Source organism: Liolophura sinensis, chromosome 6, assembly GCF_032854445.1.
Source record: "Liolophura sinensis isolate JHLJ2023 chromosome 6, CUHK_Ljap_v2, whole genome shotgun sequence".
Classification (NCBI taxonomy): domain Eukaryota; kingdom Metazoa; phylum Mollusca; class Polyplacophora; order Chitonida; family Chitonidae; genus Liolophura; species Liolophura sinensis.
Window position 1 is genome coordinate 81,456,769 of NC_088300.1, and position 144,179 is coordinate 81,600,947.

At 42.0% G+C, this 144,179-nt stretch overlaps 5 protein-coding genes across 6 annotated transcripts; 3 read left to right on the forward strand and 2 right to left on the reverse strand.

Annotated features, from left to right (window-relative positions):
- The first annotated feature begins 6,270 nt into the window (after window positions 1-6,270).
- On the forward strand, window positions 6,271-30,688 carry LOC135466239 (uncharacterized). 2 transcript variants are annotated; one of them, XM_064743644.1, is made up of 7 exons: window positions 6,271-6,375; window positions 9,123-10,333; window positions 11,815-11,863; window positions 13,767-14,005; window positions 17,734-17,879; window positions 23,848-23,999; window positions 26,425-30,688. In XM_064743644.1, the coding sequence occupies exons 1-7, from the start codon at window positions 6,345-6,347 to the stop codon at window positions 27,399-27,401; spliced, it is 2,805 nt and encodes a 934-aa protein (XP_064599714.1). In that variant the 5' UTR covers window positions 6,271-6,344; the 3' UTR covers window positions 27,402-30,688. The 2 variants fall into 2 exon arrangements, with proteins under 2 accessions (XP_064599714.1, XP_064599713.1); XM_064743643.1 differs by having other exon boundaries at window positions 6,310-6,412.
- A 2,041-nt stretch (window positions 30,689-32,729) lies between these two features.
- LOC135466238 (kinesin-like protein KIF17) lies at window positions 32,730-59,429 on the reverse strand. The gene is made up of 18 exons (XM_064743642.1): window positions 59,178-59,429; window positions 58,167-58,418; window positions 55,724-55,839; window positions 52,973-53,142; window positions 52,547-52,780; window positions 49,790-50,161; window positions 49,034-49,161; window positions 48,480-48,639; window positions 44,223-44,378; window positions 43,358-43,410; window positions 42,643-42,809; window positions 40,175-40,222; window positions 39,728-39,843; window positions 39,354-39,460; window positions 38,044-38,305; window positions 34,538-34,635; window positions 34,309-34,420; window positions 32,730-33,790 (listed from the first exon to the last, which is right to left on the reverse strand). Exons 2-18 carry the CDS (start codon window positions 58,395-58,397, stop codon window positions 33,498-33,500), a joined length of 2,823 nt encoding a protein of 940 aa, XP_064599712.1. The 5' UTR covers window positions 58,398-58,418; window positions 59,178-59,429; the 3' UTR covers window positions 32,730-33,497.
- Window positions 59,430-59,676: 247 nt separating this feature from the next.
- Window positions 59,677-91,372, forward strand: LOC135467954 (26S proteasome non-ATPase regulatory subunit 2-like). Its single transcript, XM_064745903.1, is given in 25 exon segments — window positions 59,677-59,763; window positions 61,919-61,975; window positions 65,274-65,438; window positions 65,704-65,825; window positions 66,576-66,800; window positions 68,194-68,352; window positions 68,702-68,846; window positions 69,304-69,368; window positions 69,553-69,596; window positions 71,125-71,207; window positions 71,209-71,230; window positions 71,484-71,530; window positions 71,532-71,591; window positions 73,998-74,125; window positions 74,410-74,497; window positions 74,747-74,909; window positions 75,835-75,936; window positions 77,546-77,616; window positions 79,917-80,013; window positions 80,667-80,749; window positions 84,099-84,267; window positions 84,836-85,057; window positions 87,481-87,599; window positions 89,388-89,502; window positions 90,903-91,372. Coding segments are annotated over 25 exon segments (2,706 nt in total). The 3' UTR covers window positions 90,971-91,372.
- Window positions 91,373-98,862: 7,490 nt separating this feature from the next.
- On the forward strand, window positions 98,863-135,452 carry LOC135466536 (dynamin-binding protein-like). The gene is given in 20 exon segments (XM_064744076.1): window positions 98,863-98,916; window positions 105,912-106,185; window positions 108,800-111,058; window positions 111,300-111,370; window positions 112,541-112,682; window positions 113,077-113,357; window positions 113,584-113,707; window positions 115,333-115,424; window positions 116,390-116,539; window positions 120,004-120,109; window positions 121,114-121,128; window positions 121,131-121,243; window positions 121,708-121,812; window positions 124,815-124,946; window positions 127,021-127,173; window positions 128,214-128,396; window positions 129,255-129,443; window positions 131,417-131,648; window positions 133,914-134,167; window positions 134,739-135,452. Coding segments are annotated over 19 exon segments (5,067 nt in total). The 5' UTR covers window positions 98,863-98,916; the 3' UTR covers window positions 134,931-135,452.
- On the reverse strand, window positions 101,054-101,608 carry LOC135467604 (uncharacterized). The gene has a single exon (XM_064745378.1). It carries the CDS (start codon window positions 101,606-101,608, stop codon window positions 101,054-101,056), a length of 555 nt encoding a protein of 184 aa, XP_064601448.1.
- Window positions 135,453-144,179: the final 8,727 nt, after the last annotated feature.

Genomic DNA, 144,179 nt, shown 5'->3' on the forward strand with positions numbered 1-144,179 from the left:
GAACAGCTGGGTAATGCACCACATAACAGAGAACAGCAGGATAATACACCACATAACATAGAACAGCAGGATAACACCCCACATAACATGGTCACATAGAACAGCAGGATAACACCACCTGGCATGGTTACATGGAACAGCTGGGTAATGCACCACATAACAGAGAACAGCAGGATAACACATCACATAACATGGTCACATAGAACAGCAGGATAACACCACCTGGCATGGTTACATGGAACAGCTGGGTAATGCACCACATAACAGAGAACAGCAGGATAATACACCACATAACATAGAACAGCAGGATAACACCACCTGGCATGGTTACATAGAACAGCTGGGTAATGCACCACATACCAGAGAACAGCTGGGTAATGCACCACATAACATAGAACAGCAGGATAACACCACCTGGCATGGTTACATAGAACAGCTGGGTAATGCACCACATAACATAGAACAGCAGGATAATGCACCACATGGCATGGTTATATACAACAGCAGGATAACACCCCACATAACATGGCTACATAAAACTGCACGATAACACTACATGGTATGGTTACATAGTACAACATAACGCACCACGTGGCATGGTTACATGGAACACCAGTATAAAACACCACATGGCATGGTTACATAGAACAGCAGGACAACACACCACATGGTATGGTTACATAGAACAGCAGGACAACACACCACATGGCATGGTTACATAGAACAGCAGGACAACACACCACATGGCATGGTTATATACAACAGCAGGATAACACCACATAACATGGTTACATAGAACAGCAGGATAACACACCACATCACATGGCTATATAGAACAGCAGGATAGCACAACACATCACATGGTTACATAGAACAGCAGGATAACACCGCATAATATGGTTACATAGAACAGCAGGATAACACTACATAACATGGTTACATAGAACAGCAGGATAACATGGTTACATAGTACAGCAGGATAACAAACCACATCACGTGGCTATATAGAATAGCAGGATAACACACCACATAGAATGGTTACATAGTACAGCAGGATAACGCCGCATAACATGGTTACATAGAACAGCAGGATAACACACCACATAACATGGTTATAGAGAACACCAGAGTAACACACCACATGGCATGGTTACATAGAACAGCAGGATAACACACCACATAACATGGTTACATAGAACAGCAGGATAACACACCACATAACATAGTTACATAGAACAGCAGGATAACACACCACATAACATGGCTACATAGAACAGCAAGATAGCACACCACATAACATGCTTACATAGAACAGCAGGAATAACACACCACATAACATAGTTACATAGAACAGCAGGATAACACACCACATAACATGGTTACATAGAACAGCAGGATAACACACCACATAACATGGTTATAGAGAACACCAGAGTAACACACCACATAACATGGTTACATAGAACAGCAGGATAACACACCACATAACATGGTTACATAGAACAGCAGGATAACACACCACATAATATAGTTACATAGAACAGCAGGATAACACACCACATAACATGGCTACATAGAACAGCAAGATAGCACACCACATAACATGCTTACATAGAACAGCAGGAATAACACACCACATAACATGGTTATAGAGAACACCAGGATAACACACCACATAACATGGTTACATAGAACAGCAGGATAACACACCACATAACATGGTTACATAGAACAGCAGGATAACACACCACATAACATAGTTACATAGTTCAGTAGGATAACATACCACATCACATGGTTACATTGAACAGCAGGACAACACACCACATAACATGGTTACACAGAACAGCAGGACAACACACCACATGGCATGGTTATATAGTACATATTGTGCAACATCAATCCAACAATAGTTGTACAAAAGCATCATAAAGCAAAATTCTGCCATGGTGTGGTAAATATTTTTGATCTTTTGTTCCGATTCTGAAGTTGTTTCTCACAGGACAACCTGTCCTCAATTATGTTATTTCGAGTAGTTCAGATTGAATACTTCCTTAGATTTGTTGTTTTCTGTTTGTCATAGATAACTTTGATACCGTGAAAGACATTTGTTTCTAAATTGTTAAGTCATTTTCTGTAATAATTGGCGGTTAATAAGGTCAGATGCCTTGCTAAGATCAATATATAACACACTTGTCAGCTGGCCTCCGACCATCTGTGAAAGCCAGTTATCAGTAATGTTTATCGATGCAGTTTGGCACGATTGATGGGATCTGAAAGCTGACTGTAGTTCAGGCTTTTCCTTATCTCTATGTTATTTGGTTTCTGTGTACTTTTACCAGCAGTTACAAAATTTTCATTCAGTATACTTGAAATTGTTTTAGTGGTATTTGTTGATAGATTAATTTTGGATCCGGCAATTACCGGGTACTAAATCGGATCGAGTATGAGGGATTGTGCCTTGATAAGGGTACCAACAGAAAAGTACTACGGAATGGAACCTGAAAACCTGGACGAGTTGATAATCCATGACAAACAAGTGGGTTATATCCTTCCACACAGGCTCACGTGTAACGGGAGAGTATGGCGTAAAACAACAATCTAATGAATAAATATATAAATAAACAAATATGTAACATGAGGCCCCAGCAAAGGCACATTTTTTTGTCTTCCGTATTGGCTTTCATCGCTCTGTTAAGAGCGGCGACAATTCGCGTACCGGTATTTGTGTTAGCACATCAGTCTAATATAGATCCCTATGTAAAAGTCAAGTATCGATGCTTTTGTTTCTGTGATCCCTATGCGGCCTACTTCACACTTAACTAGGTATTCTCTGCAAACAGTGCATGATGCTATCACAACTCGTGAGATGCTTTATATTCAACAAATAATCCACAATTGTGCGAACCACAACATCACAATGTGGACTGATGGTCAGTCCCCAGCACAAAGGTATGTGGACGGAAGTGAACTCTCGCCCATATCATCGCCCCATTCTTTTCTGCCAGGGCATGGCTTGGTTAAGGTGCTGGTCTTCCACTCCCCACGGCATATGCGGTGCGGTGTGAAACTCGGCACATGACAAAAAATCTATATAATAATTCCAACGCTTTCATTGTTCGCAGGGCCCCAAGCTCGCCCACTATGCTCGTGTGATCGTTGCACAGTTTACATTCGCTGAAACCTACTTTTCTATATTTACATTGTTCACCAGTAACTTGCATGAAAGTTAGTGTTATAGTTCGGGTAATCTGGTTTCCTCAACCCATAAAACTGACCGCTAATGTAAAAGTGAAAACTCTTAGTGTATAAATAGTTGTTATACCGGAATTTGGGCAAAAAAAGTCCATATTCTCCATCAAATCAAATTTTCTGTACCGGTACGGTAGGTATCGAGAGAAGTTGTACTAAATAACTGCCTTTCGGTAATAGATATATAGACAGATTTTAGGGATATGACATCGCTCTTTAAGACAAAGCATAAACAGCGATATTTGTGTTGTCAAGCCTAATCCTTCTCTATACTTCGGTCGGCAGACATTCAAGACACGATCGAAAATCATCGAATTCGACGAACTGTTTTAGCCTCTCGGCGTCTGTTATACCCTTTTGGTTTTAGCCTCTCGGTGTCTTTTTTCGTTGGGGTGATGTTGAATGTGACAGTCTCGACTTGATGAGGGGTCAAGCAATGAGAGGTAACAGCGTCACGAATACAACGTAGACATGACTGTAAAAAAACCGTGTACATTTCAAACGGCTAAACATTTATTTATTTATTAATTATTAAGTATTTATTTATTAATTATTAAGTTTTTATTTATTACTTATTTAGTATTTATTACGTATTTATTGATAACTTATTTATTAATTATTAAGTATTTATTTATTACTTATTAAGTATTTAGTACTTAATTAGTATTTATTAAGTATTTATTTAGTACTTATTAAGTATTTATTTAGCACTTATTTAATACTTATTTAGTACTTACTTCGTACTTATTTACTTATTTAGTACTTATTTATTTAGCACTTACTTAGTACTTACTACTTACTTATTCATTTTCTTACTCATTTCCTCCTTTCTTACTCCCTTACTCCTTTCTTACTCCCTTACTCCTTCCTGCCTTACTCCTCCCTCCCTCCCTTACTCCTTCCTCCCTTACTCCTTTCCTCCCTCCTTTCTTGCTCCCTCCCTCCTTTCCTCCTTCTCCCCCCTTACTCCTTTCCTCCTCCTCCCCTTACTCCTTTCCTCCTCCTCCTTTCCTCCTCCACCCCTTACTCATTTCCTCTTCCTCCCCCTTACTCCTTTCCTCCTCCTGCTCCCTTACTCCTTTCCTCCATCTCCCCCTCCCTTATTCCCCTCCTCATCCATATATTCACTGGATGAAATCTGTCCCCAACACATTCGTACCTCAACAACAATGATGCAGTCGCTGTGAGTTCAAGTCCAGCTCAGACTGGCTTCCTTTCCGGCCGTACGTGGGAAGGTCTGCGAGCAACCTGCGGATAGACGTGGATTTTCACCGGGCTCTGCCCGGTTTCCTCCCACCATAATGCTGGTCGCTGTCGTATAAGTGAAATATTCTTGAGTACGGCGCAAAACTCCAATCAAATAAATAAAATAAATCAACAACAATAAAATTGGCTGGGCTACATATGTTTATATATAACATTTGCCTTGAAACGGCCAACATTAGGTACAGGGTGAGAAGCGTAGCCAGTAATGGAACTAGTATAAGGCTGTACAGCCTGTCTTACGAACTGTTTATGAAACAGTCCCGTTGACAGGCTGGACGCATCTGCATGCGCCTAGATATCGACAATCACATTCAGTGGGACGTTGTTCACACGCACATTACACATCACTTTGGGGGCAGGTAATTGCCTGGTCTTGGTGCACAGAACTTGATTGTCCTCCTCTGGGCTTGTTACTCCATGAACTTTGGTCTGTGACTTACTGCAAACTACAGCCTTGTGGCTTTTAAGTCTGCAGGATTTGTATTTAGGGTTTTTCGCGAGGCATTTACGGGCATTGGCCAGGTGTCGATTTGATCCACAGCAGTACCAACGTGTAGGTGAATTTTTTTTGTAGATTTCTGCTGTGGGTTAGCTCTGTAATTTACCTGAGGTTTGTTCTGAAGCTGGGATTTAGGACGGTTGTGACTTACCCCAGGGCAGGCAGAATCCACACCCAGTGAGAGTATGCCGCTTTCAGAGCTGGTCCCAACTGAACGGGCCATTTGAATTGCATTGTTCAGTGTTAAATCAGTTTCGATCAGTAATATCTCTCTGATTCTGGGACTGCAAAGGTTTCCGATCAACTGATCGCGTATCATCTCGTCTTGTAATGTCCCAAAATCACATAACAAGTGGACGCTAACTCACACTGTTTTGGCAATGTAGGAATTTACCGTCTCGTGTGCGTACTATGCTCGCTGGCGAAGACGATGACGTTTGTGTAACAACGTTGATTACAGGATAAAATTGTTTCTTTACCAAATTTGTCTCCAACTGAAGGGAAAAATTGAAAGGGTGGGTGAATTATCAAATCGGCCATCGTAAATAATGGAAAAATCAGAACGTTTGTCGCAGAATTAGTAACTTATCTATATGTTCGTGAACTGTAGTAAATTTTTCTGTGATCCACGTCTCCAAATATGGCGGTTTGGTGGCTGTTGACAGTCTATCTGCTATCACTCATGAATCCGCTCTAGAACTTTGAAGCAGTCGGTACCGGTACTCAGAAGTGTTCTATAGATGTCAGCTAGGCCTTTGTGATACGCCTGTGTGGTAGGTCTACAGTAAATTATTTAGCAATGAAACAAGTCTTGAGCACTGTTGCCCACAGGTCAGTCTTCTGGTGTAGGTCGTATGCCTAAAGCTTTTGCCTTCGACGGCTTAAAATGTACAGTATGAAGGTTACACGTCGCATATCAGCTTCAGTCAGCAGATGTAGTCCCAAGAGTATCCCTGAACCAATCCAAAATTATAGTACAGGTAGGTAGCAAAGGATTTTTTAAAAATGAATAAAATGCTCATAGGCCTATACTTAAAAAGAAGCAAATGAAATAGAACGATTAAAAAAAGAGCAAATAAAGCTAAACTGCAGTTCACTAAGAATGTTCATTGCTCTCGATTAAAAGAAAGTTATGTATGGGTGGAGGGGGGGGGGGGGATTAATTAGAATTTGTTGTGCAAACGTCAAACTGGGGCTTGTCTGTAAGCATGCGCGTGGATGTGGGATTGGCCTACCCCGTGACGTCACGGATGGACATCTAGCACTAATGCGGAAGTGCAGGCAATGACAGGCAAAATGTTTTTGTTCAGTGCATAACTCTGAGACTATGGCCAGCCCAATCGTCCTCTCTTCTGATGGTAAGGGGGTCATTTCTGTCCGTCAACTGCTATCTAGGTACTTGTGATGTGTATTAAGTTGATTTGTTTTCAGTCAAGCTCGAGATTACTTTTTCTGTGTGGCCATAACAACAACAACAATACAGCTTTCACCACACTTTCGATTTCCACGCAGCATGCATTCCTACATGACAAACACACTTGACTTCCCGTATATATGTGGTTTGACATTACATTAGAAGATGAATTATGTAGAGTTTTACCCACAAGGCAACATGTCAAACACTTATGCTCAAATAACAAGAGCTTTACAGGTCTCACACTGCTGACCGTCTTATGCTGAACGTGGACAAACACACCCCGACAACAGTTCTTTTCCAAAAGTTAAAATGGCTCACTATTTATCAGCTTGTAGGCTACTGCAAAGGTTAACAGTGTATACAAATCTCTTAATGAATATTTCACAGGATATATGTCAACTCTGTTTTCAGTTGAATTTAAATCCTGCTATGAATTTAAGATCTACAACTGCATTTAAACTAAAAACACCTTTCCAAGAACTGAAATTGATAAAAAATCTTATCATAGTCAAGACCAGTTTTATGGAATGCTTTGAGTAAAGAAATTCAATGTTCTTCCTTGGTTCAATGTTTTAAGAACCGATATCTTCAAGGGATTATATACTGAAAAATGATACTTCATTTTGAGAATGCCATCATAGCACTCATGGGCTCATGTGCAGATGAGAAGGGGGTGGGAAAGGGCCATCACCCACTCACTCGTTCTGTGCTTTGAACATGTGTATCATGAAGTTCCAAATTCTGGATAGGATAGGAAGGGGTCGGTAATGGGCCGTCTCCTACTGTCTCTTCCATTGGCTGGGATAGTTATGGTGGCAAAATTCACACTTGCTTTTATTATTAAATATAATTTAAGTTTGCTAAATTATAGCTAAAAATTGAGTTCGGGTTTAATAGTTAACTGCAGTGTTTTCAAATTTCACAAAAATTAGAGCCAGTAGTTTTCTCCTGGTATTGTATAGGATTGCATGAGTTTTCTTTCTGAAAATCTTTCTTTAAGTATTTTTAATACGAATTATCACTCTTATTGAGCAATGCAATTGCGAGAGTTACTGAGAGGAACAGTCCCAAATGTGTCGGATTGACGGTAAGGAACATTTACCACTCTTTACATGCACATTAAATGTTCCCTAGCATAAATTGATGTCAGCTGCCTGTTCCTACAAATTAAACATATCTGTTCTTAGATTATCCTAACTAAAAATAGCCTATGGCAATAACTCAGATTGACAAAAAAGGACAATTTCAGGGTTTAACTGTACTGCGGCCACACTCTCGATAACCCATGAACTGTTATGGTATAGGCTTGGACAATGTGATTATTTTTCATAAGCGGACGTGACTGCCATGGACCATGTTTTGGTTTTCCGAGTCTCACAACAGGCTAGTTAATTACAGAGACCACATGAGTGACATCGATTTATATAAGGGAAGATTTTATGCACCTGTGAACAGCCGTAAATGTTCCTTACCATCAGTCCAACACTTTTGGGCTCTTTAAGTAACTCTCACAACTGCTTTGCTCGATAAGAGATATGCAACTAGCAAATGTAACATTCCATGGAAAACACATGTGCACTGCTTTCCTGTCTTTTGTTTTTAGGATACTGTAATAACATTGTGGTGTGTGGCACTCATGTTTAAGGAATGGACTAAGGCCATTTTGATGTCTCAATGTTGCAAAACCAATTTGGAGCAAGTCATGGCATTTTGAGCAATTTAAGCCGGATAGATTGTAAAGATTTGTGCAGGTTATTTCTGGCCATACATATGAAAGCTACAAATTGCATACATGATTATGGTACGAAACAATGGAAAAGTCTTACACAACCATGACTTTTAAGCCTTAGATATTCACTAGTTTACCACCCATCAGACAAAATACTTCACTTTTCATTGGACAACAAGGGTCATGTGGGGTATGGATATATTACTGAATCCTGCAGACGACGTCAAATGTCTGCTGAGTAGGTTATCTCCCTTCGTTGGGTTGTGAATACCATGGTCACACCTCTGAAGCGATCACCGTACATCGGTCTTCTGCACTGAATTGATGGGTCTTTGTGGGATAAATTTGTTACAAAATCCTTGCTCAATATGAGGATTATTTCCACCATATATTTGCATATCCTATCACTGAAAAACCATGTAAATAATAAAGTCCTGTGCCATCTCAGTAACACTATATTTTCGTCCTTCTAATTTCATGGAACAGTCAAACTTTTATCGAGGGCCACTTGTCACATATAGACAGTTTGTCAGTAACTTGCAAATGGTAGGTGATTTAGCCCAGGCACTATAGTTTCCTCCATCTATATATCTGACCATCATCATTAGATTTTTTAACATGATGTTAAACAAAAATAAGAAAAATGAAATAGTTTGACATTGTGAAAGTGACGTCTTTGTACCTGTAGCCAGATGTTTAAAAGTGTATGAAAAGTTAAGCCAGCGTTAAATATTAACATCGGTTTTGGCATAATACAAAACTAATGGCACTTTAATCATGACTAAAGTTAGTGCCCGGCTTTAGTTCTGATACACTTTTGAACAACTGGGCTTAAAATGTCAAAAATCAACACATGAACAAAGTCAACACCAGAATGTCAAAAATCAACAAACATGAAATAATATCAATTCTAGACACTTTGTTGTGAGAATTATATTATGAACCATTCCCAATTTCAGAGTCTGAAGATGAGGTGGTTGTGGTTTGTGAAACAAAAGCAGCCCCAAAAGATTTAGATGAAGATGGAGATGTTGTTTTCTTGTCTATAGAGAAGTCTGATGGAGGTACAACAAACACAGGTCATGCAAAGACAAATCATTCTGATGTTGCTTCTCTGGCCACTGACAACTCGCATGCAACTCCCCTCACATCAGATAGTTCAGATGTGACTCCGCTGACTTCAGACAGCTCAGATGTAACTCCGCTGACTTCATACAGCTCAGATGTGACGCCTTTGAACACAGATATTTTGTGCACAACTCCAGTAGACACAAATAGTTTAAATGTGGTAACTCCAGTGGTTGCCATTACTAGTGTACAGCATGTATCTAGTAAACAGGTTAAAGTTGAAGTGCTGGGGGACAGCTGTGCATCTAGGGGGCAAAGGGCGTCATCATGGGCCGTTGTTGGTAGTCAGACAGTGAGCAATGTGTCCACTGTTCTCAGCCAAAGAGCCCAACCTTTACTGAACGGGAGTGAGGATTCTGCTGATCACATCAAAGTAACAAGCTACAAAGGTGGGGCGCACACAGTTCACCCTCAGTCTGCCAGCCCCCCTCTGTCCTGTCCCTCCCAATCCTGCCCACAGTTCTACTTAGCAGATTCTGCCAGCGTAACAACATGCTCTCCCACTCCCTCAAGGGCTTCCTCCTCCGTTGTCTCTCCTGTGACTTTGCCAGCGACTGCAGCTGACAGTGCTTTAGACAAGACTAATCAGATGTTCACCAACTGGCTTCTGCAGGGAGCTGACTCTGGCGGGGTGTTGCCTGTGGCAGAAAGTAGCACATGTCCTGCCAAAACGTCTGTCAAGTCTTCACTCAGCCGCTCCTTCAGTTCTACCTATCCTTCTGCTGACTCGGCCAGCCACTCCTCACTGCTGTCACCTCATGTATCTGTCGAGCTATCTGGCTGTACAAGTCCTCAGACCACAAGGTTAATCTCTGATCAGAGGAATGTTCCACTGCGTAAACGCCTGCGCAGTGATGGCGAGTTGGGGAAACCCTGGTGCAAGCTGCACGCACCTGGGGGCACAGGGCACGCGGGCTGGAGCACACGCTGCAGCGTGTGTGGGGAAGAGGAGCGTAAAGTCTCATGCTGCATGCAGGGACATCAGACCTGCTGTATCTGTCTGGAGGAACGTGCAAAATACCTGCTCAGCGACAAGAAGGGAGTAAGTTATAACAAGATAATCTACATGTATGCAATAAAAGCACCACTTCTCTTAGCACAGCTAGGCCACAAACAGCATAGTTTGGATGGAGGGGGAACAAAAATTGTCTCAGATTCACACTCAAGTATTCAGAACTTGGTTGTGTGTAAATTAATAGGTGATGTTGTTTGTCTCAATGACTGCGTATTACTAAGTTATGCTTCTTTGGAAAATATTCAGCATTATTTGACTAGCATATCAGTCAGCTTAATTTCCATAACTTTGAACTGCTGTATTTTGCTGAGATGGTCATCTGAAGGTGCTTGTAACATTCGGGGCTCGGGAGGGCTGCTTTGTTACTCCTATTGTCATCTGAAGGTGCTTGTAACTTTTGGACCTTGGGAGGGCTGCAGTGTTATTCCCATTGTCATCTGAAGGTGCTTGTAACATTCAGGGTTCAGGAGGTCTGCAGTGTTACTCCTATTTTATCTAATTTGGGTTTCGTTTTCAATTCACTGACACTGCTTTGATAAAAAGTTTACAAAGGCTTTTTAAATGCTCTACCTTTCATATATAGCAGTTTTTGAGGCTAACCTTGCTTCTGTTCTTGGTTATACACTGTTGCGTATGTACATGTATTACTATGTATTTTGGCAAGTGGAGGTAACAGTTATTAAAGCATTACACAAGCTTGTAACCCACATATACAGACAAATAGGAATATTTTGATCCATGATCAGTAAGTGGTGAGATGTATGCAAAGCTGACCACTACTGCACTACTGCAGCATTCATGTAAATGCCACATCATGTTTATGTGGCTATATTCAGTTGACAGTGCATTTTATCTGTCACATCAAGTTTGTAAAGGTGGTGTCTACAGAAAGCCATTGTATTTAGAACAGTCTGTTTTTGGGACCCTTGGATGTCCTCGTGGATAAGTGGTATGATTAGATGACACAGGAAAATGGCTCCTTGGTACCAGTGGAGATAAAATTAATAAACAACATCAACAACACAAGGTTTCATATTAGATAGACATGTTTTGCTGTCCGATAGAAATACTTTTCTGGTAATAAACCTACATTGTCCATGAGTGGTAGCGTTTGATCACACTTAGTTTTGTGTAATTGTGTAACTTGTCCTGTGTTCAGTGTTGCAGTATTTCCAGGTGTGCCCAACAGGTGATGGTTAAAGGATGAACTATTCGTACATTATTTTCTTCTTGGATAAGGCTGTCTGGAAAATAATTGAGTACATGTATGATTTCTCTACCACATGTCTGAGGGAGTTGCTATCAGTAATTTGTTACACTCACAGCATTTATTGTAACTTTGTTGGGGAATGAGAATATTTGGATTGTGTTTGTCAATGGTCATGATATGATATGTATTACTGTGAAGAGTTCATTTGTTAAAATGTGAGAAAGAAAGTGAAAATAGCCTCAGTTCTGCAAATGGAGTCTTTTCATTAACAACTAAATACATGTTACCTATTTTCCAGACAACACTGAAATGCCTGTCAGTTGGCTGTGAAAGTTTCTATCCCATGAGTGAGTAAGAGTTGTATTATCTGTGTTTTGTTTAACCCACAAGACGAATAATGTAATATTTATTACATGACATGCAGCCATACAGAATTGTATGTAATTTCCATGTGGTACTAGATGATATGACAGAAAAGACTACAATTACAACAATGTCAGGGGAAAATATCCAAGAGATAAATTAAAAAATGGCTCTGTGAAAGCTTCTGACAACGTTTCATAAGTGGATATTTCAAGTCAAAAAATAAGATTGACTATAACAAGCTGATTATTTATTGAAAGTGTGTGTTTGTGGCAACAGGTGAGCAATAGGTAGTGTTTGTGTGGCTATAGGTGAGCATTAGGCTGTGTGTGTGGTTACAGGTGAGCAACATGTTGGTTTGTGTGTGGTGACTGGTGAGCAATTGGCTGTGTTTGTGTAGTGACAGGTGAGCAGTAGGCTGTGAGTTGACAGGTGAATAATAGCCTGTGTTTGTGTGGTGACAGGTGAGTAGTAGGCTGTGTTTGTGTGGTTACAGGTGAACAATGGGTTGTTTGTGTGGTGACAGGTGAGCAGTAGGCTGTGTGTATGTGTTACAGGCAAACAGTGTGTTTGTGTAGTGACAGGTGAGCAATAGGGTGTGTGTGTATGGTTACAGGTGAACAATGGGTTGTTTGTGTGGTGACAGGTGAGCAATAGGCTGTATGTGTGTGGTTACAGGTGAACAGTGTGTTGGTTGTGTAGTGACAGGTGAACAATAGGCTGTGTGTATAGTTACAGGTGAACAATGTGTGGTGACAGGTGAGCGTTAGGTTGTGTGTGTGTGTTACAGGCGAACAGTAGGCTGTGTTTGTGTGTGGCCACAGGTGAGCAGTAGACTGAGTTGATAGGTAAGTAATAGGCTGTGTTTGTATGGTTACAGGTAATCAGTAGGCGGTGTGTGTGATGACAGGTGAGCATTATGCTATGTGTGTGATGACAGGTGAGCATTAGGCTGTGTGTCTGATGACAGGTGAGCATAAGGCTATGTGTGTGATGACAGGTGAGCATTATGCTATGTTTGTGATGACAGGTGAGCATTAGGCTGTGTTTGTGATGACAGGTGAGCATGAGGCTATGCGTGTGATGACAGGTGAACATTATGCTATGTGTGTGATGACAGGTGAGCATTAGGCTATGTGCGTGATGGCAGGTGAGCATTAGTCTATGTGCGTGATGACAGGTGAGCATTAGGCTACGTGCGTGATGACAGGTGAGCATTAGGCTATGTGCGTGACCATAGGTGAGCATTAGGCTATATGCGTGTTGGCAGGTGAGCATTGTGCTATGTGTGTGTTGACAGGTGAGCATTAGGCTATGTGCGTGATGGCAGGTGAGCATTGGGCTATGTGTGTGATGGCAGGTGAGCATTAGGCTGTGTGTGTGATGACAGGTGAGCGTTATGCTATGTGTGTGATGACAGGTGAGCATCGGGCTGTGTGTGATGACAGGTGAGCATTAGGCTATGCGTGTGATGACAGGTGAGCATGAGGCTATGCGTGTGATGACAGGTGAGCATTAGGCTATGTGCGTGATGGCAGGTGAACATTAGTCTATGTGCATGATGACAGGTGAGCATTAGGCTACGTGCGTGACCATAGGTGAGCATTAGGCTATATGCATGTTGGCAGGTTAGCATTAGGCTATGTGTGTGTTGACAGGTGAGCATTAGGCTATGTGCGTGATGGCAGGTGAGCATTGGGCTATGTGTGTGATGGCAGGTGAGCATTAGGCTATGTGTGTGATGACAGGTGAGCATTAGGTTATGTGCATGATGACAGGTGAGCATTAGGTCAAGTGTGTGAGGGCAGGGGAGCAATAGGCTATGTGTATGATGACAGGTGAGCATTAGGCTGTGTGTGTGATGACAGCTGTATTTTGTGGTTACAGGTGAGCTGAAGCACACATTGCCTGGCATGGTGGTGGATGTGCTAGAAATACAGTTGGAGAAACACTATGTGGATTATTTGGCTGACATGGTCATGAAAGAAGTGGACAGTGCTGCTGGTGAAGTCAATATCAGTCAAGATGATGATGACCTGAAGGATTCCAAAAGTAGTGCTGGTGCGAAAATAAAAAATGAGTGTATGGAAGTACCAAGTTCATGGATTGACATGGAACCTCAAACTGTAAGTAACGAAGACAGACAATTTTCTCAGTTTATCCTCACTGCTGAAGTTGGTGGTTTTATCCGCACTAATCTACTCTTATCTGGAGTGATGGTTGTAGTGGTATGGCTATCTTTATTGTTATAGAGTTCACAGTGGTGGTACAATCATCTTTATTGTTATAGAGTTCACAGTGGTGGTACAGTCATCTTTGTTGTTATAGAGTACACAGTGGTGGTACAGTCATTTTTATTGTTATAGAGTTCACAGTGGTGGTACAGTCATCTTTGTTGTTATAGAGTTCACAGTGGTGGTACAGTCATTTTTATTGTTATAGAGTTCACGGTGGTGGTACAATTATCTTTATTGTTATAGAGTTCACAGCGGTGGTGCAGTCATCTTTATTGTTATAGAGTTCACAGTGGTGGTACAGTCATCTTTATTGTTATAGAGTACACAGTGGTGGTACAGTCATCTTTATTGTTATAGAGTTCACAGTGGTGGTACAATCATCTTTATTGTTATAGAGTTCACAGTGGTGGTACAGTCATCTTTGTTGTTATAGAGTTCACAGTGGTGGTACAGTCATCTTTATTGTTATAGAGTTCACAGTGGTGGTACAGTCATCTTTATTGTTATAGAGTTCACAGTGGTGGTACAGTCATCTTTATTGTTATAGAGTTCATGGTGGTGGTGCAGTCATCTTTATTGTTATAGAGTTCACAGTGGTGGTACAGTCATCTTTATTGTTATAGAGTTCACGGTGGTGGTACAGTCATCTGTATTGTTATAAAGTTCACAGTGGTGGTACAGTCATCTGTATTGTTATAGAGTACACAGTGGTGGTACAGTCATCTGTATTGTTACGGTATTCACAGTGGTACAGTCATCTTTATTGTTATAGAGTTCACAATGGTGGTACAGTCATCTTTATTGTTATAGAGTTCACAGTGGTGGTACAATCATCTTTATTGTTATAGAGTTCACAGTGGTGGTACAATCATCTTTATTGTTATAGAGTTCACAGTGGTGGTAAAATTATCTTTATTGTTATAGAGTACACAGTGGTGGTACAGTCATCTTTATTGTTATAGAGTTCACAGTGGTGGTACAATCATCTTTATTGTTATAGAGTTCACAGTGGTGGTACAATTATCTTTATTGTTATAGAGTTCACAGTGGTGGTACAGTCATCTTTATTGTTATAGAGTTCACAGTGGTGGTACAGTCATCTTTATTGTTATAGAGTTCACGGCGGTGGTGCAGTCATCTTTATTGTTATAGAGTTCACAGTGGTGGTACAGTCATTTTTATTGTTATAGAGTTCACAGTGGTGGTACAATCATCTTTATTGTTATAGAGTTCACAGTGGTGGTACAATCATCTTTATTGTTATAGAGTTCATGGTGGTGGTACAATCATCTTTATTGTTATAGAGTTCACAGTGGTGGTACAATCATCTTTATTGTTATAGAGTTCACAGTGGTGGTACAGTTATCTTTATTGTTATAGGGTACACAGTGGTGGTACAATTATCTTTATTGTTATAGAGTTCACAGTGGTGGTACAATCATCTGTATTGTTATAGAGTTCACAGTGATGGTACAGTTATCTTTATTGTTATAGAGTACACAGTGGTGGTACAATCATCTGTATTGTTATAGAGTTCACAGTGGTGGTACAATTATCTTTATTGTTATAGAGTACACAGTGGTGGTACAGTCATCTTTATTGTTATAGAGTTCACAGTGGTGGTACAGTCATCTTTATTGTTATAGAGTTCACAGTGGTGGTACAATCATCTTTATTGTTATTGAGTTCACAGTGGTGGTACAATCATCTTTATTGTTATAGAGTTCACAGTGGTGGTACAATCATCTTTATTGTTATAGAGTTCACAATGGTGGTACAATCATCTTTTTTGTTATAGAGTTCACGGTGGTGGTACAGTTATCTTTATTGTTATAGAGTACACAGTGGTGGTACAGTCATCTTTATTGTTATAGAGTTCACAGTGGTGGTACAATCATCTTTATTGTTATAGAGTTCACAGTGGTGGTACAATCATCTTTATTGTTATAGAGTTCACAGTGGTGGTACAATCATCTTTATTGTTATTGAGTTCACAGTGGTGGTACAATCATCTTTATTGTTATAGAGTTCACGGTGGTGGTACAATCATCTTTATTGTTATAACGTTCACGGTGGTGGTACAATCATCTTTATTGTTATAGAGTTCACAGTGGTGGTACAATCATCTTTATTGTTATAGAGTTCACAGTGGTGGTACAGTCATCTTTATTGTTATGGAGTTCACAGTGGTGGTACAGTTATCTTTATTGTTATAGGGTACACAGTGGTGGTACAGTCATCTTTATTGTTATAGAGTTCACAGTGGTGGTACAATCATCTGTATTGTTATAGAGTTCACAGTGGTGGTACAGTTATTTTTATTGTTATAGAGTACACAGTGGTGGTACAATCATCTGTATTGTTATAGAGTTTACAGTGGTGGTACAATTATCTTTATTGTTATAGAGTACACAGTGGTGGTACAGTCATCTTTATTGTTGTAATACTCACAGTGGTGATACAGTCATTTTTGTTGTTATAGAGTTCAAAGTGGTGGTACAGTCATCTTTATTGTTATAGTATACACAGCGGTGGTACAATCATCTTTATTGTTATAGAGTACACAGTGGTGGTACAGTCATCTGTATTGTTACGGTATTCACAGTGGTACAGTCATCTTTATTGTTATAGTATTCTCGGTGGTACAGTCATCTTTATTGTTTTAGTATTCACAATGGTGATACAGTCATTTTTATTGTTATGGTATTAACAGTGGTGGCACAATAATGGTATTCACAGTGGTGGTACACTTACAGTACAGTCCTCTTTTTCTATTATAGTGTTTATAATAGTGCTATAGCCCTCTGTACCGTGATAGTATTTTACACTCTTGGTATAGTCCTCTGTAATGTGGTAGTATTTTACACTCCTAGTGTAGTCCTCAGTACCGTGATAGTATTTTACACTCCTAGTATAGTCCTCTGTACCGTGATAGTGTTTTACACTCTTGGTGTAGTCCTCTTTACTGTGGTAGTAATTTACACTCCTGGTGTAGTCCTCTGTGCTATGATAGTATTTTACACTCTTGATATAGTCCCCTGTACCGTGATAGTGTTTTACACTCTTGGTATAGTCCTCTGTACCGTGATAGTATTTTACACACCTGGTATAGTCCTCTGTACGATGATAGTATTTTACTCTCTTGGTGTAGTCCCCTGTACTGTGATAGTATTTTACACTCTTGGTATAGTTCTCTGTACCTTTATAGTATAGTCCTCTGTACCTTGATAGTATTTTAGACTCTTGGTATAGTCCTCTGTACTGTGACAGTATTTTAGACTCTTGGTATAGTCCTCTGTACCGTGATAGTATTTTAGACTCTTGGTATAGTCCTCTGTACCGTGATAGTATTTTACTCACCTGGTATAGTCCTCTGTACCGTGACAGTATTTTAGACTCTTGGGATAGTCCTCTGTGCCGTGATAGTACTTTACACTCCTGGTATAGTCCTCTGTGCCGTGATAGTACTTTACACTCTTGGTTTAGTCCTCTGTACAATGTTGGTATTTTACACTCTTGGGATAGTCCTCTGTACCGTGATAGTATGTTACACTCTTGGTATAGTCATCTTCACTCTTCCAGTCACATTAAAATCATGATCATCTGCTTTCTTCCAGCCTTTTCTTCTGGTACAGTTGGAACCAGAGACAGAAGCCTATGTCTCAGTCTCACTCAAGTTTCATGAAACCATGAAGTTTGGATCTATTGATATAGAAAAGATCTATAGAGTGCAGAATCCTATTCTCTGGAAGTTTTACTCTGTGTAAGTACACATGTATATACATGTATACGGTGGGCATAAAGAAAGGGCCGTACTTTGACACTCAATGTCTCCAAAACCCTGTTACATCAGCTTGTAAAAATTTACACACTCAAAAGCCATTATGTCCTAAGTCCTAATCAAAATTGAGTCAAAAACGCATGTTCCAGACATTTCAGAATGATGTTGTACCTTGTTTGACTTGAAAAGGTGATCAGTTGGTCCTCCATCTTCTCAGTAGATGGCGCTGATTGAGTCCAAAATCATGCCAGTTGAATGTCCAAAGTTTGAAAGGGTTTAAACAAAGGATAATGGAGTAATGCAGAATTAAGGTACGGCCCATTTTATAATCAGTACAATCAGTATTGGTGTGTTAATGTTAATACTTGTTGTCTGTGAGTTCAAGTCCAACTCATGCTGACTTCCTAACCTATCCTCTGTGGAAAGGTCTGCCAGCAAACTGTGGATGGTCATGAGCTTCCTCCGGGTTTCTTCCCACCTAGTACTGGACTCTGTTGTATAAAAGTGAAATACTCTTGAGTATGGCTCTGTCATATAAAGTTGAAATATTCTTCAGTACTGCCTAAAACTCCAGTCTAATAAGTAAATTAGTGCTTGTTCTCTGTCCAGTCTTCACATCAATACTGCTAATTAAATGCTGTTCTATTTTGTGTAAGAACTTATGTCCATAGCTGAATTATCATGATAATGTTACCTTTAACTCATCTCAGTCCTTACTGTCTGTCTGCTCTCCTCATCTGTGTTTGTCTGTGTGTGTGTTTTGTGATAATGTTACATTTAACTCATGTGTCAGTACTTACTGTCTGTCTGCTCTCCTCATCTGTGTTTGTCTGTGTGTGTGTTTTATGATAATGTTACATTTAACTCATGTCAGTCCTTACTGTCTGTCTGCTCTCCTCATCTGTGTTTGTCTGTGTGTGTGTTTTGTGATAATGTTACATTTAACTCATGTGTCAGTCCTTACTGTCTGTCTGCTCTCCTCATCTGTGTTTGTCTGTGTGTGTGTTTTATGATAATGTTACATTTAACTCATGTCAGTCCTTACTGTCTGTCTGCTCTCCTCATCTGTGTTTGTCTGTGTGTGTGTTTTGTGATAATGTTACATTTAACTCATGTGTCAGTCCTTACTGTCTGTCTGCTCTCCTCATCTGTGTTTGTCTGTGTGTGTGTTTTGTGATAATGTTACATTTATCTCATGTGTCAGTCCTTACTGTCTGTCTGCTCTCCTCATCTGTGTTTGTCTGTGTGTGTGTTTTGTGATAATGTTACATTTATCTCATGTGTCAGTCCTTACTGTCTGTCTGCTCTCCTCATCTGTGTTTGTCTGTGTGTGTGTTTTGTGATAATGTTACATTTAACTCATGTGTCAGTCCTTGCTGTCTGTCCGCTCTCCTCATGTGTGTTTGTCTGTGTGTGTGTTTTGTGATAATGTTACATTTAACTCATGTCAGTCCTTACTGTCTGCCTGCTCTCCTCATCTGTGTTTGTCTGTGTGTGTGTTTTGTGATAATGTTACATTTAACTCATGTGTCAGTCCTTACTGTCTGTCCGCTCTCCTCATCTGTGTTTATCTGTGTGTGTGTTTTGTGATAATGTTACATTTAACTCATGTGTCAGTCCTTACTGTCTGTCTGCTCTCCTCATCTGTGTTTGTCTGTGTGTGTGTTTTGTGGTAATGTTACATTTATCTCATGTGTCAGTCCTTGCTGTCTGTCTGCTCTCCTCATCTGTGTTTATCTGTGTGTGTGTTTTGTGATAATGTTACATTTAACTCATGTGTCAGTCCTTACTGTCTGTCCGCTCTCCTCATCTGTGTTTGTCTGTGTGTGTGTTTTGTGGTAATGTTACATTTGACTCATGTGTCAGTCCTTACTGTCTGTCCGCTCTCCTCATCTGTGTTTGTCTGTGTGTGTGTTTTGTGATAATGTTACATTTAACTCATGTGTCAGTCCTTACTGTCTGTCCGCTCTCCTCATCTGTGTTTGTCTGTGTGTGTGTTTTGTGATAATGTTACATTTAACTCATGTGTCAGTCCTTACTGTCTGTCTGCTCTCCTCATCTGTGTTTGTGTGTGTGTTTTGTGATAATGTTACATTTAACTCATGTCAGTCCTTACTGTCTGTCTACTCTCCTCATCTGTGTTTGTCTGTGTGTGTGTTTTGTGATAATGTTACATTTATCTCATGTGTCAGTCCTTACTGTCTGTCTGCTCTCCTCATCTGTGTTTGTCTGTGTGTGTGTTTTGTGATAATGTTACATTTAACTCATGTCAGTCCTTACTGTCTGTCCGCTCTCCTCATCTGTGTTTATCTGTGTGTGTGTTTTGTGATAATGTTACATTTAACTCATGTGTCAGTCCTTACTGTCTGTCTGCTCTCCTCATCTGTGTTTGTCTGTGTGTGTGTTTTGTGATAATGTTACATTTAACTCATGTGTCAGTCCTTACTGTCTGTCTGCTCTCCTCATCTGTGTTTGTCTGTGTGTGTGTTTTGTGGTAATGTTACATTTATCTCATGTGTCAGTCCTTGCTGTCTGCTCTCCTCATCTGTGTTTGTCTGTGTGTGTGTTTTGTGATAATGTTACATTTAACTCATGTGTAAGTACTTACTGTCTGTCTGCTCTCCTCATCTGTGTTTGTCTGTGTGTGTGTTTTGTGATAATGTTACATTTAACTCATGTGTCAGTCCTTACTGTCTGTCCGCTCTCCTCATCTGTGTTTGTCTGTGTGTGTGTGTTTTGTGGTAATGTTACATTTATCTCATGTGTCAGTCCTTGCTGTCTGTCCACTCTCCTCATCTGTGTTTGTCTGTGTGTGTGTTTTGTGATAATGTTACATTTAACTCATGTCAGCCCTTACTGTCTGTCCGCTCTCCTCATCTGTGTTTGTCTGTGTGTGTGTTTTGTGATAATGTTACATTTAACTCATGTGTCAGTCCTTACTGTCTGTCTGCTCTCCTCATCTGTGTTTGTCTGTGTGTGTGTTTTGTGATAATGTTACATTTAACTCATGTCAGTCCTTACTGTCTGTCTGCTCTCCTCATCTGTGTTTGTCTGTGTGTGTGTTTTGTGATAATGTTACATTTAACTCATGTGTCAGTCCTTACTGTCTGTCTGCTCTCCTCATCTGTGTTTGTCTGTGTGTGTGTTTTGTGATAATGTTACATTTAACTCATGTCAGTCCTTACTGTCTGTCTGCTCTCCTCATCTGTGTTTGTCTGTGTGTGTGTTTTGTGATAATGTTACATTTATCTCATGTGTCAGTCCTTACTGTCTGTCTGCTCTCCTCAACTGTGTTTGTCTGTGTGTGTGTTTTGTGATAATGTTACATTTAACTCATGTGTCAGTACTTACTGTCTGTCTGCTCTCCTCATCTGTGTTTGTCTGTGTGTGTGTTTTGTGATAATGTTACATTTGACTCATGTGTCAGTCCTTGCTGTCTGTCTGCTCTCCTCATCTGTGTTTGTCTGTGTGTGTGTTTTATGATAATGTTACATTTAACTCATGTGTAAGTACTTACTGTCTGTCTGCTCTCCTCATCTGTGTTTGTCTGTGTGTGTGTTTTGTGATAATGTTACATTTAACTCATGTCAGTCCTTACTGTCTGTCTGCTCTCCTCATCTGTGTTTGTCTGTGTGTGTGTTTTGTGATAATGTTACATTTAACTCATGTGTCAGTCCTTACTGTCTGTCCGCTCTCCTCATCTGTGTTTGACTGTGTGTGTGTTTTGTGATAATGTTACATTTAACTCATGTGTAAGTACTTACTGTCTGTCTGCTCTCCTCATCTGTGTTTGTCTGTGTGTGTGTTTTATGATAATGTTACATTTAACTCATGTGTCAGTCCTTGCTGTCTGTCTGCTCTCCTCATCTGTGTTTGTCTGTGTGTGTGTTTTGTGATAATGTTACATTTAACTCATGTGTCAGCCCTTACTGTCTGTCTGCTCTCCTCATCTGTGTTTGTCTGTGTGTGTGTTTTGTGATAATGTTACATTTAACTCATGTGTCAGTCCTTGCTGTCTGTCTGCTCTCCTCATCTGTGTTTGTGTGTGTGTGTGTTTTGTGATAATGTTACATTTATCTCATGTGTCAGTCCTTACTGTCTGTCTGCTCTCCTCATCTGTGTTTGTCTGTGTGTGTGTTTTGTGATAATGTTACATTTAACTCATGTGTCAGTCCTTGCTGTCTGTCCGCTCTCCTCATGTGTGTTTGTCTGTGTGTGTGTTTTGTGATAATGTTACATTTAACTCATGTCAGTCCTTACTGTCTGCCTGCTCTCCTCATCTGTGTTTGTCTGTGTGTGTGTTTTGTGATAATGTTACATTTAACTCATGTGTCAGTCCTTACTGTCTGTCCGCTCTCCTCATCTGTGTTTATCTGTGTGTGTGTTTTGTGATAATGTTACATTTAACTCATGTGTCAGTCCTTACTGTCTGTCTGCTCTCCTCATCTGTGTTTGTCTGTGTGTGTGTTTTGTGGTAATGTTACATTTATCTCTTGTGTCAGTCCTTACTGTCTGTCTGCTCTCCTCATCTGTGTTTATCTGTGTGTGTGTTTTGTGATAATGTTACATTTAACTCATGTGTCAGTCCTTACTGTCTGTCTGCTCTCCTCATCTGTGTTTGTCTGTGTGTGTGTTTTGTGATAATGTTACATTTAACTCATGTGTCAGTCCTTACTGTCTGTCCGCTCTCCTCATCTGTGTTTGTCTGTGTGTGTGTTTTGTGGTAATGTTACATTTATCTCATGTGTCAGTCCTTGCTGTCTGTCCACTCTCCTCATCTGTGTTTGTCTGTGTGTGTGTTTTGTGATAATGTTACATTTAACTCATTTCAGCCCTTACTGTCTGTCCGCTCTCCTCATCTGTGTTTGTCTGTGTGTGTGTTTTGTGATAATGTTACATTTAACTCATGTGTCAGTCCTTACTGTCTGTCTGCTCTCCTCATCTGTGTTTGTCTGTGTGTGTGTTTTGTGATAATGTTACATTTAACTCATGTCAGTCCTTACTGTCTGTCTGCTCTCCTCATCTGTGTTTGTCTGTGTGTGTGTTTTGTGATAATGTTACATTTAACTCATGTCAGTCCTTACTGTCTGTCTGCTCTCCTCATCTGTGTTTGTCTGTGTGTGTGTTTTGTGATAATGTTACATTTATCTCATGTGTCAGTCCTTACTGTCTGTCTGCTCTCCTCAACTGTGTTTGTCTGTGTGTGTGTTTTGTGATAATGTTACATTTAACTCATGTGTCAGTACTTACTGTCTGTCTGCTCTCCTCATCTGTGTTTGTCTGTGTGTGTGTTTTGTGATAATGTTACATTTGACTCATGTGTCAGTCCTTGCTTTCTGTCTGCTCTCCTCATCTGTGTTTGTCTGTGTGTGTGTTTTATGATAATGTTACATTTGACTCATGTGTAAGTACTTACTGTCTGTCTGCTCTCCTCATCTGTGTTTGTCTGTGTGTGTGTTTTGTGATAATGTTACATTTAACTCATGTCAGTCCTTACTGTCTGTCTGCTCTCCTCATCTGTGTTTGTCTGTGTGTGTGTTTTATGATAATGTTACATTTAACTCATGTGTCAGTACTTACTGTCTGTCTGCTCTCCTCATCTGTGTTTGTCTGTGTGTGTGTTTTATGATAATGTTACATTTAACTCATGTGTAAGTACTTACTGTCTGTCTGCTCTCCTCATCTGTGTTTGTCTGTGTGTGTGTTTTATGATAATGTTACATTTAACTCATGTCAGTCCTTACTGTCTGTCTGCTCTCCTCATCTGTGTTTGTCTGTGTGTGTGTTTTATGATAATGTTACATTTAACTCATGTGTCAGTACTTACTGTCTGTCCGCTCTCCTCATCTGTGTTTGTGTGTGTGTTTTGTGATAATGTTACATTTAACTCATGTGTCAGTCCTTGCTTTCTGTCTGCTCTCCTCATCTGTGTTTGTTTTGTGCTGTGCAGGAAGAAACAGCAGATGAGCCAGGATCATGAAGGAGAAATGGTGGAGGAAAAACTGCTGTTCCACGGCACCAATGACGACGCAGTAGATGCCATATGCAAATCTGGTTTTGACTGGCGGCTATGTGGCAAGCATGGGACTATGTACGGCCAAGGTATAACCACCCGTCCGTGGCTCCCTGGCAGCATCACGGTGACTGCTCAACACCCGTCAGTAGCTCCCTGACAGCATCACTGTGACTGCTCAACAACCCTTAGTAGCTCCCTGACAACATCACTGTGACTGCTCATTACCCCTGAGTAGCTTCCTGACAGCATCACTGTGACAGCTCATCACCCCTGAGTAACTCCCTGACAGCATCACTGTGACTGCTCATTACCCCTGAGTAACTCCCTGACAGCATCACTGTGACTGCTCATCACTCCTCAGTAGTTCCGTGACAGCATCACTGTGACAGCTCATCACCCCTCACTAGCTCAGTAGCTCCCTGACAGCATCACTGTGACAGCTCATAACCCGTCAGTAGCTTCCTGACAGCATCACTGTGACTGCTCATCACCCCTCAGTAGCTCCCTGACAGCATCACTGTGACAGTTCATAACCCGTCAGTAGCTTCCTGACAGCATCACTGTGACAGCTCATCACCCCTGAGTAACTCCCTGACAGCATCACTGTGACAGCTCATCACCCGTCAGTAGCTCCCTGACAACATCACTGTGACTGCTCATCACCCCTGAGTAGCTTCCTGGCAGCATCACTGTGACTGCTCAACACTCGTCAGTAGCTCCCTGACAGCATCACTGTGACTGCTCATCATCTCTCAGTAGCTCCCTGAGGGCATCATTGTGACTGCTCAACACCCGTCAGTAGCTCCCTGACAGCATCACTGTGACAGCTCAACACCCATCAGTAGCTCCCTGAGAGCATTAGTGTGAGTGCTCAACACCCGTCGTTAGCTCCCTGACAGCATCACTGTGACTGCTCAACACCCAGCAGTAGCCCCCTGACAGCATCACTGTGACTGCTCAACACCCGTCGTTAGCTCCCTGACAGCATGCCTGTGACTGCTCAACACTTGTCAGTAGCTCCTTGACAGCATCACTGTGACAGCTCATCACCCCTCAGTAGTTCCCTGACAACATCACCCCTGAGTAGCCCCCTGACAGCATCACTGTGACAGCTCAATACCCCTCAGTAGCTCCAACAGCATCACTGTGACTGCTCAACACCCGTCAGTAGCTCCCTGACAGCATCTCTGTGACTGCTCAACACTTGTCAGTAGCTCCATGACAGCATCACTGTGAGTGGTCAACACCCCTGAGTAACTTCCTAACAGCATCACTGTGACTGCTCATCACCCCTGAGTAGCCCCCTGATAGCATCACTGTGACTGCTCATCACCCCTCAGTAGTTCTCGTGACAGCATCACTGTGACTGCTCATCATCTCTTAGTAGCTCCCTGACAGCATCACTGTGACTGCTCAACACCCATCAGTAGCTCCCTGACAGCATCACTGTGACTGCTCAACACCCGTTAGTAGCTCCAACAGCATCACTGTGACTGCTCAACACCCATCAGTAGCTCCCTGACAGCATCACTGTGACTGCTCAACACCCGTCAGTAACTCCCTGACAGCATCACTGTGACTGCTCAACACTTGTCGGGAGCTCCCTGACAGCATCACTGTGAGTGGTCAACACCCCTAAGTAACTTCCTAACAGCATCACTGTGACTGCTCATCACCCCTGAGTAGCCCCCTGATAGCATCACTGTGACTGCTCAACACCCATCAGTAGCTCCCTGACAGCATCACTGTGACTGCTCAACACCCATCAGTAGCTTCCTGACAGCATCACTGTGACTGCTCAAGACTTGTCAGTAGCTCCCTGACAGCATCATCCCTCAGTAATTCCCTGACAGCATCACTGTGACTGCTCAACACCCCTGAGTAACTCCCTGACAGCATCACTGTGACTACTGTGACTGCTCATCACTCCTCAGTAGCTCCCTGACAGCATCACTGTGATTACACATCACCCCTGATTGGCTCCCTGCCAGGATCAGTGTATGATTGCTTATCACCTCTTGGTAGCTCCCTGCCAGCATCAGTTTGTAACATAATTATGGCTGCTATTATAAATCTGCTGGTTTCTCTGTATGCTTCTGTTATATTTTGTGACAGGCTTGTTTTAAAACACGATTTCTCTTGAAACTTTGAAGACATTTTTATTAAGCTTGTACCACATGAGCACCTACAGATAATCATACAGATCATCTGACAGAAGCACCCTATTTGTTTTCAGTGACCTTGATCTACTTTTTCAAGGTCATTAGGACTCTGCCTCTTTTACCTTGTAAACGTTGGCATCTGTAGAATGCTTGTGGCCATGTTTATTAAACTTCAGCCACATGTACACGTAGGCAATATGAATGGGCCTGTGTATCTGTTACCTTGTAAGCACACTACCTACTGCGTGTAGGGCCGGGCAGTATTTTAGTGCATTTTTCACTGTAATTGTTTTTGTATTTCTTTGTGTGTACTTTGTTTTAGTCAGTCAGGTTTTCTTCTCTGTTTTAGGTTCGTACTTTGCCCAGACAGCATCTTACTCCCATCAGTACTCGGCTGCGGCAAAGGTTAACCGACGGGGCAGACATCCACTCACTGGCTTGTTGGGAGGGAAAGTCCGGGCCTGCAAGATCAAGATCCCCAAACTGCCCAAAAAGTCTTCTGCGAGCTCACCTCAGGCCATGCAGCTTAATAACTATACCTTTCTCTCCAGCTCAGCTGGTGTCAATCCAACCACCAGTGGTCCATACAGCTCTGGACTAGGAGGCTTAACCATGTCCTCTGTGGCAGGAGGCCAGTTTCCAGCCCCCTGTGTCCTGCCTCCATCCAGCCCTGTCAGCCACAGCATGAGCTCAGCCACTCACGGCTCGAGCATAGGTAGCCATGGTAGCAGTGTCTTCACCTCTAGCTCCACAACCCCAGCTGGAACTGGGGGGCCTCAGACACTGAGCTGGCCACCCTCACAGCCTAACCCCCTTAACCTGTCCATGAGCAGCTATTCCACACCCAGCTCTACTGCCCCACCAAATGTAGCCCTCTCTTCTCCTCTGGGAGCCCATTGCAGCTCAGCCCTAAGCTCCTTGTCAACCAATGCCAGTCTTACAGTGCCTGGGATGACAGGATTCTACCTGCCTCACGCCTTCCTGGCTAATGTCGTCTCCAGTCAGGCAACGGCGGCAAACCTAGGATTTGGCAGTGCACCAGCCCTGGGGGGGACAGGGAGTAAGCAAGTGTCAAGCAGTGCACTTTTGACTGACAGCGACGCCCCTGTGTTTAAGATGTTCCTGGCGCGGGTACTGGTGGGCACTTACACTACTGGGAACAATGACCTTCGTAAACCTCCGCCATTGGACCCAGTCTCTGACCCATACGGCAGGTGCTTTGACAGCTGCGTTGACAATGTCATCTCACCTAAAATATTTGTTGTGTTTGATTCAGCTCAGGCATATCCGGAATACATCGTGCATTATAAAGAAAATGTTTCTTAGTATCAAGTTTTTTATGTACTAAGGAGAAAACTGTCACCAATAATTTTCCTTGGGTTGAGCCATGAAGGCAGTTGATATTGATAGGTGTAATTTGAGTACACAGCTTTGTTGTGATATGTACACATCTTGGGTGCTTCTCTACTCTCCAGTTACACCAGACTATATTAATCCATTGTTATACTTTACAGGGAACCTCTCGTTGTGTTTTAGTTACTAAATGCTGATGATTGTCCTTACTGTAACTACATACTGCTAACTGTATGTACATCATGACTTTCAGAAACTACACGTACCTGTACAGGTGTATGTGTTATATATATGAGAATAGGCCATATGTTTGGGAATCGTATGTGGTTGATAGACATCTAATTGTTATTTCCATGCAAACATGAACTTACAAATATCCATGTCTAGAGTGACATCTCGTGAAGCCACACAGGAACACGCAAGAGTAAGTGAGTGCTTGGGGTTTAACATCGTACTCAACAATTTTTCAGTCATATGATGACAAAGGAATCCTTAGAGTGCATGTAATGTGCCTCCTTGTTGCAGGACAGATTTTCACTGCTCTTTTATTTAGTGCCGCTTCACTGAGATGATTTACCAAAGGCAAGTAAAGCGCCCCGTCCGAGGCATTATACTGATACAGGTCAACCAGTCGTTGCATGCTCTTTAATCCAAGCTCTTCAGTGGCCTACCTCTCATACATTTTTGCACTACTTTTCCAGCATAGTAAAGACTATATTCTGAGTTAATTTAATCATGGATAATCAAGCTGAGAAGTAAACCAGAGAATGAAAATCACATGAAAATGTGTCCCTGGTTAAAGTGAAGCGGTCTATAACTGTGATCCCTATGTTGTGAGCAGCAAGATGTGTTTAGTTAAACTATCACAGATGTATTATAAATCAGCAGCTTTTGTCATATTTTCAGTGAGTTTATTTCGGGTGTGAATTTCTCAGAATGTCATTTATAATTATAATAAATAATTATCAATATTCTTAACCTGTCAATCCAAGAATCATCATGAATTGAACCACACTTTATGCATCTTTTTTAGTTATATTTGAATTAGTCTCTTTATTAGTGTTTATAGACTGTGATTTTTCCCTGCTTGAATAAGTGATGCTGTAAGACTGATATGTTGAATGTGTAAGAAACATATGCAAGTGTTTACAACATGTATATTCATGTACCTGCAATTGTGCTGTGTCAGTATGTTCTGTTTATCACCTAGCTGTCCATTTGTTAAGTTTATTGTCTGTTTACTTGCCAAATATAACCTGCTAGTCTAAAATTTGTCAACAGATGGAACATGTATCTAATCTGTCTTGTGACATGTCTTGTGCAGGCGAGTACTGCTCTGGATGTGTCAGTCTGATCTACCTAAACTAAGACATGTCCTGTCCTGAGTGTGTCAGTCAGTCTGATCTACCTTGACTGAGACATGTCCTGCTTCGGGTGTGTCAGTCAGTCTGATCTACCTTGACTAAGACATGTCCTGCTTCAGGTGTGTCAGTCTCTCTGATCTACCTTAGCTAAGACATGTCCTGCTTCGGGTGTGTCAGTCAGTCTGATCTACCTTTGCTTAGACATGTCCTGCTCTGGGTGTGTCAGTCTCTCTGATCTACCTTCACTGAGATATGTCCTGCTCCGGGTGTGTCAGTCAGTCTGATCTACCTTAGCTAAGACATGTCCTGCTCCGGGTGTGTCAGTCAGTCTGATCTACCTTAGTTAAGACATGTCCTGCTCAGGGTGTGTAAGTCAGTCTGATCTACCTTAGTTAAGACATGTCCTGCTCAGGGTGTGTAAGTCAGTCTGATCTACCTTTGCCTAGACATGTCCTGCTCTGGGTGTGTCAGTCAGTCTGATCTACCTTGACAAAGACATTTACTGTCCAGGGTGTGTCGGTCAGTCTGATCTACCTTGATCAAGCCATTTACTGTTCTGGGTGTGTCAGTCAGCCTGATCTACCTTGACTAAGACATTTACTGTCCTGGGTGTGTCAGTCAGTCTGATCTACTTTGACTGAGACATGCCCTGCTCTGGGTGTGTCAATCTGATCTACCTTAGCTAAACCTTGTCCTGCTCTGGGTGTGTCAGTCAGTCTGATCTACCTTGACTAAGACATTTACTGTCCTGGGTGTGTCGGTCAGTCTGATCTATCTTGACTGAGACAAGGTGTGTCAATCTGATCTACCTTAGCTAAGACATGTCCTGCTCTGGGTGTGTCAGTCAGACTGATCTACCTTGACTGAGACATGCCCTGCTCTGGGTGTGTCAATCTGATCTACCTTGACTAAGACATGTCCTGCTCCAGGTGTGTCAGTCAGTCTGATCTACCTTAGCTAAGACATGTCCTGCTCCGGGTGTGTCAGACAGGCTGATCTACCTTGATTAAGACATTTACTGGCCTGAGTGTGTCAGTCAGTTTGATCTACCTTTGCCTAGACATGTCCTGTCCTGAGTGTCAGTCAATCTGATCTACCCTAAGACATGTTCAGCTCCAGGTGTGTCAGTCAGTCTGCTCTACCTTGACTGAGACATGCCCTGCTCTTGGTGTGTCAGTCAGTCTGATCTACCTTTGCCTAGACATGTCCTGCTCTGGGTGTGTCAGTCAGTGTGATCTACCTTAGCTAAGACATGTCCTGCTCCGGGTGTGTCAGTCAATCTGATCTACCTTGACTGAGATGTTCTGCTCTGGGTATGTCAGTCAGTCTGATCTACCTTTGCTTAGACATGTCCTGCTCTGGGTTTGTCAGTCAGTTTGATCTACCTTGACTGAGACATGTCCCGTCTGTGTCAGTCAGTCTAGGCTAAGACATGTCTGGTCTTTGGTATGTAAGCTTTGGTAATGTTTCTAGATGAATAAGCGATACAGTCACTGAAGTGGAAATTGCTGTTCAGTTACCTGTGTAAGGCATTGCTGCTCATCTGCCTGTATAACACATCTAGTTTGATTGGGAAAGAAATTGCACATTTTGCCACTCACGCCTCACTTACGTCTCAAATTTTAAATATTTTCTTGCTATCTTTAACTTGTATTTGTCACTTTCTCAAGCCTTTGTAAACTAACTTGTTTTTAACTGAATTATATCTGGTACATAGCATTAGCCATTGCAGATGTTCATGTTCACTGTTTCTGTGATTTATTTATTGATTTTATTGGTGTTTTACACTGTCTTCAAGAATATTTTACCAATACAATGACAGCCAGCATTATGGTGGGATGAAACCCATGACCATTCACAGGTTACTGACAGACCTTCCCCACATACAGCCAGAGAGGAAGCCAGCATGAGCTGGACTTGAACTCACAGAGACCACATTGGTCGCTGTTTGTGTGTGGACTTTTAAACATTACGTTATTACCCTGAATGGCTGCTTCATACTCTCAATAAACTTTTTGTATAAATGAAATGCTTTATATATAGACCATAACTCTAGACAGGGAAATTCAAATGCTCAACAATTTATTCGTACAAGTGACATGTGGATGCATAAGAACTCCAGGCATGGACAGAATTCTCTTGACTGTCTCTCAACTGTGACATTCTACCATTTTCAATGTGACAAAGTGACAATCATTGGACGGATTTATATATGCAGAAAAGTGTATGTGGATTTCAAGAGCTAGGAAATACCCTGCAGGAGAATGTGGGCAGGTCACATACAATGCATGTTTTAGTTACATCATCTATGTTTAAGGTCAGCCAAGGTTGAGTGTGACCCCAAGCCACGTAAATGTAGATCCTTTATGTTTGAGGTCAGCCAAAGTCGATGGTTACACCTTGCCATCTCACAGTCTTAACGCTTCTCAGAACAAACACATCCTGTGTCTGAGGTCAGACTGAGCCTCTTATGGTTGATGTGGGCCAAAGTTGATGGTCAGACCAAACCTCGTACATTGTACATCCTCTGTGTTTGAAGTTGGCCAAGGTTGACGATTACACTAAGCCTTGGACACCCTCTATGTTAGGTGTGGGCCAAGGCTGACAGTCACACCAAGCCTTGTACACCATCTCTCAGTCTTAACGCTTCTAGACAAACACAGTTTTCCAACATTCTGGTACAAGTTACTTAAACTTACAGCCATGTCAATGATACTGTTATCATAGCAGTGTAAAAACCCAATATTACATCAACAAAATGCTTTAAAATAGCTGATCACAGGGTACCCATTCGGTATTTGTGAATATTCTTTACACTGGGTCGGTTAGCGCGCTCATGCTGGCTTCCTCTCCGGCCATAAGTGGGAAGGTCTGCGAGCAACCTGCGGATGGTCGTGGGTTTCCCCCGGGCTGTGCCCGGTTTCCACCCACCATAATGCTGGCCGTCGTCGTATAAGTGAAATATTCTTGAGTACGGCGTAAAACACCAATCAAATAAATAAATAAATACTTTACACTGGATAATTTATACTTTCAATTAATGTACACTTCTGTGATTCTGTTCGAGCACTAAAATTACCTATATTACCATAAGGAGTGACGACACACCTGGGCTGTCCCACTGTACACCAACTGGCCTAGACTGATCATATAAGGAATGGAACACACCTGGGCTGTTTCAGGGTACACCAACCGACTTGGTTGATCACATAAGGAATGATGACACACCTGAGCTGACACAGGGTTCACCAACTGGCTTTGGGCTGATCACATAAGGAATGGGACACACCTGGGCTGTCTCAGGGTACACCAACTGACTTGGGTTGATCACATAAGGAATGATGACACACCTGAATTGTCTCAGGGTATGCCAGCTGACTTGGGTTGATCACATATGGAATGATGACACACCTGGGCTGTCTAAGGGTATGCCAACTGACTTGGGCTGATCACTTAAGGAATGACTGCACACCTGAGCTGTCCCAGGGTATGCCAACTGACTTGTGGTTATTCACATAAGGAATGACTGCACACCTGGGCTGTCCCAGGGTATGCCAACTGACTTGGGCTGATCACATAAGGAATGGAACACACCTGGTCTGTCCCAGGGTATGCCAGCTGACTTGGGCTGATCACATAAGGAATAACTGCACACCTGAGTTGTCCCAGGGTATGCCAACTGACTTGGGCTGATCACATAAGGAATGACTGCACACCTGAGCTGTCCCAGGGTATGCCAACTGACTTGTGGTTATTCACATAAGGAATGACTGCACACCTGGGCTGTCCCAGGGTATGCCAACTGACTTGGGCTGATCACATAAGGAATGGAACACACCTGGGCTGTCCCAGGGTATGCCAGCTGACTTGTGGTTATTCACATAAGGAATGACTGCACACCTGAGCTGTCCCAGGGTATGCCAACTGACTTGGGCTGATCACATAAGGAATGACTGCACACCTGGGCTGTCCCAGGGTATGCCAACTGACTTGGGCTGATCACATAAGGAATGGAACACACCTGGGCTGTCCCAGGGTATGCCAGCTGACTTGGGCTGATCACATAAGGAATGGAACACACCTGAGCTGTCCCAGGGTATGCCAACTGAGTTGTGGTTATTCACATAAGGAATGACTGCACACCTGGGCTGTCCCAGGGTATGCCAACTGACTTGGGCTGATCACATAAGGAATGGAACACACCTGGGCTGTCCCAGGGTATGCCAACTGACTTGGGTTGATCACATAAGGAATGACTGCACACCTGAGTTGTCTCAGGGTATGCTAACTGATCTTTTAGGCAACAAAAATGAGCCAACGCTGATCACATATCAAACAGCACATGCTCCATTGAGAAGATAAAATGACTCTCTGGCTAGTGAGATTTTGATTAAAGTATGTTTGTAAAGGCATAAATTATGAAAAAGAAAATGGTGGCATAATAGTTGTCTTAAATGGAAAATAATAATGTGACAAATCATTGAAATAAATAATTTAAAACAAATGCAAGAACACTGTTAAAATCACCTGCATCTAATTCCAATACATGATCTGAGAATATATGCTGACTGTGTCAAAGAAAGTGAACAGCACAATATCTTAAGGTAGACTGTGGAATGTGACTTAGCTGCAACCAATAAATAAGTATGAAATGGTGACAACTGGAATGAATGAGACTTTACACTTAGTTCACATAATCTACAAATCAAATGGGTTCCAGGACATTGCGCTTTTTCTTGGACTTTTTGCTGGCTTGTGGGTTTAAAGACTCGAGTCGCTGAGGCCGTCGGATCAGCCCTTCATCTGGGTTGTTATTGAGGGTGCCATGGACAAACGCAGCTCTCTGTTCATTGGTCAGGTCATCCTGAGGAACGCCAACAGTCCCGTTCTGTAGAATTCCTGTTCCACTGTTCTGGAACTTTACTCCTGCTCCGTTAATATGAGCATAGCGCTTCTGCTGCACCTGCACACTGTTGGTATGGATCAACTGCTGTTTGGCTGAAAACAGTCAATGTTGGATCTTCACAAACATGTAGCAATGTGGACAACTAGGTGCTAACTTTCTGACATGGACAACAAATCACACCAAGCAGTGCACACTGTGCACAGAGACGTGTGCTTCGGGTTTTATTGGTGTCTTTGTGATAAGCCCATGTCCACATCACAGAAAATTTGCTATGATCTTACAAAGTGATTGAATGGATCATGTCTGCAGTGTAGTCAGTAACATATTATTAATCATACAATTTCAAACAAATTAAAACACTGCCATCATCCTGCTTTACAAAGATTACTTCACAAGGTGTATCACCAGGTGGCATAAGAGAGTTTTTTGTATATATCTTGTTTCCATGGATACCCTGCTGTACATGAAAACCACATTGTACTGAATATTATAGTTTTAAACATGAATCAAGAAAATAATAAAACAAAGGCAACAACCAAATAGTAGACCGGAGCCTGTTGAAATTTCTACATTTCTGAGAGATAATCAAAGCTTCTCTTTAGATTCCTACCTTTCCTAACAGCCATATTGTTACTTTCTGGTGGAGGCTGAGAAAGAAGCTGACTGGCTCGCTTGGATTGAAAATATGAGTCCACTACATTGTCATTCACCTGTTCCAGTTTCTGAAAACATCAACAACATATCTACACATTATCAAATATATGTACAGGCCATCATTAAAATAACAATACAATAGCTAAATTTGTACTGTGATATAACAATGACTTAAACTGACTTACCTGCCTCAATCTGTCTTCACTGTGAGTGCTCACAGGCATGCTTTGCTCTCCTAGGTACGTCCGAGATTTCGAGTCCAAACGTCCACCCGGCATTACACCTGTAGCCATATTCACCACCATGTGTTAACGGTTCTTCTATAAAAGTTGGATACTGTCAGACTATAACATCTACCTTAGTTCTTCAACTGCCTGTGCAACCAATATTTTGAAACATTCTAAGAGAACTACTGGGTACAGAGAAATAGTTTTAGGAATTATTTTCATATTAATTGCATGCATAAATTCAACAGAAAAAATGCTGGTTTAAGGTTGGAAATGTTGAAAATTTCCAACAGTCAAATATTTATTTGTCATCATGCTATCTCCACCACTATAGTCACTTTTTGACTGTTTATAGAAAAAAACTCTCCTTGGACAGCTTAGGTTACATGTGAAGGTACCTACATTAGGCACAAATGTCTCCATATGACATACCTGCATTAGGCAGAACTGTCTTCTCAATGGGCTGCCTAGGTAACATTTGACACTCCTGCATTAGACACAACTGTCTTCTGCATGGACAGTTTGGGTTACACATGACATACCTGCATTAGGCAGAACCATCTTCTCAATGGACTGCCTAGGTAACATGTGACGCACCTGCATTAGGAACAACTGTCTTCTGCGTGGACAGTTTGGGTTACACATGACATACCTACATTAGGCAGAACTGCCTTCTCAATGGACTGCCTAGGTAACATGTGACGCACCTGCATTAGGAACAACTGTCTTCTGCGTGGACAGTTTGGGTTACACATGACATACCTGCATTAGGCAGAACCATCTTCTCAATGGACTGCCTAGGTAACATGTGACACACCTGCATTAGGAACAACTGTCTTCTGCGTGGACAGTTTGGGTTACACATGACATACCTGCATTAGGCAGAACTGTCTTCTCAATGGACTGCCTAGGTAACATGTGACACACCTGCATTAGACACAACTGTCTTCTGCGTGGACAGTTTGGGTTACACATGACATACCTACATTTGGCAGAACCGTCTTCCAATGGACTGCCCTAGGTAACATTTGACACACCTGCATTAGGAACATCTGTCTTCTCCTATGGACAGTTTGGGTTACACATGACATACCTGCATTAGGCAGAACTGTCTTCTCAATGGACTGCTTAGGTAACATGTGACATACCTGCATTAGGAACAACTGTCTTCTCAATGGACTGCTTAGGTAACAGTGTGACACACCTGCATTAGGAACAACTGTCTTCTCCATGGACAGTATGGGTTACACAAGACATACCTGCATTAGGCAGAACCATCTTCTCAATGGACTGCCTAGGTAACATGTGACACACCTGCATTAGGAACAACTGTCTTCTGCGTGGACAGTTTGGGTTATACATGACATACCTGCATTAGGCAGAACCATCTTCTCAATGGACTGCCTAGGGTAACATGTTGACACACCTGCATTAGGAACAACTGTCTTCTGCGTGGACAGTTTGGGTTACACAATGACATACCTGCATTAGCAGAACTGTCTTCTCAATGGACTGCCTAGGTAACATGTGATGCACCTGCATTAGGCACAACTGTCTTCTGCGTGGACAGTTTGGGTTACACATGACATACCTGCATTGGCCAGAACTGTCTTCTCAATGGACTGCCTAGGTAACACGTGACACACCTGCATTAGACACAACTGTCTTCTCCATGGACAGTTTGGGTTACACATGACATACCTACATTTGGGCAGAACCGTCTTCTCAATGGACTGCCTAGGTAACATTTGACACACCTGCATTAGGAACATCTGTCTTCTCCATGGACAGTTTGGGTTACACATGACATACCTGCATTAGGCAGAACTGTCTTCTCAATGGACTGCTTAGGTAACATGTGACACACCTGCATTAGGAACAACTGTCTTCTCCATGGACAGTTTGGGTTACACATGACATACCTACATTAGGCCGAACTGTCTTCTCAATGGACTGCCTAGGTAACATGTGACACACCTGCATTAGGAACAACTGTCTTCTGCGTGGACAGTTTGGGTTACACATGACATACCTGCATTAGGCAGAACCATCTTCTCAATGGACTGCTTAGGTAACATGTGACGCACCTGCATTAGACACAACTGTCTTCTCCATGGACAGTTTGGGTTACACATGACATACCTGCATTAGGCAGAACTGTCTTCTCAATGGACTGCTTAGGTAACATGTGACACACCTGCATTAGACACAACTGTCTTCTCCATGGACAGTTTGGGTTACACATGACATACCTGCATTAGGCAGAACTGTCTTCTCAATGGACCTGCTTAGGTAACATGTGACACACCTGCATTAGACACAACTGTCTTCTCCATGGACAGTTTGGGTTACACATGACATACCTGCATTTGGCAGAACCATCTTCTCAATGGACTGCCTAGGTAACATGTGACACACCTGCATTAGACACAACTGTCTTCTCCATGGGACAATTGGGTTACACATGACATACCTACATTAGGCAGAACTGTCTTCTCAATGGACTGCTTAGGTAACATGTGACACACCTGCATTAGGAACAACTGTCTTCTCCATGGACAGTTTGGGTTACACATGACATACCTGCATTAGGCAGAACTGTCTTCTCAATGGACTGCCTAGGTAACATGTGACACACCTGCATTAGGAACAACTGTCTTCTCCATGGACAGTTTGGGTTACACATGACATACCTGCATTAGGCAGAACTGTCTTCTCAATGGACTGCTTAGGTAACATGTGACACACCTGCATTAGACACAACTGTCTTCTCCATGGACAGTTTGGGTTACACATGACATACCTGCATTAGGCAGAACTGTCTTCTCAATGGACTGCTTAGGTAACATGTGACACACCTGCATTAGGAACAACTGTCTTCTCCATGGACAGTTTGGGTTACACATGACATACCTGCATTTGGCAGAACCATCTTCTCAATGGACTGCCTAGGTAACATGTGACACACCTGCATTAGGAACATCTGTCTTCTGCGTGGACAGTTTGGGTTACACATGACATACCTACATTAGGCAGAACTGTCTTCTCAATGGACTGCCCTAGGTAACATGTGACGCACCTGCATTAGGCACAACTGTCTTCTGCGTGGACAGTTTGGGTTACACATGACATACCTGCATTAGGCAGAACCATCTTCTCAATGGACTGCCTAGGTAACATGTGACACACCTGCATTAGGAACAACTGTCTTCTGCGTGGACAGTTTGGGTTACACATGACATACCTGCATTAGGCAGAACTGTCTTCTCAATGGACTGCCTAGGTAACATGTGATGCACCTGCATTAGGCAGAACTGTCTTCTGCGTGGACAGTTTGGGTTACACATGACATACCTGCATTGGCCAGAACTGTCTTCTCAATGGACTGCCTAGGTAACACGTGACACACCTGCATTAGGAACAACTGTCTTCTCCATGGACAGTTTGGGTTACACATGACATACCTGCATTAGGCAGGACCGTCTTCTCCATGGACAGTTTGGGTAAAATCCAGCATTCATTGTCCTCATCCCATTTGGCCTCAGCCTTGATCTTGTCCAGGTTGATGTAGTTACAGTCACGCCTGACACATGGGTGGAGGCGCTCTACCAGGGACATGTACAATTTCAACTGCTTTTCCTGTTTCCGTATTGTGTCCAGGTAATCTGTTCTCTCTGTCTCAAACTCTGACTGAATATCTTTAATATCCTCCTTCAAACCCAGTATCTGCAAGAACACAAAAAAAAAGAAGACTGGCATATTAAAGAAGCATACACAAGGACTACCCAAATATAACACGCATAATATGGCATGTATGTGTTGATACAATCATCACAGCTTCTGACATATGTTTTAGTTAACCCACACCTGTGCAACAGGTATAATGTTGGGTGTTGATACAGTCATTACAGCTTCTGACGTGTTTTAGTTAACCCAACTCTGTACAACAAGCATATTGTTAGGTGCTGATACAGTCATTACAGCTTAAGACGTGTTTAGCTGCCAATACAGGTGTTTTAGCTTCCAACACAGGTGTTTTAGCCGTCAACACAGGTGTTTTAGCCGCCAACACAGTTGTTTCAGCTGCCAATACAGGTGTTTTAGCCGTCAATACAGGTGTTTTAGCCGCCAATACAAGTCTTTTAGCTGCCATTACAGGTGTTTCAGTTGACAATACAGGTGTTTTAGCCAATACAGGCATTTCAGCTGCCAACACAGGTGTTTTAGCTGCCAATACATGCATTTGAGCTGCCAACACAGGTATTTTAGTCGCCAACGCAGATGCTTCAGCTGCCAAAAACAGGTGTATTAGCTGCCAATACATGCATTTGAGCTGCCAATACAGGTGTTTTAGCCACCAACGCAGATGCTTCAGCTGCCAAAAACAGGTGTATTAGCTGCCAATACATGCATTTGAGCTGCCAATACAGGTGTTTTAGCTGCCAATGCAGATGCTTCAGCTGCCAATACAGGTGTTTTAACCGCCAATACAGGTGTTTTAGCTGCCAATACAGGTGTTTCAGCCGCCAATACAGGTGTTTTAGCCGCCAATACAGATGCTTCAGCTGGCAATACAGGTGTTTTAACCACCAATACAGGTGTTTTAGCTGCCAATACAGGTGTTTCAGCTGCCAATACAGGTGTTTGAGCAGTTGATGCATGTATTTTCCTCCTTGTTCCACAAATTTACCCCTTGAACTATACATTTCTTCGAGAAAGTAGTAGGAGAAATACTGGTATGAGTTTGCTCATGACTGAAGAGAGCTGTATTTACCACTTGGTGTGCTTTGTCCACTTCCTCAGATTTAGCGTAGACTTCATCCTGGATGTCACCATAAATCCTGATCATTATCTGGTCATCATCCATCTGATTTATGGCATCTGTTATACAAAGACAATCATCAGATTTGTGAACACTGCACAATCCCACAGATCTATTGATCAAATTTTGATCATCATCCATCTGACTTATGGTATCTGTTAGACATACATGAACACCTGTGAATTACACAAAATCTCACTGATCAAGGTTTGGCCATCAACCATTTAGTTTCTTGCATCCGTTCTCGAAAGATAAAAACCTTCATAAACAATACATAACTGTTAACAGATAGGCCACTTATTCATATACATTTTTGTAACACTCACTGGCTAGCTCCAGTTGTCTCCCATCTGCAAACTCTTTCCTTCTTCGTCTCTTTTTCTTCACTTCTTCATTGTCTGCATTTTCCCCACCAACCATCTGCATCTGCAGCTCATGTAACCTACATCATGCACACAAATTACCATCTTACCTAAAGTGTAACGTGTGAAATTCATCGTAGCTGACAGGAAAAAAAAAGTAACAATGAATAACATCAATTTTAGTCTGGGCTTTCAACTTTAATGTCAGTAGTTATGTAAAAACTAACCTGTGCTGAAGTGTACAACAGGAAAAAACACACAATGCGTTAGAGGTTAGTCTCATAAACCTTTGATTGCTAAGCCTGTATTTGTTACTGCAAGTACACATAGCTTAGTAACATTCAAACTTTCAGCATCAACAATGTGAACACTTCCAGCACAGAGATCTAGGACATGCTACATGTAACTTACCTGTCAACTGCTTCCTTGTGCATCTGAGCCAAGGTCTGGGAGTTAGCACTGGTGTTAAAACAAGAGAAAGACAGTGTTAGTGAGGGAGGAGAGCATGACAGCTTCTAGCGCAAAGCCATGACCAGAGTTAGAGAATGGTTAACAGGAAGACTGGACATCCTATAAAAAGGAAAATATTAGTGTGAGACAGAGAGGAAAGCGTGACAGCTTCTAGAACAAAGCCATGACCAGGGAGTTAGAGAATGGTTAACAGGAAGACTGGACATCCTACAAGAAGGAAAATATTAGTGTGAGACAGAGAGGAAAGCATGACAGCTTCTAGAACAAAGCCATGACCAGGGAGTTAGAGAATGCTTAACAGGAAGACTGGACATCCTACAAGAAGGAAAATATTAGTGTGAGACAGAGAGGAAAGCATGACAGCTTCTAGAACAAAGCCATGACCAGGGAGTTAGAGAATGCTTAACAGGAAGACTGGACATCCTATAAGAAGGAAAATATTAGTGTGAGACAGAGAGGAAAGCATGACAGCTTCTAGAACAAAGCCATGACCAGGGAGTTAGAGAATGGTTAACAGGAAGACTGGACATCCTATAAAAAGGAAAATATTAGTGTGAGATAGAGAGGGAAGCATGACAGCTTCTAGAACAAAGTCATGACCAGGGAGTTAGAGAATGCTTAACAGGAAGACTGGATGTCCTATAAGAAGGAAAATATTAGCGTGAGACAGGGAGGAAAGCATGACAGCTTCTAGCACAAAGCCATGACCAGGGAATTAGAGAATGGTGAACAAGAGGACTGGACGTTGTTTAACAACAGGTTAAGGAGGTACATCTAGACAGACTGTGTTAGGAATTTACATAGCTTGTTATACAGGAAGAGACAACATACATGTATGGTAAATGACTTAAGGTTTCCCCTGTCAGTTTCTGTCTTTTGAAAGGGACATATCAGCAGAAGTTGGTGATTAGCCTATTGCCCGTTTCGTTACCCTGTATATCAGCTATCATTGCTAATTCGTGCCACATGGGGTCAAGTCACTGACAGCGAGGTGTGCAGATCTCCCAACTAGCCATCTATAACTATACCCATGACTTAAATGGGCACGATGAAAGTATCAAGTCAGGCGATGACTATTACAAACCTGTAAATTCCAAACACATGTCTCGATCCATGGTCATGTCAGTACAAATTCTACAATGTACACTCAAGGCCTTGAAACGACAGCCGATTGTTATAGTAACGTGAAAGTTACGTCGCAGCATTATCTTATGAACTGTTGTGTGTTCTGAGCTCTCATTATTGAACAATTAAATGTACACATGTATTTCAGCTATAAATGGATTTCACTGAGAAATATCTGTCAACAAGATCCAGTATAATTTGAATGAATATGTCATTCTATGCACACATTTTGTTTCGTTACAATTAGACCTTGTTACAATCAGTCATCCTATTGCAGAAGAGTTATCTTTCCTGCAATATGAAATCGGGAACCCCCATTAAGCACAGAAAACATAGTTTCTGAAAACGACCACGACTACCTTTTTCAGTGGCACTGTGTCTGGCATATCGAGAGTCAGTCAGGATTTGTGCGTGTTGTTGACATATTAGAAGTTCACACAACAATGACTGGCTACATATCAATTAAAAAGCATGTATTATGATTACCAGTATCCAAATATGCCCAGGTATCGTCAGCGACTGGTAAGATTATTTTTTTGCCTTTCATCTTCCAAAATCACGCCATCATACTATTAATAATATTTACATAAACGTGGAGATTTTGAGCAGTGTGATTGCAAGCTGTCGCTTTAAACGCGGTTTTAATCATCATCTGCTGGTAATTTGAAAGTAAGGATTTGTGGTGTGCTAAGTTTTTTTATAGCTTTGTACATGAAGAGCTGTGCATGCATATTAATGGATATTTGACATGCCACTCCACATGTCCAAAGGTACTGTCTGGTCACTCTCATGCTCATCAATCTCTAGAGACTTTTCTCCCAAATTCCTTTCATCATAAAACAATCAAGGTGCACCTTTTGTGGAGTAAGCTTTTATGTACAAAATTCATTGTGATTCAAACTGAGGAAAACATGGAACTGCTCAGTGAAGCACGAGCTTGTTTATTACATTCGGGAACTGTAAATATAATCCCTTGACCACCGCTGCTGATCTCCCATAGCATCCAGTCAGTAAGAGCCATAATCAATGCAATGAATCAAGGCATACACTTTTCAACACTGAGGACGAAACTTGAGGTCATTTACCGTAATATACATGTAGAGCGTATAGATACAATATGCCAGGTACAGGGCAAAAGTCTGGGGAGCTTCTAACAACATGTAGATTACAGGGCAGGGGAGTGAAAGGGGGAGTTAATTTAAGTGGCATACATATACACTGTTGTTTTCCTGCACCTACTGTGTGTAATGCAAACTGCTTGAAGGTGACTGGTAAGAGCATACCTCCTGAGCAGCTCCATGTGATCTGGTGGCAGGTTTTCTTGGCCGACCCCTGACGTCTCCACCGTCCCCTTGCTGCTGGACAGGTGGATGGCCCTCTGTGCTGTGTTACCAGTCTGTGAAGCAGGAGGTGGATGGCCGGGCAACTCATCACGAATATCAGTTGAGGTCTGTAAAACAGAGGAAAATTTCACCTATACATCAGCTTCCTCAGTCAGACTTCTACTACAGGCTACAAGGCTATATACATGTACACATCAGCATTTCCATCTTGTCATAGTACTCTACACTCCGGGTGTTTACAGGTTATGCTGATAAAGCAATGCTAGTACAGTTTACTAAACATCCTGTTAGAAAGTCAAAAAAGACAATTCTTGTGAAGTTCAGGCTGAAAAGAAAAAGGAAAACATTTAACACTTAACATTTCTGAGATAGTATCACTGAGTAGGTAAGTTAATCCAGGCATAAGCAGGTCCCTCTGACACTTCCTATGCTCTTGGGGGCCTTTGGGGGCCTTTGTAGTCTAGTACAGCACAATGACACAGGAGCCTCTCATTTATTGATTGCTGTGAGCTCAAGACCAGCGGATGGTCATGGGTTTATCCTGGTTCTATCCTGTTTCCTCCCAACATAATGCTGGCAGCTGTTGTATTTAAACGTGAAAACGTGAGCTTATATAGCTTATATATATGATGTATAAAAAATTAGTTTGACTCACCACACTTGTGACCTCCAGGGCGTGACCACCATCTAATGGGTGTCCATTGATACCTGTAAACCAGAGGGGATGAAGTCTGATTCAGAGCTGGATTTCAGATGTAGAGATCAAATCTTGGTGTGATCAACTGTTTAGATCCGACAACCATTACAAATCAAGTATGATGAGACACACAGGTGCAATGGCCTCCTCCTCCCCTTAGGCTCTCAGACTTCCCATCCCACCCACACCGGGCTATAACTCCCATCTGGTTGAAGTGGTCTTCCCCTCATCTGAGGCTCTCAGTCTTTTCACTCCACCCACCTGAGGGACATGGTGCTATAACTTACCTGGACCACTTGGTCTAGGCAAGTCATCTAGAGAAGACAAAGGCTCCCATCTGGTTGCAGTACACTGCCTTTCCCTTCTCCTGAGGCTCTCAGTTTTACACCCCATCCACCTGAGGGACATGCTGATGAAACTTACCTGGACCACTTGGTCTCTGCAGGTCGTCTAAAATGTAGGCTAATATCTGGGTGCAGTGCCCTGCCCTTTTTCTCCCCTGAGGCTCTCAGTCTTCCAACCCCATCCACCTGATGGACATGCTGATGAAACTTACCTGGACCACTTGGTCTCTGCAGGTCGTCTAAAATGTAGGCTCGCATCTGGGTGCAGTGCCCTGCCCTTTATCTCCCCTGAGGCTCTCAGTCTTCCAACCCCAGTCACCTGAGGGACATGCTGATGAAACTTACCTGGACCACTTGGTCTCTGTAGGTCATCTAGAGATGTAGGCTCGCATCTGGGTGCAGTGCCCTGCCCTTTTTCTCCCCTGAGGCTCTCAGTCTTCCCACTCCACTCACCAGAGAGACATGCTGATGAAACTTACCTGGACCACTTGGTCTCTGTAGGTCGTCTAGAGATGTAGGCTCCCATCTGGGTGCAGTACCCTCCTCCTCCCTTGAGGTTCGCAGTCTACCCACCCCACCTGCCTGAGGGACATGGGCGTCCTTGTTAACCTTCTTGTGTTTGCTCTCAGGTTTGCCTGTGTAACACAATGAGGAAAGGTCAGTCAGTTTATCTTAGTCACTAGGGTATATAAATACTCTGCAGCAAACAAGCCATTATACGTATCTTCTCAATAATTACACACTTGCTAATTGAGACACACTGGAAGCAGATCAATCAAATCCTCTGCAAAGTGCTCACAGTGGGTGATATTGACATGCCAGCTGCCAAGCTGGTGTATACACCTATCCTGGCCTATAAAGCCAGGCTTTCCTGACAGCTTGTACACAGCAAATCACGATGTCACTTCTCAGCATACACACCTGTTTAAAAAAAAATAAAAGACAAAAACACTGATACCGGAACATCAATATAGAGAAGGTATCTCTTTGCCATTTCCCTACCCAAAACTCCCTCCATGCCACTTTCCCCCACAGTGTTTTACAAACTATGCCATCCAATATTTAAAGTTTAATATATTTACAGGGGAACATTCAACACCTTACTGCATTAGGTACATTATCTGCAGGACTGTCTTGAATCTACTGATCCCTTGTCTTCCTCCCTACTCGTGTATGGGGCCCACATAAGTATAGAACATGGATGATTGCCGTTTGATCATTGAACTAACAATGCTGCCTTACAAATGTGGATAAAACACCTGAAAAACGTGTGTCCGACTTGTAGGTAGGCTTCCCTTTGATCCCTGAATTAACAATGCTGCCACGTTTTTCAGATAAAGCACCTGAAAAACGTGTGTCTGACTTGTAGGTAGATGTCCCTACTACTGGTTACTGACTACGTGTCTACTTTGGCGGGAATATAACATAAATCTGACAGTTGAGTCTCGATGAGGAGGGGAGGGGGCTACACCCTCTTCAGATTAATTTCAGAAAGATACTTTGTAACATATTACCACAGGTACTTCAAGAAAAGTTAGTAGTGTATGTGCAGCCATGTATATATGTTATTAAATTAGGTAAACTGGGCTTTTATTATGTACCAGATGACCTTGAGAGAATATCAATCTCTGTGCATATACATGTTGTTATGAAAGGCATTGCTAATTCCACAGAAAGAACATAAACCATGTTTGCTCAGAAAACAAAGTTCAAGTTGTTAGATCCAACTAAAAAGATGAAAGACCTGATAGCCCAGTTCAGCTGGAGAATACAAACCATGTAGATTTCATCTGCCACCTGCAGGTTTGCGATATGGGAGGCTCTGGAAAGTCATTTCCAGACACAAGATCACACATATATGTTCAGTGTCCTAATAAATGTCTAAAGTAAAGGGAAGAATTGTCAAATTCTCATGTGTATTTATCTATTAATCACTCTAAAGGTATGCTCAAAAGTTAGCAATGGTATGACACAGTCTCAGTAAATACACAACCACATCCTTCCCTTGGACACTCAGTTCATTCTGACTTCAATTAAACAGAAGGACATGTATCTTTACAAACTCTTCAGTTGAATGTTAGTGAGACAAAATATACAAAGTGCATACTGATTACAAAAATCAAGACAATCGCTACAGGTACTGGCTTTAAAAATTATTAGCATATAACAAACTCACAACAAAAGAAATTATTAAAATATTAGGGAAATTCACAGCTTGTATGTATCCCACTGACAGTATATTTTTAAGCAGCCTTCCCAAATTATCGACAGGCCTACAGGTACATATATACATATAGGTGAATGAACGATTACCTACTGTGACAAAACTTTTGAACCAGGTTTTATTTTTTTTTGATGTGCAATAAAAGCTTTTAATTCAGAGGAAGCAGGGCTTGATCAGCAGGTGTCTCCAACACAAGCATGTGCCTTATCCAGATGGTAAGTTCAAGTTTCAGCCAGTTTATTAAAAGTATGAGAAGGGTGGCGACTACTCAGTGAAAGAATCTCAAAGCACTGTTTATCTAACTTGGATTGGTGTGCATGGCTCACAATATGAGTTGAGGCCACCAAGTAAAGTCACTTGGGGCTTAGAACTGTCATGGAAGACTTAAAAGGTTGTTATTCGCTAGCCATTTCACATACTCATCGAAGAGTCCGAATGTTGATTGTGTCAAATGCAGGACCTACGGCCTACGACCATGTGGGATGAAATAGTGTTTGCTGGGACAGTACCGGTAATTACAAACTTGTGCTTAGTCCATCTACATGGAATTTTTGGTTTTCTACATCTTGACATTCATCACAACACTGAGTAAATCCCTGACTGTTACAATCGTTCCATGGAAAAATGTGAATCTTTAAAAAATCGGCAGTGCGTTTCATACCATTCTTGCCAAGATGGTGAGGCTCAATGAGGCGTGAGAGCGGAGTGGGAAGCTGTCACTGATCGACTACTTATAATCCCCTACTCCCCACAGAGAGTTTACTACTTAAGACAACATCCATCGCAAGGTACTATGGTATACAGTTTCTGAAAATGCATCTGTAATTATTGAGAAGGTACAGTAAAACCACTTGAAGTCATTAATATATTGTTGTTGACTAAGCTTGTGTCACATCAGTACTTCATCAGCATGCAACTCCTATCAATTGTTCTCTTCCTTCAAATAAAAACTGGTAGTAAAACATATTTATTAGTTACTGTATGATTACATCTGAAAATTATGAAAGGTCTAATTCATGTGATAATTTATCTTTCAAATATTACATAGGGAAACTGCATTCGTAAACTACTCTATTTGTAGTGCAGTGCTCTATTTGCAAGACAGTGAGTGAAATCAATGTACATTAGTTACTGTACATCATTCCGGGAATTATTCATCAGAACATACAATATACATTTATCTATATATATAGCAACCCTGAACCATCTCACAGAATTGTTACAACCCTACACAGGTATCATCAAAACTGTGCAACTTTAGGGCAGTATGATGAAGACACCAAAATGATGTAGGTACATTTAAGCTAAAACATGTGATTGAACAAACAAATTTATATAATCTGTTTAGTACAAAGACATACACATGCATGCACAATGATAAGGGAAAGTGAAGCCAATATCCCCTCAGCGAAACAAGGTTAGTTTTGAGACAATCTGACAATGACAAGACAAAAATGACAATGACAAGACATGAGGACATTTCCACAGCTCACAATAACACAAGCCTCAGCAGGGATGGTGCACAAGTAAAATGAGTGTTGCACTAAACCTCAGAAATACAACCTCTTGACCAACCTTTAATCTTCTATTTCTTCTATGTCATTCAACAACATAAACATATTGTAATACTAATGACAGCAATGATGCCTTTATCACTTTAGTTTTTAATTAGACATCTTTTCACTGTGCAAGTATAAGACGAATAAGGTGTTGTCAAAATCACACTGTGCTGAAATGGAGTGTAAATGCAATTATTCTGACTTGCGCCAAACCAAAATGTAACACAATGTTATATGTCAATGTGTTGAGTGCCAAGATCTTACGGATTAGACTTCACACGAAAGCAGAACAGACATGAACGATAACAGCAGCAAACAGCTAGACTCACGCAGTGACATGTCTTCTGCATTCCATTCTACTTCACCCAGAACTGAACAAAACAGAGACACATTACAGCCCTGTTCTCCATAGTATCATCAGTAATGTGTAAACAATTATGTAGCAACATCAAGTCTGCTAGCAACTGACAAATACAAACGTAAAAGTATAACTGACATTAACAAGATTATGACGAATATAAATGAGAAGGTGGTAGAGCACAAAAAGTCCATGCCTGCAAACAAGTCTGTATAGGATGTGAGGGGGGCAGAGTTAGATAACTGACAAGAAAACATTTCTCATGGGTTATACAGCCACTGGCTTTTTAGTCTGAAAAGGTTTCCATCAGATCTATGGGTTAATTAACACTATTATTAGCACTACAGTTATCAATCTACTGGAGTTATGAATTTAACAAAAAATACAGAGCACCAGAGTTAGAATAAGGTGACTATACAAGTATCTACAGGTTAAAAATGGCTATTTAGGTTCAAAATCTTACAGAATCTCCACAGGAAAAATATTTATCATTATTTCAACTTCTCTTATTTATTACGTAGGCTTAAAGAGCAAGAGAGAGAGACAGAGTAAGCTTGGCCCAGATGTGTATGTGGAAATCAGACTAATTGTATACCTTCAGCTGTTGTAGGGAAGTGGGATATGTGACTCTCCACAGACGCTAGCCGCTCGTCATAAAACCCTCTCAATCGAGACATGTCCTGCTGTAGTTTGTTCTTGCTGATTTTTTCTGCTTCATACATAGCCTTGATATCCCTTAGCTCCTGGTCGTACTCCTAATGAAGAGGGTCGGACATTCAATGATTCATCAGAAAGGAACACTGGCTATACCAGCTGTGATACACTGTACACGGCTACATTGTTAGTAATGGTAGAAAGTCCTCAAGCATACCAGGCTAAGCATAGCTGTGTCAGTAATCTGTACAAGGAGACCTATTCCCAGCCTACAGGCACATGTATCCTATACCTCAGAAATAAGCCCCAAGACTGCGAACTTGTATATCAGACACGGTTTTAGCATCCATGTTACAGTAGATTACAGCTATTCTTTAATACCACTACCTAGAGCAGCCCCTTACAAGCAAAAGTTAACAGTAGTTCTATAGGGTATACAACCAGTTTGGCATCACAGCTCCATATAACACAGTGATGCAAATAGGCCTTGTTCACCTGTCTAATCCTCTCCTTCTCAGCCTCCAGTTCTTCTCTGGTGCTGCCCTCCTCCACCAGGGACTCTCTGCTCCGTTCCTCAATGCTGCCACCAAATCGTCCCTCATCTATCACAGTGCTGATGCCATCTGCAACACGGAAATATCAGAACAATCTTCAACACTGAAAACACACAGACATCGGAACAATTTTTCAACTGAACAACACCCAGATGTCAGAACAATCTTCAACATTGAACAACACACAAATGAAGGCCATACATGTTATAATTCCAAACTTCAGGTATCATTCCACCCACCATACATGTATCTCTTAGAGGATACATGTATGGTAACATGTTGGAGTTTGATAAGTGAAGTGCAAGGTCTGCTGTAACATTCCCTGTAACTGGCCCTGCCATTAGCTGCCCAGTCAGCATGGCCTTCAGGTGTCCTCTCTTAGAGGATACATATATGGTAACATGTTGGAGTTTGATGAGTGAAGGGCAAGGTCTGCTGTAACATTCCCTGTAACTGGCCCTGCCATTAGCTGCCCAGTCAGCATGGCCTTCAGGTGTCCTCTCTTAGAGGATACATGTATGGTAGCATGTTGGAGTTTGATAAGTGAAGGGCAAGGTCTGCTGTAACATTCCCTGTAACTGCCCCTGCTATGAGCCGCCCAGTCAGCATGGCCTTCATGTTTCGCCGCTAAGAGGATACATGTATAGCAGCATGTTGGAGTTTGATAAGTGAAGGGCAAGGTCAGCTGTAACGTTACCTGTAACTGGCCCTGCCATTAGCTGCCCAGTCAGCATGGCCTTCAGTCGCTGGATTTCCTCCTGGTACTCCCTCAATAAAGCATCTTTGGGATCTTCATTAATCTTGGGTTTGTTTTTGATGTTCTTGGCTCTGTTGGCATATCTGAGAGTGCTGAGTGTCTCGTCATAGTTGTTGTCAGCAGGGGAGAGACAGGCCACCATCAAGGTTTTGGTGTTTCCCCCGAGTGAGTCTTGCAGCAGTCGTGTCAACTTGGAATCTCTGTATGGTATATGTTTAGACTTGCCATCCACCAGAGCAGAGATAACATTGCCCAAAGCTGAGAGAGACAAGTTGATCCTTGTGGCTTCCTTCAGCCTGTCCCCTGTCGCACCTTCACAAAGATAGTCACAAGTAATTTGCAGATAAATACATATATTTCCAATAGAGAGACATTCCTGTCTAAAAAGGAATGTTTTGGTTTCCAAACAGAATACAAATACCAGAACTTCGGTTCTGAGCCAAAAGGTCCTGAATATTCAATCTAAGATCAGCTATAAAACTGTGATTCTATATTTTATGGAGCAAATAGGATCGTGCATGGTACATGTACAGTGTATAGCTCTATGGTTAGTGAGGACGCAGAAGAATGAAATGGAAGGACCACATGGTTCTTCACTCACTCATCCTGTATGGTATGGTTAGTGATGGCATAGTGAAGTCAGAATAAAGTGGAAGTGAGGGACCACATAGTTCTTCACTCATTCATCCTGTATGGTATGGTTAGTCAGGGTGTAGTGGGACCACTTGATTCTTCTATCAATGGTATGGTTAGTGAGGGTGTAGTGAAGCCAGAATGAAGTGGAAGCAAAGGACCACATGGTTCTTCACTCATACATCCTGTATGGTATGGTTAGTGAGGGCACAGTGAAGCCAGAATGAAGTGGAAGTGAGGGACCACATGGTTTTTCCCTCACTCATCCTGTATGGTATGGTTAGTGAGGGTGTAGTGAAGCCAGAATAAAGTGGAAGTGAGGGACTACATGGTTCTTCACTCATTCATCCTGTATGGTATGGTTAGTGATGGCACAGTGAAGCCAGAATGAAGTGGAAGTGAGGGACCACATGGTTCTTCACTCATTCATCCTGTATGGTATGGTTAGTCAGGGTGTAGTGAAGCCAGAATGAAGTGGAAGTGAAGGACCACATGGTTTTTCCCTCACTCATCCTGTATGGTATGGTTAGTGATGGCATAGTGAAGCCAGAACGAAGTGGAAGTGAGGGACCACATGGTTCTTCACTCATTCATCCTGTATGGTATGGTTAGTTAGGGTGTAGTGAAGCCAGAATAGAGTGGAAGTGAGGGACCACATGGTTCTTCACTTAATCATCCTGTATGGTATGGTTAGTGTGGGCATAGTAAAGCCAGAATGAAGAGGAAGTGAGGGACCACATGGTTCTTCACTCATTCATCCTGTATGGTATGGTTAGTCAGGGTGTAGTGAGGCCAGAATGAAGTGGAAGCAAAGGACCACATGGTTTTTCACTCAATCATCCTGTATGGTATGGTTAGTGAGAGTGTAGTGAGGCCAGAATGAAGTCGAAGTGGGGGACCACATGGTTTTTCCCTCACTCATCCTGTATGGTATGGTTAGTGAGGGTGTAGTGAAGCCAGAATGAAGTGGAAGTTAGGAACCACATGGTTTTTCCCTCACTCATCCTGTATGGTATGGTTAGTGAGGGTGTAGTGAGGCCAGAATGAAGTGGAAGCGAAGGACCACATGGTTTTTCACTCAATCATCCTGTATGGTGTGGTTAGTGAGGGTGCAGTGAGGCCAGAATGAAGTGGAGGCAAAGGACCACATGAGTTTTCACTCAATCATCCTGTATGGTATGGTTAGTAAGGGCGTAGTGAAGCCAGAATGAAGTGGAAGTGAGGGACCACATGGTTCTTCACTCACTCATCCTGTATGGTATAGTTAGTGAGGGTGTAGTGAAGCCAAAATAAAGTGGAAGCAAAGGACCACATGGTTCTTTACTCATTCATCCTGTATGGTATGGTTAGTGAGGGTGTAGTGAAGCCAGAATGAAATGGAAGTGAAGGACCACATGTTTTTTCACTCACTCACTCATCCTGTATGGTATGGTTAGTGAGGGTGTAGTGAGGCCAGAATAGAGTGGAAGTGAGGGACCACATGGTTCTTCACTCAATCATCCTGTATGGTATGGTTAGTGAGGGTGTAGTGAAGCCAGAATGAAGTCGAGGTGAGGGACCACATGATTCTTCCATCAATGGTATGGTTAGTGAGGGCATAGTGAAGCCAGAATGAAGTGGAAGCGAAGGACCACATGTTTTTCACTCAATTATCCTGTATGGTAAGGTTAGTGAGGGTGCAGAAGCCAGAATGAAGTCAAGTAAAGGTTAACTGTCATGGTGTGTGTTTGTCTGTACACCAGACAACCCTAACCAGACAGAGAATCATGTAAAGGTTAACCAGACACAGAGTCACGTAAAGATTAACTGTCATGGTGTGTGTTTGTCTGTACACCAGACAACCCTAACCAGACAGAGAATCATGTAAAGGTTAACCAGACACAGAGTCACGTAAAGATTAACTGTCATGGTGTGTGTTTGTCTGTACACCAGACAATCCTAACCAGATAGACATCTACCTGTACAGTGTACAATGTACGTGGAGATGCAGCTCACTGCTCTTCACTCCATGTGTATTTTACACTGTCTACTTGACAATCTATGGGAGGGTTTAGCTGAGGATACCTGTCTTTGCTTGTCGTTCACTACCGGCAAGATCTACTAGGTTGAGTTTGCCGGCACGGATGTGTTCCTCATCCAGTTCATTTTTACTGATCATCTCCAGGTGAATAGAGAAGATGGAGTGGCTGCGTGATGAGTCGGCGTTCATCAGCGTAGCTCCCGTTGCCCGGTTCTTCCAGCCCTTCTCCATCACACGCTCACACTCAGACACATTGTGAACCGGGTGCATAGACAGGCCTAGAAAAAACGACGGTATACAGTGAGTTCTCTAACACACTGACAGACAAGATACTTCTATTGTGACTGATTACAGCACTTTTGTTTCAACACACAAATGTCTAATCAATGTATAAGGTCCAACACTTTTCAGAAATTCCGGATGTTTCAATCCAGTCAAATATCTAATCTAAAATAACAGAGTTATATTACCTTGAACATAAACTCCTCTGTCTGGGTGTTCCTTCAGCTCCAGTTTAGCCTTCACATCTTTACCAAGTAAATCACGAATCTCTTCATTGTAAATTTCACAATATGATGCATGTACAAGGAATTTAGTGTGATCAGCCACTGATATTGTTTCAAATATATGATCAAAAGCTCTGAAAGGATAAAACAGCAATGAAGGTCATGCAAGGTGAAGATATCACAGAGAAAATAACACATAATACAAAAAAAAAAAAAAAAACAGTATGGCGAGCAAAACCAGAAAAGCAATGACAGTGTGATACTTGGTAAATGGTCACATGTAACCTATAATAATATAATGTGACAGGTTGTCAATTTAGCTCGTTTAGGGCTTTGTTTTAACTGTTGCTGCAATGGCCAAAACAATAGTAATGTACACAGTTCCTACCACAGTGGCTTAAACATCATTTGTCTAGAATTATCCTTAGTGTTGTGTAAGTAATAAGCTTCCCTGTTGGAAGATCTTGGCTCTTATCTGTAATCTTGGGAGGTAGAGTATGGTGACTGGTCTAACAGACAACCAATGAGCGTCTGAATCCTGTCAATTCAGATCAAGACAACCCACTAGAGTCTGAGTCCTGTCACTTCAGACCAAGACAACCCACTAGAGCATCAGAAACCTGTCACTTCAGACCAGGACAACCCACTAGAGTCTGAATCCTGTCTCTTCCGACCAAGACAACCCACCAGAATCTGAATTCTGTCACTTCAGATCAAGACAACCCACCCGAGTCTGAATCCTGTCACTTCAGATCAAGACAACCCACTAAAGCCTGAATCCTGTCACTTCATACCAAGACAACCCACCAGAATTTGAATCCTGTCACTTCAGACCAAGACAAACCACCGGAATCTGAATCCTGTCACTTCAGACCAAGACAAACCACCGGAATCTGAATCCTGTCACTTCAGACCAAGACAACCCACCCAAGTCTGAATCCTGTCACTTCAGATCAAGACAACCTATGAAAGTCTCAATCCTGTCAATTCAGATCAAGACAAACCACCAGAATCTGAATGCTGTCCCTTCAGACCAAGACAAACCACCGGAATCTGAATCCTGTCACTTCAGACCAAGACAAACCACTAGAGTCTGAATCCTATCACTTCAGGCCAAGACAACCCACTAGAGTCTGAATCCTGTCCCTTCAGACCAAGACAAACCACCAGAATCTGAATTCTGTCACTTCAGATCAAGACAACCCACTAGAGTCTGAATCCTGTCACTTCAGACCAAGACAACCCACCCGAGTCTGAATCCTGTCACTTCAGACCAAGACAACCCACTAGAGCCTGAATCCTGTCACTTCAGACCAAGACAACCCACCCGAGTCTGAATCCTGTCACTTCAGACCAAAACAACCCACTAGAGTCTGAATCCTGTCACTTCAGACCAAGACAAACCACTAGAGCATCTGAATCCTGTCACTTCAGACCAAGACAACCCACTAGAGTCTGAATCCTGTCACTTCAGACCAAGACAACCCACTAGAGTCTGAATCCTGTCACTTCAGACCAAGACAACCCACTAGAGTCTGAATCCTGTCACTTCAGGCCAAGACAACCCACTAGTGTCTGAATCCTGTCACTTCAGACCAAGACAACCCACTAGAGTCTGAATCCTGTCACTTCAGACCAAAACAACCCACAGGAGTCTGAATCCTGTCCCTTCAGACCAAGACAACCCACCCGAGTCTGAATCCTGTCACTTCAGACCAAGACAACCCACCCGAGTCTGAATCCTGTCACTTCAGACCAAGACAACCCACTAGAGTCTGAATCCTGTCACTTCAGACCAAGACAACCCATGAAAGTCTGAGTCCTGTCACGACCCAGAATCTGAATCCTGTCACTTCAGACCAAGACAACCCACCCGAGTCTGAATCCTGTCACTTTAGACCAAGACAATCCATGAAAGTCTGAATCCTGTCACTTCAGGCCAAGACAACCCACTAGAGTCTGAATCCTATCACTTCAGGCCAAGACAACCCACCCGAGTCTGAATCCTGTCACTTTAGACCAAGACAATCCATGAAAGTCTGAATCCTGTCACTTCAGGCCAAGACAACCCACTAGAGTCTGAATCCTATCACTTCAGGCCAAGACAACCCACTAGAGTCTGAATCCTGTCCCTTCAGACCAAGACAACCCACTAGAGTCTGAATCCTGTCCCTTCAGACCAAGACAACCCACTAGAGTCTGAATCCTGTCCCTTCAGACCAAGACAACCCACCAAAATCTGAATCCTATCACTTCGGACCAAGACAAACCAACAAGAGTCTGCACTGCTCTATGTTATCATGCAGTGCTCTCCTCACTCGGTCTGATCTGTGCTAAATCACTCTGTTACCCTATGATAAAACAATGAATGCAATACAAACTAAACAATTAAATATGTAAATACACACACAAAAAGGGTTCTTTTAGGTCTGCTGATTCCCTTTTGTGGCCTCATTTTTGATTTGATGTATTCAGAATAAAGCATTCAGAAGAAACTGTCTTAGCATCATCAAACAGTCCATGGCATTATCCAACAGAGATCTGGACATTGGCTTTCCATTAGGACATTGGGACATGTGATTTCTCCAACAGCCACTTTGACATTTAAAAGCTAAAAATGCTTCATGACTGTGAGAGCAAAAAGGATACTTCAACACCATGTACAGAAATATGAACTCAAAAATTTCATGCTGTAAAAGGAAATGCACTACTCACCGTGGGATAATACCTCTCTGTGAAGGTGGTGAAGTGACGCCCTGCATCGTGTAAGATTTACCACACCCTGTCTGTCCATAGGCAAATATTGTTCCATTGTAGCCTTCAGTCACACCCTAAACAAGCACATAGATTGTCCTCCGTTACAAGGTGAATACAGTCTGCATGACTTCTCCTGCTACATGATGAAGAAGGGCACAGTATCAGGTGTGATGATTCAATACACTATTCAGAACTCTTTCTCAGTGAATGAGCAGAGATGATGAAGTGGTTACTGGAAACCTACAGGGTTACAAGACAACTTTCCCAATGACTTAAAAAAATTTCTGTTTCTACTTATTTTAAGTGGCAGGTAAAGCTTTTCTAATCTAACCAGTCACTAAAAATATATGTTCATTATATTATACAAGTACTCCAATGGATAATTACGCAATTCATCCTCATCCATCGGCTGAGAGAATCTGTGTCAACAGCCACCTTGATACTCATCTCCACCACAGGGTTTCCATGTCACAGTAAGTGTGCTGTGGTAATACCTCCGACAGAGGGGATCCATGTCACACTAAATGTGCTGTGGTAATACCCATCTCCACCAGAGGGTATCCATGTCAAGGCAAATATGTTGTGGTAATACCCACTTCCACCTCAGGGTATCCATGTCACTGTAAATGTGCTGTTGTAATACTCATCACAGATTTACTGTGTTTGTGTCACAGTAAATGTGCTGTGGTAATACTCATCTCCAACAGAGGGTATCCATGTCACAGTAAATGTGTTGTGGTAATACTCATCTCCACCAGAGGGTATCTGTGTCACAGTAACTGTGTTGTTGCACTCACCTCCACCAGAGGGTATCCATGTCACAATAAATATTCTATGGTAATACTCATCTCATCAAGAGGGTAACCATGTCACTGTAAATGTGCTGTTGTAATGCTCACCTCCACCAGAGGGTATCCATGTCATAGTAAACGTGCTGTGGTAATACCCACCTCCACCAGAGGTATCCATGTCATAATAAATATGCTGTGGTAATACTCATCTCAACGAGAGGGTATCCACGTCACAGTAAGTGTGCTGTTGTAATGCTCACCTCCACCAGGGGATATTCATGTTACAGTAAATGTGCTGTGGTAATACTAAACCTAAAGAAGAGGGCATCCATGTCACAGTAAATGTGTTGTGGTAACACTCATCTCCACTAGAGGGTATCCATGTCACAGTAAGTGTGTTGTTGTAATACTCACCTCCACCAGAGGGTATCTGTGTCACAGTAACTGTGTTGTTGTAATACTCACCTCCACCAGAGGGTATCCATGTCACAATAAATATGCTGTGGTAATACCCACCTCCACCAGAGGATATCCATGTCACTGTAAATGTTTTGTGGTAATACTCACCTTCACCAGAGGATATCCATGTCACAGTAAGTGTGTTGAGGTAATGCTCACCTCAATCAGAGTGAGTGAGTGAGTGTTCTTGGTTTAACGTTGTTCTTAACAATTTTTAATCATATGACAATGAATGAATCCTTAGAGTGCATGTACATGTAATGTGCCTCCTTGCTGCAGGACATATTTCCATTGCTCTTTCATCTAGTGCTGCTTCACTGAGACGACTTACTGAAGGCAAGTAAGCCACCTCACCAAGCCATTATACTGATACAGGTCAACAAGTTGTAGCACTATCATCTCAATGCTAAACACCAAACGAGGAAGCTATAACTTTCTCTTTTCAGGTCTTAGGTGTGACCCGACCCACGATTGACCATGGATCTATCGCCCCCGAAGCGGAACCACAATCAAAGGGTATCCATGTCATGATAAATGTGTTGTGGTAATACTCATCTCCAACAGAGGGTATCCACGTCACAGTAGATGTGTTGTGGCAATACTCATCTCCACCAGATGGTATCCACGTCACAGTAAGTGTTTTGTTGTAATACTCACTTCCAACAGACAGTAACCTATGCCATGGTAAATGAATTGTGGTAATATTCACCTCCAACACAGTGTATCCATGCCATAATAAATGTGTTGTGGTAATACTCACCTCCACTAGAGGGTAGTTTATGTCAATGTAAATCTGTTCTGTCAGTAAATGTGTTTTGTAATACTCACCTCCAACACAGTGTATCCGTGCCATGATAAATTTGTTGTGGTAATAATCTTCTCCACTAGAAAGTAGTCTATGTCATGGTAAATCTGTTCTGTCAGTAAATGTGTTGTGTGATACTCACCTCCAGCACAGTGTATCTGTGCCATGATAAATTTGTTGTGGTAATATTCATCTCCACCAGAGGGTATCCATGTTATGACAAATGTGTTGTTTTAATGCTCACTTCCAGCATTGTGTATCAATGCCATGGTAATGGTGTTGTGGTAACGCTCACTTCCACCTGAGGGGATCCATGTCATGATAAATATGCTGTAGTAATACTCACCTCCACCAGAGGGTAGCCTATGTCATTGTAAATCTGTTCTGTTGTTGACTGTAAGAAGTAAGCACCATCAAAGGTGAAACTTTTAGGAGCAGCTTTCTGGTCTGATGGGTTTTTGAGTTGGCATAGTCCTGTTTTTGATTCCATGAATACCACATTTTCACACTTCAAGCTTTTTTCCCTATCATTCATAGGGCGACACCGAACAATCACTTTTACAGCCTCTGCTGCCATCCCTCACCATATGATACTGCTCTGTAAACAAAATGCTTCATTAGTAAAATGTGCAGTTAGCTTGGAGAAAAAAATAATAAGCAAACATATAATTGTCAAAGATATCATGCACTAATGAGTCTTGAATCACATATCATTTGGCTAGCTAGTCTAGCTTTGCAAAAATTTCATTGAAATCCATTTCTGATAAAGTACTTACCAACAAATATACAGATAGGGAGAGAAATAAATGATAGCAAAGACTTGGAAATCAGAACGTCTCATTATTAGTTTTCTCCTATTTTCCCTGTCTCTCCCATGTTAATTTTGTCAGAGTATGGTGTCTAAAAGACACTGAGACACTGATGTGTGTTGCCATTGGAGTGGATTTGATGTCCAACTTTGTTCCAGAAAGTGCCTTGCGCAATGGAAAATATCAGAAATTGTTGTCAACAGACCTCAACCTTTAAGTTAATTGAACTAACGTCAATTTTAATAATAATCAAGCTAATCTGGGCCAGATTTTATTATTGAAGCAATCTGAAAGCTGCAATGAAGCAATGATTTCTCAAGTATCATGGGACATTAAAGGCTGATTTAAACACCACGACACATGCAAGTCTTTAATTTGGCACGCGGACAATTATATCAGCAACAACAACAACATAAGCAAAACATTAGCCTAAAACAGTTTTTGGCGGACTGGTAATTTGATAACTGAACAAATACTTTTACTTAACAAATGTAAATGGTTGTGGCAGTGAACAGAATCAATCAAAAAAATAAACTGATCAGACGAACCTGTCACTGTCAGCCTCTGGCTGCTATTTACACCCGTTGTCTTGGAAACTGATTTTTCAGCAGAGGCCGGTAGATCTTCCCGCAGATATTTCCGTTTCTACTTGCCTTATGGCATTAAACCTTATCCCAAAAATGCTTTGTCATAAACCCTCTTCTTTCCTTCCAAACGAAGGGACATCCATTGCCTTGGTGGTTGTTTTCGGGCATCAAAATATCAATATTTACAATGACAATGTGCTGTCATTCTCGCGGAAATATTTACCCCGGAAGTGCCAATGAAACTTGACATTTGACTCGTATCTTTCCGAAGTGTGAGCTCATCACATATACCTGGTAAAGGTATCAGACTTTATTTAGTCAAATGAATTCCTAAAAAAACTTACTTTAACTGGCAGTTATTGTTAACGAGAATGTTGTAGAAGCAAAATAAACACAAAGTACGGAAGCAAAAAAAGTTCAAGCAGACGCGTCTTCACGCGTTTACAACAACAACGGCAACATGGCGGACAAAAGCAAACAGGAGAAAGATAGTGGCGAAAAGAAAGAAGAGAAGAAGACAAATGGTGAAGAAAAAGAACAGGAAATGGTAGGAATTATAAATGGTACATGATTATATGTGCAGGCGATGTAATATATTTCATTCGATTATAATACGGCCTGAAATCGGTCTTTACGATAAAATTGAAATTTGCATTGTCACCCCTGAAAAACATTATTAGGGACCCATTTTTCGACACACGATCAATCGAATTCGTCGAATAATTCTAATCAGGTACGATTCCTATCTGAAAGTTGCACATTAACCGGATGGCGAATTCTGTAGGTGAGGTTGCTGTCACGTGGTAAAGTAACGTCAATTCAAAAAACAACAAAGAAGGGGCTCATTGACTCTCAAAAGAATCTTTACAACTGCCAGAGGATTAAAGGCCGACATAGATCTAGCCACAACTGCTCGGACGGTTTCTGAACTAACGTATGTACCATCGTCACAAATGCCACCTGGTTCAGTTTAGGCGAGGCATCGCTATAACTGCCCTCCACGTGAAGCAGAAACACTGGAGAAGCCCGCTACCTATCGCATTTTCCTCACATGGCTGCTATACGTCACTAGTAGGAATAAAATACCTCCCACTTGCTCACCTGAACTGGCCACCACATTGCCAGTTACACAAAACAACTTCAGTTCTGGGTACAGGATGCACCAGCTGGCAAAGTGACAAGGTACTTGTCTACTATTACATAGAATTTGGCGATTCGTGAATTGTGATGATGACAACATGGTGGCCGGTGACCTGTTCAGGTGAGCGAGTGGGAGGTTTTTCATTCCTAGTCAGGTATAGCGGCCATGTGAGGAAAATTTGATTAGGTGGAGGGCTTCGTTAGTGTTTCAGCTTCATGCAGAGCACATTTGTAAATTGAATGGTGCATTTGCAACGATGTTACATACGTTAGTTCAGTCACCGTCGAAACAGTTGTGGCTTACGTAGACCTAGTGCAACATATCGGCCAGGTTTAGGAAGTTTTAGCATTCTGGCAACAGGCCTATTGTATTTGGACATACATGTATTTCGAGCCTAGATTGAATTGAAATGTGGATATCACTTGATGTAGAAAATTTTCCTTGGTCCGCTAAAACATTATGTGCCTCAGCTGGTCCAATTAAATCACTAGTTCAGTTAAATTGTAATGTTATTGTGGCAATATTTGATGATCTGATAGTTGATGGCCACATTAACAATGTATGAAGCGCCTTCCAAGCTGTGCGTAATGAATCTTGATGAAAATTGACTCAAGTTACAAATCCACAAGCTGGCCCATTGACTTCTTACCTTACTCGTACAAGTTTTAGAAGTAGCTTCATTAAAGGTCAATGAAGCTGTCAACTGTTTGTATTTGATCACCAAACTTGATGTTTAATTTAAATGAACTGGTGAATCTTTAATAGACCTGGAGTGCCTGTAGGGGTACTTCTAGTCTATGTTTTAGACTCTTGCCACACTGATTTTAATTAAATTTTGTTCTGTATTCTTTTACCGGTATCAATCACTTCATTGCGAATGCAACCTTAAGTTGCCTCTTTTGTAAAAGAAAATATCACATTGCACAAGATGCATATCACACTGATCAAAGACAGTGTTTGACCCGGTCAAAATTTTACCTTGTAATTTGTGCACCAAAAAAAAGAAGCTGTAGGATGAGATAGACTGGACTTACAACTCTATGGAGGAAGAATGTGTTGAATTCTGGTAAAACTACTGTCATGGTAACAATTAATACACCATTTCAAGACAGGTCATTGTTACATGTGTATCAGTTGTGAATCAGTATAAACATATATGAGAGGACTATGTGGCAGAGTGGTTAATGACAGGAGAGCTACTCATCAATGTGGTCGCTGGGAAGTCCAGCTCATGATGGCTTTCCCGACCGTCGTACATGGCAAAGTCTGCAGCAAGCTGCTGATAGTCGTGGGCCAGAGTGGTGTCTCAGTGTCACTGAGATGCCCTATTCTGACAAAATTAACATGGGAGAAATAGGAGAAAATTGGAAATGAGACAGACTGATTTCAAATTCTGGCTAAATCTGTGGTCATGGGTTTCCCTCGATCTCTGTCTGGCTTCCTCCCGCCATAATGCTGGCCACCATCAAATAAGTGGAAAATTCTTGAGTATGGCATTAAAACACCAATCAAATGCTAGCAAGTAAGGTTGTCTCTAAGTTTCATGCTTTTCTGTTTTCAGTCTGATGAAGACAAACAACTTCAGGATGAATTGAACATGTTGGTTGAAAGACTCACTGTAAGTAACAGTACATTTATGTAAGTTACATAATTGCATACAGGGGGCCTCCATGGCTCAGTTGGTTAAAGCGCTAGCGCAGCGTAATGACCCAGGAGTCTCTCACCAATGCGGTCGCTGTGAGTTCAAGTCCAGCTCATGCTGGCTTACTCTCCGGTCGTACGTGAGAGGGTCTGTCAGCAACCTGCGGATGCTCGTGGGTTTCCCCCAGGCTCTGCCCGGTTTCCACCCACCATAATGCTGGCCGCCGTCGTATAAGTGAAATATTCTTGAGTACGGCGTAAAACACCTATCAAAAAAAAAAAAAAATAATAATTGCATACAGAGGTCCATCTGCTTGTTGCTATATCAATGTACCATGCATTAATGGCTGTTCCTGTCAATGAGCGATGTGTGTTAACCCATGTTCATGTTATCTGGACAATGTAGGGTGTGGTAGCTGGTGTTCATGTCATCTGGACAATGTAGGGTGTGTTAACCCATGTTCATGTCATGTGGACAGTGTAGGGTGTATTAACCCATGTTCATGTCATGTGGACAATGAAGGGTGTGTTAACCCATGTTCATGTCATGTGGACAGTGTTGGGTGTGTTAACCCATGTTCATGTCATGTGGACAATGTTGGATGTGTTAACCCATGTTCATGTTAATCCATGTTCATGTCATGTGGACAGTGTTGGGTGTGTTAACCCATGTTCATGTCATGTGGACAATGTTGGGTGTGTTAACCCATGTTCATGTCATGTGGACAATGTTGGGTGTGTTAACCCATGTTCATGTCATGTGGACAATGTTGGGTGTGTTAACCCATGTTCATGTCATGTGGACAATGTTGGGTGTGTTAACCCATGTTCATGTCATGTGGACAATGTTGGGTGTGTTAACCCATGTTCATGTCATGTGGACAATGTTGGGTGTGTTAACCCATGTTCATGTCATGTGGACAATGTTGGGTGTGTTAACTCATGTTCATGTCATGTGGACCATGTTGGGTGTGTTAACCCATGTTCATGTCATGTGGACAATGAAGGGTGTGTTAACCCATGTTCATGTCATGTGGACAATATTGGGTGTGTTAACCCGTGTTCATGTCATGTGGACAATGTTGGGTGTGTTAACCCATGTTCATGTCATCAGGACAATATTGGGTGTGTTAACCCATGTTCATGTCATGTGGACAATGTAGGGTGTGTTAACCCATGTTCATGTCATGTGGACAATGAAGGGTGTGTTAACCCATGTTCATGTCATGTGGACAATGAAGGGTGTGTTAACCCATGTTCATGGCATGTGGACAATGTAGGGTGTGTTAACCCATGTTCATGTCATCAGGACAATGTAGGGTGTGTTAACCCATGTTCATGTCATGTGGACAATGTTGGGTGTGTTAACCCATGTTCATGCTAACCCATGTTCATGTCATGTGGACCATGTTGGGTGTGTTAATCCATGTTCATGTCATGTGGACAGTGTAGGGTGTGTTAACCCATGTTCATGTCATGTGGGCAATGAAGGGTGTGTTAACCCATGTTCATGTCATGTGGACAATATTGGGTGTGTTAACCCATGTTCATGTCATTTGGACAATGTTGGGTGTGTTAACCCATGTTCATGTCATCAGGACAATGTAGGGTGTGTTAACCCATGTTCATGTCATGTGGACAATGTAGGGTATATTAACCCATGTTCATGTCATGTGGACAGTGTAGGGTGTGTTAACCCATGTTCAAGTTAACCCATGTTCATGTCATGTGGACAGTGTTGGGTGTGTTAATCCATGTTCATGTCATGTGGACAGTGTAGGGTGTGTTAACCCATGTTCAAGTCATCTGGATAATGTAGGGTGCGTTAACCCATGTTCATGTCATGTGGACAATGTAGGGTGTGTTAACCCATGTTCATGCTAACCCATGTTCATGTCATGTGGACCATGTTCATGTCATGTGGACCATGTTGGGTGTGTTATCCATGTTCATGTCATGTGGACAGTGTTGGGTGTGTTAACCAATGTTCATGTCATGTGGATAATGTAGGGTGTGTTAACCCATGTTCATGTCACCTGGACAATGTTGGGTAAGTTAACCCATGTTCATGTCATCTGGACACTGTAGGGTGAGTTAACCCATGTTCATGTCATCTGGACAATGTAGGGCACACCCCTAGCTAAGCATATTTGGCCTGGCTCTCCATGTGTCCCTTGTCAAGTCACATGCATGCCCCGTGGTCTTAAAACATTTGTTTTATTTCATTACAAGACAAAAATGAGTTGAAAAGCTAGGATTCACTCTGTTGTGGTCTCGGGCTGTGATAGTAGCTCTTCTGCAAAAGAGAGGCAAAAAGCCATTCTTCTGGTTTGGCAGAATTCTCTGCAATGCTTGAAATTCTCTGAAGGCCTGTATTATTATTATAGGCTGTCTGGTTAAGGCACAGTCTGCGTTGAACCCTTTACAGGCTGTCCGTGTTGAAAACTTCACAGGTTGTCTGGTTAAACTACAGTCTGTGTTGAACACTTTACAGGCTGACTGGTCAAGGCGCAGTCTGTGTTGAACACTTTACAGGTAGTCTGATTAAGGTACAGTCTGTGTTGAACAGTTTACAGGTAGTCTGGTTAAGGCTCAGTCTAGGTTGAACACTTTACAGGTAGTCTGATTAAGGTACAGTCTATGTTGAACACTTTACAGGTTGTCTGATCAAGATACACTCTATGTTGAACACTTTACAGGCTGGTTAAGGTTTAGTCTGTGTTGAACACTTTACAGGTTGCCTGGTTAAGGCTCAGTCTGTGTTGAAAACTTTACAGGTAGTCTGATTAAGGTACAGTCTGTGTTGAACACTTTACAGGTAGTCTGGTTAAGACAGTCTTTGTTGAACCCTTTACAGGTAGTCTGGTTAAGGTACAGTCTATGTTGAACACTTTACAGGTTGTCTGATCAAGATACACTCTATGTTGAACATTTTACAGGTTGTCTGATCAAGATACACTCTATGTTGACCACTTTACAGGTAGTCTGGTTAAGGCTCAGTCTGTGTTGAACACTTTACAGGCTGTCTGGTTAAGGCTAAGTCTGTGTTGAACACTTTACAGGTTGTCTGGTTAAGGCTCAGTCTGTGTTGAACACTTTACAGGCTGTCTGTTTAAGGCTCAGTCTGTGTTGAACACTTTACAGGCTGTCTGGTTAAGGCACAGTCTGTGTTAAACAATTTACAGGCTGTCTGGTTATGGTTTAGTCTGTGTTGAACACACCGTCTGGTTAAGGATCTGTGTACATATTGTTCAGATTGGTTATTGTATTTTCAGGAGTCAAACGAGAAGCTATACAGACCATCGCTGGAGAGCCTGCGTACGCTCATCCGGGCCTCCACAACTTCCATGACATCGGTCCCAAAACCCCTCAAGTTTTTGCGGCCTCATTATGACACGCTGAAAGCAGTCTTTGAGAAAATCAAAGATGCAGAGACAAAGGTAAGCCTCCTATAGGTCTGTCCACAGGTGTGTTGTCTGGCAAAGGTATATAATACATGTATAACCCTGTTCTGATGACGGATCATTCACCTGCTGATCCTCATGTGCATCATTCTATATGGCAGATATGTACTATATGTATTATAGTGGCACATACTCCATAACCTCTGATCTCTGAAATACAGCTGCGTCAGTCTATATGATGTCATGTGCTGTTACCCAGTGGTTTATTGTACATTTTGTGTGTTTGTTTTTTTTTTGCCAGCGCTTCTGTGCAGATATTGTGTCTGTATTGGGTATGACCTTGAGTGATTCTAGAGACAGCTTGAAGTACAGGCTCCTGGGATCTAAGGAGTCTATCGGATCCTGGGGGCATGAGTATGTCAGGTAAGTACATGTAAACCTGTCTTACATTTTGTTGTAGTCAACATGCAGTATAAATCCAGTGAATTGGCCGGAAAAGCTGTTCTGTCAACTTTAATTGATATGGTTTTCTTGGACTGCTTGTTTTTCCCCCACTATAATGCTGTGGGTCATATAAGCCATATGTTCACATAAGTCATATGAGTACAGCATGAAGAATCTGTCAAATTGATGAACATTTTAATTACTGGTTTTCTATGATTATGTTGTTGAAGCTAAGGCTCAAGGAATATATGAAGTTTAGCCATGAGTACATGTAGTATCGGACATGATTGACAGGAACTGGCATTCTCTCTACCATATTCTTGTGTGAAATTTCTTCAGGTGCGTTATGTGTGCACGTAAAATAAGTGTGCCATAAAACTTGGGCATATGATAGTTTCATCTGGATATATGTGGATTGTTGCTCATCAATAATTTGTAGTCTTCATGTGCAGCGTCTTGAGATTGCATGAGGTTGCACCTACATGTACATGCTACTACATGGTGCTTGAATGTCAAACCAAAACCCGCACCAATCACTAGCAAGCTCAGGTCTAACTTTTTGGTTGGATGGTATGAGAGGGATACATGGGGTGAAAACCCCAGACCAGTCCAGTGAACACCACCAAGTTGGGACACTGTTAAGGTTGAACTGAATGTAGCTAGGTGTCCACAAGGCCTTGTCAGTTCCTATTGTTGACAAGCTGAAAACCACTGTGGGTTGTGTTACAGGCACCTGGCAGGAGAAGTGGCTGAGGAGTGGCAGAGTACAGAGGAAGGAAATAAGGATATGAGAAAGAAGCTGCTGAAGATGTCCGAGGAGATTGTACCCTACCACATGGAGCACAATGCGGAGGCTGAGGCATGTGACCTTCTCATGGAGATAGAGAGACTCGACCTCCTCCAGAAGTATGTGGATGAGAACGCTTACCCCAGGGTCTGCCTGTACCTCACTAGGTTTGTGCTCTTCCACATGTCCATCTCAAAATGTTGCCATGGGCTCTCACAGTACCAGGCATGATCATGTGTGTGTTTTGTTCAGTTATTTATGTTCGCAGTTCTGCAAAATGACTGAATTGCTCACCCTCATCTATGTTTACAGTTGTACTCCCTACAGAGATGTCTGAATTTCCCACCCTCATCTATGTTTACTGTTGTACTCTGTACAGAGATGTCTGAATTTTCCACCCTCATCTATGTTTACTGTTGTACTCTCTACCGAGATGTCTGAATTTATTTCACTTTTCTATGTTTACTGTTGTACTCTCTACACAGATGCCTGAATTTATTTCACTTATCTATGTTTACTGTTGTACTCTCTACAGAGATGTCTGAATTTCCCACCCTCATCTATGTTTACTGTTGTACTCTCTACCGAGATGTCTGAATTTCCCACCCTCATCTATGTTTACTGTTGTACTCTCTACCGAGATGTCTGAATTGCTCACCCTGATCTATGTTTACAGTTGTACTCCCTACAGAGATGTCTGAATTTCCCACCCTCATCTATGTTTACTGTTGTACTCTCTACCGAGATGTCTGAATTGCTCACCCTGATCTATGTTTACAGTTGTACTCCCTACAGAGATGTCTGAATTTCCCACCCTCATCTGTGTTTACAGTTGTACTCTGTACAGAGATGTCTGAATTTCCCACCCTCATCTATGTTTACTGTTGTACTCTCTACCGAGATGTCTGAATTTATTTCACTTTTCCATGGTTACTGTTGTACTCTCTACACAGATGTCTGAATTTATTTCACTTATCTATGTTTACTGTTGTACTCTCTACACAGATGTCTGAATTTCCCACCCTCATCTATGTTTACTGTTGTACTCTCTACCGAGATGTCTGAATTTCCCACCCTCATCTATGTTTACTGTTGTACTCTCTACCGAGATGTCTGAATTTATTTCACTTATCTATGTTTACTGTTGTACTCTCTACCGAGATGTCTGAATTTCCCACCCTCATCTATGTTTACTGTTGTACTCTCTACCGAGATGTCTGAATTTCCCACCCTCATCTATGTTTACTGTTGTACTCTCTACAGAGATGTCTGAATTTCCCACCCTCATCTATGTTTACTGTTGTACTCTCTACAGAGATGTCTGAATTTCCCACCCTCATCTATGTTTACTGTTGTACTCTCTACCGAGATGTCTGAATTTATTTCACTTATCTATGTTTACTGTTGTACTCTCTACCGAGATGTCTGAATTTATTTCACTTATCTGTGTTTACTGTTGTACTCTCTACAGAGATGTTTGAATTTATTTCACTTATCTATGTTTACTGTTGTACTCTCTACCGAGATGTCTGAATTTCTCACCCTCATCTATGTTTACAGTTGTGTGCCGTATGTACCTGACCCAGAGAACACCATTTTTCTGAAGACAGCTCTGGATTTATACCGGAAATTTGATCAGTACCCTCAAGCATTACGCTGTGCCATGCAGCTCAATGACATGGCTTTGACAGAAGAAATATTTCTATCCTGTAAAGATATGTGAGTGAACTCAGTATGCCATCAGTACGCAAAACCAAAAAAAGATGCTGTAAAATAAAATTATTCTGTACTTAGCATTATTGCTCTCTCTGCATTATTTCTCTCTCTGCACTATTGCCATAGAAAGAAGTACCTTCTCATGATGCTTGGTCAGCTTTGCTTTTTATCAAAAGACTTAGCTTCTCCAGGAGTTATACCCCGAATCAATCTTCAACAAAGTCAGCTTTAAGTGGTCAGTTTTGATTCAGATAGATGGTAATGTAGAAATGTATGTGGTCATGTTGCACATGTGAGATGTATGTACTATGTCAGTACACAGCTGATGAGCTGCTATTATTTTCTATTCCAGAAAGGTACAGAAGCAGCTGGCCTACATGCTCGGTCAGCAGCAAATCTCTCTGGAGCTGAATGATGACATCACAGAGTATGATGAGCTGATGGAAATCATGTCTAATGCTCATCTCAATAACAGTTTCCTCGCCTTGGCCAGAGAGGTGTGTTTTAGCCTGTATGTGCTAATCTTTTCATGCTACTCTTCAGTGCAGCATAAAATAGATAAATCAGTTTTTACTGGATACTCCTGGACATGGTCAAGTATTTCTTGTCCTACAGAAATATGCCACCTATGAGAAGTACAGGTTTCAAGTGCAATAAAAGAATTGGTTATATCCGTGGATGAGAATAGCATTGGAAAGTTTGTGGTGTTGTCAGGATTGAGAATCCGAGAGTGTTAGATCTATGGTCAAATAGTCAAATACACCATAAAATGCAAAGCAGTTGTACAGTAGCATAACAAGAGTGATGTCTTTCATGAACATAGGGCATCCTAAAGAAGTAACAGCATCCCTATGACCATCACTGAGTGGTCAGTTTTATTTATCTGGATCACTGACCACCTTCTGTACAGTAACATGTAACTCATTTTGCTTGATGACTTCATTTTCTCACCAGCTGGACATCATGGAGCCCAAAGTACCAGAGGACATATATAAAAGTCACCTGGAACCTAACAGTAAGTTCAACAGTTAGTTTGAGCTCTGACCTCAAGGCTGTTCAAGTGAAGCTTGTATTATATGGCTGGTCACTTAGTGTTGATGGACGTAGAGCACTCTGTACATGTTTACAAATATTTCAAAGTGTTATTTACCATTGATTTTATGTCAGAACTGTTGTGTACAGTGTGTGTTTATTTCCCTGAAGGACATATATTGGCCCCAGTAACATTGACTCAGCACATCAGAACTGTTGTGTAGAGTGTATGGAATTTTTCCTGAGTGACATGTATGGCTCCAGTAACATTGACTCAGTACATCACGCAGACGTATTGCCCCAGTAACATTGACTCAGCCCGTCATAACTGTTGTGTAGAGTGTATGGAATTTTTCCTGAGTGACATGTATGGCTCCAGTAACATTGACTCAGTACATCACGCACACGTATTGCCCCAGTAACATTGACTCAGCCCGTCATAACTGTTGTGTAGAGTGTATGGAATTTTTCCTGAGTGACATGTATGGCTCCAGTAACATTGACTCAGTACATCACGCACACGTATTGCCCCAGTAACATTGACTCAGCCCGTCATAACTGTTGTGTAGAGTGTATGGAATTTTTCCTGAGTGACATGTATGGCTCCAGTAACATTGACTCAGTACATCACGCACACGTATTGCCCCAGTAACATTGACTCAGCCCGTCATAACTGTTGTGTAGAGTGTATGGAATTTTTCCTGAGTGACATGTATGGCTCCAGTAACATTGACTCAGTACATCACGCACACGTATTGCCCCAGTAACATTGACTCAGCCCGTCAGAACTGTTGTGTAGAGTGTATGGAATTTTTCCTGAGTGACATGTATGGCTCCAGTAACATTGACTCAGTACATCACGCACACGTATTGCCCCAGTAACATTGACTCAGCCCGTCATAACTGTTGTGTAGAGTGTATGGAATTTTTCCTGAGTGACATGTATGGCTCCAGTAACATTGACTCAGTACATCACGCACACGTATTGCCCCAGTAACATTGACTCAGCCCGTCATAACTGTTGTGTAGAGTGTATGGAATTTTTCCTGAGTGACATGTATGGCTCCAGTAACATTGACTCAGTACATCACGCACACGTATTGCCCAGTAACATTGACTCAGCCCGTCATAACTGTTGTGTAGAGTGTATGGAATTTTTCCTGAGTGACATGTATGGCTCCAGTAACATTGACTCAGTACATCACGCCACACGTATTGCCCCAGTAACATTGACTCAGTCCGTCAGAACTGTTGTGTAGAGTGTATGGAATTTTTCCTGAGTGACATGTATGGCTCCAGTAACATTGACTCAGTACATCACGCACACGTATTGCCCCAGTAACATTGACTCAGCCCGTCATAACTGTTGTGTAGAGTGTATGGAATTTTTCCTGAGTGACATGTATGGCCTCCAGTAACATTGACTCAGTACATCACGCACACGTATTGCCCCAGTAACATTGACTCAGCCCGTCAGAACTGTTGTGTAGAGTGTATGGAATTTTTCCTGAGTGACATGTATGGCTCAGTAACATTGACTCAGTACATCACGCACACGTATTGCCCCAGTAACATTGACTCAGCCGTCAGAACTGTTGTGTAGAGTGTATGGAATTTTTCCTGAGTTACGTCTGTTGGCTCCAGTAACAGTGACTCAGTACATCAGAACTGTTGTGTACAGTTTATGGTATTTTTCTTCAGGGACGTCTATTGGCCCCAAGTAATATAGACTCAGCACGCCAGAACTTGCAGCAGCCTTTGTAAACGGTTTTGTGAACGCAGCATTTGGGCAGGACAAGCCTCTGATGGAGGATGGCAATAAATGGCCTCTACAAGAACAAGGAACATGGTAAGGTTTGACAACTACAGGTAACCCCTGAACAAAGGCGTTGGGTGTTAGGCCATAATCATATGTAATATCTGAATATGTTGTACACATGTGCATGTCTGTCACAGAGTTCTTGTGACAGATTTGTGAGTCATGTGAGAATATATCCAGTTTTGATGGTACCTGCTTATGATTGATATACTGTTGTCATGTCTTATGTTCACCTGAAGTCATTGTCTTATGTTCACATGTGTTGTTGGTGTGCTTATGACAGGTATGCTGAGTGCCACAGCTTCCCTGGGTCTGATTTTACTGTGGGATGGTGGATGGTGGCCTGACACAGATAGACAAATACCTATACTCCACAGAGGATTACATCAAGGTCAGTCAGCGCTAATACTCTGCATGGGGTAGTAAAGTACATCTAATGGGAAATATAGCCTGGTGTAATGGGGAAAACCCAGATTCTGCTGGCATTTTGAACACTGTAACATTGTATGGTCTGGTGTAATGGGGAAAACCCAGATTCTGCTGGCATTTTGAACACTGTAACATTGTATGGTCTGGTGTAATGGGGAAAACCCAGATTCTGCTGGCATTTTGAACACTGTAACATTGTATGGTCTGGTGTAATGGGGAAAACCCAGATTCTGCCAGCACTGTGAACACTGTAAGATTGTATAGTTTGGTGTGATAACATTTCTCTGTCTCTCCTGTTGTACGGCTGGAGCCCTGCTGGCTGTGTGGGAGTGTGAACTTGAAGACAGTGTAACATTGTATAGTTTTTATACAATGGGATATTGCAAAGACAAGGTGGGATACCATAAATAGTGTTCCAGTGGAGAACAATATTCACGAGAACAATATTTATGGTATTCAACTTCACTGTGCAGTATTCTATTTATTACTTATACCCTGACATTTTCTCTACATGTATATCAATGCATATCAGTGTATCTGTTGCATCCGTGAAAAAAATAAGCAATGTGCCATCTTTGTTGTACTTCTGATTCTATTCATGCCCACTGCAATTTCGTTCACGTCCGTACTCACAAAACCTTTTTACAGCTTTAAAAGTAATTATACATCTACAAAGGTGCTTTGATAATGCAATGTAGGTGTTTATGTAAATTAAGCACATTGAAGAATTTCTACTTTTTTTGAGGCGAACTATATATTGCACAACCTTGTCATGTGTGTATAAAGTGACACAATGAATGTAGCAGCAACAGGTTGAAAAGTAGTTCGGGCAAGGTCAACTGTGGGTCATGGGTCAAGGTCTCCAGCAGTGCAATAGCAAAATGTAATAACAAAAGTGATATCTAACTAGTGAAGATATAATTTTTATCAGTGAAGAAAATACTGGATTTCACTGATGCATAAATAATAAAATGTGATTCCAATTACCTGTTTCTCCTCTCATACAGGCTGGAGCCCTGCTGGGCGTGTGGGAGTGTGACCTCTGAACACTGTGTAACATTGTATAGTTTAATGTGATTAGAATCATCTGTTTCTCCTCTCATACAGGCTGGAGCCCTGCTGTGTTTGGGAGTGTGACCTCTGAACACTGTGATAACATTGTATAGTTTTAATGTGATTCCAATTACCTGTATCTCCTCTCATACAGGCTGGAGCCCTGCTGGCGTGTGGGAGTGTGACCTCTGAGCATAGCGTAACATTGTATAGTTAATGTGATTCCAATTATCTGTGTCTCCTCTCATACAGGCTGGAGCCCTGCTGGTGTGTGGGAGTGTGACCTCTGAGCATAGCGTAACATTGTATAGTAATGTGATTCCAATTACCTGTATCTCCTCTCATACAGGCTGGAGCCCTGCTGGTGTTTGGGAGTGTGACCTCTGAACATTGTGTAACATTGTATAGTTTAATGTGATTCCAATTACCTGTTCTCCTCTCACACAGGCTGGAGCCCTGCTGGTGTGTGGGAGTGTGACATCTGAACACATTGTAACATTGTATAGTTTGAGGTGATTCCAATTACCTGTTTCTCTCTCACACAGGCTGGAGCCCTGCTGGTGTGTGGGAGTGTAAACTTGAACATAACGTAACATTGTATAGTTTAATGTGATTCCAATTACCTGTATCTCCTCTCATACAGGCTAGAGCCCTGCTGGCATGTGGGAGTGTGACCTCTGAACACTGTGTAACATTGTATAGTTTGAGGTGATTCCAGTTATCTGTTTCTTCTCTCATTGCAGGCTGGAGCCCTGCTGGCGTGTGGAGTGTAAACTTGAATATAGCATAACATTATATAGTTTGAGGTGATTCCAATTACCTGTATCTCCTCTCATAAAGGCTGGAGCCCTGCTGGTGTGTGGGAGCGTGACCTCTGTGTAACATTGTATAGTTTAATGTGATTCCAATTATCTGTATCTCCTCTCATACAGGCTGGAACCCTGCTGGCGTGTGTGTGTGTAAACTTGAACATAGCGTAACATTGTATAGTTTGAGGTGATTCCAGTTATCTGTTTCTTCTCTCATGCAGGCTGGAGCTCTGCTGGTCTGTGGGATTGTGAACCCTGCACGTTGTGTGAAGAAAGAATAAAAATGTGACCCCTAATCTTGTGACTTGCCCCTAGATAGTTTCCAACTAGGACTAACAAATTTTCTTTTTTCCCCCCTGAACACTGTGTAACATTGTACAGTTTGATATGATGACAGCAAGTTCTCTGTCTCTCCCCTTGTACAGAATGGAACCCTGTTGGCGTGTGGGAGTGTGAACTGGAACACTGTGATGTGATAGCAATTCTCTGTCTCTTCTCTTGTATAGGCTGGAGCCCTGCTGGCCTGTGGGATTGTGAACAGTGGAGTGAGGAATGAGTGTGACCCAGCATTGGCTTTGCTCTCAGATTATGTTCAACACAACACCAGCATAATGAGGATAGGAGCCATTGTTGGGTATGTAAGGGAATGTACATGCAAACTACATGTAACTGTCTGGAGGCAAGAGGATATGGTCGCACATGACCATGTTTGAACACTTGCCTACACGTGCCTTCCATAGATATGGCTTACACGTTGAACATCTTTAATGGTGTTCCATGGTGTACTGTGGGCACACTGATGTTCTCCGTTGCCACACGTCACTATTTGTTCCACTGCCCTTTATATTGGTCCAGGAAGACATCCTGGTCCTGTTCTGAGTCACAGTTGTAACAAGATACCAATATCTGATATTTCAGACTAGGCTTAGCGTATGCTGGTTCTAACAGAGAAGATGTGATCAGCTTTCTGCTACCAGTTCTAGGAGATTCAAAGGCATCTATGGAGGTAAGCAAGTCTTCATCAATTAGATTTTAGACTTTAAGCATTAGTCCCCAAATGATGTTAATTTTAATATCATTTGTAAATGTTATAATTTTAAAAACCTCAGTGTTGGCACCAGCAAATGTGTGTTTTAGTGTGGGCACATGCATTGTGGGGATTTGGAGCAGACCTTTGTCACGGGGAATCTTTTGGGGACATTGGTAATATGAGATTTGGATGATGACTAATTTGATGTATGATGTCATGTTTTAGGTGGTTGGGATGGCTGCCTTGTCATGTGGTATGATTGCTGTAGGCACCTGTAATGGAGATGTGACGTCCACGGTTCTTCAGACAATGATGGAGAGGTCAGAGGCAGACCTTAAGGACACATACTCCAGATTTTTAGCCTTGGGACTTGCCTTGACTTACCTTAGTGAGTATGAGTAAATGTCTTGCATAACAAGGATGTCTGTTATCAGCTTTTGATGAAGCACATATGTGTTATTATCCATTGATGAAGGACATCCATGTTATCATCCATTGATGAAGGACATCTGTGTTATCATCTGTTGATGAAGGACATCTGTGTCATCAACCATTGATGAAGGACATCTGCTGACTTGAGCACATCTGTGTTCTCATCTGCTGACTTGAGCACGTGTTCTCATCTGCTGACTAGAGCATATCTGTGTTCTCATCTGCTGACTTGAGCATATTTGTGTTCTCATCTGCTGACTTGAGCATATTTGTGTTCTCATCTGCTGACATGAGCACATCTGTGTTGTCATCTGCTGATTTGAGCATATTTGTGTTCTCATCTGCTGACTTGAGCACATCTGTGTTCTCATCTGCTGACTTGAGCATATCTTTGTTCTCATCTGCTGACTTGAGCATATTTGTGTTCTCGTCTGCTGACTAGAGCATATTTGTGTTCTCATCTGCTGACTTGAGCACATCTGTGTTCTCATCTGCTGACTTGAGCACATCTGTGTTCTCATCTGCTGACTAGAGCATATCTGTGTTCTCATCTGCTGACTTGAGCACATCTGTGTTCTCATCTGCTGACATGAGCACATCTGTGTTCTCATCTGCTGACTTGAGCATATTTGTGTTCTCATCTGCTGACTTGAGCACATCTGTGTTCTCATCTGCTGACTTGAGCACATCTGTGTTCTCATCTGCTGACTAGAGCACATCTGTGTTGTCATCTGCTGACTTAAGCACATCAGTCTTTTTTTTCATGTTCAAGTTTGTAAACCACACCTATGGTCCCATGAAATGACTATTAGTAAATCTGTGTGCTGAGCACATTTATGACCTTATTCACTGATGTATCAAAACTCTGTTCCCATCCACAGCCAAACAAGAGGCAGCTGAGGCCACTCTGGCAGCCCTGGAAGTTGTGGCTGAACCCCTGAAGTCCATGGCGCACATGCTTGTTGACATCTGTGCATATGCAGGTGTGTAGTGACAGTTTCTCACCAGAGATATGTACATGTAGGCAATAGTAGACTGTTTGTCTCCTTGTCTGTACATGTAGGCAATAGTAAACTGTTTGTCTCCTTATCTGTACATGTGGGCAATAGTAAACCGTTTGTCTCCTTGTCTGTACATGTAGGCAATAGTAAACTATTTGTCTCCTTGTCAGTTATGTGTACTACCACAATTCCAATCCTTGAGAGAAGCATTTGTTTTTACTCTTAGGTAAAGTTGTTTTCTTAACTTTATTAGAATATTTATTTTATATATTGCATTTGTTATTTTTGACTGTTAATACCCGGCAATGGTACAGGTACACCCGTACAGATGTCTGATGAACTCACAGGCTTGTGGTGATACCTTTCTGGTACAGGTAATGTCTGATGAGCTAACAAGCTTGTTGTGATACCTGTCTGGTACAGGTAATGTCTGATGAACTAACAGACTTGTTGTGATACCTGGCGGGTACAGGTAATGTCTGATGAACTCACAGACTTGTTGTGATACCTGTCTGGTACAGGTAATGTCTGATGAACTTACAGACTTGTGGTGATACCTGTCTGGTACAGGTAATATCTGATGAACTCACAGACTTGTTGTGATACCTGGCGGGTACAGGTAATGTCTGATGAACTCACAGACTTGTTGTGATACCTGTCTGGTACAGGTAATGTCTGATGAACTTACAGACTTGTGGTGATACCTGTCTGGTACAGGTAATATCTGATGAACTCACAGACTTGTTGTGATACCTGGCGGGTACAGGTAATGTCTGATGAACTCACAGACTTGTTGTGATACCTGTCTGGTACAGGTAATGTCTGATGAACTTACAGACTTGTGGTGATACCTGTCTGGTACAGGTAATATCTGATGAACTCACAGACTTGTTGTGATACCTGGCGGGTACAGGTGATGTCTGATGAACTCACAGACTTGTTGTGATACCTGTCTGGTACAGGTAATGTCTGATGAACTTACAGACTTGTGGTGATACCTGTCTGGTACAGGTAATATCTGATGAACTCACAGACTTGTTGTGATACCTGGCGGGTACAGGTAATGTCTGATGAACTAACAGACTTGTTGTGATACCTGGCGGGTACAGGTAATGTCTGATGAACTCACCCTTACTTGTTGTGATACCTGCCTGGTACAGGTAATGTCTGATGAACTCACAGACTTGTGATACCTGTCTAGTACAGGTAATATCTGATGAACTCACAGACTTGTTGTGATACCTGTCTAGTACAGGTAATGTCTGATGAACTCACAGACTTGTGATACCTGCCTGGTACAGGTGATGTCTGATGGACTCACTGACTTGTTGTGATACCTGCCTGGTACAGGTAATGTCTGATGAACTCACAGACTTGTTGTGATAGCTGTCTGGTATGGGTAAAGTCTGATGAACTCACAGACTTGTTGTGATACCTGCCTGGTACCCCCGTACAGGTAATGTCTGATGAACTCACAGACTTGTTGTGATTTCATTCAGGCACTGGCAGCATTATATCTATGATCAGATCAGAAAATTTTTGATGTCCATGTACACATACCTTACTGACTTGTTCTTGTATGTAATCACAGGTACCGGCAATGTCTTGAAGATTCAACAACTTCTGCACACCTGTTCTGAACATGACGAATCAAAAGATGAGGTGAGAAAAACAGACTCAAAGGGGAAGGTTCAAAACGTGAGGTTGGGTGTGCATGTGTCACACTGTGCCCTCAACCAGTGTCAGGCACCTCTGTTAAGCTGGTATTTGCTGTTTTATGTGTAATACACCAGCAACTGACCTGCAGTTGTGTATAACTGGGATTTACTGCATACTCTGATACTTGACACATTTATACATAAATAGGACCACATTGGTGGCCTAATGGTTAGAGTGTCTGACTGGAAGTCTGGCAACTGGGGATCAAGCCTGGGTCGGGTCATACCGAAGACTGTGAAAATGGTACTTGTTGCTGCCTCGCCCAGCACAGGGAGGTTAGAGCAAAAAAAACAAGGTCTGGTTGGGCCGGTGTCAGTATAATGTGACTTGGTGGGTTGTCATGCCTGAGGTGTTCAGCATGATACTACAGTGGTGGCAGCACATTTGGGGCTAGGACTCTGGGGCAAGGAACCTGTCACCAGGAGACACAGTTTATGTACATACAGCTAATGACTGAAATGCCATGGACCCTGTTACCAGGAGACACAGTATATGTACATACAGCTAATGACTGAAATGCCATGGACCCTGTTACCAGGAGACACAGTATATGTACATACAGCTAATGACTGAAATGCCATGGAACCTGTCACCAGGAGACACAATATATGTACATACACCTAATGACTGAAATGCCATGGACCCTGTCACCAGGAGACCCAGTATATGTACATACACCTAATGACTGAAATGCCATGGACCCTGTTACCAGGAGACACAGTTTATGTACATACATCTACTGACTGAAATGCCATGGACCCTGTCACCAGGAGACACAGTATATGTACATACACCTAATGACTGAAATGCCATTTACCCTGTCACTAGGAGACACAGTATATGTACATACAGCTAATGACTGAAATGCCATGGACCCTGTTACCAGGAGACACAGTATATGTACATACACCTAATGACTGAAATGCCATGGACCCTGTCACCAGGAGACACAGTATATGTACATACAGCTAATGACTGAAATGCTATGGACCCTGTTGCCAGGAGACACAGTATATGTACATACAGCTAATGACTGAAATGCCAAGGAACCTGTCACCAGGAGAGACAGTATATGTACATACAACTAATGACTGGAATGCCATGGACCCTGTTACCAGGAGACACAGTATATGTACATACACCTAATGACTGAAATGCCATGGAACCTGTCACCAGGAGACGCAGTATATGTACATACACCTAATGACTAAATGCCATGGACCCTGTTACCAGGAGACACAGTATATGTACATACAGCTAATAAATGAAATGCCATGGACCCTGTCACCAGGAGACACAGTATATGTACATACATCTAATGACTGAAATGCCATGGACCCTGTCAACAGGAGACACAGTATATGTACATACACCTAATGACTGAAATGCCATGGAACCTGTCACCAGGAGACACAGTATATGTACATACACCTAATGACTAAATGCCATGGACCCTGTTACCAGGAGACACAGTATATGTACATACAGCTAATGACTGAAATGCCATGGACCCTGTCACCAGGAGACACAGTATATGTACATACATCTAATGACTGGAATGCCATGGACCCTGTTACCAGGAGACACAGTATATGTACATACAGCTAATGACTGAAATGCCATGGAACCTGTCACCAGGAGACACAGTATATGTACATACACCTAATGACTAAATGCCATGGACCCTGTTACCAGGAGACACAGTATATGTACATACAGCTAATGACTGAAATGCCATGGACCCTGTCACCAGGAGACACAGTATATGTACATACATCTAATGACTGGAATGCCATGGAACCTGTCACCAGGAGACACAGTATATGTACATACACCTAATGACTAAATGCCATGGGCCCTGTCACCAGGAGACACAGTATATGTACATACAGCTAATGACTGAAATGCCATGGACCCTGTTACCAGGAGACACAGTATATGTACATACATCTAATGACTGAAAAAACTACAACATTAACCTGCACCATTTTCATTCATTCATTTATACATAAATGAATTGGTATAGAAAATAATTCTTCTGCTGCACAGCATATTTATAAATTTTGATATTTAGATATTTTACTGGGTAAATTAGATAAAACACTACCATGTGCAGGAACATAGAACTTCCATTGTTACTAAATAAGTTCTTCTGGGACATCATTTATTGTGAACTTGGAAATGTTTCCGATTTTAAGGAGTTGCGCTTTGGGAGTTGAAATAATATTTCTCTGTTTTTCCAGGATAACAATGAGAAAAAAGAAGATAAAAACAAAAAGAAAGATGACAAAAAAGAGATGAAAAAAGAGCCTGCTGGTCCGGACCTTTCAATACAACAAGGTATGTTCTGCTGTTGGATGTATGTGTGTTATTGTGGAGAGCTTAATTAATTGAGGAGTGTCCTGATGATTCATACATCATTCAAGATAAGTCTTTATATGCTAATATTTGTAGTGCAAGCTGGCAGGAGAAGAGAATTTGAGGAGCAAATACCTCTGTAGGTCACTTTGATAAATGAAAAACCACATAACTTTGGGTGCCTGCGCGGCCCAGTGACACAGGAACCTCTCACCAATACGGTCGCTGTGAGTTCAAGTCCAACTCATACTGGCTTTCATTCCAGCCATACATGGGAAGGTCAGACAGCAACCTGCCGCTGGCAGTGGGTTTCCCCTGGGCTTTATATATCCTGGTGTAATAAATGAAAGATTCTTGAATACGGCATAAAACACCGATCAAATAAATAAATAAATGAATATCTTAATTTCTGTCATAAGCTCTGTCACTGTTGCCTGTGTCTAGCAGTCACCAGTTTACTATATGTACCTTGCTCAGATGAACCTGTATGTTCTCCAGTTTCTGATAAGACACTTCTGTACAATACTGTACATCAGTTCAGAATGTTCCATATTGAGACACCTTCTCCTGTACCTGTACTTCCTTCCATGTCTGTATATTGAGGTATCCTTAATTGTGCATTCTTGTCTTTGCAGGCATTGCTGTCTTGGGGATATCCTTAATTGCAATGGGAGAAGACATCGGTGCAGAAATGTCTTTCAGAGCATTTGGCCATCTGGTAAGTACGAATTGATAAGATTTAGTGTGATTATACTGCTCCTCCATCTTATAAAATCTTGCTGGTGCCCAAATAGGAAAAAAAAAAACAAAAAAAAAAAAACTCAGTCTGTATTTGACAGAAGTATTGAGTGAGATCATAGATCACTTTTGTTATACTGGTTACGCTAGTTATGCTGTACTTTGAGCTGCGTTGTTGAGAGCCGGTTTTTCAGTGTGCATTTCAGTATTTGACAGAAGTATTGTTATGAGGTCATAGATCACTTATGCTAGTTATGCTGTACTTTCAGCTGCGTTATGGAGAGCCGGTTATTCATTGAGCAGTTCAGTATTTGACAGAAGTATTGTTATGAGGTCATAGATCACTTATGCTAGTTATGCTGTACTTCCAGCTGCGTTGTGGAGAGCCGGTTATTCATTGAACAGTCCTGCATTTGATAGAAGTATTGTTATGAGGTCATAGATCACTTATGCTAGTTATGCTGTACTTTCAGCTGCGTTGTTGTGAGCCGGTTATTTAGTGAACAGTTCAGTATTTGACAGAAGTATTGTTGTGAGGTCATAGATGACTTATGCTAGTTATGCTGTACTTTCAGCTGCGTTGTTGTGAGCCGGTTATTTAGTGAGCAGTTCAGTATTTGACAGAAGTATTGTTGTGAGGTCATAGATCACTTATGCTAGTTATGCTGTACTTCCAGCTGCGTTATGGAGAGCCGAATATTAAATGAGCATTTCAGTATTTGACAGAAGTATTGTTATGAGGTCATAGATCACTTATGCTAGTTATGCTGTACTTTCAGCTGCGTTGTGGAGAGCCAGTTATTTAGTGAGCAGTCCTGTATTTGACAGAAGTATTGTTATGAGGTCAAAGATCACTTATGCTAGTTATGCTGTACTTTCAGGTGCGTTGTTGTGAGGCGGTTATTTAGTGAACAGTTCAGTATTTGACAGAAGTATTGTTGTGAGGTCATAGATCACTTATGCTAATTATGCTGTACTTCCAGCTGCGTTATGGAGAGCCGAATATTAAATGAGCATTTCAGTATTTGACAGAAGTATTGTTATGAGGTCATAGATCACTTATGCTAGTTATGCTGTACTTTCAGCTGCGTTGTGGAGAGCCAGTTATTTAGTGAGCAGTCCTGTATTTGACAGAAGTATTGTTATGAGGTCATAGATCACTTATGCTAGTTATGCTGTACTTTCAGGTGCGTTGTTGTGAGGCGGTTATTTAGTGAACAGTTCAGTATTTGACAGAAGTATTGTTGTGAGGTCATAGATCACTTATGCTAATTAAGCTGTACTTTCAGCTGCGTTGTGGAGAGCCGGTTATTTAGTGAGCAGTTCAGTATTTGACAGAAGTATTGTTATGAGGTCATAGATCACTTATGCTAGTTATGCTGTACTTTCAGCTGCGTTATGGAGAGCCAGTTATTTAGTGAGCAGTTCATTATTTGACAGAAGTATTGTTATGAGGTCATAGATCACTTATGCTAGTTATGCTGTACTTCCATCTGCGTTGTTGTGAGCCGGTTATTTAGTGAGCAGTTCAGTATTTGACAGAAGTATTGTTATGAGGTCATAGATCACTTATGCGAGTTATGCTGTACTTTCGGGTGCGTTGTGGAGAGCCGGTTATTCTGTGTGCATTTCAGTATTTGACAGAAGTATTGTTATGAGGTCATAGATCACTTATGCTAGTGATGCTGTACTTTTGGGTGCGTTATGGAGAGCTGGTTATTCAGTGTGTATTTCAGTATTTGACAGAAGTATTGTTATGAGGCCATATATCACTTATGCTAGTTATGCTGTACTTTCAGCTGCGTTATGGAGAGCCGGTTATTCAGTGTGCATTTCAGTATTTGACAGAAGTATTGTTATGAGGTCATAGATCACTTATGCTAGTTATGCTGTACTTTGAGCTGCGTTGTGGAGAGCCGGTTATTCAGTGTGCATTTCAGTATTTGACAGAAGTATTGTTATGAGGCCATATATCACTTATGCTAGTTATGCTGTACTTTCAGCTGCGTTATGGAGAGCCGGTTATTCAGTGTGCATTTCAGTATTTGACAGAAGTATTGTTATGAGGTCATAGATCACTTATGCTAGTTATGCTGTACTTTCAGCTGCGTTATGGAGAGCCGGTTATTCAGTGTGCATTTCAGTATTTGACAGAAGTATTGTTATGAGGTCATAGATCACTTATGCTAGTTATGCTGTACTTTTGGGTGCGTTATGGAGAGCCGGTTATTCAGTGTGCATTTCAGTATTTGACAGAAGTATTGTTATGAGGTCATAGATCACTTATGCTAGTTATGCTGTACTTCCAGCTGCGTTATGGAGAGCCGGTTATTCAGTGTGCAGTTCTGTGTTTGACAGAAGTATTGTTGTGAGGTCATAGATCACTTATGCTAGTTATGCTGTACTTCCAGCTGCATTGTGGAGAGCCGGTTATTCAGTGTGCCTTTCAGTATTTGACAGAAGTATTGTTATGAGGTCATAGATCACTTATGCTAGTTATGCTGTACTTCCATCTGCGTTGTTGTGAGCCGGTTATTTAGTGAGCATTTCAGTATTTGACAAAAGTGTTGTTATGAGGTCATAGATCACTTATGCTAGTTATGCTGTACTTTCACCTGTGTTATGGAGAGCCGGTTATTCAGTGTGCATTTCAGTATTTGACAGAAGTATTTTTATGAGGTCATAGATCACTTATGCTAGTTATGCTGTACTTCCAGCTGCGTTATGGAGAGCCGGTTATTTAGTGAGCATTTCAGTATTTGACAGAAGTATTGTTATGAGGTCATAGATCACTTATGCTAGTTATGCTGTACTTTTGGCTGCGTTATGGAGAGCCGGTTATTCATTGAGCAGTTCAGTATTTGACAGAAGTATTGTTATGAGGTCATAGATCACTTATGCTAGTTATGCTGTACTTCCAGCTGCGTTGTTGTGAGCCGGTTATTTAGTGAGCATTTCAGTATTTGACAGAAGTATTGTTATGAGGTCATAGATCACTTATGCTAGTTATGCTGTACTTTCAGCTGTGTTGTGGAGAGCCGGTTATTTAGTGAGCATTTCAGTATTTGACAGAAGTATTGTTATGAGGTCATAGATCACTTATGCTGGTTATGCTGTACTTTCAGCTGTGTTATGGAGAGCCGGTTATTCAGTGTGCATTTCAGTATTTGACAAAAGTTTTGTTATGAGGTCATAGATCACTTATGCTAGTTATGCTGTACTTTGAGCTGCGTTATGGAGAGCCGGTTATTCAGTGTGCATTTCAGTATTTGACAGAAGTATTGTTGTGAGGTCATAGATCACTTATGCTAGTTATGCTGTACTTTCAGCTGCGTTATGGAGAGCCGGTTATTCGACGAGCAGTTCCTCTTGCCCTGGCCCTCATCTCAGCCTCTAACCCCAAACTGCAGATTCTGGACACACTCAGCAAGTTCTCCCACGACAGTGACCCAGAGGTGTCTTACAACTCCATCCTCTCCATGGGCCTCGTCGGTGCAGGTTAGTCCTCCCACGAGGTACCAAGTACCGCCTCATCCCCTACATTCTATAACCCCTGATAAATGATACTGATTTCTGCAGTCTTGTCAAGGCCATGCTGATAAGCATGTCAGTTATAGTGGGCCTATTGGCCCTAGATATATGAAGTCACCAGCTTGAATGTATCTCTTTCTCCTTTGGCTGTTGCTCTAAGTCAGGGCGTATATCAGGTATATGTACATTTACCAGGCAGAGGGCAGTAGTTCAATATGGACAGTCCTAATTTTCCCCACCCATAACCCCCACTGTCTTTATAAGAGTGTAAACATTTTGAGTGCTGTAATTCTTCAACCTTTTCGCATGTTTGCAAGGTGTTTATTAAAGCATATTCTGAACGCATTATTCTGTGTTGACTTTTTGTGGTGTGGACACTGGCCAAACCAATAGATGTATTTCTCCAGAATCAATTTAAAAATGTGCATAAATTGCAACGAAAGTTGCTGTTTATACGCGAAAAGGTTGAAACACCAATAAATAAATATATGTGGTTAATAAATCTACACGAACATTGGCCCATCCATGCCTGCAGGTACAAACAATGCTCGTCTGGCAGCCATGTTGAGGCAGCTTGCTGTATTCCACGCCAAGGACTCCAACAACTTGTTCATGGTTCGTCTGGCGCAGGGTTTGACTCATCTAGGGAAGGGCACACTGACAATCTGCCCTTACCACAGTGATCGCGCCCTCCTCAGCCCAGTGGCAGTAGCTGGACTCATGTCTGTACTCGTCTCCTGTCTGGATGTCAAAAATAGTGAGTAGTTACAAACAACATCTCACAATACACATACTGTGTGGACTTAATGAGATTGCATGTATTTGCTCTGGCCATCATGTCATCCATGGTGAACTGACTCACTGTGACCAGCCCACTATCAGCTCCCCTGTACAGGTACTAGAGGATTGGTTACCTACTGGTTGGTTTGTTATCAGCGGATGGGCTGTGGGCATCATGTCTGATGTCTGTGGCATAATGAGCTGCTCTGTGAACAGGGTGACATGTGCCTTGCTTCTACATGGAGACATCGGTGTTGTTGTTACAACTGAATATTATCTACAGTCAAATAAACCCAATGTAGAAACAAGGGCATGTACAGCTCAGGTTAAATCAAAACCAGGCAGGAGATTAGTGTGATCCTAGAGGGCTTTTAAAGAGTTTGTAGAGTGCCCGGAAAATATAGATCTTTGTTGAAATGATTGAAAAGATTTTTGAAAAACTAACACAATACATGAAACTGAAGTAAAATATGTAATGTGTGTGATTTTGATCTTCTTTTAAGTATTGATTTACAAGTTAGTCCATGCAAGATTTGTGATGGGTCATCTAAAACTAGCTCAATCTTCATCTCCCTTAAGTTAAAAGATGCACAAATAACTTTGTTTTCCTCCGATGGTATCCGTTGTTGTGGGAGTCATTTGGCAATGAAAAATTATCTGCCATTCAGTGATTTAGAACACCAAATTGAAGCTGATGTACTGTGCAACAACAACATGGTATTACAATATGATTTTCGTATACAGAAGTTGTTTAAACGAAAACAAACCAAAAAATGATACAGGACAAGCTAAATGTTGTCTGTATGACTGTGGAGAATTTGTAGTTTGTACAAAACCATGTAGAAAAAGCACCCACATAGTAAATGCATGAAGCAAAAAATGATGATTTGTTTGAACGTTTATTCTCGCACAAACAGAAATAATAATTTCCCATTTGCACCAGTACACTTTATTTGAATTTTTGACTTACCAGGCACAGTGTACCTTGAATATATTCTTTTCTGACTCTCTGTTACTGCAAAGTACCTGTATGGAATTCATTCCACTTTGTTAATTTATGATTAATAAAATTTGCACCATCACCCAGATAATTTCAGGTATCAAATTTTATTTGTGAACTTCAATAAAAGTTGAGGCAAAGTGTATGTGAATAACTTATACATGTATCAATAAACATTTTGAAGTGGGGTTTTTTTGTCGTTGGACAGTAATGTTTTGATGTTTACTATATGATGTTTATGGGTGTTTTATAAGCAACAACAGCAAATCAGATTATTGTAGGTTTAATCTGGGACTAAGATATAGACATCTGTCTTAATCCCAGGCTTAATTAAAATATTCAGTGTCATGCAGTGACCTGGAAGAAGAACTCAAGCAGGCTTTGTGTCCAGCAGTGATACTTTGCCAAAATTGATGAACAATAGGCATGTTGTATTGGAGTACGTAAATAATACTCACAAGTGTTAAACTTTATTAACTGACACACACTGTGTGGTTTTGAAAATCGTAAATGATCGGCATAAATTAATATTTCAAAACTGGCTGATGGAGCTGAATTCACCGTTTCTGTGTAAATCCCTCTTTTGTACAACTTTTTGGGTGGCAATTCGGTCAGCTACGGAGCGTGTATGTATGCACAATCAGTAATGTAGGCTAATCTTGGAACTTTGTACACACACCAGTCAGATTTTTAAAAAATACACCAGCCATTTCAGGTTTCTTGTTGAAAACGGCAATTGCTGCAACAATACCTATTTGTCTGTCAACTGGAAGTAGCATACAGCGAAAGATCTGCAGCCTGGTGATGCCTTATTCTGACCTGTACTGTCAAGAGTTCTTTTGACAGGAGGCTTACACGATACTTGCAGTGATATGAATACATGATGTTATTTAGATGTCACCTTTATACAAATGCGACAAGTGATTAGACATCAGTGCTTTATTCATAGTCGCGTTTGGTTTGTGAAATGTACGGGAAGATTTGGCCAGTTTACTCTAAAGTATTTGTTGCATGGTTTTGGTATGATATGCTTATGGCATAATATAAATGTACATCAAAATTAGTGTGCCGACCAATGACACCAGTCAATGATTTGATCGCATATTTACTCCCTATAATCAAATTGATTTTGTTGTGCAGAGGTAGATTACACATTGCAAGGTAAACTTTTCGCTTTTCATGCCTAGTATATGTTCAAATAGCTGAAACACTTTATGATATCACTTTGGTGAATTATTTTTGACTTTTTCTTTCATCTGGGTTTTAGAGTTCTTTCTGTGGAAATCTTTACACACATTGTATCACAGTATCAATACCTGCCATTATTGCCATTGTCATGAACTTAACCAATTTGCTATTCTCCTCCAAAATCTTACATGATTTGTTTCTCTATATTTCAGTTATTTTAGGAAAATCTCACTACATTCTGTACCACCTGGTATCAGCCATGCAGCCCCGTATGTTAGTCACCTTTGATGAGGATCTGCGACCATTACCTGTGTCTGTGAGAGTAGGACAGGTGAGTTCTCCTCTCTTGTCACTGCATTCTGTACCATCTGGTATCAGCGATGCAGCCCCGTATGTTTGTCACCTTTGATAAGGATCTTCGACCATTATCTGATCTGTCAGAGTAGGACAGGTGAGTTCTCCTCTCTTGTCACTGCATTCTGTACCATCTGATATCAGCGATGCAGCCCCGTATGTTTGTCACCTTTGATAAGGATCTTCGACCATTATCTGTGTCTGTCAGAGTAGAACAGGTGAGTTCTCCTCTCTTGTCACTGCATTCTGTACCACCTGGTATCAGCGATGCAGCTCCGTATGTTAGTCACCTTTGATGAGGATCTGCAACCATTACCTGTGTCTGTGAGAGTAGGACAGGTGAGTTCTCCTCTCTCGTCCCTGCATTCTGTACCACCTGGTATCAGCGATGCAACCCCCCGTATGTTAGTCACCTTTGATGAGGATCTGCGACCATTACCTGTGTCTGTGAGAGTAGAACAGGTGAGTTCTCCTCTCTCGTCACTGCATTCTGTACCACCTTGTATCAGCGATGCAGCCCCGTATGTTAGTCACCTTTGATAAGGATCTACGACCATTACCTGTGTCTGTGAGAGTAGAACAGGTGAGTTCTCCTCTCTTGTCACTGCATTCTGTACCACCTGGTATCATCCATGTCAAAAATTATCAGACAATTTGTCAGATCGTTATCTTGCATTTAGAACTTGTGTAATATGTTCTGTTACCTCATAGTTCTAAGTGCTTTTCAGGCTCTGGATATTGTGAGTGTATGGGCTTTGTGTTTTTGGGGCTCTGAATATTGTGTATTGCAAGTGTATGGGCTTTGTGTTTTTCAGCCTCTGGATATTGTGTATTATGAGTGTATGGGCTTTGTGTTTTTGGGGCTCTGGATATTGTGTGTTGAGAGTGTATGGGTGTTGTGTTTTTCAGGCTGTGGATGTTGAAAGTATATGGACTTACATGTAATGTTTTTTTAGGCTGTCCATGTGCATTGAAAGTGTATTGGCATTGTGTTCTTCAGGCTGTTCATATTGTGTGTTGAGAGTTTTTCAGGGTGTGGATGTTGTGTGCTGAAAGTGTATGGGTTTTGTGTTTTTCAGGTTGTGAATATAGGGTGTTGAAAGTGTTGTGGGCGTTACTTTTCAGGCTGTGGATGTTGTGTGTTGAGAGTGTATGGGCTTTGTGTTTTTCAGGTTGTGGATGTTGTGTGTTGAGAGTGTATGGACTTTGTGTTTTTCAGGTTGTGGATGTTGTGTGTTGAGAGTGTATGGGCTTTGTGTGTTGTGTATTGAGAGTGTATAGGCTTTGTGTTTTTCAGGTTGTGAATATAGGGTGTTGAGAGTGTTGTGGGCATTACTTTTCAGGCTGTGGATGTTGTGTATTGAGAGTGTATGGGCTTGTGTTTTTCAGGTTATGGATGTTGTGTGTTGAGAGTGTATGGACTTTGTGTTTTTCAGGTTGTGGATGTTGTGTGTTGAGAGTGTATGGACTTTGTGTGTTGTGTATTGAGAGTGTATAGGCTTTGTGTTTTTCAGGTTGTGAATATAGGGCGTTGAGAGTGTTGTGTGTTGAGAGTGTATGGACGTTGTGTTTTTCAGGTTGTGGATGTTGTGTGTTGAGAGTGTATGGACTTTGTGTTTTTCAGGTTGTGGATGTTGTGTGTTGAGAGTGTATGGACTTTGTGTTTTTCAGGTTGTGGATGTTGTGTGGTGAGAGTGTATGGGCTTTGTGTTTTTCAGGCTGTGGATGTTGTGTGTTGAGAGTGTATGGACTTTGTGTTTTTCAGGCTGTGGATGTTGTGGGCCAGGCGGGTAAGCCAAAGACCATTACTGGCTTCCAGACTCATACCACTCCAGTTCTGCTGGCCTATGGGGAGCGGGCAGAATTAGCCACCGATGAATGTATCCTTTCTTTATCCCTCATAGCATTTCATGTGAATTGTGTGTTTGTGCTATGGCCTAACACTGTTGTCAGGAAGGCATTTCTTTGGCACTATTGTAGTACCAGTAGTTCTGGAGATGACAGGGGCACATGTTTAGCCCTGGAAGGTTTGTCACGTACCTGGAACACTTATTGAGCTTGCTTTTGGGCAGAAAATTTGTCAATCGTGGAGAAAATTTGTCAGTTACTTGCCAAAGGCCATTGGCTTACTCCAGTTTCCTCCAGCCATGTCTCGGAGTATTCCTTCGTCTCTGAAACTAAACCCTGTCATACCCCCTGCAGTGATGTTGATAGACACGTGTCTTGCCTGTCTGACGCCAAAAGAATTGGAAAGATTGTGTACTAATGCGTCCTGAAGTCGTACCAATCCTCCCCATATGGTAAGCATGGTAAGGCTACATATTGTGAACACCAAATCCAAAATGAAATCCTAGAAATTAACAAACTGAAGCTTAATGTAAAAATATGTATAATCCACTAACCGACAGGGTCACATCTAGATAGATAAATGTATTATTTTGTGTCACTATTATTTAAAGTTGTTGATTTACAAAAACTTTCTCCTCACCCAGAGACAAACTATAGTAAGGTAGAAAATATTAAGACAACTGCCTGTGTGTAAATTCTTTGTAAACCTTAACAATTCCATGGACATAACATGTTGTTGTTGTTTAACACTGCTGAATGTGATAACTCACATACAAACTAGACCTATTCGATTTACGTGTTTTGTATTATTTATAAACTGTTGTTTATAACTGTTATATAAATGAGACTGCTTTTTAGAAATATTTTTCATCTTGTTATAAACCCTTACTTCATTTATAAAAAAAAAGTCAGTACCAGTATGAAGAATAAACTTCAAAGGACATGTAGCAATGTAAACATATATTCAGTCACTATGTTTCACAGTTCAGGAAGAGAACCATAATTTTTCTAGATATTGCCCTTATTAGGCATCTGTCTGGCGCAGAAAAGATCTTGTGTTCATAGTTTGTCATCTACAAGCCAAATAATTATATAAAAGTATCAAATCAAACGCAGTTTAACTCCAAAGAAAAAAGTTTTACTCGAGACCCACTCATTTCCCATAGAAACCACTCATTCAGCCACCTCTGGGTCCTCGGGACTCATTTAAATGAAAACCTACCAACATCACTGCCACTGTCCATGGCTGAATGGTTAAAGTGCAAGCACAGCAAATTCACTCTGGAACGCACCAGTTTGTAGAGGTGACGATGTGCTAAGAGAACAGATAGAACAGAAATAAAGTTTCAGTTACATTTATTTATATATTTGATATAATATATTATATATGGTGTGTATGATTGGTTTTACATTTCTCTTGACCATAACTCAGATCTTGCCCTGACTCCCGTCATGGAGGGATTTGTCATCCTCAGAAAGAATCCCGACTATGAAGTGTAGTCTTTGTGTAAGTTAAGATTAGGCAGGAAGTCAGCATCCTGGACACTGAGAGACTGCCATTCCAGCTGACCAGGACTACATGTACCTGGATTTAAGCAGGCTGTGTATATGGATTGGGCACATACTCCTGTTTGTGTAATGGCAGTCCGTAAGGTGGAGAGCTACATGTAGTGTTTAATGTGCTGACTGAAAAGTGTGTGTGTCCTCCTGTCAGACAGCTGCATTACAGTGTGGAAGACAGAAACTGTGGATAATGCAAGTGAATAACATAGGTAATGAATAACTTGAGGATCGATTGAACAGTCGTGTGGTCAGGTGACATTCAAGAAGCACTGCTCTTTACTGGAGGTGTTTGATCTATTTGTATATAACTTCATTTTGAAAAATAAATGAACTACAGCATAATAATTTGTGTAGTTGTACATTTAGCTTATGCCACTGTGGTGGTGCATTTCAGTCTGGTGTTTATATATTCAGAATAGCTGGTGTGCTTGTATGAAATACAGGTATTTATATAAGAATGGCCTTTGGGAAAAACCAATCCATTAATTTATAATCCCATAATGGGTGTGTTTTATGTAAAGATTTGCCAATCACTGAGGGACTGGTCGTGACTGAGTGGTAAGGGTGATTGCCCTTCAATAATTGTGGCATATGAAGTGTTGGTTAATAGATTCTTAAGAGTCCTTCCATCTCCTCTGTTCTCAGGGATTTGGTGGCGAACCACAAGCAGACAGTGGTTAATAAGGTGTTCTGGTGAAGTTCGTTGGAGATAGTTGCCTTCCACCAACTGACTTACATGTACACACTCAGCTGTGGGCCTTTTTTGTTTGGGAAAATTTGTCAGTTACTTGCCAAAATCTGGTGAGCACTCCAGTTTCCTTGCCCAGGAGACTGAGCGGTGTATAAACATTGGTGAAATTAGCTTGAGTCAAAATATAAAAACTAAACTGCATACCCATACATGTACACATAGTGCAATGGACACAAACTTAATGGGACTTCACACATAGACTCACAGACAAGATTAATATTCAACACTGCGACTGAGATTTGTCATGCGTTCTCAAACCAGAGTTGGGGCCCCCATACCTAGTGGGTAGCACGCTAGCACAGCACAATGACACTGAAGCCCACCAATGCGATCGCTGTGAGTTCAAATCCAGCTCATGCTGGCTTCCTTGTCACTCATATGTGGGAAGATGTGTCGTCAACCTTCTGGGGCTGATTCCTTAAAGCTGTTTCTAAGTCAAAATATAAAAACTCTTATCGATGCTTAGTTTTTGTTATTGGAAATTAAAATTCTGACACATTTGTCTTAAGATAACATTGATGAAGTGAACTAAATAGTAATTCTAAATCCCAAAACTAAGCTTTATGATCGTATTTCAAAGTTTGACTAAGTCAGAAATGGCTTTGTGGAATCGGCCCCAGATGATTATGGTTTCTCCTGGACTCACTGAAAGTATTACAACAATAAATAAAATATTGTCAGCATGTGTAACCTACTTTATAATATTGCAGTTCATCTTTGGCTAGTTACATGTACATGTAGCAACAATAAGAAACATCAGTCAATTCTTAAAGTAAACACCATGCAACATTAGCATAAGAGCAACTGTAAATTTCTTGTGCAGTGGCAAACAGTCCTTCAGTAGCACAGCACCTGTCTAGCCAGTGTGTAGATACCATAAATTAGCTTGTTCACACTATATCTGAAATGAAGAACGCTCACAACAACCGAAGAAAAACATTTGGCGTGGAGTGTTCAACTAGCATGTCATCACCTGAGCTCATAACACAGAAAGAACAGAATTTTAACAAGCACATTCCATCATCTAAGCTCACAGCATAGAAAGAACAGAATTTACCATGTGGCGTTCCACAAGCACTTGCCACCATCTAAACTCACAGCAAAGGAAGAATAGAAATTAACATGTGGCGTTCCACAAGCACGTCATCATCTAAACTCACAGCAAAGAAAGAAATTAACATGTGGCATTCCACAAGAACATGTCATCATCTAAACTCACAGCACAGGAAGAATAGAATTTACCATGGAGCGTTCCACAAGAACATGTCATCATGTAAACTCACAGCACAGGAAGAATAGAATTTACCATGGAGCATTCCACAAGAACATGTCATCATCTAAACTCACAGCACAGGAAGAACAGAATTTTTCCATGGAGCGTTCCACAAGAACATGTCATCATCTAAACTCACAGCACAGGAAGAATAGAATTTACCATGGAGCGTTCCACAAGAACATGTCATCATCTAAACTCACAGCACAGGAAGAATAGAATTTTTCCATGGAGCGTTCCACAAGAACAAGTCATCATCTAAACTCACAGCACAGGAAGAATAGAATTTTTCCATGGAGCATTCCACAAGAACAAGTCATCATCTAAACTCAGCACAGGAAGAATAGAATTTACCATGGAGCGTTCCACAAGAACAAGTCATCATCTAAACTCACAGCACAGGAAGAATAGAATTTACCATGGAGCGTTCCACAAGAACATGTCATCATGTAAACTCACAGCACAGGAAGAATAGAATTTACCATGGAGCGTTCCACAAGAACATGTCACCATCTAAACTCACAGCACAGGAAGAATAGAATTTACCATGGAGCATTCCACAAGAACATGTCATCATCTAAACTCACAGCACAGGAAGAATAGAATTTACCATGGATCGTTCCACAAGAACAAGTCATCATCTAAACTCACAGCACAGAAAGAATAGAATTTACCATGAAGCGTTCCACAAGAACAAGTCATCATCTAAACTCACAGCACAGGAAGAATAGAATTTACCATGGAGCATTCCACAAGAACATGTCATCATCTAAACTCACAGCACAGGAAGAACAGAATTTTTCCATGGAGCTTTCCTCAAGCACATGTCATCATCTAATCTCACAGCACAGGAAGAATAGAATTTACCATGGAGCGTTCCACAAGAAAAAGTCATCATCTAAACTCACAGCACAGGAAGAATAGAATTTACCATGGAGCATTCCACAAGAACATGTCATCATCTAAACTCACAGCACAGGAAGAATAGAATTTACCATGGAGCGTTCCACAAGCACATGTCATCATCTAAACTCACAGCACAGGAAGAATAGAATTTACCATGGAGCGTTCCACAAGAACAAGTCATCATCTAAACTCACAGCATAGGAAGAATAGAATTTACCATGGAGCGTTCCACAAGCACAAGTCATCATCTAAACTCACAGCACAGGAAGAATAGAATTTACCATGGAGCGTTCCACAAGAACAAGTCATCATCTAAACTCACAGCACAGGAAGAATAGAATTTACCATGGAGCATTCCACAAGAACATGTCATCATCTAAACTCACAGCACAGGAAGAATAGAATTTACCATGGAGCATTCCACAAGAACATGTCATCATCTAAACTCACAGCACAGGAAGAATAGAATTTACCATGGAGCATTCCACAAGAACATGTCATCATCTAAACTCACAGCACAGGAAGAATAGAATTTACCATGGAGCATTCCACAAGAACATGTCATCATCTAAACTCACAGCACAGGAAGAATAGAATTTACCATGGAACGTTCCACAAGAACATGTCATCATCTAAACTCACAGCACAGGAAGAATAGAATTTACCATGGAGCGTTCCACAAGAACATGTCATCATCTAAACTCACAGCACAGGAAGAATAGAATTTACCATGGATCGTTCCACAAGAACAAGTCATCATCTAAACTCACAGCACAGGAAGAATAGAATTTACCATGGAGCATTCCACAAGAACATGTCATCATCTAAACTCACAGCACAGGAAGAACAGAATTTTTCCATGGAGCTTTCCTCAAGCACATGTCATCATCTAAACTCACAGCACAGGAAGAATAGAATTTACCATGGAGCGTTCCACAAGAACAAGTCATCATCTAAACTCACAGCACAGGAAGAATAGAATTTACCATGGAGCATTCCACAAGAACAAGTCATCATCTAAACTCACAGCACAGGAAGAATAGAATTTACCATGGAGCGTTCCACAAGAACATGTCATCATCTAAACTCACAGCACAGGAAGAATAGAATTTACCATGGAGCGTTCCACAAGAACAAGTCATCATCTAAACTCACAGCACAGGAAGAATAGAATTTACCATGGAGCATTCCACAAGAACACGTCATCATCTAAACTCACAGCACAGGAAGAACAGAATTTACCATGGAGCGTTCCACAAGAACATGTCATCATCTAAACTCACAGCACAGGAAGAATAGAATTTACCATGGAGCATTCCACAAGAACATGTCATCATCTAAACTCACAGCACAGGAAGAACAGAATTTTTCCATGGAGCTTTCCTCAAGCACATGGCATCATATAAAAATGATGACAATATCTTTATTTATTGAAGATAACTCCGTTAATTTACAATGAAACTCTTTTTCCACTAGGCCATCACAGAAAAAACAATATATAGGAAACATATACTTCAGAGTCAAAAAAAAAATACAGCAATATATATAAAACAAGATAAAGCACCATGTAGTTTGAAAAATGAAGTTGCATAATTCATTCGTACACAAAGCAACAACAATAGTGCTAACCAGCAGGAGAAGTAGGGTGCTGGGGTTCTGTCATGTAATTTGTTCTGGGTTTAGGGAGATAGATATTATGTTGTGTTAATCTAAGAACAATACTGTGCTGCTGTTCGTTTTGGACTGAAAAGTTGTTAAATATATGGGCAGAGCTTATGTAATGCTTTATACATAATACTAAGAATTTTGTGGTTTACCCTTTTATTAAAATGCTTCCATTTTAGTCAGATGTTTTTCAGATGTGTTTATGTTTTCTTGTAGAACTAAACAGGGAGCTCTAAGTTCACAACACAGAAAGAATAGAGTTTACAATGTAGCGTTCCACAAGCATGTGCCATCATCTAAGCTCACAGCACTCAAGTAATAGAATTTACCATGGTGTTCCACAAGCTTACTTTACCATCTAAGCTCACAGCACTCAAGTAATAGAATTTACCATGGTGTTCCACTAGCTCACTTTACCATCTAAGCTCACAGCACTCAAGTGATAGAATTTACCATGGTGTTCCACTACCTCACTTTACCATCTAAGCTCACAGTACTCAAGTAATAGAATTTACCATGGTCTTCCACAAGTTCACTGTACCATCTAAGCTCACAGCACTCAAGTAATAGAATTTACCATGGTGTTCCACTGGCTCACTTTACCATCTAAGCTCACAGCACTCAAGTAATAGAATTTACCATGGTGTTCCACAAGTTCACTTTACAATCTAAGCTCACAGCACTCAAGTAATAGAATTTACCATGGTGTTCCACAAGTTCACTTTACCATCTAAGCTCACAGCACTCAAGTAATAGAATTTACCATGGTGTTCCACCAGCACACTTTACCATCTAAGCTCACAGCACTCAAGTAATAGAATTTACCATGGTGTTCCACAAGCTCACTTTACCATCTAAGCTCACAGCACTCAAGTAATAGAATTTACCATGGTGTTCCACAAGTTCACTTTACCATCTAAGCCCACAGCACTCAAGTAATAGAATTTACCATGGTGTTCCACAAGTTCACTTTACCATCTAAGCTCACAGCACTCAAGTAATAGAATTTACCATGGTGTTCCACTACCTCACTTTACCATCTAAGCTCACAGCACTCAAGTAATAGATTTTACCATGGTGTTCCACTCGCTCACTTTACCATCTAAGCTCACAGCACTCAAGTAATAGAATTTACCATGGTGTTTCACAAGTTCACTTTACCATCTAAGCTCACAGCACTCAAGTAATAGAATTTACCATGGTGTTCCACAAGCTCACTTTACCATCTAAGCTCACAGCACTCAAGTAATAGAATTTACCATGGTGTTCCACAAGTTCACTTTACCATCTAAGCTCACAGCACTCAAGTAATAGAATTTACCATGGTGTTCCACTAGCTCACTTTACCATCTAAGCTCACAGCACTCAAGTAATAGAATTTACCATGGTGTTCCACAAGTTCACTTTACCATCTAAGCTCACAGCACTCAAGTAATAGAATTTACCATGGTGTTTCACAAGTTCACTTTACCATCTAAGCTCACAGCACTCAAGTAATAGAATTTACCATGGTGTTCCACTAGCTCACTTTACCATCTAAGCTCACAGCACTCAAGTAATAGAATTTACCATGGTGTTCCACAAGTTCACTTTACCATCTAAGCTCACAGCACTCAAGTAATAGAATTTACCATGGTGTTCCACTAGCTCACTTTACCATCTAAGCTCACAGCACTCAAGTAATAGAATTTACCATGGTGTTCCACAAGTTCACTTTACCATCTAAGCTCACAGAACTCAAGTAATAGAATTTACCATGGTGTTCCACAAGTTCACTTTACCATCTAAGCTCACAGCACTCAAGTAATAGAATTTACCATGGTGTTCCACAAGTTCACTTTACCATCTAAGCTCACAGCACTCAAGCAATAGAATTTACCATGGTGTTCCACTAGCTCACTTTACCATCTAAGCTCACAGCACCCAAAAGCAAATTTTATCATGGCTCACTCCACAAGCTCATTTATGCTACATCACGCTATGTCGTTTATGCTCATGGCACCCAAAGAACAGAATTTGCCAAGGAACAATGGAGCCATTTTCAACATCCAGAAAAAGAAAGAAGGCTTAAGCAGTTACCAGTTATTCCATCAAATGCCTTCACTCTAAGTTTCTTAGGTTTTGCAATGAGTATGCATTGTAAATTAAATACTTTTGTATTCCAGCCACCTGACAAAATGGATGTTCCAGGTTAGTAATTCCCCTGCAAGTAAATATGAACAGAGCGTCCAGAATCTCTGGCATTCTGCTTCTAGACTAGGTCTAACTCGGCTTAACCTGGGGCCAGTGGCTGTAAACTCATCGTGTTGAACTCGATAGCCACACACAACAACCACATGGACAGACATGATAACCACGTGGGCAGACACAACAACCACATGGTCAGACACGATAACCATATGGTCAGACAAAATAACCACATGGGCAGACACAATAAATGCATGGGCAGACACACTGACCACATGACCAGACACAATAATCACATGAGCACTCACAATAACCACATGGGCAGACACAATAACCACATGAGCATACACAATAACCACATGGGCAGACACAATAGCCACATGGGCAGACACAATAACCACATGGGCAGACACAATAGCACCATGAACACACACAATAACCACATGAGCACACACAATAACCACATGAACACACACAATGACCACATGAGCACACACAATAACCACATGAGCACACACAATAACCACATGAACACACACAATAACCACATGAGCACACACAATAACCACATGAACACACACAATAACTACATGAGCATACACAATAACCACATGGGCACACACAATAGCACCATGAACACACACAATAACCACATGAGCACACACAATAACCACATGAACACACACAATGACCACATGCGCACACACAATAACCACATGAACACACACAATAACCACACGAACACATACAATAACCACATAGGCAGACACATTAATTATCACATGGAGAGACACAATATAAACACTGGGACAGACACAATTACCGGTACCGCGTGAGCATGCAGACACAATAACAAGTGATCCCATTCTTAGAGGCAATCATAGCCCTGCAGGCATACATGTGCATAATGGCAGTGTGGGGATTATTTCTGCCTAAGTTTGATTGCCTTTTGGACTGTTGCTAGGTTCAGTTAAATGATTGTCAAAGATCACTAATGCTCAGCTGGACTGGGTTATCTCCCCTGTTAATACCGACGTTCCTGTAAATAATGGTGACATGTAGGAAGTCGATGGGTCGGCAGAAAGTTGTGGAGCTATAAAGGTGAGTTGGCACTGCATGTAAGATAAGATTTGTTTGGAATAACAGGCGAAGTGTCAGTTGCTGGTAAAGAGGAATGTTGATAACAGACAGGTATAGCTGAGCTGTGTTTATATCGTATGGTCTTGTCGTGACCAGTCACCTGTTGACGATACAACAACAACAGCATGTACCTATATATATCACAAATAACCGTTTCCACACACTTATCAACCCTGGATCTTCTCTACTCGTCTCCATATATTTAAGACAGAAGGACAGCTGTTATGTTTCCCTCCCTCTGAGAACTATGCAGCAGATCACATCACGATTATTTGAAATGGGAAATGGGCGATAATGGGGAAAAATTATAAGATTAGGCCTACATTGTAATTTCTCTCTGTGGAGCCTGTGTTTTGTGGGCCGTTAAATCCACTCTGAGACAAATTATATGGACTGCAGTGGAGATATTATGCCTGTATCTTATTTCTTCAAACTGGAGATCGCCATGATATGGCTGAAACGTTGCTGATGTGGCGTAACCATTCATTCAAACTGGAGAATTTGCACTTGAGTTTGATACGCTGCATACATCAGACTACACTCAGTCAGAAGTAGCCTGAAGAAAGAATTTAGTCTGAAGAAAGAATTCAGTCTGATAAAAGAAATTAACATGAAGAAAGAATTCAGTCTAAAGAAAGAATTTAGTCTGAAGAAAGAATTTAGCCTGAAGGAAGAATTCAGTCTAAAGAAAAAAATTAGTCGGAAGAAAGAAATCAGTCTGAAGAAAGAATTTTGCATGAAGGAAGGATTGTTTATACCTGCATGTGAGTATATTACCGGAAATAAACGGGACAGCATTCCCCATGAAGGCTGTGTACACATATATTACTTGCTTCACACTTTTGGCACTGAATGTGCTTGTGGAATTGCTCTTCATCACCCCAGGGTTCAGGGCACACTGATGGTCTGCTACTGAGTGTAATGTTTAGCTACATGTAACTGACCTTCGTAGTCACGGGGACATACATGTAACTGCTGCTGTCTTTTGAATGCTGCAGCTAGGATTTTGCAGCCGCCCGAGGATTGTTTCTCACTTGATGTATGGGAATGATATGTTTAGGTTGATTAAGTTTAAGTGTCAGTTACCAAGTCCTGGTTTGATTCATGTAATGTAAGTAGCATTCTGAGATGATCAGCTTGGTAAATCTGATTCCAAGCTTTGAGAAAATTTGAATCAATCCTCATTATACATTTACCAGTACTGCTTAGCTAAAAATGATCCACAAAATTTTAATTGTGATAAATTTGACCTACATATACTTCAACAGTTGTCAGGGATTTGTGAAATCCAACTTGTTTCAAAGTGCAACTTCAAAACGTGACCTTGTGAAATTCCCCCCAGTAACAGCATTGATGACACCATCCATACACTTCTTTTCTTTTTCCTTGATACTGTTTAAGGTAAACTGTGCCAAAGTGTCAGCTGTAGCGTTTTAAAGAACTTATAAATAGGAAAGACTGATATACAATCATCCCGCCAGCTTTAAAGCTGTGGCCCACTTGTGTGTAATCCTACTTTACCCGCAGTTCCCAGAAGCATTTTGCAGTTCCCCACCTTTGGTGAGCAGAGAAGCATGAAGATTTTGAACAGAAGAGAAGTGTAGCCAGAATGTAGTGTGTGTAGTGGCTGAAGCTAGTCATGTGTGAAGGGTCTGTTGGTCACTTTACCACCTTCTGTGTGTTAATAAATGCTGAGTATACCAACAACCTGGTAAAAGTACCATTCTGTCCACCATCCCCACTGCCCCATGGACTGTCAGTATTTACAGCTTTTCACATCATTTGACCCTGTAAAAGCTTTGAGCCAGAGGAGGTTGTTAAAGCCAGTATCATTAAGGAGGACAACAAGGATATAAAATGTGACCCTATCTATACATAAGCTATTGTCCTCAGTCAGAACAACAGGCTATTTTGTTGCTTATCTCCATGCCCGTGACGTCTCAAATCACTGCCTAACTGTTCTCGGCTTTGTTGATTTTCTTTTGTCGTTTATTTGTATGGTCATAGTGGTACCTGAATTCACTTGGTGGATCCCTGTAAGATTTGTCCTTTGGTGGATCCCTGTAGTGTTTGTCCTGTGGTGGATCCCTGTAGCTTTTTAACTTTGGTGGCCTTCGTCCTTTGGCAGATCCCTGTGGCATTGGTCCCTTGGTGGATCCCTGTATTGTTTGTCCTCTGGTGGAACCCTGTGATATTTGTCCTTTGTTGGATCCCTGTAGCGTTTGTCCTTTGGTGGATCCCTATAAGATTTGTCCTTTGGTGGATCCCTGTAGCATTTGTCCTTTGGTGGATTCCTGTAGTGTTTGTCCTTTGGTGGATCCCTGTAGCTTTTTAACTTTGGCGGACCCCTGTAGTGTTTGTCCTTTGATGGATCCCTGTAGTGTTTGTCCTTTGGTGGATTCCTGTAGCTTTTTAACTTTGGTGGACCCCTGAGGCCTTCGTCCTTTGGCAGATCCCTGTGGCATTGGTCCCTTGGTGGATCCCTGTATTGTTTGTCCTCTGGTGGAACCCTGTGATATTTGTCCTTTGTTGGATCCCTGTAGCGTTTGTCCTTTGGTGGATCCCTGTAGTGTTTGTTCTTTGGTGGATCCCTGTAGCAGTTGTTCTTTGGTGGATCCCTGTAGTGTTTGTCCTTGGTGGATCCCTGTAGCATTTGTCCTTTGGTGCATCCCTGTAGTGTTTGTCCTTTGGTGGATCCTTGCAGTGTTTGTCCTGTGGTGGATGCCTGTAGCTTTTTAACTTTGGTGGACCCCTGTAGTGTTTGTCCTTTGGTGGATCCCTGTAGCGTTTGTCCTTTGGTGGATCCCAGTAGCAGTTGTTCTTTGGTGGATCCCTGTAGTGTTTGTCCTTGGTGGATCCCTGTAGCATTTGTCCTTTGGTGGATCCCTTAGTGTTTACCCTTTGGTGGATCCTTGTAGTGTATGTCCTTTGGTGCATGTTCAGTTGAGTGACCTGTGTGGCGGGTGTTTAGTTATGTGACCTGTGTGGTGCCTGTCAGTTGAATGCTATGTGTGGTGTCTGTTTAGTTGAGTGATCTCTATGCATGTACATGTATCTGTCATTTCTGAAACTTTGTGTTCTGCTGGTTGCTTTAACTTAATGCACGAATAGCATACAGTAGTATCTCAAAATAAACCACTGAAATGCTGAGTCAAAATGTTACTCCACTCATATTTCAGTCATGATCTGTGAGTTTTGTAACTTGTGGGGTCATGTGTATCATGAATAACTGAGCAACCTTGATTAGTCCAGCCATGTCAGTCAAACAAAGGAGTGGCTGTACAGTCTGTGGACATGTACATAATAGATGATTGTCTTGTATAGGGATGTATTGACAGGACTAATGATAAATGGTACAAGTACTTGTAATGTGTTTCTGTGATGATATGTGAGGAATGCACAAGGTTACATAGGCTCACAATAGGTTTTCATTCAGACTGATATAATGGCACCCTATGCTGCTAGCACAGGAAGCGGGCTAGATGGAGCTGCAGGGGTAGAACACAAGCCTGCAGTCTGCCTCTCCCTGACTAACAGTTGATCAGCACCACACAAGACAGGAACAGTTCTACACTACTCTTTAACATGGGGATTGTCATGGATTTCCCCCTGGGCTCTGCCTGGTTTCCTTCCACCATAATGCCGGTTTCGTTCCACCATAATGCCTCTTTTCTTCCACCAAATTGCCCAGATTGAAATCATACAAATGAAATATTCTTCAGTAAAGCCTAAAACACCAAAGTAATAAATAAATAAATAGAGCACTCCTACAGTGCTCTAGTTGTTCTGATCTATGGTCACATGCCCATTAGGGTATGTGTACATGGGTCAGAGACAACTGCCCTAATCTCCTGTATGTGTATATTTGGCTCTGTGAGCCACTGCTCTGGTCCTCTGTCTACATGTGTGTATATTTAGCTGTAAGTGACTGCTATCTGGCTCTATCTGATGTGATCACTGAGTCTGCCCAGTAATCAGGTCAGGTCTTTTCTGACAGACTGAACATGATTATGGTGTAGTGTGTTAAGTGGTAGATGGCTCTCTGGGCTGCCTGTCCCTGTCCACCCAGCCTCTCTCAGCCACTCACTCCCTCCCTCAGAACCACTCCACCAGGGAAGTAATCACTGCCAGACCATGCCCTAATCCGTCCTGTATTGTGGACACAGAACTCAGATTGAGAGGTCCTGGGAAGCTGTCATGACACCACTCCCTCCTTAACCCTCTTGCCCAGCTGTCTCCCCACTCAACACACCTCCCCACCCTACACCCTGGCCCCTACCGTCAATGATGTCCCCTCCCTTTCCTCAGCCTCTCCTCACTCCCCTGTACTACAGGTCTCCATTCTCTTAATACCCCATAATTAGATGCACATGCAAATCCTTCAAATTCATCCTTCACTGAGATTATTTTACTGTAAACAAGTGTAGCAGTGTAAAGGAGAGAGCAGTATGGTGTGGTGTGGTCACATAAAGTCATGTGTATGTGATGTGTTTTGCTGCATGCTGAGTGCTGATATAGGTGTAGCTGATCATCCAGCTGATACTGTGACTGTGATGCATCATGTATTTATGTGGACATCAAGAATCAGAAATAGAGTGGCTTTTTATGTCGGAAAACAAATAGCACACCTGACCCTGTCATTGAATTATGTGTAAGAAACTGAAATATGAACATACATAAATTCAAACCCTTGTTAATGATTTAATTTATTTATTTTTTGATTGGTATTTTATGCTGAACTCAAGAATATATCACTTATATGACGGAGTCCGCATTATGGTGGGAGGAAACCGGGCAGAGCCTGAGGGAAAGCCACAACCTTCCGCAGGTTGCTGCCAGACCTTTGTGAATGAGGGTTATAATATATTATTATTACAACAAAAACGACAAATTATCGATGTTGGGTTATTGTATATGATTTACATGGACATATACCAGCATATTCACCATGGGTGCTCCATTAGATACACGTAAAGGTGAAATAAAAAACTACATCCCCAAAGACTTTATGTTCACACGAAATGTTCCCTCGACACAATATTTATGTTATTTTAGTCTGTAGACTGCATTTAATATTTTTTCATCTTAATAATTAGGTCCAGTTAAAGAATCCCATTAAAGTTGAACCCTCTGCCTGTCTTATCGACCACGGAGGCCTGGCCGGGTACCATCCTGCCATGAAGACCCACCGGGATAATGTATTGAAAAGCCCTGTAAAACATTGCCATAATCCATGCAGTAGGCGTACCCACTGTGTACTTTTCTTGAAGTGTGACTTAATCTATAATTACTGCTATGTGTACACCTCTAAGTTAGCACCCTGAAAACTAGAACATATAACTAGAACAGTTTTACTTCTAATATTTTGAAAGAGAGTTATTAGGTAGATTCTGGAAAACACATCCAGCATAGTGACTGGCCGATTTATTGACTGATTTTCGCTCACATACTGTGAACAGTTATGGTAGTACCCCTTGAGAGTATGATGTTTTTTCACAGTTTACAGACTGTAAACTTTTACAGTGACTGTATCACTGTGGCGTGTGAGCAGTATGTGAGACATCCACGTAGTTATGGTAGTACCCCTTGAGAGTATGATGTTTTTTCACAGTTTACAGACTGTAAACTTTTACAGTGACTGTATCACTGTGGCGTGTGAGCAGTATGTGAGACATCCACGTTGTTATGGTAGTACCCCTTGAGAGTATGATGTGGTATCACAGTTGACAGACTGTAAACTTTTATAGCCAAGTCGAGTGATAGGCCTAGCGTCTGCAACACGATCAAGTGTCCATGCTGTTGGGTCAGCTAATTTTGAGGTGCAATGACTACCTTGCTCAACCCCAGTGAAATTAACAATCAAGCTAATCTTTTATGTTTGTAATAACACCTCACAAAAATAAATGAGGCTTGAATTATATTGAATGGAAACAGCGAGCATAGCGGCCTGTAGACGAGGTGTGAACTGAGCTGGAGGGCCACCCTGGAAGGGCATGTTGTTGTAGGGCAAAGGCTAGCTTCTCCATACAGTTCATGTCACAGCCAGCCGTTTCAAACAAGCAAGCAATTGAACAACTTATGCATTCTGGAAGTGAAAATCTGGACTTCTGGGCTTCTTTTTTGTTTGTTTTTCTTTGGGGGGATATAAGCCTTGTCCATCAGCCTTTTGTTTAAGTAGGTATACCTAAATTAGCAAGTCTAATGGGACTCTGATCGAGTCATCAAAGGGGTCCGTATTTTTTCAATCAGTGACATTTTTAGGCCATGTATGTAACTGTACAGGATCCTGTGTTGTGTTACTGCAGTCGTAAGCCACACTTGGGTATGGAGTAATCTGGAAATTAGTTGTAAAAGTATAGCAATTGTCTCCTGGGGTCTGTGTTGTACACATAGAGAAGCCTTACATGCCTGCAGTGACTGCATCACTGTGGCGTCACAATGTCAATGGTGACTGTATCGTAGTGTTCAGAGGACTTTAAATAGAGTAGTATCTGCACTGTCTCTAAACGACCTGACAGCTTGTGTGTTAGCTTGTGATGAGTCTGTTAGCTTGTGACGAGCCTGTTAGCTTGTGATGAGTCTGTTAGCTTGTGATGAGTCTGTTAGCTTGTTACAATCCTGTTAGCTTGTGACGAGCCTGTTAGCTTGTAATGAGTCTGTTAGCTTGTGACGAGCCTGTTAGCTTGTGACGAACCTGTTAGCTTGTGACGAGTCTGTTAGCTTGTGACGAGCCTGTTAGCTTGTGACGAACCTGTTAGCTTGTGACGAGCCTGTTAGCTTGTGACGAGTCTGTTAGCTTGTGACGAGTCTGTTAGCTTGTGACGAGTCTGTTAGCTTGTGACGAGTCTGTTAGCTTGTGATGAGTCTGTTAGCTTGTGACGAGCCTGTTAAGGTATTGAGGCTTGTCCCCTAATGTTTGTTTACCTGTATGTATAATTGCACCTGAAATGTTTCAGATGAAGGCCAAAGTCGGCCAATATGTCAGAGCCATTCATGACTTCAAAACGGTGCAGAGAGGGGAGATAACCTTGAGGAAAGGTGATGTGATCCTTATATCCGGGTGTATTGACGAGAACTGGCTGTGTGGGCGAGTTGGGGTGCATGAGGGCAACTTCCCTGCTAGCTTTGTGCAACATGTAGACATACCCACCATCAGAAATGGTCAGAAGCTCTTTGTGGCCAGCGAGAACTTCCCCGCTCAGGTGGAGGGAGATCTGGAATTCCGTAAAGGTAATCTCTTGGTCACATTTTTTAGCAACAATTCTGTGAGGTTATTGTATTGGTCAGCATGGATTCTGTAGTGGAGGAAGTACACGTATGAGGTTCAGTACTTTCCCAAAAAAGAATCGACAAGGCGCAATAGCAACAAGTCGATTCTTCTCTCAGGAATGTACTGTTACGAGTGCTTTCTCTATCTTAAATGATAGCCATTAGCAATATTCATGTACCTGAGTGACTTTGTTTCCTACTCAAATGATAGATAGAGTAAACATTTGACATAAATTGTCCTTTTTTATGTAGTGAATGTGGACTATACATATCTAAAAGGCTGAAAACTATATTACCGTCCTTTATGTAAAACATGCTTGAATTTATAGCGGGTTGCTTCATACATGTGGGCCCAGTTAAATTTTGTCGGATAGCTGCATGCATGTTTATTGTATTTTTGAACACAGACACTAACTGAACAGGACAGCATCACGGTAGAACATACTGTGGCATAGTATGTCGGCATGGGTGTCTTATACCAGGTTGAGATGGCACAGTGATGCACTGTGCATCATTTCACCATGTAACGCTGATTTTGGTGTCTCTGTACACAACATTTACATCGTACTGTACTTACTCTAATAAGAATGTACAGTATCTGCAGTTTTCTTAAAAAAAATACTGTTTGACATTAGTGTGACTCACAACTATCTTAACAAGTTATGGTAATGTATTGGTCAACATAAATTCTGTGAAGGTAATGTATAGGTCAAGATGGAGTCTGTGCATGGGTCAACATGAAGGCTGTGAAGGTAATGCATGGGTCAACATGGAGTCTGTTAGGGTAGTGTATGGGTCAACATAGTCTGTGAGGGTAATGCATGGGTCAACATGGATTCTGTGAGGGGCATGGGTCAACATTGAGTCTGTGAGGGTAATGTATTGGTAAGCATGGATTCTATGAAGGTAATGCATGGGTCAACATGGAGTTTGTGAGGGTAATGCGTGGGTCAACATGAATTCTGTAAGGGTAATTATTTGGTCAACATGGATTTTGTGAGGTTAATGTATTGGTCAATGTGGATTCTGTGAGAGTAATGTATCAGTCAGCATGGATTCTGCAAGGGTAATGCATGGGTCAACATGGAGTGTGTGAGGGTAATGCGTGGGTCAGCATGGATTCTGTGAGGGTAATGCATTGATCAGTAGGGATTCTGTAAGGGTAATGTATTGGTCAGCATGGAGTCTGAGGGTAATGCATAAGTCAACATGGATTCTGTGAGGTTACTGTATTGGTCAATGTGGATTCTGTGAGAGTAATGTATTAGTCAGCATGGATTTTTCAAGGGTAATGCATGGGTCAACATGGATTCGATTCTGTAAGGACAATGCATGGGTCGGCGTGGATTTTGTGGGGTTACTGTGTTGGTCAACGTGGATTCCGTGAGGTTACTGTATTGGTCAACATGGATTCTGTGAGGTTACTGTATTGGTTGTCATGAATTCTGTGAGGGTGATGTATTGGTCAACGTAGATTCTGTGAGGTTACTGTCTTGGTCAACATGGATTCTGTGAGGTTACTGTATTGGTAGTCATGGATTCTGTGAGGGTGATGTATTGGTCATTGTGGATTCTGTGAGGTTACTGTTTTGGTCAATATGGATTCTGTGAGGTTGGTGTATTGGTCAACATGGATTCTGTGAGGGTACTGTATTGATCAACATGGATTCTGTGAGGGTAATGTATTGGTCAACATGGATTCTGTGAGGTTAATGTATTGGTCAACATGGATTCTGTAAGGGTAATGCATAGGTCAACGTGGATTTTGTGAGGTTACAGTGTTGGTCAACATGGAGTTTGTGAGGTTACTGTATTGGTCAACATGGATCCTGTGAGGTTACTGTATTGGTCAACATGGCTTCTGTGAGGTTACTGTATTGGTAGTCATGGATTCTGTGAGGGTGATGTATTTGTCAACATGGATTCTGTGGGGTTACTGTATTGGTCAACATGGATTCTGTGAGGTTACTGAATTGGTCAACATGGATTCTGTGAGGTTACTGTATTGGTAGTCATGGATTCTGTGAGGGTGATGTATTGGTCAGTGTGGATTCTGTGAGGGTAATGTATTGGTTAGCATGGATTCTGTGAGGGTAATTCATTGTCAGGATGGGCTCTGTGAGGGTAATGTATTGGTTAGTAGGGTATGTCAGTAACTTGACTTTTTTAACTTTTATTTGCTTGTAGGGCACCTCCGTGAAAGAGACAGTTATAAAGCCAGTGCGGCGCAGTGAATCAGGAGTCTCCCACCAATGTGGTTGATGTGAGTTCAAGTTCAGCTCATGCTGGCTTCCTCTCCATGGGAAGGTCTGCCAGCAGCCTGTGGATGGTCGTGTGTTTCCCCTGGGCTGTATCAAGTTTCCTCCCACCATAATGCTGGCCGCCGTCGTATACGTGAAATATTCTTGAGATCGGCATGAAACACCAATCAAATGAAACAATAAATATTTGCTTGTTTTGGAGATTTAGAACCAACTTTCATCTTTTACACTTTCTTGATGAGAAGTTTGCACTTGGACTCTTGGGAAATTATCTAATTACCTTATTAGATCATTGTTTTTCTTGTTTAATGCAGGTGACATGATTGTTGGACTTCAGAAGATTGACTCTAACTGGTGGAAGGGCAGTGTCCATGGCAGGGTGGGGATTTTCCCACTAACTCATGCTGACCTGTTGGACACCCTGGATGACATTCCTCCGGAGAATGTTCATGAATTTGGCAGACAGACGTCCTTTGGCACAAGCTCTGGGCCTCCCGCTGGTCATCAGGTGGAGGCAGAAGCGCTGGTGGCGTCCACGCCACAGCTGGATGATGAGCTGGGTTTTAATAAAGGTGACACAATCCTGATCACTGAGGTGATAGATGCGGACTGGTACCGGGGCCATTGTCATGGTCGCTCTGGCATTTTCCTTTCTGACTGTGTCCAGGTGATGGGTGACCTTAGTGTGTTAGGAGCAGAGCCTGTCAAACCCCGCCCTCGCTCCTTCTCCAGAACAACTGGCCACAGTTTTGAGGACACGGCCTCCTTACCTCATCCCTCCTCCACTTCCAGCACTCTAAACAAGATGACGTCTAACCAAGACAGCCCCAGTGGCAGTCATAAGGGAACCTCCAGGAGCTCAAGTTTGGACAATCGCAATCGCAGTGCGTCATACAACAGTGAGAACACACGCTCACGGGACAATGAGGTTACACCCTATGCCAAAACCCTGTACCCATTTGTCTCACAGGCAGCCAATGAGCTTACTTTTATGGATAATGAGATTGTGAAGTTGATAAAGCATGTGGACGACTCATGGATTGAGGGCGAGATTGATGGGAAGGCAGGACTGTTCCCGGCCAGTTTTGTGGAGATCATTGTGGACTGTCCATACGAGTTTGATGAGGGGATGGAGCCCCGTCTGCAGGCAGGTGGGGAGAGGCCCTCAGGGGGCCCTGTGACTGGTGATGTGAGGGAAGCCAGCAAAGGCCCAAGTGGAGGGGTGACAGAGGAGAGGTATGGCCTGGTGCTTTACGACTTCACTGCCGAGTCCACACGAGACCTCAGCCTGTCAGAGGGAGACACCATTATTGTTCTCAGAAAGATAGATGACAATTGGCTTGAGGCCAAAGATGAGTCTGGAAATGTTGGGATGTGCCCAGTACAGTTTGTGGAGCTTATAGGAGCTGAGCCACCATCGTTAGCAGGTACTGTACACAAAGCAAAGCTAGACTCACAAGTTGACAAACATGGCAGAAAATCCAGGGATTTTGACATGACAAAGCTAAATGGAGAATCTGAGGGAAAGGTGAAAGTGTTTGAGGATGTAGATGAGGTGAGAGAGAATCAGTCTGGAATTTCCAACCATGTTGATTCTGACTCATCTAGTTACAATATCCAGAAACCTGACATCATAAGTAAAAGAAAACCAGCCACACCCATCGTGAAGCCACAGATAAAACCAAAACCAGAGCTGAAGCCCAAGCCACTTGTTGCCCCTAAACCTGTGTTCAAGGGAGGTAAATCTGTGCAGCCGAAGTCACGCCCTAACTCAACAGAGCTGTTTGCTAGCTCTCAGCTGTCAACCCTGGACTCTCTAATCAAGGAGGAGTTGCTGAGGGGCGTAGAGGAGACGGGCAGGTCCAGGAGCTCCAGCCTACAGAGTGGGGGATCCTCTGGGTCAGGAGGCCCAGGATCTGCATTTGATATTTCAGGGGCTGAGGGCCCAGGTTCACCTGGTGACATGCCAATGGAGGTCAAACCAGAGATTTCAGCCACAGAGAAACGTAAACCACAGAAGCCTGCACCACCCATGAAGGCCATTGGCCGAGAGTCTGTGTTCTGTAATAAGGCATATGAAGACGATCAAGGCCGCTGTGAAATGGGAGAACCCCAGAAGTCTGTGGGACAATCAACGTTCTTCATAGAGAGTGCAGGGACTGATGTGGACGACTTAGGCGGGGTGGGTAGGACATCGGTATACGGGAGTAAGAGACCTCAGCCCACCAGACCACCACCCACTAGGCGCCCACCAGTCCCTGTGAGCCGCTCCAGCACCTTAGATGATGCAGAAGTTTACCGGCGCCCTTCTCTGAGGAAACCACCTCCCCCAAGGCCCACGGGACCCAGAGTGGCGTCCGCACCCCCAAAGGCAGTCATGACCCCCGTGATAATGGATCCCACTGTAATGACCAGAGTTGATGCTGCAGCAGGTGCCCTTTCAACGAGGCCCTCGCGACCCGCCCCACCGCGGCCTCTACCTCGCTCCTCACCTCCACAGAGACCACCTCCAAAACCGTCACCCCGCAGTCCTACAGATCTGATGTCCTTCAGCCCTAACTCTACTCAGGACAGTAAGTATTACCAGTATAAACACACAGTTCTTTGGACAGTTCCAAGACACTTTGTCTTACTGGAGGAGTGGCTTTGTCCTGTACATGTAACAGAGACTTACTGCTAGCTTGGTAATATTGGTCACCCTGGGCACACAGGTGGGATCAGTAATGGTTTGTCAGCATTCTCGTGTGAAGTATCTCATTAATCCCATTAATTAGCTGTAGAAAGGAGAATTAAGTTTGTCTTCCATATTTGTAGAGACTGAAGATGATTGTGAAGCTGTGGCAGACCTTAGGAAGAGAATAGCCGAGGTACAGACTGACTTACAGGTGAGATGAGACATTGTCATATTAATGAAGTATATCCTGTACGATGGTGGATGAACGCCCCACATAGAAAGGCACTGAGACAGAAGGTTCCTCATCTTCTGAGGGCTCGTATTGGTAATTTTGGTATAAAATCAGGTAATAATGTTATTACCTGTATGTCATACCCAGAGCATTGGCGTCCAATAAAGACTTAAGGGATGTAAAGGTAAAAGGGTTGTAACTTGAAAGCACTGCATATATTGAGCTGAGGTTTTGCATGTATGTAAATGTGAAGCCCAGTGACATGAGGGGATCTTGATGTTCCTGAGCATCGTTCTGATGTATTCATTTGATTAATGTTTTACACCGTACTCGAGTATTTCACATACCGTATACAACCGGGGCTGACATTGTCGATCAACATTCATGACTTAGTCTCCTGTGTATTAGAATTAATGTAAGGGTAAAAGCACAATGACACCAGGGGGGATGTTACATCATACATGCCTTTACAACACTGTTATTTGCCATTATTAATACAAAACTCCAAATTTCATGACTTTTTTCTGTATTAAACTCTTTAAGGTAAATGGTAATGTACTTGAGTACTTGTATTGAGCTAAAGCCTTGCATTCATTTGTTTCTCACATGCTCCTTGCTGGGCACACCAAAGAACCTAAACAGCTGTCACTAAAAGAGTTTTCATTGTTTAAACATTCATTTGTAATATGGGCACATAGGTCGTCACAATATGAAACTACTCGTATGGTGCAACAGGAAGTTTTGTGTCATATTATCTGAGACAAGAAGACATCATATGCGTGTATGACTTCAACCTGTGTGGAGGTCTTCACTGGGAGATAGGCCTGGCAAGGAATCTTGTGAAACAGTGTGGAATAAACCCATGTTTAGCAAGGCACCTGTGACTATAAAGCAGACTGCTTGCTGGCCCCACCTTCTGACATTGTCAGACAGTTTCCATGGCTTAGGGTTTGTATGGTGCAATGATTTGGCAAGCGCTACCCCCCACGCTGCCTTTAATACATTGTATGTACGTAACTAAACGTTCATTGCACCACATGTACATAACCTTGACATATGGGTAAAGCCTTCTGCTGTGTACTTGTTACCTTCTAGTTATGTTTGTTTGAAAGCTCCAGTGTTAAACTGTAATTGGTGTTCTTTTTTCAGAAATACCTGAAGTCTCAGCAAGAACTTGAAATGATGATGTCAAGAGTGAGTGATGAAGATGATAAAGAGGAAATTGAAGATAACTTAACATTTTACCAAGCAAACATAACAGGCTTATCAGAAGAACTGTCTAAACTAACAGGTGAGCTAATACTGACATAAAGTACAATTTACATTTAGTTTTACATGTACCTAGCAGGTGTAAAAAACTTTCACAGAGCTTGTCAGTGTAACATGTAACAGAAAGTTGTCTGGGGGCTTTAATAGATTAACACTAATACGGCTTAGGTCTACTTAAATAGGTAGGAAAAGCAGTCTGGTGATCAGTGTTTGAGTAAATATTAAAGGCATGAAGTCAAATACGCTGTAGGTATTCAGTTAAACTGGAAGCCTGATCAGAAAATGTCAGTTTCATCTTGTAATAAAACAGTTAAACAGTGGATTAAACACTACTGTGTAAGGGAAACTGATGCTGGGTATGAAGTAGACTAAGAGATAATTCCAAGTCATGCATTTTCCACACGTGTTTCTGTTAGCTGACCTGCACCAGTTGACGGGAGAGGGAGACAGGAGTGGGAAGGGGACAGAAGAGGTGCTGGGAGCACCTCGGAGTGTGCAGCAGTTGCGGCTGGAGGAGGAGCAGGAAGAGCAGAGAAAGAAGAGGGAGGAGGAGGAGAGGAGGGAGCGCGAGGAGCGGAGGGTCGAGAGGGAAAGGAAACGACAAAACGTGATTGATGAGCTGCTGCAGACAGAGAAGGATTACCTGCTCTACCTACAACTGGTTGTGGAGCACTTTCTGGGACCATCTGCTGAAAAGGTAGAAAACACACTGAAACCTGTCACATCTCAGTGTACTGGTCACACCCCAGTGTAGTGATCACACTGAGTGCACTGGTCACATCGGAATGTACTGGTTGCACTTGAGTGTACTGGCCACACCTGGGAGTAAAGTGTGTAACATGTATGTGATTGTTTGTTTCACCTGTCCTCCATAGACATCTAAGTTGTGATGTGTGGTACATGCATGTGATTGTTTGTTTCAGATGTCCTCCATAGACAGTGAAGTACTGTTTGGTAACATGGAAGAGATAGCTGATGTGGCCCAGAAACTGCTGTCAGCCATGAAGGAGTGTGTGAATGGGAAGCCCTTCAGTGAGCAGGTTGTAGGTAAGGAGGAGTGTGCGAATGGGAAGCCCTTCGGTGAGCAGGTCGTAGGTAAGGAGGAGTGTGCGAATGGGAAGCCCTTCAGTGAGCAGGTTGTAGGTAAGGAGGAGTGTGCGAATGGGAAGCCCTTCGGTGAGCAGGTCGTAGGTAAGGAGGAGTGTGCGAATGGGAAGCCCTTCAGTGAGCTGGTCATAGATAAGGAGGAGTGTGCGAATGGAAAGCCCTTCAGTGAGCAGGTTGAAGGTAAGGAGGAGTGTGCGAATGAGAAGCCCTTCTTTGAGCAGGTCGTAGGTCAGGCAGAGTGTGTCTGAATGGGAAGCCCTTTAGTAAGCAGGTCGTGGGTAAGGAGGAGTGTGCGAATGGGAAGCCCTCCAGTGAGCAGGTCATAGGTAAGGAGGAGTTTGTGAATGGTAAGCCCTTCAGTGTGCAAGTTGTAGGTAAGGAGGAGTGTACGAATGGGAAGCCCTTCAGTGTGCTGGTCGTAGATAAGGAGGAGTGTGCGAATGGGAAGCCCTTCGGTGAGCAGGTCGAAGGTAAGGAGGAGTGTGCGAATGAGAAGCCCTTCAGTCAGCAGGTCGGAGGTAAGGAGGAGTGTGTGAATGGGAAGCTGTTCAGTGAGCAGGTCGTAGGTAAGGAGGAGTGTGCGAATGGGAAGCCCTCTAGTGAGCAGGTCGTAGGTAAGGAGGAGTGTGCCAGTGGGAAGCCCTTCAGTGAGCAGGTCGTAGGTAAGGAGGAGTGTGTGAATGGGAAGCTGTTTAGTCAACAGGTCAGAGGAAGGAAAGTTGTTTGAATGGCAAGTTGTTCAGTGAGCAGGTCGTAGGTAAGGAGGAGTGTGCGAATGGGAAGCCCTTCAGGGATCAGGTCAGAGGAAGGAAAATTGTGTGAATGGGAAGTTGTTCAGTGAGCAGGTCAGAGGAAGGAAAGTTGTGCGAATGGCACATTGTTTAGTGAACAGGTCGTAGGTAAGGAGGAATGTACCAATGGGAAGCCCTTCAGGGATCAGGTCAGAGGAAGGAAAATTGTGTGAATGGCAAGTTGTTTAGTGAGCAGGTCAGAAGAAGGAAAAGTGTGTGAATTGCAAGTTGTTCAGGGAGCAGGTCAGAGGAAGGAAAATTGAGTGAATGGCAAGTTGTTCAGTGAGCAGATCATAGGAAGGAATATTGTGTGAATGGCAAGTTGTTCCATGAGCAGGTCATAGGAGAGATAATTGAGTGAATGGCAAGTTGGTCAGTGAGGAGGTCAGAGGAAGGAAAATTGTATGAATGGCAAGTTGTTCAGTGAGTAGGTCATACAAAGGAAAATTGTGTGAATGGCAAGTTGTACAGTGAGTAGGTCATAGGAAGAAAAATTGTGTGAATGGCGAGTTGTTTAGTAAGTAGATCATGAGCGAATGTTGTGGGTCGTGGGTAAGGAAAGTTGTGAGAATGGGAAGCCCTTCAGTGAGCAGGTCATAGGTAAGGAAAATTGTGTGAATGGCAGGTTGTTCAGTGAGCAGGTCAGAGGAAGGAAAATTGTGTGAATGGCAAGTTGTTTAGTGAGCAGGTCAGAGGAAGGAAAATTGTGAAAGGCAAGCTGTACAATGTACATGTACACGTACTGAATTTGATTATCTGTCGTGTCTGTTGCAGGCCGATGTTTTGTTAACCTGGCTGAAGACATGAAGAATGCCTACGCACCTTACTGCAGAAACCATGATGATGTACATGTTTTGCTGGAGAAGGTAAGTTAAATGCTACATTCAGCTCATGCAACATAGGCAAAATATGAAGTACATGTTCAAATATAGGTGTGTATTTGTACGTTTTTGTATTTGTGAAGTGATTTCCTCAACATGTTGCTTTATATCCATGGTGAGATGAGGTGATTTCCTCCTCGTGTTGCATTATTTCCCTGGTGAGATGAGGTGATTTTCCTCCACAAGCTGCGTTATTTCCCTGGTGAGGTGAGGTGATTTCCTCCACAAGCTGCGTTATTTCCCTGGTGAGGTGAGGTGGTTTCCTCCACATATTGCTGATGTGGCGTTAAGCCATAATCATTCATTCCACATGTTGCCTGATTTTCCTGGTGAGATGAGGTGATTTTCTTCACATGCTACCTTATTTTCCTGGTGAGACAGGGTGATTTCCTCCACATGTTGCCCTATTTTCTTGGTGAGATGAGGGGTGAGGTGATTACCTTAACATGTTGCCTTATTTCCCTGGTGAGATGAGGTGATTTCCTTCACATGTTGGCTTATTTCCCTGGTGAGGTGGTTTCCTCCATATGCTGCCTTATTTCCTGGGTGAAATGAGGTGGTTTCCTCCACATGCTGCCTTATGTCCTGGTCGAGATGAGGTGAATTCCTTCATATGCTACCTTATTCTTGGATGAGGTGAGGTGGTTTCCTCAACGTGCTGCCTTATTTCCTGGTTGAGATGAGGTGAATTCCTTCATATGCTACCTTATTTCCTGGGTTAGGTGAGGTGGTTTCCTCCACATGCTGCCTCATTTCCCTGGTTAGGTCAAGTAAGGTTTCCTCCAAGGGCTACCTTTTTTCCTTCAGCTGTAGTTCAGACTGCCATTGTATGAAAGAAATGTGCTCAACCAATCAGTTCGCGATCAAGTGTTGCTTGCCTTGCCATTGTACATGTTATGAGATCATGCACTGTATGCGTAACTTGTACCCTCCATGTGTTGTTGTTGCAGTATGAGGAGAACCTGGCTATCCAGCAGCATGTTGACACGGTCCTTGACAAGATTCGTGAGAAGGTCAATGTATTTGACCTTGGATCTCTTCTGATCAAACCTGTTCAACGAATTCTGAAATATCCCCTGCTGCTGAATGAACTGCTCAAGGTAATGTGGTTGATAGTCTTATATCTCCCAAATATCCTCTGCTGCTGAGTGAGTTGCTCAAGGTAATATGGTTTATAATCTTGTATCTCTCAAATATCTCCTGCTGCTGAATGAATTGGCTAAAGGTAATGTGGTTGATAGTCTTATATCTCCCAAATATCCTCTGCTGCTGAATGAATTGCTCAAGGTAATGTGGTTTATAGTCTTGTATCTCTCAAATATCTCCTGCTGCTAAATGAATTGTTCAAGGTAATGTGGTTTAGTCTTGTATCTCTCAAATATCTCCTGCTGCTGAATGAATTGCTCAAGGTGATGTGGTTTTATACTCTTGTATCTCTCAATTATCTCCTGCTGCTAAATGAATTGCTCAAGGTAATGTGATTATAGTCCTGTATCTCTCAAATATCTCCTGCTGCTGAATGAATTGCTCAAGGTGATGTGGTTTATAGTCTTGTATCTCTCAAATTTCCCGTGCTGCTGAATGAATTGCTCAAGATGATGTGGTTTATAGTCTTGTATCTCTCAAATATCTCCTCTGTTGAATGAATTGCTCAAGGTATTGTGGTTTATAGTCTTGTATCTCTCAAATATCTCCTGCTGCTAAATGAATGCTCAAGGTAATGTGGTGTATAGTCTTGTATCTCCCAAATATCCTCTGCTGCTGAGTGAATTGCTCAAGGTAGTGTGGTTTATAGTCTTGTATCTCTCAAATATCTCCTGCTGCTGAATGAATTGCTCAAGGTAATGTGGTTGATAGTCTTATATCTCCCAAATATCCTCTGCTGCTGAAAGAATTGTTCAAGGTAATGTGGTTTATAGTCTTGTATCTCTCAAATATCTCCTGCTGCTGAATGAATTGCTCAAGGTAATGTGGTTGCTAGTCTTGTATCTCTCAAATATCTCCTGCTGCTGAATGAATTGCTCAAGGTGATGTGGTTTATAGTCTTGTATCTCTCAAATATCTCCTGCTGCTATATGAATTGCTCAAGGTGATGTGGTTTATAGTCTTGTATCTCTCAAATATCTCCTGCTGCTAAATGAATTGCTCAAGGTAATGTGGTTTAGTCTTGTATCTCTCAAATATCTCCTGCTGCTGAATGAATTGTTCAAGGTGATGTGGTTTATACTCTTGTATCTCTCAATTATCTCCTGCTGCTAAATGAATTGCTCAAGGTAATGTGATTTATAGTCCTGTATCTCTCAAATATCTCCTGCTGCTGAGTGAATTGCTCAAGGTGATGTGGTTTATAGTCTTGTATCTCTCAAATATCCCGTGCTGCTGAATGAATTGCTCAAGATGATGTGGTTTATAGTCTTGTATCTCTAAAATATCTCCTTCTGCTGAATGAATTGCTCAAGGTATTGTGGTTTATAGTCTTGTATCTCTCAAATATCTCCTGCTGCTAAATGAATTGCTCAAGGTAATGTGGTGTATAGTCTTGTATCTCTCAAGTATCCCCTGCTGCTGAATGAATTGCTCAAGGTAATGTGGTTTATAGTCTTGTATCTCTCAAATATCTCCTGCTGCTGAATGAATTGCTCAAGGTAATGTGGTTGATAGTCTTATATCTCTCAAATATCCTCTGCTGCTGAATGAATTGTTCAAGGTAATGTGGTTTATAGTCTTGTATCTCTCAAATATCTCCTGCTGCTGAATGAATTGCTCAAGGTAATGTGGTTGATAGTCTTGTATCTCTCAAATATCTCCTGCTGCTGAATGAATTGCTCAAGGTGATGTGGTTTATAGTCTTGTATCTCTCAAATATCTCCTGCTGCTATATGAATTGCTCAAGGTGATGTGGTTTATAGTCTTGTATCTCTCAAATGTTCTCCTGCTGCTGAATGAATTGCCCAAGGTAATGTGGTTTATAGTCTTTTATCTCCCAAATATCCTCTGCTGCTGAATGAATTGCTCAAGGTGATGTGGTTTATAGTCTTGTATCTCTCAAATATCTCCTGCTGCTGAGTGAATTGCTCAAGGTGATGTGGTTTATAGTCTTGTATCTCTCAAATATCTCCTGCTGCTGAATGAATTGCTCAAGATGATGTGGTGTATAGTCTTGTATCTCTCAAATATCTCCTGCTGCTAAATGAATTGCTCAAGGTGATGTGGTTTATAGTCTTGTATCTCTCAAATATCTCCTGCTGCTGAATGAATTGCTCAAGGTGATGTAGTTTATAGTCTTGTATCTCTCAAATATCCTGTGCTGCTGAATGAATGAATTGCTCAAGGAGATATGGTTTATAGTCTTGTATCTCTCAAATATCTCCTGCTGCTAAATGAATTGCTCAAGGAGATATGGTTTATAGTCTTGTATCTCTCAAATATCCCCTGCTGCTGAATGAATTGCTCAAGGTAATGTGGTTTATAGTCTTGTATCTCTCAAATATCTCCCGCTGCTGAATGAACTGCTCAAGGTAATGTGGTTTATAGTCTTATATCTCTCAAATATCCCCTGCTGCTGAATGAACTGCTCAAGGTAATGTGGTTTATAGTCTTTTATCTCCCAAATATCCTCTGCCGCTGAATGAGTTGCTCAAGGTGATGTGGTTTATAGTCTTGTATCTCTCAAATATCTCCAGCTGCTAAATGAATTGCTCAAGGTGATGTGGTTTATAGTCCTGTATCTCTCAAATACATGTATCTCCTGCTGCTGAATGAATTACTCAAGGTAATGTGGTTTATAGTCCTGTATCTCTCAATACATGTACATGTATCTCCTGCTGCTGAATGAATTACTCAAGGTAATATACATGTAGTTTATAGTCATGTCCATGTTCATGTATTTCTCAAACATCTGCTGTACATCTTTGTAAATAGTGAAGGTAAGGCTGCTTGTCTTCCAGCCTTAAAATATCCCCTAACACTCAGTGTATTAATAAACATAAAACTACTAGTGTTTCAGCCTTAAAATATCCCCTCATACTCAATAAATTTAAGAAGGTAAAGCTGAGGGTCTTCATATATTCCCTCATTAAGTTCCCTCATGTCTATGATCTTGTCTCTTCTGTCTGCTGTCTTGTCTCATGCCTGTTTTCTTGTCTCTTATGTATGTTATCTTAACTGTCGTATCTGTTGTCTTGCATTTAGTATGCAGATTGTGATCTTGTCTTTCATGTATGTTGTCATGTCTTGTCTTTTCTCATGTCATCTTGTCTCTCATCTGTTTTCTTGTCTCTCACATCTGTCATCTTGTCTCTCATATCTGTCATCTTGTCTCTCAGGTATGTTATCTTGTCTCTCTTGTCTGTTTTCGTGCCTCTCTTCTCTGTTATCTTGTGTATGTGCATTGTTTCATCAGATTGTTACCTGATCACAGATTTGACATCTTACTTACTTACTTATTTATTTGATTGGTGGTTTACACCATACCCAGTAATACTTCTCTTATACGATGGCGGCCAGCTTTATGGTGGGAGGAAACCGTGCACATCATCTGACATCTTTCCTCATATGTTTGTAGACAACAGAAGATGACCATCCTGATAAGGCAGAGCTGCTGCAGTCTATTAATGCCATGACAGATGTAGCGACAGCCATCAACGAGTATAAGAGGCGCAAAGATTTGGGTAAGTGAATGGGTATATAGTGACCCCTTCCCAGAAAGACAAGGAGTGTCTGTTAAGCACATGTGTGGATGTATCTTGACGATTCTTGTCAGGAAGTTTGTGATCCTCCCAGATAGATAAGGAGTGTCTGTTAAGCACATGTGTGGATGTATCTTGACGATTCTTGTCAGGAAGTTTGTGATCCTCCCAGATAGATAAGGAGTGTCTGTTAAGCACATGTGTGGATGTATCTTGACGATTCTTGTCAGGAAGTTTGTGATCCTCCCAGATAGATAAGGAGTGTCTGTTAAGCACATGTGTGGATGTATCTTGACGATTCTTGTCAGGAAGTTTGTGATCCTCCCAGATAGATTGTCTGTTTAACAATGTTTGGGTGAATGTTGATGCTTCATGTCATCAGATTGTAAAGTATCTGGTACTGGTAAGGTGAGCTGTTCTTTGTCAGCTTGACCATGTTTCCTGAAACAAACTTTTGTTGAGCACATAAAGAAGGGAACTGTTCTTTTTCAGGATATGTGGCATACAGCCATAATCTTTCCTTCATGTATGACACAAAACACCATTGAAATACAAGAATAAATCATTGCAGATAAAATGGAAACTTGCAGATAATTTGATCTTTAAGTTTTCTGAAAGTAAGACTGATACTTTGTAAACACAAAACTTTTGTTTATATTTGGTAACAAGGCTATTCAAAACTATGGTTTCAAGCTAACTTGTTTTTTTTTATCTTAAAGATACATGTAGACATTTGTGAAGTGATCTGTTCACAGCTGCCCTTTTGGTGTAGTATTCAGATGGTTTTTCCTGCAAAACTTTGTCTCCTTGAATAAAGCGAGTTGGTTGTGACTGCACTTCAGGATATGTGTTAGGTACTCCTCAAGGAACAGCATAATCCTGTGGATACTTCAGTAGTGGGGCCGATTGGCTATACATGTTGAAACGTTATCAACCAGAACAGAGCAGTTTTCTTTTGTCAAAGGAGATATTTCTTTCCTTTCAAGTTTTCAAGTACAAAAAGAGACGGAGGAGAAGTTCGGTGACAAGATTGCCAAGTTAAATCTTCATTCCTTAAAGAAAAAGTCAACTCGTTTGAGGGCCAGACTTTCTACTAACCTGGGCATTAGTTTACAGGTAAATATGCTTGATGCTTAGATACATTTCAGGTAAACAGTTATTTATAAACTTCCATATATATGATTAAAATCTTGCTTCTAGGTAAGGCAGTTAATTTCATTTTTATGCAGCTAGTTTGGTTTAAATGTATGGTTTTATTGTTAATGTGTCCCTTTTTTAAAATAATTAATAACTCTTCTCAGTTTGGAAAGAACACAGTTATATCACAAATCAGTGAGAGTGATTTTTCCTTTCTTTGGGCGTACATATATTAAAACTGGACAGTACTACCGTTTCTACTATCTGCGACGTCTCTGTTGAGAATGACACAGACAGTGTACAATGTCTAGCTGCCATGTACCTGCTATTTTGTATCCTATAGGTAACATTTCAGATGTGAATGGCATGAACATTTTAATCTTAAACACCGTGTGGAGGTGGTTGAATAGAAATTTATGTTTTGAGGCTTGTTGTGGTTGCAGACCAAAGATGAAACCTTTCACAAATATGAGGCTCGGTTTCGTGCCATGGAAAAAATTGTGAGGACTTTTGTGAGGGATGTGCAGACATACCTGGACCAGATTCAGGTAAGTGCCGTTGTTATGCTGATCATTACAAAGTGCCTGTATCTGATTGCAGGAGAGTGTCTCCTGTAACAGGAGAGTGTTACAGCATGACATTAATCATAATCATTCATTCTCGCTGATTTCAGGAGATTGTCCTGTAACAAGGGGACTGACCATGACACCAGACAATACATGGAATGGTGATTGGTGTTATTGTCAGTCCCTCTTATTTCAGGAGATTGTCCTGTAACAAGGGGACTGACCATCACACCAGACAATACGTGGAATGGTGATTGGTGTTATTGTCAGTCCCTCTTACTTCAGGAGATTGTCCTGTAACAAGGGGACTGACCATCACACCACACAATACGTGGAATGGTGATTGGTGTTATTGTCAGTCCCTCTTATTTCAGGAGATTGTCCTGTAACAAGGGGACTGACCATGACACCAGACAATACATGGAATGGTGATTGGTGTTATTGTCAGTCCCTCTTATTTCAGGAGATTGTCCTGTAACAAGGGGACTGACCATCACACCAGACAATACGTGGAATGGTGATTGGTGTTATTGTCAGTCCCTCTTATTTCAGGAGATTGTCCTGTAACAAGGGGACTGACCATGACACCAGACAATACATGGAATGGTGATTGGTGTTATTGTCAGTCCCTCTTACTTCAGGAGATTGTCCTGTAACAAGGGGACTGACCATCACACCAGACAACACATGGAATGGTGATTGGTGTTATTGTCAGTCCCTCTTATTTCAGGAGATTGTCCTGTAACAAGGGGACTGACCATCACACCAGACAACACATGGAATGGTGATTGGTGTTATTGTCAGTCCCTCTTATTTCAGGAGATTGTCCTGTAACAAGGGGACTGACCATGACACCAGACAATACATGGAATGGTGATTGGTGTTATTGTCAGTCCCTCTTATTTCAGGAGATTGTTCTGTAACAAGGGGACTGACCATGACACCAGACAATAAGTGGAATGGTGATTGGTGTTCTTGTCATGGCCTCTTATTTCAGGAGATTGCCCTGTAACAAGGTGACTGACCATGACACCAGACTATAAGTGGAATGGTGATTGGTGTTCTTGTCATGGCCTCTAATTTCTGAAGATTGTTTTGTAATGGTCTCTTATTTCAGGAGATTGTTCTGTGACAAAGTTACTGACTATGGCAAGAGGTTGTACATGGTGATTGGTGTTATTGTCATGGTCTCTGATTTCAGGAGATTGTCCTGTGACAAAGTGACTGACTATGGCACAAGGTTGTACATGGTGATTGGTGTTATTGTCATGGTCTCTGATTTCAGGAGATTGTCCTGTGACAAAGTGACTGACTATGGCACAAGGTTGTACATGGTGATTGGTGTTATTGTCATGGTCTCTGATTTCAGGAGATTGTCCTGTGACAAAGTGACTGACTGTGGCACAAGGTTGTACATGGTGATTGGTGCATTATTGTCATGGTCTCTGATTTCAGGAGATTGTCCTGTGACAAAGTGACTGACTATGGCACAAGGTTGTACATGGTGATTGGTGTTATTGTCATGGTCTCTGATTTCAGGAGATTGTCCTGTGACAAAGTGACTGACTATGGCACAAGGTTGTACATGGTGATTGGTGTTATTGTCATGGTCTCTGATTTCAGGAGATTGTCCTGTGACAAAGTGACTGACTATGGCACAAGGTTGTACATGGTGATTGGTGTTATTGTCATGGTCTCTGATTTCAGGAGATTGTCCTGTGACAAAGTGACTGACTATGGCACAAGGTTGTACATGGTGATTGGTGTTATTGTCATGGTCTCTGATTTCAGGAGATTGTCCTTTGACAAAGTGACTGACTATGGCACAAGGTTGTACATGGTGATTGGTGTTATTGTCATGGTCTCTGATTTCAGGAGATTGTCCTGTGACAAAGTGACTGACTGTGGCACAAGGTTGTACATGATGATTGGTGTTATTGTCGTGATCTTTGATTTGTGGAGAGAGTCTTGTTACTTTTTAACACCAGCTTCTGAGCATGTCAAGCTTTGCTGGTCGCGATTTCAAATGCAGAATCAGACTCTGATTTAGTAAATTGAGGTTTTTAGAAAACTTAAGTTTGTTTTTGTCCTCCCTTGAGTGTGAAATTTCAACTTGGTCTGCAACTGCAGGTAGTTTTTTAATTAAGGCATTGACATGCAGTCCTGAATGACTTTATTATCTTCGTAATTTACACGTTTGTGTCATCTTAAGGCCTTCCATGAGAATTTCCATCAAAACACATGTGCCACAAAATCATTGTTGTGAATTTGTTGCTGTTTGATCTTACTGAAATATGAACATTGATGAGATATAGGGCTTGCATGTACTTATTGAACAGTGCGTGTCAAAATTGACGTTCCTAGCAGTTTGCCACAAAGAATGAACCATAAAATATACATCTACTTGTATGTATACATTTATTCTGGTGAAGTAGGGAATACAGATTAATATTTTGCTGAGCACTTATTTGAACAAAAATCAAGTTTTAAAATTAGGATAGAAGAGCTAAATGGGAATCAGCTCTCTTTTGAAACTTTCATACCTCCCTAAATTGATGAATATCCAAAATCATGCTCAAGAATTTGAGACTAATCTAGAGAACATTGATAGCATTATAAACTCGCAAATCTAACCTGTTCTCACCTTATCAAGACATCTGTGTTTGAGTCGACTACGCACAAGTTTTATAACACTGGGACTCCACTGTAGGTTGTGACAGTTTAATGATGTGACAAGTCGACTACGGACAAGTTTTGTAACACTGGGACTCCACTGTAGGTTGTGACAGTTTAATGATGTGACAAGTTGACTACGGACAAGTTTTGTAACACTGGGACTACAGTGTAGGTTGACAATTTTTTGTTAAATTTTGACCATTTCAGGAGAGTGTTTTGTTTGTTACATTGTGTCACAAAAGGCAAACAAGATTTTGTTGCAATATGGTAACAATGGTTTTTTACAGTGTGACTGTTTCTGGTTTCAGGAGAGTGTCTTGTTACAAGATGCTGTGGCTGCAGACATCACTGACTACTATGATGACAGGAAGGATGCTCATGAGGTTCAGAAGTACCAGAAAGCCTTGAGTACACTGGCCACGGAGCTCTTCACTCAGTTTGTAAGTCTGAGTTTTTTGAATTTCAGTATTAAAGGGTAGCATCATTAACAGTGTAGGTTGGATTGGTCAATGTCAGGGCTTCACAAAAAGTCTAATTTTATCAGCCAACATAGAATGATGTCTGCAGGATATACTTGGATAAACAACTTGCGAACAAGCAATAATGTTGAAGAATTACACTAAATTTTATATCACACTATAGGTCACCATTGTAGTTCTGCCTCCAAAATCAAATTAAAACTGTGCATAAATTGCACTGAAAGTTTCTGTTTCATATGCGAAAATGTTGAGGAATAAGGTAACAACCATTGATAGCTTGGTACCAGAAAAGATGAAAAACATTATCATAAACAGGATGCATCGCACATGTAGCATGGTAGCAGAAAAAATGAGAAACATTATTATAATCAGGATGCATTATACATGTAGTGTGGTAGCAGAAAAGATGAGAAACATTATCATCAACAAGGGACATTATACATGTAGTGTGATAGCAGAAAAGATGAGAAACATTATCATCAACAAGAGACATTATATATGTAGTGTGGTAGCAGAAAAGATGAGAAACATTATCATAAACAGGATGCATTGCACACATAGCGTGGTAGCAGAAAAAATGAGAAACTATAAACAGGACGCATTACACATGTAGGCTAGATATTAAAATCACAATTCAAGTTGTCATTCAAACAGTGTTTGCTGTTAAACTTTGCAAGCTATCCTGAATTTGATGAAGCATTGAGAAGACCTCAATTTTTATGTAAAATACTGATCTCCTGAGCTGGAAACCAATAACCTCTGTTGTTTTGTTTTATCTCCATTTCATGATGTTTACAAAGAATGACTTGTGTCCATTAATATACCCCACTCAGTGAAGGTAGAGGTGGGTTGTACTGGAATCACGAAACACGATTTCGTCCTTGCATCTTCACCCAAACTACTGGGCCAAATTCGAGGAAACTTAGCATACATCTTGCCTATTATCAGGGCCAAAGTCTATAAAACTAAGCGTACATCTTGCATACTTTCTGAACTTGTGTGTGCTTAAGTTCAATGGTAATTGGGTAATTATGTTCATAATTGCCATAAATACCTGTGTGTTCCCCTTGATGTAATGTGCATGTTTTGGTTGCTCCCTGTGGCTTCATACCTGATAGCTAACCATCAACACCTGTGTGTTCTCCTTAATTAAATGTGTGTGTTTTGGTTGCTCCCTGTGGCTTCTTACCTTATAACTAACCATCAACACCTGTGTGTTCCCCTTGATGTAAGGTGTGTGTTATGGTTGGTCCCTGTGGCTTCTTACCTTATAACTGACCATCAACACCTGTGTGTTCCCCTTGATGTAAGGTGTGTGTTATGGTTGGTCCCTGTGGCTTCTTACCTTATAACTGACCATCAACACCTGTGTGTTCCCCTTGATGTAAGGTGTGTGTTATGGTTGGTCCCTGTGGCTTCTTACCTTATAACTGACCATCAACACCTGTGTGTTCCCCTTGGTGTAAGGTGTGTGTATGGGTTGCTGCCTGTGGCTTATTACTTGGTAACTGACCATTATCTCCTTTCCACTCCCGTTGATGTAACGTGTGTTTTGGTAGATCCCTGTGGCTTCATCCCTGATAACTAACCATCAACACCTGTGTGTTTTCCTCGATGCAGTGTTTGTCTTGGTTGCTGCCTGTGGCTTCATACCTGATAGCTAATCCTCAACACCTGCATGTTCCCCTTGGTGTAATGTGATTGTTTTGGATGTTCCCTTTTTCTTCATACCTGATAACTAACCATCAAGACCTGTGTGTACTCCTCAATGTAATGTGTGTGTTTGGGTTCGTCCCTGTGGCTTCATACCTGATAACTAACCATCAACACCTGTGTGTTCCCCTTGATGTAAGGTGTGTGTTATGGTTGCTGCCTGTGGCTTCTTACCTTATAATTAACCATCAACACCTGTGTGTTCCCCTTGATGTAAGGTGTGTGTTATGGTTGCTGCCTGTGGCTTCTTACCTTGTAACTAACCATCAACACCTGTGTGTACTCCTCAATGTAATGTGTGTGTTTTGGTTGCTCCGTGCAGAGGACAACAGTGGAGAAACTGGTGCTGGTCCCACTAAACAATCTTGTCAGTCTGTTTGAGGGTCCCTCCAACGTGATTCAGAAACGCTTTGACAAACTGCTGGACTATGACAGCTTGTACAAGAAGGTCAAGGATGTGGACAAATCCAGAGTGGTGAGTAGGGGATGTGAAGCTGAGGAGTGATGGGGATGAGACTGAAGTGGTGAGTGATGATATGAGACAGGAGTGGTGAGTAGGTGATATGAGGCTGAGTGGTGAGTATGAGACAGGAGTGGTGCATGGGGATATGAAGCTGAGGAGTGATGAGGATGAAACAGGAGTGGTGAGTGAGGATATGAGACAGGAGTGGTGCATGGGAATATGAGACGGGAGTGGTGAGTAGGGGATATGAGGCTGAGGAGTGGTGAGCATGAGATAGGAGTGGTGAGTGGGGGATATGAGACAGGAGTGGTGAGTGGAGGATATGAGGCTGAGGAGTGGTGGGGATGAGACAGGAGTGGTGAGTAATGATATGAAACAGGAGTGGTGCATGGGGATATGGAACAGGAGTGGTGCATGGGGATATGGAACAGGAGTGGTGAGTAGGAGATCTGACTGAAGAGTGGTGAGGATGAGACAGGACTGGGGCATAGGGATATGAGACAGGAGTGGTGAGTAGGGGATATGTGACTGAGGAGTGGTGAGGATGACTCAGGAGTAGTGAGATATATGAGATAGGAGTGGTGTGTGGGGCTGATTTGAGGATGAGGAGTTGTGAGTAGGGGATATGAGACAGAGGAGTGGTGAGTTGGGGATATGAGGCTGAGGAGTGATGGGGATGAGACAGTAGTGGTGAGTGAGGATATGAGACAGGAGTGGTGAGTTGGGATATGAGATAGAAGTGATGAGTGGGGGATATGAGGCTGAGGAGTGATGGGAATGAGACAGGAGTGGTGAGTGAGGATATGAGATAGGTGTGGCAAGTTGGGGATATGAGACAAAAGTGGGAAGTGAGGTATTTGAGACAAAAGCGAGGAGTGGGCGATATGAGACATGAGTGGTGCGTGGGGATACGAGGTAAGAATGGCGAGTGGGGATATGAGACAAAAGTGGGGAGTGAGGTATATGAGACAAAAGCGGGGAGTGGCGAAATGAGACAGGAGAGGGGTGTATGTTAGTGTGAGATAAACTTCAATTTTCGTCTCTTGTTCTAGGCCAAAGAGGCTCTGCAAGCAGCAAAAAATGATTATGAAGCTATGAATGCACAATTGTTGGATGAGTTACCCAAGCTGCACCAGTTGAGTTTTTCTCTGCTTAAAGACTGTATGGGAGCATTTGTGCGTGCTCAGAGAAGCTTCACTGATCAGACGCTGAACAACATGTACCCTCTGCTGGAGGTGAGTTGATCTGCATAGCTTCTGTGCTTCTCCACAGCAGCAGAAGCAGCAGCACTTAGGGTCATACCTCCTCCAAACTTATACCTCCTCTTATTTACATTTGCCCATCTTGCTGCTGTTTCCCATGTTGTTGTTGCCTATGCTTATGATACATACAAAATTACATACATGTATCAAGTTGCTTTAAGTTGCCCTGGCTGGTTTTGTTTCCAGCTTCCCAAGCTGGTTTCATTTCCAGTTGCCCGTGGTGGTTTTGTGTTCAGTTGTCCATGCTGGTTTTGTTTCCAGTTGCTCTTGCTGGTTTTGTTTCCAGTTGCCCATGGTGTTTTGTTTCCAGTTGCTCTTGCTGGTTTTGTTTCCAGTTATCCATGTTGGTTTTGTTTCCATTTGCTCTTGCTGGTTTTGTTTCCATTTGCTCTTGCTGGTTTTGTTTTCAGTTGCTCTTGCTAGTTTTGTTTCCAGTTGCCCATGGTGGTTTTGTTTTCAGTTGCCCATGGTGGTTTTGTTTCCAGTTGTTCTTGCTGGTTTTGTTTCCAGTTATCCATGCTGGTTTTGTTTTCAGTTGCAGTTGCTGGTTTTGTTTCCAGTTGTTCTTGCTGGTTTTGTTTTCAGTTGTTCTTGCTAGTTTTCTTTTCAGTTGCCCATGGTGGTTTTCTTTTCAGTTGCCCATGCTGGTTTTGTTTCCAGTTGCCCTTGCTGGTTTTGTTTTCAGTTGCCCATGGTGGTTTTTGTTTTGGTTTGCTACTTCAGGTTCCAGATAATTATTGGGTTATTAAAGTCTCCCACAGCATTGTTGTTGTTTAGTTGCCTATGCTGGATTTTCTTCCTTTGTTTACAAAAACTTTCCTGTGTTTACAGTTACCCATGCTGTTAACGAATGGAGAATCAGTGATGGAAACTTTCAATATTAAGCATGTCTCCGCCGTGGACAGGATCTCTCATTACAGCTTTATACCTAAAGGCTTTAACCCTCGAGTGGAGGCCAGCAAATTGGAGAAGAGATCCAAACGGAACTCTCTGGACCCTCAGATGCTGCGCACTCCCACGGTAGGTTAGGGTGAAGAAGAGACATATACAAATATTGTATTTATTTATTTACTTGATGGGTATATACCAAAACTCAAGAATATTTCACTTATATGCTTAAGGCAAACATTAAGTTGGGAGGAATAAACTAGCATTGAGTTGTCAACTGAATTAGAAAAAAATTTACAGCCTGAATTAATATAACATTTGAATCCATAAAACTTACAGAATAATTACTAATTGCAGAGTGCACATTTACTGACATGACTCTAATAGTAAAGTAGTCCTGCCCTGTTACCTTTCAGGGCAACCCCCAATCAGAAGGTGTTTATTCAACAGTTATGTTTTACCCTTTGTAGTCCTCCCCTGGGCTGTCCCTGCTTCCTGTTACCGCTCAGGGCAGCCCCCAGAGTCCCAGCCAGAAGGCGTTTATACAACAGTTATGTTACCTTTTTCTCTGTAGTCTTTCCTGGGCAGTATCTGTCCCCTGTTACTGCCCAGGGCAGCCCCCAGAGTCCCAGTCAGAAGGTGTTTATACAACAGTTATGTTACCTTTTTTCTCTGTAGTCTTTCCTGGGGCGTATCTGTCCCCTGTTACTGCTCAGGGCAGCCCCCAGAGTCCCACTCAGAACGTGTTCGTACAACAGTTATGTTACCCTTTTCTCTCTAGTCCTGCGTTGGGCTGTCCCTGCTTCCTGTTACTGCTCAGGACAGCCCCTAGATTCCCAGTCAGAAGGTGTTTATACAACAGTTATGTTACCCTTTCTCTGTAGTCTTTCCTGGGCAGTATTTGTCGCCTGTTACTGCTCAGGGCAGCCCCTAGAGCCCCAGTCAGAAGGTGTTTATACAACAGTTATGTTACCCTTTTCTCTGTAGTCTTTCCTGGGCAGTATCTGTCTCCTGTTACTGCTCAGGGCAGCACCTAGAGTCCCACTCAGAACGTGTTCGTACAACAGTTATGTTACCCTTTTCTCTGTAGTCTTTCCTGAGTCGTATCTGTCCCCTGTTACTGCTCAGGGCAGCCCCCAGAGTCCCAGTCAGAACGTGTTCGTACAACAGTTATGTTACCCTTTTCTCTGTAGTCTTTCCTGGGTCATATCTGTCCCCTGTTACTGCTCAGGGCAGCCCCCAGAGTCCCAGTCAGAAGGTGTTTATACAACAGTTATGTTACCCTTTTCTCTGTAGTCTTTCCTGGGTCGTATCTGTCTCCTGTTACTGCTCAGGGCAGCCCCTAGAGTCCCAGTCAGAAGATGTATATACAACAGTTATGTTACCCTTTTCTCTGTAGTCTTTCCTGGGTCGTATCTGTCTCCTGTTACTGCTCAGGACAGCCCCCAGAGTCCCAGTCAGAAGGTGTTTATACAACAGTTATGTTACCCTTTTCTCTGTAGTCTTTCCTGGGTTGTATCTGTCTCCTGTTACTGCTCAGGGCAGCCCCTAGTGTCCCAGTCAGAAGATGTATATACAACAGTTATGTTACCCTTTTCTCTGTAGTCTTTCCTGGGTCGTATCTGTCTCCTGTTACTGCTCAGGACAGCCCCCAGAGTCCCAGTCAGAAGGTGTTTATACAACAGTTATGTTACCCTTTTCTCTGTAGTCTTTCCTGGGTCGTATCTGTCTCCTGTTACTGCTCAGGACAGCCCCCAGAGTCCCAGTCAGAAGGTGCTTATACAACAGTTATGTTACCCTTTTCTCTGTAAACTTTCCTGAGTCGTATCTGTCCCCTGTTACTGCTCAGGGCAGCCCCTAGTGTCCCAGTCAGAAGGTGTTTATATAACAGTTATGTTACCCTTTTCTCTGTAGTCCTCCCCTGGGCTGTCCCTGCTTCCTGTTACTTTCGCAAACTTCGTAAATTGCATTTATATCTTTTCTCGCAGTATAACCCAGATAATGTCTTTTATGAAAAAAGATGTGAGAAATAAGACTTGTGAAAGTGGCCCCAGGGCAGCCCCTGGAGTTTTTGCCCGACATTTATGTTACCCATTTCTCTGTAGTCGTCCCCTGGATCATCCCTTCCCCCTGTTGCTGCTCAGGGAAGCCCCCAGAGTCCCAGTCAGAAGGTGTTTGTACAGCAGAGTTACCCGCCGGAGAAGACCTATCGTGTGCTGCACAATTACACTGCGCTCAATGTCCTGGACCTCACTGTGTGGGAAGGAGATGTAGTCGGAGTCATCAAATCCTCAGATCCCATGGGCGACAAAGACAGGTGGTTCGTTGATAATGGAGGTAAGACATTATTTGGCAGCAAAACACTGCATTTGCCAGCCTACATTTTCATGATTTTAATCGCCACTTTTGAGGTCAGACTCACAAACCCATTTTGAGCTGAAGTTGAAAAGCTCAAACCTGGCTCAACTTGAAATGGCCACTGCCACATTACAGAACCAGCTTTCAAAATTTTAGTAATTTGATGCATGTATTATAAAATTTAATTTACAATTTTAAGTTAAATCACAAAATTGTCAAGTGAAAATGTCCCAGGAGAATTAAATATGGTTATACACGTCCCCAGAGCATGAGATAGGGCTGTAGCCAGCCATGTGTCCTACATGTACCTGTCCCTAGAGCATGGGATGTGGCTGTAGCTAGCCATGTGAACTATATGTACCTGTCCCCAGAGCGTGAGATAGGGCTGTAGCTAGCTATGTTTCCTACATGTGCCTGTCCCCAGCGCGTGGGATGTGGCTGTAGTTAGCCACGTGAACCACATGTACCTGTCCCCAGAGCATGGGATGTGGTTGTAGCTAGCCATGGGAACTACATGTACCTGTTCCCAGAGTGTGGTATATGGCTGTAGCTAGCTGTATGAACTACATGTACCTGTCCTCAGAGCAGGGATATGGCTGTAGCTAGCCATGGGAACTACATGTACCTGTCCCCAGAGTGTGGTATATGGCTGTAGCTAACTGTATGAACTACATGTACCTGTCCCCAGAGCATGGGATATGGTTGTAGCTAGCCATGTGAACTACATGTATTTGTCGCAAGAGCGTGAGATTTGGCTGTAGCTAGCCATGGGAACTACATGTATTTGTTCCCAGGGTGTGGTATAAGGCTGTAGCTAGCTGTATGAACTACATGTACCTGTCCCCAGAGCATGGGATATGGTTGTAACTAGCCATGTGAACTACATGTACCTGTCTTTAGAGCATGAGCTGTGGCTGTAGCTAGCCATGGGAACTACATGTACGTGTCCCGAGAGCGCGAGATTTGGCTGTAGCTAGCCATGTGAACTACATGTACCTGTCCCCAGAGCATGGGATGTGGCTGTAGGTAGCCATGGGAACTACATGTACCTGTCCCGAGATCATGAGATTTGGCTGTAGCTAGCCATGTGAACTACATGTACCTGTCCCCAGAGTGCGGGATGTGGCAGTAGCTTGCCATGTGAACCACATGTACGTGTCCCCAGAGTGCGGGATCTGGCAGTAGCTTGCCATGTGAACCACATGTACCTGTCCTCAGAGCAGGGATATGGCTGTAGCTAGCCATGGGAACTACATGTACCTGTTCCCAGAGGGTGGTATAAGGCTGTAGCTAGCTGTATGAACTACATGTACCTGTTTCGAGAGTGTGAGATTTGGCTGTAGCTAGCCATGTGAACTACATGTACCTGTCCTCATCGCAACCTTCAGGATGGATATTTTTTTCTCTTAAAACACGTTCAAATGCTCCTATGGCTGTGTAGAGCCCAAGAGCTTCTGGGGTCTTGAAGGAGCAGCCTCTCCTCATTGGTTGGGATAATGGCCCACCACATTTTATTTGCTTTCAATGCCCCTGTACATGTACCCATCCCAGAGCATGGGGTAGGTTTGTGATTAGCTATAAAAGTGTGGAATACGATTGTAATCAGCTATATGAACTAGAATGCAACCAGAATGTATGTACATTTATGAGGTTGTTTAGTATGATCCCAGGTCAGGCCATACCAAACATTTATGAGGTTGTTTAGTATGATCCCAGGTCAGGCCATACCAAACATTTATGAGGTTGTTTAGTATGATCCCAGGTCAGGCCATACCAAACATTTATGAGGTTGTTTAGTATGATCCCAGGTCAGGCCATACCAAACATTTATGAGGTTGTTTAGTATGATCCCAGGTCAGGCCATACCAAACATTTATGAGGTTCTTTAGCATGATCCCAGGTCAGGCCCTACCAAACATTTATGAGGTTCTTTAGTATGATCCCAGGTCAGGCCATACCAAAGATTTCAGAATAGTACTTGTTGCTGCCTCGCTTGGCACTTAGCGCTGAAAGGTCAGAGCAAGGAAACGTGACTGGTTGACCTGGTTTCAGTATGATGTGACTGGATGTGGTGTCATGTCTGGTGTGTTCGGCTTGATACTTCAGTGACCGCATGGCCCTCCAGCAAGAGGACACAATATATGTACACATACCTAATGACTCCTTGTCATCATATGACTGAAAAATTGTTAAGTACAACATAGCATTCTAACACAAATCAGTATGTACACTGTTCATCCTCAGAGGCTAAAGGCTTCATCCCAAAGAAGTTACTCACACCATTCCAGCCCAGCCCTGGAAGAGTCCTTGACTTCTCTGAGAACTTGGGCCTGAGGATGAGATGTGAAGATGAGGCAGAGAGTGAGTTGCTTGGCGACGAGGATGTCTTCACAAAGCTGCAGGTGGATTGGTCAGCTGCTTCCCCAACCCTCAGCTCCTCCAACCTCCACGACACTCTCCCTACTGCTAACGACCCTCCCCCTCCTTACCCAGATGAGGTACATCTAACTGTGTATTGCCCTGTCATGTTTACTTCACGCAGTGTACAGCTCTAAGTAGAGATGTCACTCTGCAGTTTGGCAGTGTACTGGAAAGTGTGGCTCTGCAGTTTGGCAATTTACTGGAAAGAACTAGGGTTTTAGAGAATAGGTGAAATTTCATTCATTTGTTGTTCACCGAATTATGTGATTGGGGTTCACTGATTTGTGTTTAATGATTTCTTTGAATGTTGTTCATTGATTTCTTTGATTAATGTTTATCGATTTCTTTCATTGATGATAATGGATTTCTTTCATTGATGATAATGGATTTCTTTGATTGATGTTTGATTTTTTTGGTGTTCATTGATGTCTTTGATTGGTGTTTATTGCATTCTTTGATTGATGTTCATTGATTTCTTTGATGTTGATTGAAGTTTTTTTTTTTTTTCTTGATTGATGTTGATTTGATTTTTTGATTGGGGTTTATTTTGATTTCTTATCAGATAAATAAAATAAATTTATTGATTTCTTGGATGTTTATTGATTTTCCAGAAGTAACCTGTTTATGTACTATTTTATGCTATTTCAGTTTTACTGTGCGGAGTATGCCTTCTCTGCGCGGAACTCTAATGAGGTGTCCCTGTTTGAAGGTCAGGTGGTGTCTGTGATCAGTAAAGAGGACCTAGACGGCAACATGGAGTGGTGGTGGGTGGACGCGGATGGCCAACAGGGCTTCGCTCCCGCGGCGTACCTCAGTCAGATAGAGGACAAAACAGGATGACCCCAGGCTCTGATCAGATAGAATCAGTGTTATCCAAATTAGTTCATTGTTATATATTTCCAATATTTATTTATATCTGTAAATATACCATTATATCACTGGTGTATTGAATTGCTATGCATGCAGAGCTTTTTATATACATATATAGTTACAAATGTGTTTGTATTTCAAGATGTCCGTATAAATTAATTTTTTTTACTAGAAATTTTAAATTGAATAATTCTTACTGTTTTTTTTTTATTTACAATAATTGTATTATTTACAACAGTATGCAAACTTCTGTTTTCTGTTCAGGTATGGTTTAGTCCCTGTTCTTGTTTGACTCTCAGTGCATTCAGATGAGTCTTGTTGGATCCAGTCATGCTGGGTATTCAGCCGGTGTGGATCAGCCTCCAGTCATGCTGGATATTCAGCAGGTGTGAATCAGCATCCAGTCATGCTGGGTATTCAGCCGGTGTGGATCAGCATCCAGTCATGCTGGATATTCAGCCGGTGTGGATCAGCCTCCAGTCATGCTGGGTATTCAGCAGGTGTGAATCAGCATCCAGTCATGCTGGATATTCAGCCGGTGTGGATCAGCCTCCAGTCATGCTGGATATTCAGCCGGTGTGAATCAGCATTCAGTCATGCTGGGTATTCAGCCGGTGTGGATCAGCATCCAGTCATGCTGGATATTCAGCCGGTGTGGATCAGCCTCCAGTCTTGCTGGATATTCAGCTGGTGTGGATCAGCCTCCAGTCTTGCTGGATATTCAGCTGGTGTGGATCAGCCTCCAGTCTTGCTGGATATTCAGCCGGTTTGGATCAGTCTCCATCTCCCTTGATATTCAGCTGGTGTGGCTCAGACTCCATGTTGTTGGATATTCAGCTTGTGTGGATCAGTCTCTATCCCCCCTGGATATTCAACTGCTGTGGATCAACCACCATTTGCTGGATATTTAGCTGGTGTGAATCAGCTTCTGGTCAGGCCAGACAGTCTGTGGTTAGTGTGATATTCCCTTCATGCCTGCTTCTTTTGAAGAATTGTAAGTTTATACAAATTTACATTGGCTTATAGATATTAGGCAATTCTTGCTAATTCCTGCTGGGCATTCATTGCAGACACACTGATGGTTGGATAGTCAGGGAATTTACTACCTACTTGTAGACTCATTGTTGCTTGTCTCATTTCTCTACATGAATAATTGTGAGCAACTCTACTGTTCTCAAAGTAACTGGTTATTGTTGGTAAATATACATGTACCTGTAGCTGTCGTTCAGTTTGACGTCTTGCGGCTTTATTAGTTCAGCCAACATTAGACAATCTTCATTGTTATTTGCTGGTACTGTACAACCACTTTCAATTGTTGTCTTTTTGTGAAATAAGCTGAAGCATTTAAGCAATGTTGCCTGAGGCATTCACCAGTGATACATGAACAAAGGCATAATAAAGATTTTACAAGTTGTGACAGCCAGCTGTTGATCATGTTTGGCTGAGCCTAAATATACATATTCTCTGAAATACATATGCCCATATTTTCTTCCCTTTATCATGCATGTGTATGTTCCCTCGAGTATGAAGTGTGTGCCTCTCTCCATGTGATATATTCTACCATATCTCGGTACACAGGAGTTGGCCACCCAGTCACTGTATACATGTACTTGGTCTGGACACCATATCTTGGTACACATGGGTTGGCCACCCATTCGCTGTATACATGTACTTGGTATGGATACCATATCTTGGTACAGACGGGTGGACCACCCTGTCCGTGTATACATGTACTTGGTCTGGATACCATATCTTGGTACACACGGGTTGGCCACCCTGTCCGTGTATACATGTACTTGGTCTGGATACCATATCTTGGTACACATGGGTTGGCCACCCATTCGCTGTATACATGTACTTGGTCTTGATACCATATCTTGGTACACACGGGTTGGCCACCCTATCACTGTATACATGTACTTGGTCTGGATACCATATCTTGGTACAGACGGGTCGACCACCCTGTCGCTATATACATGTACTTGGTATGGATACCATATCTTGGTACAGACGGGTTGACCACCCTGTCCGTGTATACATGTACTTGGTCTGGATACCATATCTGGGTACACACGGGTTGGCCACCCATTCGCTGTATACATGTACTTGGTCTTGATACCATATCTTGGTACACACGGGTTGGCCACCCTATCACTGTATACATGTACTTGGTCTGGATACCATATCTTGGTACACACGGGTTGGCCACCCTGTCGCTGTATACATGTACTTGGGCTGGATACCATATCTTGGTACACACGGGTTGGCCACCCTGTTGCTGTATACATGTTCTTGGTATGGATACCATATCTTGGTACAGACGGGTTGACCACCCTGTCCGTGTATACATGTACTTGGTCTGGATACCATATCTTGGTACAGACGGGTCGACCACCTTGTCTGTGTATACATGTACTTGGTCTGGATACCATATCTTGGTACAGACGGGTCGACCACCCTGTCCGTGTATACATGTACTTGGTCTGGATACCATATCTTGGTACAGACGGGTTGACCACCCTGTCCGTGTATACATGTACTAGGTCTGGATACCATATCTTGGTATACACGGGTTGGCCACCCATTCGCTGTATACATGTACTTGGTCTTGATACCATATCTTGGTACACACGGGTTGGCCACCCTATCACTGTATACATGTACTTGGTCTGGATACCATATCTTGGTACACACGGGTTGGCCACCCTATCACTGTATACATGTACTTGGTCTGGATACCATATCTTGGTACACACGGGTTGGCCACCCATTCGCTGTATACATGTACTTGGTCTTGATACCATATCTTGGTACACACAGGTTGGCCACCCTATCACTGTATACATGTACTTGGTCTGGATACCATATCTTGGTACAGACGGGTCGACCACCCTGTCCGTGTATACATGTACTTGGTCTGGATACCATATCTTGGTACACAGGAGTTGGCCACCCAGTCGCTGTATACATGTACTTGGGCTGGACACCATATCTGGGTACACATGGGTTGGCCACCCAGTCGCTGTATACATGTACTTGGGCTGGACACCATATCTTGGTACACACGGGCTGGCCACCCTGTCACTATACATGTTCTTGGGTTGGATGCCATATCCTCGTACACACGGGTTGGCCATTCTGTTGCTATATACATGTACTTAGTCTACATGTATGTACCATATCTTGATACTCTGGGGTAGGCCACTCTGTCGCTGTGTAGTTTGTCTGGATACCATATCTTGATACACTGGGGTAGGCCACTCTGTCGCTGTGTAGTTTGTCTGGATACCATATCTTGATACACTGGGGTAGGCCACTCTGTCGCTGTGTAGTTCGTCTGGATACCATATCTTGATACACTGGGGTAGGCCACACTGTCGCTGTGTAGTTTGTCTGGATACCATATCTTGATACACTGGGGTAGGCCACCCTGCCGCTGTGTAGTTTGTCTGGATACCATATCTTGGTACAGAGAGGATGATCATCCTATCACTACATGTATACTGAGAGGCAAAGGAAACGCAATCATCAATTTCCATTGTCAAATAGTTACAGGAGTAACCTACATGTATACCAAGCAGTGATTATGTTCTAGTGCCATGATGTGCGAGGCTGCATGTTAAGGTGTTAAGCCATCTCTTAGCTGCATTCTGCCACACATGCATGACATGCAAGTTGGCACTGCATGCAAACAGCGTGGGGGACATTGTAATTCATACGCACCGTGCCATGGTCAATGCTAAATCAAAGACAGAAAGCCACTGGAATGCTGCGAACTGGCACTTTGCAGACTGAGGTTGCACAACATTTTAATGTACTATGAAGTGAGTGGCAGGCTGGAGGACCGGCCACACCCAGGTGTTCAACTTGTGACCATGGCACGTCAGGATCAGTACATTGTTGCTCAACACCTCCGAGAACGTTTCAAGCCAGCAGCACCATTGTAACCTGAGGGACACTCATCAGCAGTCGCACTGTCAATTGACGTCTAGCGGAAGCAGGCGTACAAGCCCATCAACTTTATCAAGGTCAGATCCTGTGTCATTACCACTTACTTGCATGGCATCGGTGGGCTGCGGCAACGTGGGATGGAGAAATGTTTTTACATGTCCCGCGTCACTGTCTTATTTCCAGATGGGCGTTCATGTGTGTTGACATTGTGGTGAACATTTTGTGCCACACTGTGTTATAGAGAGTGATTCTTTTGGAGGAGGAGGAGGAGGAGGAGTAACAGCCAAGGGATATACAACTTCCCAGTCCAGGTCTGGGTTTGAACACCTTCTGGTTAACAAGACTGACCTTTGACAAACATGTAACTGTCTGAGGAGAGATGTTCATAATGAGAGAAATTCAATTAATCTTTAAACCTGCTTAACTTGTAGCTATTTTGAGTTATTTGCCAGGTGTTATTTGCCTTCTATTCAGATGGTTTGAGCAGGTAGAAACAAACTTTGCCATATATCTGATGAAGAAAGACAAGTGCATCATGACAGTCAATAATGGTTTTATTTCAGTTAACATGGCGATATTTGGTGTAAACTTGCACAACATCGCAGCTCAGAGCTGCAGTGACACCACACACACCACGACACCAAGAAGCGAACACCAAAATAACAACCTCTACATCAGTAGGTTATCTGCAGTTCCATGACTCCTTGTGAACAGTGAATGAAAGTTAGCGGAGAGTTCAGAAAAATCATCACAAATTAGAATTACTGATCACACAGCAAGGAGGTCCTCAGAATACATATATAACCAATGAGTGAAAATACAGTAGCTGCTGTCACACCTGGATATCCTCAAGACGCTTGTATAACAGTGAGTGAAGACATCTGCTTGATGTCCTGTACACAAGTCCCTCCATCACACCTGGATATCCTCAAGACACATGTTAGCAGTGAGTGAAGACATCTGCTGATATCCTGTACAGAGGACCCACTGTCAGACCTGGATATCTTCAAGACACCTGTATAACAGTGAGTGAAGACATCTGCTGATATCCTGCACAGAGGACCCACTGTCACACCTGGATATCTGCAAGACACCAGTATAACAGAGAGTGAAGACATCTGCTGATATCCTGTACAGAGGACCAACTCACACCTGAATATCCTCGGGACACAGATGTAACAGTGAGTGAAGACATCTGCTGATATCCTGTACACAAGTCCCTCTATCACACCTGGATATCCTCAAGACACATGTTAGCAGTGAGTGAAGACATCTGCTGATATCCTGTACAGAGGATCCACTGTCAGACCTGGATATCTTCAAGACACCGGTATAACAGTGAGTGAAGACATATGCTGATATCCTGTACAGAGGACCCAGTGTCACACCTGGATATCCTCAAGACACATGTTAGCAGTGAGTGAAGACATCTGCTGATATCCTGTACAGAAGACCCACTGTCACAGCTGAATATCCGTGGGACACATATAACAGTGAGTGAAGACGTCTGCTGATATCCTGTACACAAGTCCCTCTATCACACCTGGATATCCTCAAGACACATGTTAGCAGTGAGTGAAGACATCTGCTGATATCCTGTACAGAAGACCCCGTTAGACCTGGATATCTTTAAGACACCGGTATAACAGTGAGTGAAGACATCTGCTTGATGTCCTGTACACAAGTCCCTCCATCACACCTGGATATCCTCAAGACACGTGTTAGCAGTGAGTGAAGACATCTGCTGATATCCTGTACAGAGGACCCACTGTCAGACCTGGATATCTTCAAGACACCTGTATAACAGTGAGTGAAGACATCTGCTGACATCCTGCACAGAGGACCCACTGTCACACCTGGATATCTTCAAGACACCAGTATAACAGAGAGTGAAGACATCTGCTGATATCCTGTACAGAGGACCAACTCACACCTGAATATCCTCGGGACACAGATGTAACAGTGAGTGAAGACATCTGCTGATATCCTGTACACAAGTCCCTCTATCACACCTGGATATCCTCAAGACACATGTTAGCAGTGAGTGAAGACATCTGCTGATATCCTGTACAGAGGATCCACTGTCAGACCTGGATATCTTCAAGACACCGGTATAACAGTGAGTGAAGACATATGCTGATATCCTGTACAGAGGACCCACTGTCACACCTGGATATCCTCAAGACACATGTTAGCAGTGAGTGAAGACATCTGCTGATATCCTGTACAGAAGACCCACTGTCACAGCTGAATATCCGTGGGACACATATAACAGTGAGTGAAGACGTCTGCTGATATCCTGTACACAAGTCCCTCTATCACACCTGGATATCCTCAAGACACATGTTAGCAGTGAGTGAAGACATCTGCTGATATCCTGTACAGAAGACCCCGTTAGACCTGGATATCTTTAAGACACCGGTATAACAGTGAGTGAAGACATCTGCTGATATCCTGAACAGAAGACCCACTGTCACACCTGAATATCCTTGGGACACAGATATAACAGTGAGTGAAGACATCTGCTTGATATCCTGTACACAAGTCCCTCTATCACACCTGGTTATCCTCAAGACATGTTAGCAGTGAGTGAAGACATCTGCTGATATCCTGTACAGAGGACCCACTGTCACACCTGAATATCCGCGGGACACAGATATAACAGTGAGTGAAGACATCTGCTGATATCCTGTACAGAGGACCCACTGTCACACCTGAATATCCTCGGGACGCAGATATAACAGTGAGTGAAGACATCTGCTGATATCCTGTACAGAGGACCCACTGTCACACCTGGATATCCTCAAGACACCGGTATAACAGAGAGTGAAGACATCTGCTAATATCCTGCACAGAGGACCCACTGTCACACCTGAATATCCTCGGGACACAGAAATAACAGTGAGTGAATATATCTGCTGATATCTTGCACAGATACCAGTCCCATTAACAGAACTATGATTGACATGAGAGGAAACCTAATCCTAATCTTAAGTCCTGTTAATGTATTGGATTTAATGGCTGGATATTGTACATATGCAGTGTACACAGCTGTGGTATATCGTGCCAAATGGATGTTCCTTTAGTCATGAACATGAACTACAGTCTCACAGGAATGTTCACGAAAGCCACTTGTATTCCACTGGTAACCCCCGATATTCTACTCACTGCTATAGCCAGAGATATTGTATTCACGGAGGTCCCACCCTATAGTATAGAGGTGGTCCCACCCTATAGTATAGACAGGGAAATGGTATTAACAGAGATCTCATCTTACAGTACAGCCAGGGATACTGTATTCACAGAGGTCTCACCCAATAAGTCAGCCAGGGATATTGTATCAAAGGAGGTCCCACCCAGTAGTAAAACCAGGAATATTGTATTAACAGATGTTCAACCCTATAGTACAGCCAGGGATACTGCATTAACAGAGGTTCCACCCAATAGGTCAGCCAGGGATACTATATTAACATATGCCCCACCCAATAGGTCAGCCTGGGATATTGAATTAACAGAAGTCCCACCCAATGGGTCAGCTAGGGATATTGTATTAACAGAGGTCCCACCCTATAGTATAGACATAGATATTGTATTAACAGAGATCCCACCTTATAGTATAGACAGGGATATTGTATTTACAGAGTTCCCACCCCCTAGTATAGACATGGATATTGTATTAACAGACATCCCACCCGATATCATAGACAGGGATATTGTATTAACAGAGGTCCCACCCTATAGTATAGACAGGAATAGTGTATTTACAGAGATCGCACCCTATAGTATTGACAGGGATAGTGTATTAACAAAGATCCCACCCTATAGTATAGACAGGGATATTGTATTAACAGAGGTTCCACCCTATATCATAGACAGGGACATTGTATTCCCGAAGATCCCACCCTATAGTATAGACAGGGATAGTGTATTAACAGAGATCACACCCTACAGTATAGACAGGGATAGTGTATTAACAGAGATCCCACCCTATAGTATAGACAGGAATATTGTATTAACAGAGATCCCACCTAATAGTATAGACAAGGATATTGTATTAACAGAGATCCCACCCTATAGTATAGACAGGGATATTGTATTAACAGAGGTCCCACCCTATAGTATAGACAGGGATAGTGTATTAACAGGGATCCCACCCTATAGTATAGACGGGGATATTGTATTAACAGAGATCCCACCCTATAGTATAGACATAGATATTGTATTAACAAAGGTTCCACCCTATAGTATAGACATGGATATGGTATTAACAGAGGTTCCACCCTATAGTATGGACAGGGACATTGTATTCCCGAAGGTCCCACCCTATAGTATAGACAGGGATATTGTATTAACAGAGATCCCACCCTATAGTATAGACAGGGATAATGTATTAACAGAAATCCCACCCTATAGTATACAAAGGGATATTGTATTAACAGAGATCCCACCTTATAGTATAGACAAGGATATTGTATTAACAGAGGTTCCACCCTATAGTATAGACATGGATATTGTATTAACAAAGGTTCCACCCTATAGTATAGACATGGATATGGTATTAACAGAGGTTCCACCCTCTAGTATGGACAGGGACATTGTATTCCCGAAGGTCCCACCCTATAGTAAAGCCGCCAGAGATATTTTATTAACAGAGATCCCAATAGTTTATCCAGGGATATCAAGTTTGCAGAAGTTGAATTCACTGGTATACTTAGGGTATCGAGTATTTGATATAGTCGGGACATGATACGGACAGTCTCACTAGCATACATGTCCTACATGTAAGTGATACTCACAACAGGTGTACATTTGGCTTGTGAGCAAGATAACAGCAGCCACAACAGAGTTGAGCAAGACATTGGTAAATCTTCTATCTTTAGAAAACAAATCACATTAGACTTTACACATCAGCACTGATAAAACTGATCACTGCCACGTGACCTTAAAATGTGTATTATGGTACCATAACAAAACCCTGAAAATGATAACAAAAAAGAAAAAAAAATGAATAAGAATGTGAAGAGCCAGTATGGCTAGATATGTAACAAAATACTGACTGCTCCCAGCCTGGCACACAGATCACTCTTCTAGCCAATCAACAGCAGTGTACTGGGTTATAACAACAATGGTATAAACTGTAAAGTCTAATAGCAAAAATGATAGAACAAACACTATTGCGAGGGGGTCAAGAAATTCCAAATATTCATGAAACCTGACAAAAAACATTAAAATGTACAGCGCTATAATTTATCTGACTGTGAAGCGTTT

Excerpts from the sequence above, each read along its gene's own strand:
- LOC135466239 (XM_064743643.1), top strand. The coding sequence starts at position 6,373 with ATGGTAAGGGGGTCATTTCTGTCCGTCAACTGCTATCTAG. Across the intron at positions 6,413-9,122 it reads GTCCGTCAACTGCTATCTAG|AGTCTGAAGATGAGGTGGTT; the intron begins GTACTTGTGATG and ends TCCCAATTTCAG. Across the intron at positions 10,334-11,814 it reads TGCTCAGCGACAAGAAGGGA|ACAACACTGAAATGCCTGTC; the intron begins GTAAGTTATAAC and ends CCTATTTTCCAG.
- LOC135466238 (XM_064743642.1), bottom strand. The coding sequence starts at position 58,397 with ATGGCAGCAGAGGCTGTAAAAGTGATTGTTCGGTGTCGCCCTATGAAT. Across the intron at positions 55,840-58,166 it reads TAGGCTACCCTCTGGTGGAG|GGTGTGACTGAAGGCTACAA; the intron begins GTGAGTATTACT and ends GTGCTTGTTTAG. Across the intron at positions 43,411-44,222 it reads ACAGAGACCAAGTGGTCCAG|GTATCAATGGACACCCATTA; the intron begins GTAAGTTTCATC and ends TCTGGTTTACAG.
- LOC135467604 (XM_064745378.1), bottom strand. The coding sequence starts at position 101,608 with ATGCTACAGGGATCCACCAAGGACAAACACTACAGGGATCCACCAAAG.